The 142,755-nt window shown below is 37.4% G+C and overlaps 12 protein-coding genes and 1 pseudogene across 52 annotated transcripts in view; 6 read left to right on the plus strand and 7 right to left on the minus strand.

The window, feature by feature from the left end:
* Nucleotides 1-2,261: 2,261 nt before the first annotated feature.
* On the plus strand, nt 2,262-4,052 carry LOC147499215 (uncharacterized). The gene is made up of 2 exons (XM_086563442.1): nt 2,262-3,053; nt 3,576-4,052. The coding sequence occupies exons 1-2, from the start codon at nt 2,262-2,264 to the stop codon at nt 4,050-4,052; spliced, it is 1,269 nt and encodes a 422-aa protein (XP_086419568.1).
* Nucleotides 4,053-5,742: 1,690 nt separating this feature from the next.
* LOC147499216 (uncharacterized) lies at nt 5,743-18,587 on the minus strand. 17 transcript variants are annotated; one of them, XR_015195747.1, is made up of 13 exons: nt 17,877-18,424; nt 17,555-17,691; nt 17,263-17,330; nt 9,563-11,916; nt 9,084-9,163; nt 8,072-8,991; nt 7,911-7,985; nt 7,581-7,782; nt 7,284-7,367; nt 6,814-7,116; nt 6,539-6,610; nt 6,382-6,456; nt 5,743-5,965 (listed from the first exon to the last, which is right to left on the minus strand). XR_015195747.1 is itself a non-coding variant. In XM_086560999.1 (13 exons), exons 4-6 carry the CDS (start codon nt 9,804-9,806, stop codon nt 8,092-8,094), a joined length of 447 nt encoding a protein of 148 aa, XP_086417125.1. In that variant the 5' UTR covers nt 9,807-11,916; nt 17,263-17,330; nt 17,555-17,691; nt 17,877-18,421; the 3' UTR covers nt 5,743-5,965; nt 6,382-6,456; nt 6,539-6,610; nt 6,814-7,116; nt 7,284-7,367; nt 7,581-7,782; nt 7,911-7,985; nt 8,072-8,091. The 17 variants fall into 17 exon arrangements, 1 of the variants encoding a protein (XP_086417125.1); XR_015195744.1 differs by having other exon boundaries at nt 9,123-9,181; nt 9,292-11,916; XR_015195746.1 differs by having other exon boundaries at nt 9,123-9,163; nt 17,877-18,423.
* Nucleotides 18,588-19,462: 875 nt separating this feature from the next.
* On the minus strand, nt 19,463-22,628 carry LOC147499217 (putative 1-deoxy-D-xylulose-5-phosphate synthase, chloroplastic; annotated as a pseudogene). The gene is made up of 9 exons (XR_015196996.1): nt 22,506-22,628; nt 22,061-22,189; nt 21,797-21,961; nt 21,529-21,676; nt 21,150-21,408; nt 20,783-21,058; nt 20,392-20,699; nt 19,911-20,192; nt 19,463-19,809 (listed from the first exon to the last, which is right to left on the minus strand). The product of XR_015196996.1 is annotated as a putative 1-deoxy-D-xylulose-5-phosphate synthase, chloroplastic (transcript).
* An 8,560-nt stretch (nt 22,629-31,188) lies between these two features.
* LOC147499218 (putative mannitol dehydrogenase) lies at nt 31,189-44,093 on the minus strand. 5 transcript variants are annotated; one of them, XM_086561002.1, is made up of 10 exons: nt 43,287-44,093; nt 43,075-43,204; nt 41,880-41,985; nt 34,929-35,037; nt 34,135-34,387; nt 33,748-33,818; nt 33,397-33,634; nt 32,355-32,487; nt 31,620-31,881; nt 31,189-31,511 (listed from the first exon to the last, which is right to left on the minus strand). In XM_086561002.1, exons 4-7 carry the CDS (start codon nt 34,954-34,956, stop codon nt 33,480-33,482), a joined length of 507 nt encoding a protein of 168 aa, XP_086417128.1. In that variant the 5' UTR covers nt 34,957-35,037; nt 41,880-41,985; nt 43,075-43,204; nt 43,287-44,093; the 3' UTR covers nt 31,189-31,511; nt 31,620-31,881; nt 32,355-32,487; nt 33,397-33,479. The 5 variants fall into 5 exon arrangements, 4 of the variants coding, with proteins under 4 accessions (XP_086417128.1, XP_086417126.1, XP_086417127.1 ...); XM_086561000.1 differs by lacking the exon at nt 34,929-35,037; XM_086561001.1 differs by having other exon boundaries at nt 34,135-35,037; nt 43,287-44,092.
* Nucleotides 44,094-44,937: 844 nt separating this feature from the next.
* Nucleotides 44,938-62,527, plus strand: SCC3 (sister-chromatid cohesion protein 3). The gene is made up of 22 exons (XM_086561004.1): nt 44,938-45,266; nt 45,353-45,554; nt 45,651-45,763; nt 45,887-45,982; nt 46,080-46,243; nt 46,327-46,605; nt 46,687-46,831; nt 46,925-47,103; nt 47,207-47,352; nt 47,457-47,584; nt 47,807-47,980; nt 48,449-48,610; nt 48,687-48,887; nt 48,964-49,101; nt 49,230-49,424; nt 49,572-49,716; nt 51,411-51,517; nt 52,079-52,219; nt 53,617-53,882; nt 53,977-54,101; nt 54,766-55,053; nt 62,352-62,527. Exons 1-22 carry the CDS (start codon nt 45,216-45,218, stop codon nt 62,366-62,368), a joined length of 3,462 nt encoding a protein of 1,153 aa, XP_086417130.1. The 5' UTR covers nt 44,938-45,215; the 3' UTR covers nt 62,369-62,527.
* Nucleotides 62,528-64,626: 2,099 nt separating this feature from the next.
* Nucleotides 64,627-66,110, minus strand: LOC147499220 (DNA/RNA-binding protein Kin17, conserved region). The gene has a single exon (XM_086561005.1). The coding sequence runs from the start codon at nt 65,996-65,998 to the stop codon at nt 64,823-64,825; it is 1,176 nt and encodes a 391-aa protein (XP_086417131.1). The 5' UTR covers nt 65,999-66,110; the 3' UTR covers nt 64,627-64,822.
* A 3,080-nt stretch (nt 66,111-69,190) lies between these two features.
* On the plus strand, nt 69,191-72,828 carry LOC147499221 (uncharacterized). Of its 7 annotated transcripts, none has more exons than XM_086561009.1 (4): nt 69,191-69,411; nt 70,822-71,037; nt 71,131-71,424; nt 72,573-72,828. In XM_086561009.1, the coding sequence occupies exons 1-4, from the start codon at nt 69,268-69,270 to the stop codon at nt 72,621-72,623; spliced, it is 705 nt and encodes a 234-aa protein (XP_086417135.1). In that variant the 5' UTR covers nt 69,191-69,267; the 3' UTR covers nt 72,624-72,828. The 7 variants fall into 7 exon arrangements, 6 of the variants coding, with proteins under 6 accessions (XP_086417135.1, XP_086417134.1, XP_086417137.1 ...); XM_086561007.1 differs by lacking the exon at nt 69,191-69,411 and adding an exon at nt 69,997-70,374; XM_086561008.1 differs by lacking the exon at nt 72,573-72,828 and having other exon boundaries at nt 71,131-71,729.
* A 1,597-nt stretch (nt 72,829-74,425) lies between these two features.
* On the plus strand, nt 74,426-76,553 carry LOC147499222 (NADH dehydrogenase [ubiquinone] 1 alpha subcomplex subunit 8-B-like). Its single transcript, XM_086561012.1, has 2 exons — nt 74,426-74,715; nt 76,142-76,553. The coding sequence occupies exons 1-2, from the start codon at nt 74,525-74,527 to the stop codon at nt 76,275-76,277; spliced, it is 327 nt and encodes a 108-aa protein (XP_086417138.1). The 5' UTR covers nt 74,426-74,524; the 3' UTR covers nt 76,278-76,553.
* A 983-nt stretch (nt 76,554-77,536) lies between these two features.
* LOC147499223 (sequence-specific DNA binding transcription factor ATNDX) lies at nt 77,537-91,756 on the plus strand. Of its 13 annotated transcripts, XM_086561017.1 has the most exons (21): nt 77,640-77,772; nt 77,853-77,940; nt 78,693-78,887; nt 78,972-79,066; nt 79,160-79,210; nt 80,382-80,507; nt 80,585-80,743; nt 81,634-81,717; nt 81,796-81,924; nt 82,652-82,876; nt 83,246-83,374; nt 83,503-83,598; nt 84,456-84,611; nt 85,640-85,934; nt 86,029-86,154; nt 86,266-86,335; nt 87,991-88,051; nt 88,180-88,269; nt 88,678-89,193; nt 89,327-89,361; nt 90,719-91,756. In XM_086561017.1, exons 4-21 carry the CDS (start codon nt 79,061-79,063, stop codon nt 91,284-91,286), a joined length of 2,922 nt encoding a protein of 973 aa, XP_086417143.1. In that variant the 5' UTR covers nt 77,640-77,772; nt 77,853-77,940; nt 78,693-78,887; nt 78,972-79,060; the 3' UTR covers nt 91,287-91,756. The 13 variants fall into 13 exon arrangements, with proteins under 13 accessions (XP_086417154.1, XP_086417143.1, XP_086417152.1 ...); XM_086561026.1 differs by lacking the exon at nt 88,678-89,193 and having other exon boundaries at nt 78,693-78,881; nt 78,989-79,066; XM_086561018.1 differs by lacking the exon at nt 78,693-78,887.
* Nucleotides 91,757-97,433: 5,677 nt separating this feature from the next.
* Nucleotides 97,434-104,622, minus strand: LOC147499224 (protein argonaute 4B-like). The gene is made up of 23 exons (XM_086561013.1): nt 104,404-104,622; nt 103,051-103,287; nt 102,747-102,952; nt 102,427-102,654; nt 102,138-102,274; nt 101,958-102,055; nt 101,775-101,872; nt 101,464-101,632; nt 101,255-101,371; nt 101,060-101,167; nt 100,876-100,938; nt 100,682-100,795; nt 100,437-100,599; nt 100,233-100,345; nt 100,008-100,145; nt 99,779-99,909; nt 99,572-99,637; nt 99,392-99,455; nt 99,194-99,305; nt 99,036-99,109; nt 98,597-98,691; nt 98,485-98,516; nt 97,434-97,981 (listed from the first exon to the last, which is right to left on the minus strand). The coding sequence occupies exons 2-23, from the start codon at nt 103,285-103,287 to the stop codon at nt 97,806-97,808; spliced, it is 2,739 nt and encodes a 912-aa protein (XP_086417139.1). The 5' UTR covers nt 104,404-104,622; the 3' UTR covers nt 97,434-97,805.
* A 1,114-nt stretch (nt 104,623-105,736) lies between these two features.
* Nucleotides 105,737-108,602, plus strand: LOC147499225 (uncharacterized). Of its 2 annotated transcripts, XM_086561015.1 has the most exons (9): nt 105,737-106,155; nt 106,250-106,344; nt 106,419-106,522; nt 106,624-106,724; nt 106,824-106,927; nt 107,007-107,185; nt 107,282-107,450; nt 107,553-107,684; nt 108,214-108,602. In XM_086561015.1, exons 1-9 carry the CDS (start codon nt 105,913-105,915, stop codon nt 108,368-108,370), a joined length of 1,284 nt encoding a protein of 427 aa, XP_086417141.1. In that variant the 5' UTR covers nt 105,737-105,912; the 3' UTR covers nt 108,371-108,602. The 2 variants fall into 2 exon arrangements, with proteins under 2 accessions (XP_086417141.1, XP_086417140.1); XM_086561014.1 differs by having other exon boundaries at nt 107,007-107,450.
* Nucleotides 108,603-131,797: 23,195 nt separating this feature from the next.
* Nucleotides 131,798-142,755, minus strand: part of BSL1 (BRI1 suppressor 1 (BSU1)-like 1) — a 16,923-nt gene continuing 5,965 nt past the window's right edge. The window contains exons 6-21 of the mRNA XM_086561029.1: nt 140,550-140,649; nt 137,805-137,874; nt 137,116-137,217; nt 136,842-136,923; nt 136,591-136,761; nt 135,666-135,852; nt 135,398-135,593; nt 135,144-135,314; nt 134,815-135,053; nt 134,055-134,139; nt 133,872-133,970; nt 133,592-133,791; nt 133,448-133,523; nt 132,654-132,789; nt 132,438-132,577; nt 131,798-132,350 (exon numbers count right to left, since the gene is read on the minus strand). Of these exons, the coding sequence (XP_086417155.1) occupies nt 132,267-132,350; nt 132,438-132,577; nt 132,654-132,789; nt 133,448-133,523; nt 133,592-133,791; nt 133,872-133,970; nt 134,055-134,139; nt 134,815-135,053; nt 135,144-135,314; nt 135,398-135,593; nt 135,666-135,852; nt 136,591-136,761; nt 136,842-136,923; nt 137,116-137,217; nt 137,805-137,874; nt 140,550-140,649 (2,138 nt within the window). The 3' untranslated portion in view covers nt 131,798-132,266. The remainder of the gene's footprint in view (nt 132,351-132,437; nt 132,578-132,653; nt 132,790-133,447; nt 133,524-133,591; nt 133,792-133,871; nt 133,971-134,054; nt 134,140-134,814; nt 135,054-135,143; nt 135,315-135,397; nt 135,594-135,665; nt 135,853-136,590; nt 136,762-136,841; nt 136,924-137,115; nt 137,218-137,804; nt 137,875-140,549; nt 140,650-142,755) is intronic.
* LOC147499227 (uncharacterized) overlaps nt 142,354-142,755 on the minus strand; it is a 1,054-nt gene continuing 652 nt past the window's right edge. The window contains exon 3 of the mRNA XM_086561030.1: nt 142,354-142,753. Coding sequence (XP_086417156.1) covers nt 142,433-142,753 — 321 coding nt within the window. The 3' untranslated portion in view covers nt 142,354-142,432. The remainder of the gene's footprint in view (nt 142,754-142,755) is intronic.

Raw genomic sequence — 142,755 nt, forward strand, 5'->3', positions numbered from 1 at the left:
ACATAGGAGAAACACATAAAGCAAAAAGAGTCAGGGAACAGGCCCGAAGGGAGTATAGGGAAAGAAAACCTTATCACGAAATGGAGCTATTCTGCTGAACAAAACGTTGGAGGAGATCTTGTTGTTGATCTGTGAGCAACAGTACTATGAAGCACCGCGGGGGGCGTCCAGGGAAATATAAGGAAATCCGTTTTGTGCGTATCACCAGGTCCGGAATCACGCTACTAATGAATATTTTGCACTGCAGTGGGTGGTAGAGAGAATGATTGGGATAGGGAAGTTGAAGGAGTTCATCAAAGAGGCACTGTCGGTAGAAAGGGCCCCGGCCACGCCAGGATCCTTGGCACGATAAACGTGATTTTTAGTGGGGAAACGTTGGGGAGGAATGCACACCGCAATAAGATGCAGAGGACCGCCAGTTTGCAACAGGTGAATGAGATTTTGAGTGGCCCGAGGCCTGCCCCAGGCCCCAACAAAGGGAACAACAGGATAGAGTTCACTCTAAAAGATTTGGAGTCGGTGGCCGCGCCTCACGAGGATGCGCTGGTAATCACCATCGCTATGGGAAATTACATGGTGAAACGGGTCCTAATAGATTGCGGAAGCTCAGTGGATTTATTATTTAAGGGCGCGATGGAAGTGATGGGCATTGATAGTAAGTAGATGAAGCCCCCCGCCCCCCTCCCAAACCAACTTATTCTGCTTCAACGGCTGTATGAAGGAGCCACTAGGGGAATTGTTACTACTAGTGACCGTAGGGTCAGTGACAGTGTTTACCCAGTTTATGATAGTAGATACCAACTCCCAGTATAACGCTATCTTGGGCAGAAAATGGATTCACGAGATGAAGGCCATCCCATCCACCTACTATTAGGTGATCCGCTTCCCAACTAACGGAGGAATATATGAGATTAGAGGCGATCAGGTCGTGGCCCAAAACATTCAGCAGGTTACGGTGAAAGGGCTAGTCCGTGCTCCAGAAAAGGAGGTGGCTGAGAAGGACGACAAGTCCGCATAGCAATTACAGACCGGGGCCGGCGAGGAGTCACACTGTCGGTGCCAAGACAATGGATGAGATTGAGATAGTAAATATAGGAGTCGCGGAGGAAGAGAAGTTTGTCAATGTGGGAACAAGTTTGTCAGAAAGCTGGAAGGTGAGGTTAGTCGCCTTATTGACTGAGAACAGTGATGTGTTTGCATGGACCATCGAGGATTTGGCAAGGCTGGATCCGAAGTTCGCATGCCATAGATTACATATGAGAGAAGGGGCTCGGCCGGTACAACAGAAGATGAGGAGTGTGAAACCGCAATACGCGCAAGGAATTCGGGATAAGGTAAAGAAGCTGAAAGATGCTGGTATCATCTGCGAATGTAAGTTTAAGGAGTGGTTGTCCAACATAGTAGCGGTCCCCAAAAAGAACAGGAAGATGAGAATGTGTGTGGATTTTACAGACGTCAACAAGGAGTGCCCGAAAGATTGCTACCCCATGCCGCGGATAGATGAGTTGGTGGACCGAACTGCGGAGTTCAAGGTTTTCTCGTTCATGGATGTGTCGATGGGCTATAATCAGGTGATGATGTATGGCCCTGACCAAGAGAAAACCGCGTTCATAGTGGAAAGGGGAACATAATGTCATACCAAAATGCCTTTTGGGCTGAAAAATGCAGGGGCGATGTTTCAGCGGGTGGGGGAGAAGATGTTCGAAAGCAAGATCAGAAAGGGAATGGAGATTTATATAGATGACATGGTAGAGAAGAGTATGACTGAGGATGAGCATTTGGCAGGGTTAAGTGAGACTTTTTCGATATTGCAGAGACACAAGCTGATGCTGGACCCCGAGAAGTGCATGTTCGGGTGACTTTCAGGAAGTTTTTGGGATACATTGTCACCTACCGCGGAATAGAGGCGAACCCAGATCAGATAAGGGCTCTGTTGGAAATGCTGTCACTGCAAAATGTGAAAGAAATGCAGAGACTGGCTGGGGGGTCGCAGTGTTCAACAGGTTCATATCAAAGTCCTCCGATAAATGTCGTCCTCTATACCTACTGTTGAGGGGAACGACTAACTTCCAGTGGACTGCGGCACGTGAAAACGCTTTCTAGGAATTAAAAGAGTAGTTAGGGAAACACCGATATTATCGCGGCTAGGACAGGGAGAGAAGCTGTATTTATACTTGGGGGTGTCAGAGCATGCGATCAGTTCAGTGCTAATTAGGGTGGTTGACAAGGCAGAGAGACCGGTGTACTTCTAGAGCAAGACCATGCTAGACGCTGAGACCAGATATAGTAGGATTGAGAAGTTTGCTTTGGCTCTGGTCTTTTCGGCATTAAAGTTGAAGCTATATTTTGAGGCTCACTCTGTGGTCATGGTGACCAATTTGCTGCTGAAACAGGCTCTGAAGGCGGAGAAATCAGGCCGAATGTTGAAATGGGTCGTGATGTTCAGTTCATATGACATTGAATACCAGGCCAGGACCGTGAAAAAGGCGCAAGCCATGGCCAAGTTCTCAGCCGAGGACCCCACCTGGGGGGAAGAGATGATTATGGAGCAGGAGGTGGATCAAAGCCACGACCCGCTGGACCCTTGGGACATGAGGAATTGTTGGAGAGTCTTTGCAGATGGGTCTACTACCGATACAGGGAATGGAATCGGGGTGGTGTTGGTCACTCCTGAGAATACACTACTAGAGTTATCAATGAAACTGGGTTTTGCTGCGTCGAACAATGAGTCTGAGTATGAGGCAGTAATAGTGGGTTTAGACTTGGCCAGGGATCTGGGGGTCAGGGAGCTGACAGTGTATTCAGATTCGAACTTGGTAATATGTCAGGTCAACGGAGGGTTCGCGGCCCAATGTCCAAGGATGGCGAAGTACTTGGAGGTATTAAAGAGAAGGGCAGACAGGTTTGAGAAAATTAGATTTGCTCATCTAGGCCGGGGAGAGAACAGACACGCCGATGCGTTGGCATATGTAGCCGCGGTACTTCCTGGAACTGAAGGCAGATCCATAGAGGTCAGGGTACTGAGCAAACAGAGTACCGCAGAAGGGGGAGAGGTATGGTTAACTACTAACCACGAACCAGGGTGGATGGAGCCTATTAAGAGTTATCTGACAGGGATAGAGATATAGGACAAGAGAGAAAGGAGAAGAATGGAACATATGTCACAAAGGTACACCCTACTGGATGGAGACTTGTATAGGCGCAGTGTCGGCGGACCGTTGCTGAAATGCCTTGGACCGCAGCAGGTGCAAGAGGTGTTGAGGTTCATGAAGGAGATTGTGGGAGCCATTCGGCCGGGAGAACGGCGCACCGGCTGCTAGCACAGGGATATTTTTGGCCTCACATGAAGAGGGATGCTACCAAATATGCCAAGAGATGCCAAAAATGTCAGAGTTTCGCACCACTGATACACGCGCCCGCGGAACCCTTGTACCAGGTGTATAGTCCGTGGCCCTTTGCTATGTGGGCATTGGATATCGTCGGACCGCTGCCCATGGCAAGCGACAAAAGAAGGTTCATACTAGGCCGCGACATATTATTTTACGAAATGGGCTGATGGTGTAGCTCTGCAACAGGTGAAGGAAGAACAAGTGAGAAAGTTCTTGTGGGAAAATATCATCTGTAGGTTCGGACTCCCACATACTGTCACCGCGGATAACAGGACCCAGTTTATGGGGGGAAAGTTGGGATTCTCGGCCCCATATAACCCAGAGGGGAATGGGCAGGCAGAGTCCTCCAACAAAATCATATTGGATAATTTGAAGAAGAAGTTGGAGGAGCGCAAAGGATCTTGGGCGGAGGAGTTGCATAGGGTACTCTGGGCATACCGCACGACTCTGCGGACGTCTACTGGGGAGTTGCCTTTCGCTATGACTTATGGAGTGGAGGCCGTGATCCCTGTAGAAATGATAGCTGTGACAACCAGAACCAAAGTCGTTGAGATAGGAGTTAACGGTATAGTATTGGCCGGGGAACTAAATCTTACAGAGGAAAGGAAAGACACCGCGCGCCTAAAATTGGAAGAATACCACAAGAGGCTGCAAAGACAGTAGAACAAGCGGGTGAAGTCGCGGAAATTTAGTGTTGGTGATCTGGTTTTGCGGCGGGTTACCCCAACCACCAAGAAGGAGACAAATGAAAAACTGGGTCCAAACTGGGAGGGACCATACGTCGTGGTGGAGGCCGGGGCGACCGGGGCCTCTAGATTGCGGACTTCTCTGGGAGAGGACATCAAGCAACCATGGAATATTAGGATGTTGAAAAAGTTCCATCAGTAGCCTTGTGCATAGCTTTGTTTTGTTTATTATGACAGGAAAATCTATTTTCTTCGTAGTATATGAACATCAAACTCTGTAATGATATTTTGAGCCTTTGGAAATGTCAATGAAAGTGATAGCAATTTTCCTCTATCTGATTTATGCTTGTTCGTTTATATGTGGATTAGGCCAAAGACCGTGGGCAATGAGATCCTCCTTCAGCTTGGGGGCTAAACTGACCTGCCCCCAACATCTCCATATTCAACTAGGGGGGCAACCTGAGTTGCTCCTAACATCTCCATGTTCAACTTGGGGGCAACCTAGGTTGCTCCCAACATCTCCATGGTCGCGGATGATGCGGCCTGAATCCAACTTGGGGGATAAACTGACCTGCCCCCAACATCTCCATATTCAACTTGGGGCAACCTGGTTTGCTCCCAACATCTCCATGGCTGCGGACAATACGGCCCGAATTCAACTTGGGGCCCTAAACTGACCTGCCCCCGACATCTCCATGATCAACTTGTGGGCAACCTGGGTTGCTCCCAACATCTCCAAGGCCGCGGACGACGCGGCCCGAATTCAACTTAGGGACTAAACTGACCAGCCCCCAACATCTCCATATTCAACTTGGGGGCAACCTGGTTTGCTCCCAACATCTCCATGGTCGCGGACAATGCGGCCCGAATTCAACTTGGGGGCTAAGCTGACCTGCCCCCAACATCTCCATGTTCAACTTTGGGGCAACCTGGGTTGCTCCCAACATCTCCAAGGTCGCGGACGATGCGGCCCGAATTCAACTTGGGGGCTAATCTGACCTGCCCCCAACATCTCTGTATTCAACTTGGGGGTAGCCTGGGTTGCTCCCGACATCTCCATGGCCGTGGATGTGGTGATCCAAACTCAACTTGGAGGCTAAACTGACCTGCCTCCAACATCTCCCTATTTAGCTTGGGGGCTAAATTGACCTGCTCCCAACATCTCCATACTCGATTTGGGGGCAACGTGGGTTGCTCTCAACATCTCCATGGCCGCGGACAACGAGGTCTGAATTCAACTTAGGGACAAAACTGACCTTCCCCCGACATCTCCAAATGCAATATGGGGGCAACCTGGGTCACCCCCACTACACCATAACAGCTTTTTTGTGACGCCTATTTGGCGTCAGTAATTTTTGTGACGGCATTTTGGCGTCACAAATTTGTGACAACATTTTCACATTTTTGATGGCATTATGGTGTCACTTTTTTTGTGACGGCATTTTGGCGTCACAAATTTCTGATAGCATTTTAGATTTGTGACGGCGTTTTGGCATCAGTAAATGTGTTTTAGTTTTAAAAAATATTATTATTATTATTTTGCTATATGATCAATCATTTTGCACTGTAGTACTGTCCAAGAGACAACTTATTTTAAAAACAATCCAATTAATCCACAAAATACACAAGTATACCTTCAACAATTAAAATTTTACTATAACTTAAAATTGCCAAATAATCCATTTCACATTTCAGAAATAGTCTACAAAGTACATAAAGATGAACAGTCACGATATACTCTATATCTCTCAAAATTATTATCAGATAATTTTCACACTTCTGCAATATACAACTACAAGGTACATCTTCTTTGCAAGTATCCAAGGTCTAGCATAAATAAAGCACCTTCAAAGCTCCCATCAAGTGAAAAGAACTAACTCTTAACTTGCCCTTCACAAAGAAAGAAGAAAACGAAGAAAACTTTATTAATGAACTAATAAAAACGAGAAAATATATATCTCACCTAAGTATATATATTGAATATGACAATTGCTAACCAAGGACAAGACATAAGATATGCTGAAAACTTAATAAACTCTTGCGGCCAGTAAAATGATGTTTAGAGAAGCAAATGCACCTTTACATTTAGTGTTACCAATATACAAAACTTTATTTACACACTTCTCTTCTTTTGACATCTATGGATCACTCATTCGAATGACATGAATCCATATAGTCAAAATCCATTAGCAGTAATAGAAAGGATACACACAAAACAAATAAACAATAGAGAAAAAAGAATAGCATAAACCTAAACTAGCAAAACACAAAGAAACCTAAACTAGCGGAGACACAAAGAAACTTACAGTTTCTTGATGTTTAGCATTCTTTCTCCAATGTATGAAGAGATTGGGCCAGTAATTGAGCAACTTCTTAAAACCCTACGCAAAAAGGTAAAGCTTAGTCCTTTACGAGACTAATAGTAAGATTACACAAGAAGTATATATCCACAACTCAACTTACAATTCTTCCAGTTTTGTCAGCTCTTGCAGATCAGGAAAATCCATACTCGATACATTCAGGTAAGATATCCTCCTAAAACAAAATATTGATCAAACAAAATGGTTAAAAAGATAATTAAAACTATCATACAGTGGCAAAAGGCTCTACAGTCGAAATAATTGTATGATAGTTGCTTTTCTCGGGAAAGAATTCAACATCGAGAGAAAGAAAACAAATATGAGCAAAGTACACCTACGACTAAAGGAACATAAGGATTGCAAACAATAAGAATTTACCACGGGCAAAGAGAGCAGCATCTTTCTTCGATAAATTTCCATAAGACCATCCCCTAACTTGAGCTGGTGCACCCTCAATCATTGGTGTCAAATTGACCAGATGATCTGCTTTACGGCGCTTCTGGACTCTTTCATGAGGATCAAGACCCCTAGTTTTCCTCTTGCTACTGTTTTCAGGTTGAGCATCCTCCATATAGTTCTTCTTATTCCTTGCAGCATGAGGGGCTAAAGCGTTCTACAGTAAATCTCAAGCACTTAAAGAACAAGCCAGAAGAGTCTTGAGGAAAGGAATAGAAAAGGATCCTACATATACAAAGATGGTCGAGGGACCAAGCACATACATCAGCTTGAGCAACCACATCAGGTTGAATCCAACAACTCCAGAAAGTTCCATGGAAAAACAATATATAACATACATAGAAGTATTAAAAACTCCAATTAAAAAAGGGGTTATCCTAGTATTAACATACATAGAAGTATTAAAAACTTCCAGGGGCATTAAAGTGCTCCATAGCCTGATGACGAAGATCAGCCCTAGTACTGCCATCCAACCTCTGAAAGACGAAAAAAGCCCTTGTCACAAAACGAAAAAAGCCCTTGTCACAAAAAAGTTGTTATGGTGTAGTGTTTGTCAGGACTCGAACTTTGGTGAAAAGCACTATCATTCAAGTTGACGTTGCACCACTTAGGCAGTGGTATCTTCAGCGTTATGGGTGATAGGAAGGCATTACACATAAAATTAATGTGGATTTGATGAAGGCACGTACCACGGTAGCAATCTTAATGTGGCAGATCATAAAAACAACAATTCATTGGGCAGCTCCAATTCTTTGATTGTCTCGGCCAACATTTTCTCCATATCTTGCTTAGTCTTAGTAACAGAGTCTAAATTTTTATATGCAGCTTCGCTGCTTGCCAGTGCAGCAGCCAACTTATTTTCTCTGTATTGCTGGTGTTCCGCGTCACACACTGGTTCATTATAGCACAAGAAATGAAGCAGATCAAATCATTTAAACATCAACAAGAAAAATAAAAATAACTAGATAAATGACAATTAGAGCAATTATGATACATTCAGCTTAAAAGAAGTTGCCTACCCAAACGTTCCCACTACTCGTGCTTATATGTGTGTAAGTATCCCCAACTAATTTTGCAAACCCAAAATCAGAAACCTGTCCACAAAAAAGAAATGAAAATTTCAGAAACTTCAACTACAATAAAAAATGACATTCAAAAAAATTTCATCCATTGAGCATGCCTGAGCTTCGAAGTCATTATCTATAAGAATGTTGGCTGACTTGATGTCTCTGTGAATAATCCGAGGATGACCTGAGACATGAATCAGAAGCTTTGACTCATGAATATGCACTTGTAGAGTAAAAATACTACCAAACTTACTTAACTAGGATAAGTTCAAATTCTTTAAGATGTACATGCTCATACTTATGTGACATGGATTAAAAAAATAATAATATAATAAATTATGCTTGTCCTCCATGCTCACTGACAAATATAGCAGTCCTTGCCATGATCTGATGTAACTTCTCAGTAGGAGGTTGCAAATACAACAATCAGAAAACAGAAATCCCTGTCAGTGTTGGTAGAACTTAATAATTAAATAATAAATGGCAGTCAACTTAGAGCCTCAAAAATACCCCAAGGAATCTCACATAAACTCAGACAACAAGAAACAAAAGTCTTTGAAAATATGTCATCCCATTTGTTCACAGCCGGTCATCAAGATGACATTTGCTCATAAAATTAAGCACATGTAACCCACCGGCATGGTCTCGTCACAATGACAGGGAAGGTAAACAATTTTACCATAGGTTACAAGATCTCCATTACTGCTCCAAGCATCTGGACTTAGACATTGTAAGCCTTGAAATTACATCTACGCTTTGCACAGTTATCACTTGGCCAGACTGGATATAAGTATTAATGTATATATACTTAAAACAGTACCCAAGTCATATTAAAAAGCATATATATTCAAAGATTACATAAAATTGAACCATCCACTTACAAGGCGCTGGAGTAGGCTTTCAGGTACAGGGAAAGGTGGACAAAAACTAGGAGCCTCAAAATTCTTTGAGTTGAAGAAAACATCTGTGTTCCCATACGAAAAGGGAACAGCATGATAAGTGGAACCATATGCTATCTCGGCCCCAATGTTTTCTGGACAAAGAAAATTAGGGAAACAAAATAATAATAAGAGTTAGTGTAGCCTTATGTAACCATTGGTGCAATACATCGTCTAAAGCAACTACCAGCAGAAGAAGTTGAGTTTCTGGTGAAGATAGTCTTACTTGTCCTTGTGGGAGAAGAAAATGCATACGAGACATCCTGCCTGCAAACTTAGAAAATACTGATAATACAAAAATACAGTAAACCCAAAACTAAGATTCCTCAGATATGTAAAAGCCTCTAAGAAGGCTATCCACAGAGAACTCATCTTTACTATTTTCAAAATGTTACCTTCATTCTTTAAGGCAAGAAAATAGATCCACAATGATTTAGTTGCAGGTCTGGTTTCCAAAAAATTTGCAATCCATATCCCATCTCCTTACTAGTGGCCATTATTCAATTTTAAGTCACTTCAAATTCCATCAGGTGCAGACTACATTATGTTAAGCAGGAGATTCAATTTACAATTCCAAACAAAATAATATTCAAAACAATATCCACAAAATAAACAATCAAATTAAACAAGAATATTAAATTGAATTAGGAATCAAAATAGACGAACCTTGAATATAATCGTCATCTGTAGTAGTAGGTAAATCTTGGAAACGAATTTGGTCAAGCTGAGATTCTTCCCCTACCAATTGGCTGCTGCGACGTCGTTTGAGAAGCGGTGGAAGAGAAGAAAGAAGGTGACACCATTCAACAAGTGCGTTTCTTGAATTCACAAAACTAGATGCTGAGTCATCATCGAAAAGTAGTGTGTGTCTTCCCACTACCTCCAATTCCATTGAGGCGAAAGATCTCATTTTCTCTTCAAACTTGAAAGGTTAAAAGGTGTGCACGGAGTTAAGAGGGAAGGGTTTCTTTTGTTGTGTTCTTGAGTTGAGGTTGAGAAGAAATCCAATTCTTTGCAAACAGTTCCGAGTTTACGCCTCATCTTGTTGCACATGCCCGTCACGTGCGTTATTATCTCACGCCTCCTTGCCGTCACTATGTTTTCTAAATATTTCTAAAAATAAACAAATTAATTATTTGATTTATTATGACGGCAAAACCCATATAGTGACACTATTATGGCGTCACAAATTTTTTGACGTCTATTTGGTGTCACAAAACAGAAAAAGTCCCTGTCACAAAAAAGCTGTTATGGTGTAGTAGCGGCCCCCACCATCTCCATGGCAGCGGACGTTAGGGCCAACATACCATACAGGGGTCAGCGGTGTTGCCTAGGCATCCCCAAGCCCAACTTGGGGGCAAAATGGGGCTGAATGGGGGATGGCATATGATAGGCAAGCCAGTGATGGCGTGGTATCGTGGCGCCAAAAAGGAAACATAATCATAACAAAGGTTTTTACATAAACCATATCCGTAAGGGCCCTGCTGGGGATACCTAGAAATACCAGGCCTACAGTGAAAATACAAAACCCAAAAACGGGGCGAAATTACAAAACACAGAAAAGATGGTCACTGGGGACTGTCAGACACATCTGCGAACTTTTGCCCTATCCTCTTGGGCAGCGGTCGCATCAACATCAATAAGGGAAGTCAACACCCCAGACTGAACAGCGGTGACCGGCTCATCTGCTGGAGGAGGAGCCGAAGATTCGGGGGTGGCCAGAGCATGAGTCTGAGGTGGGAGGAGGCGGCCATCCGCTGCCAGGGCCTCCAGCTGCTGCTTCAGCTCCCTGGCTATCTTCTTGGATGCCAAAGCCTTGAAATGCTCAGCGGCATCCCCCAGTGATTTCTCTAAGGTGGCTTGCGCAGTGACCCTATCCGCTTCCCTCTGGTTCTCCAGCTGTGAGGTGACGCCGACCACATAGTCTTTGTAGGCTTGCTCTGCGCGCTGGGAGTCTTTCTGAAATTTGAGCGCTACGAGGCGGGCTTTGTCTCTCTCCTTCTCGAGCTATGCGTACTTGGCATTCCACCCCTCTGGACCATAGATCTCGTTCTTTGCAGAGTCCAGGGATTCCAGGGTGCTGGTGAGGTCGCGGATAACGTATCCGACATCGAGGCTCAGCTGGAGAAAAGTACAAGGTCAGAGAAGAATGAAAAGAAAAGTCAGGAGAGAGAAAAGAGAGGGGAAACACATACCCTTTCCCAGCCTGTATAGATCGCGGCCCTGTGGGAGGCAAAGGATCCAGAATCCCCATAAGTTTGGTCCCTAGGGAGATGGGAGCTGAAGAACAGGGATGCGGCCACGACCGTATTGTCTAGCGCAGAATCACGGGTGGTGACATCCCGATCCCTGGCCTTGAATTGCGAGTGCCAGATTTCCACTGGCCCCGCAGGTAGAGGGCCAATGGAAACAGCATCTTTCCCAGCGCGTTGCGGTGGAGCCGCAGGCCGCGGTGATCCTGGACGGGCTTCACTAGATGAGGCGGGGGGAGCGGAGACCCTAGCCTTTTTGGCAGGAGGGCCTTTGGCAGCAGCTTCAGTAGGGGCCTCACTATCAGAATCGCTGTCCCAAAGTCTGAGCTTAGACACGTCCATGGCAGCGGTATTGGTAACAGGGTTGGAGAAGTCGTCCTCCCAATCAGCGATAGAGGAATACGAATGGGGAATGCGGTCAGGGGCAGCAGAAGGAGAACCAATGGGAGATGCGTGGGCGGCGGCGGCAGCTGCTTTCTTAGCAAGCGCTTGGGAATGAGAGATTTTGGTAGTATAGCCGAAAGAGCGATGAACAAGGTGCTTTGCCTTTCGGGTCTTGGGAGGAGAAGGTTTGGGTTTCCATTCTTTGGGCGGCAGTAGTCGATACAGGAGGTCCTGATACTGGCCAATGTTTTTGAAGGAGCGGACTGCCCTTGTCAGGATCGATACCGAGGACCTCGCACTAATTACTCCCTAGGTCGCGGAGCTGGGTGAAAATTTCAGAAGAGACACCGGCGTATATATGCGATCACAAATCTGGAACCCAACCTGAAACACAGAGTAATAGATATGTTAACACATGAGGTATCAAACCAGCAAGGCAAACAACCGGCCGAGCTCACCTCTTCGGAGGAAATGAAACTGCCTTAAGGACACTTCAGGAAGAAGGTCCGCGGAGAGAAAATTCCCTGACACATAGAGGGGATAGTGGTGCCAGTTTTTGTTAGATGTGGTGATGCGGAGGACGAAATACTTCTTTCGTGGATGCACATAGAGTGATTGGTAATCCACGCTCCCAAATTTGGTGCTTTTCTTTATAAAGTAGTGGGCTGTGATGTCTTGAAGACAGATCCGCGGAGTATGCGATTGGTTGTAGTAGTTAGCGACATACATAATCCGCCAGAAGTTACCAATACCTTGGCATGGAGGGATGTTAAAATGGTTGCAAACATCAACGTCTAACGGGGATAGGGGGAAGCGTAGGCCAGCGACTATCTGGCCCACGGTAACCACTAGAAAACCTAGTCGCGGTGGGACAAGATGAGGAAATTGGGTGTCACGAGGTACATGTTCGAGGATCACATCCCCAAGAATACCATAGGCTGCTTGGACCGCAGCCAGGTTGGGTCTACACTTATAGGACGGCGGATGAGGAAGGATTGTTGGTCTCCCAGAGGTAGAAGGGGTAGCGGATGAACGAATGGGCTCCTGAGAAAGGGACTCCGATTGGTCCGCGGTGGAACCAGAAGATTCGGAGTTAGCGGAGGAATGCACAGATCTAGGGTTTGAGGATGGCGAACCGTTAGATCAGTGGGCGGACGAACCGCCCGAATCGAATCAGACATGGTGACGCTGAGAAGGTAGACGAGCAAAACAAGGCATGTGGGATGGGAAAGAGAGAGTGACCAACGGAGAAAAAGATGAAGCGTCAAAAGAAAACACTCGCAATCAATAAAACGCTACCAAAAAGTTAAGAAGAAGAGAAAAAACGAACCAGTAGGGAGCCACGCAAATGTTGAAAGGGGTGCAACCGATGAACAATAGCAAAGGTACCCGAGGGAAGGGAGACAAACAGCGCTGACCAAAGATGAACTTGATGAAAAGTGATAGTGAGAATGGAAAAGAAAAGATGTTGGGGAGATGGAAGAGTTTATGAGAGGTTTTTAGCGGGATACGAAAGGTCAGGGGCATTAAGGGGAAAAGAGTATGGTGGCAGGAAAAAGGACCACCAAAAATAGGGCACGTGGCGGCGCAGAAACCAAAGAGGCAAAGGGCGGTTACACGTGCCCCCTAAAACACGGGCCCAAGGACACGTGTGCAGGAACTCGGAGCTCGAGGCAGAAGTGTAATCGAGAATGGCAGAGGAAATCATGGAGCAAGAGCATCAGATGGGACAGCTCTCTGGGCAGCCAATTGGGAGGTCTCGGCCCGCAGACCCATCAAGATCCGAGGACCGAGAAGGGGCATCTGTATCGGCGTGTTTTGGGCCAAGGAGTTGGCACGCATGCAGAGCCATAGTAGCATAAGAGAGATGAGACGCGGAACACCACATCATGACCGCGAAACCCTAGGGTAGGGAGGCCCACATGTGTAGACAGACGACTAGGGAGGCGTCAGGGTCAAAGTGGAAGCAACATAAGAAGGAAGAGATGGGGAAGTAGGAGATAGGGGCCGCGGAACCCTAACAAGATAGGTGTGCAGAAGCTGACCGTAGGATAGGAAAAGAGATAAGCGACTGAGAAGAAAGGAGGGGGATATAAAAGGAACAGTAAAACAAGATAAAAAGAGGGGGAGAAAAAAAGACCGAAAGAGAGAGAGAAAGAGTTTCTTGTAAGATATATTTTAGGTTCATACACTTAGTTTTAACATAACCGTAATAATCGAAACTGGATAGGGGAATAATCGAAAATAGCTACTATTCACCAAATCATTCTCTTTAAAGTAGTTAGATGTGTGTGTATGCGACTCCATGTTTTACAAGTTGTTTTTATTTAATTATCTCACACGTATGTTTTATATACACAACAACTTAAGCAGGACAAGTTTAAAATATTACAAGCATCCGAAGTTATATATATATATATATATATATATATGGGAGGGATCAATATACCATGGTTTATACCATGGCCCACAACTTCACCTACAAGACGAACTAGAACCTCATTTTTTGTAGATATGTCCAACAAACCATGAAGATCACCTCCACAAAATTTCAGCTCATTTGATGATGTTTAACAATGTCAAAAGATGATTGCAAAATCGAAAAATCTGGGCCGTTAAAAAATTTTAAAGTTGTCAATAATTTTAAAATAGGTTAGAGATTTCCAAATGAGCTGAATTTTTGTGGAAAATCTATCCATAGTTAGGAAATCATATCCACAAAATATTAGCTTTTAACTCATCTTGTAAAGGGGCGTGGTGTAAACCATGGTATAAAAAACCATGGTAAACGGATCCCCCCATATATATATATATATATATATAGGCCCGATCTTAGAAGTACATACTTATTTTAACATTAAAATAAGTATGTAAGTAAAACATCACCTAGAAAATGAATTCAACTCTAATGTTTTGTGGGTATTACCTACATACCATAAAGATCATCTCTACAGAATTTGAGCTCATTTGGAAACTTCTAGCCTAGCTAAAAATTATTGTCATCTTTAAAAAGAAATATAACGATTTAGAAAATAGTATTTTTGCAATCATCTTTTGCCTAAGTTAGAGATTTCCAAATGAGTCGAAATTTTGTAGAGATGATGCTGATGGTGAGTAGATGATATCCACAAAAAATTAGGTTTCAATTCATTTTCTAAGTGAGGTTTTACTTACATACTTATTTTAACTTAAAATAAGTATGCACTTCTAAGATCCGACCTGTATATCAGGCCCGATCATAGAAGTAATAAGTATGTAAGTAAAACATCACCTAGAAAATGAATTCAACTCTAATGTTTTGTGGGTATTACCTACATACCATAAAGATCATCTCCACAAAATTTGAGCTCATTTGGAAACTTCTAACCTAGCTAAAAATTGTTGTCATCTTTAAAAAGAAATCTAACGGTCTAGAAAATAGTATTTTTACAATCATCTTTTGCCTAAGTTAGAGATGTCCAAATGAGTCGAAATTTTGTAGAGATGATATTGATGGTGAGTAGATGATATCCACAAAAAATTAGGTTTCAATTCATTTTCTAGGTGAGGTTTTACTTACGTACTTATTTTAACTTAAAATAAGTATGTGCTTCTAAGATCCGACCTGTATATCAGGCCTAATCTTAGAAGTACATACTTATTTTAACTAATGTAAGTAAAACATCACCTAGAAAATGAATTCAACTCTAATGTTTTGTGGTTATTACCTACATACCATAAAAATCATCTCCACAGAATTTGAGCTCATGTGTACGTATACTTCTTGTGAATGGCTTGGAGCCTGTCCTCGCTGGCCACCAAGTGGAAGTGAGCCAACATCTTTGCATAGTTCAGAAGCTGTGATTCAGAGAAACCAGTGTGATGCTTTAGGGTTTCATCCCAAAAAGGGCTTTTGTTCAAGGTACAGCATGCAACATAGAATGCAGATGCATCTACCATTGATGAACATTACTATATCAACTCATACTGCATCAAGGCCAGCTCTGCCAAGAAGAATATCATGTTCTCCATCTCCTGATCGGACACAACATCCTTTATATATAGCACAAGGAAGACATATGGTGTTGGGACTGTTAAGCTCCCTTCAAGCTTTCCCAGAATCAGCTTTAATTCTCCATTACAAGTATCTGTGCTCTGTTGTAGTCATTGTCTGCAATGTAAACAAAGTCATTAACCTCAAGTGCCCAAACATGCTCATATTTGCTTGCTATGAGCATGGCACTCATGCCTATTAACTGCAAAATCTTCCTTGAAACTAATCTCATGGAAAGGTACCGATCAACTATATGAACGGTAAGATATAGAGTTTCAGGCATGAGTTCAAACTTGTTGTGAACTTCAATTAACCATTCCACGAGAATAGCCCTCATCTTCTCATTAATTTCATGCTGAGTATACATGTAGGCGTGAACTCGGCTCAAATTCTCAGCAAGCTTGTAATATTTAATTTGTTTATATCCTCTACATAGTCCACAGCTGCCAAGTGATTATCAGCATCTGCTGCATCAATATCGATAATGGCATCCTTTGGCTTATTGGTTATACCACAAGCAGCATTGCTTCGAGCAGTTATAACTGATGTAAGGGTATGAACCTTCTTCTTCTTCGACAAAGCTTCTCTAGACTGTCTACGAATTTTTTATTTTTTCTTCTTCAGTATCAAGACTAATCTCAATAACCTTCTCAGGCTTTGGCCTCACAGTAACATTCTTCAGAGCAACCTTTCGTACTGCAGAAACTTCTTTTCCAACAATAGGACCATCAACAACTACATCAATTTGTTTCTTATTGTTATTCTCAGTGACTGTCTCTTGTGGTTTGGAAAGTATCTATGCACATAAATTCCTCGTTACTAGGCGAGTAATTGGCTTCGCATCAATGCCACTTCCATCAACACCTTTATTTGTTACATTTATGAGTGCTCGTCGATTATTTCCTTCAGCTACACCAGCCTTGTGCTTTCCTCCACCTACAACTATTGCCCTTCATCTGGGTTGGTTTGGAACAACAGGTCTTGAACCCATTTCTTCGTTTTCTTGTTCTTGAAATTGCTTCAGACAAAATAAACCTCCAAAAGTTGAAATCACTGATGATATTAGAATCTGTAGATGGGAACCACCGCCTTCTTCAGAACTTGAATTCGCCACCTTATTTTCTCTTCTCCACTTCTCTCTTTCTTTCTCTCTGCAAATAACGGTCCTTGTTCTTTGCAGTTGTTAAATTGAATGAAAGATGTATACTCACAGAGTTGCCGACTGGGCTATATCGTTTAACTATCAATTTTATGTAGAATGAACAATAACTCTTTTAAAATTTAATCAGCATAACAACTCAATCAGATGTTGAATGTTTAGTTTACCTCTAACTGCATCCATGAATGATCTTCTAAACTCTATAATTTACAACTGAAATTGAGCAGAACCCAAAAATTTCAAGTTTCCTAATTCATACCAAGAAATTCCAACTTTCAAAGAACATCAAAATGTTAGAGTAATACCAGGATTATGAGTAGTACAAAATCGATTAAAATTTATTATATCACTACCATGCCATGAAACCGTAGATCAGGGGAGAGCCAGAGAAGCAATCGCGGTAGTAGTTGTGAGAAACCCACTTTTCATGGTTTGCTGCAAAGTAATTATTGACACAAATGTCTAAAAAAAAATACATGAATTCTAAACTTATTCATTGCCACAGTTACTTCGAAAAGATAAAATTAAACAGACATACCTCAACAACCTCTGAGATTCTAGCATGATAATGCAAACGCCCAGTCCCTTTTAGATGTGTGAAAGAACCTAAGAAGAAAAACAATCTGACTACAAATAACTTTCTAAGAATTTACTTAACAAATAATCCCACAAAGAATTCGATTTCAACACATAATTTACTTTACTTCTCAATCAATAAAATTTAAAAAAAAATAAAAAATAAATAAAAAATAAAAAATAAAGTAGTCAATGTCTATAGCTTAAGTAGTCAACCAGTCCTGTGAATACTTGGGAAACAAAGGAGAACTTACCACGTAAGTAGTCAACGTCTCATAGCTTAATTGACAACCAGTCCTGTGAATACTTGGGAACAGTGCGAGAAGTGTCACTAATTGTTCCGAGGTAACAATATCCTCTGGCTTCACTATATTAGAAAGATCTTGGACAGCTAAATTGCAATGAGAAGGCTTAAGTTAGCCACATCAAATCTTGATACAAACTGCACTACATGCATCAATACAGAGAGAAGACATGTAATAGATTTGGGATGCAATAAAAATTTCAAGAATAACTTGGAGTCCAGACTGGAGTTTTCATCGTAAATGAGGCTTCTGCCTAGGGAAGTGATCATACCTTCCATCTTGCTTTCTGTTGATTGTATTAAGCTGACTGTGGATAGTGTTATACTCAGTAACACGTATTTGGCACAAATCATGCTGGTTAGAAAATGCCTCATACATGTATGAAAAAATACAGAGAGATTAAAAACCAATTAAAGAGAGATTAAAAACAATACATCCAAAATTGTTGTGGGAAAGGCCCCACTAACTATATGGCTAAATCATCACAGCATACACACAAATACTCAAATTACAAAACCCATGAAATCCCCAAATACCAATAGCCATTTTCAGAAACCTCTACTAACCTTCATCGCCGCCGTTGATCATCATGTCTTTAATTTGTTCATTGCAATGAGCTTTGATATCTCTAATCCTCATGTTTCTCTAATTCTTTTGGAAAATCGCGGATTTAACAGACTCAAAACTTAAGGAAGAAAACGTAAGCAATCAAATAAAATTTGTAAGAGCATATGCTGAAGAAACATATTTTCGTCGCCTCGTTTTTGTTTAAACAGCGAAAGGGTTTCGTAGATAGAAATATGACCGAAGAGGGATCTGAAAGAGATGAAGACAAATCTATTAATAAAAATATAACAGTGTCTCACCTCCTCCATGGCGTGTGACGGAGTGATGTATATGAAGAGATTGCATAGTGAAGAGTGAGAGTGAACAAAAAATAGTATTGGGGTTCATCCGTTCGCATTCTCTCCCTAAACTTTTCATTTTCTTTGACGTCTAATTAAATTACCCAATTATTGCTAATTAAATGCAATTTATGGTGGGGTACAATTCAAAATGGCGTGGATTTGGTTTTTTAATTCACCACCACATGGAAAAGACCGATTACTCCTATTCAAAAGTGTTAAACAACATTTTAATTTAAAGACAATATCGGTACTAAGAATTTACAAATGCATAAAAAGACCAAATTGTCCTCATTAATAAATATCTAGGTAGTTGATTTAAATATTCATTTAGGGGCATTATGCGTAAGAAAAAAACCCGGATGAATTTAAGAGGCCACGATCATTATAGTATATATGCATATATTGTTTACGGAATTGAACTTTTGACCTATTTTTTTACCGGTTGGATTTGCAAATTTGATTTTTATAGACGGGAGAGGGTGCTTGAGAACAAAAACATATCTAATAATTCACAATAATTTATTTGATTATAAAAGCTATAAAGAATATAACTTTATCTATCTAATAAAAAGGACAGTGTGCCCTCCCCCCCCCAAAAAAAACAATTATAACCTTTGGATCTAATATATGATATGGCAGATCTAAAGATTTATGGGGTGTGACAGGATAATAAGGAGCAACAAGAGTAGTAGATCATTATTGAAGTCAACAAAGGCTGTTGGACTTTTTGGTGTTTGATTGGGCATTTTTAACCGGGCTTCGGTTGGGCTTGGGCTATGTATTAGTAATTCAACAAATAAAAAAGTTGAATGTTTAATTAGGAGGTACCCCTCTCGCTGCCTAGCCTAGACAAAAAGGGGCTCGCACTACGCGCTTGATAGGCCCTAACAATTCATCAAATTTTATGCACAGGTCACAAGCAGGCGTTACCCAGCTCGGCGAAACACACTGTGACAAATTGACTTATATAATGTTAGAAACATTCAAGCACCCGATGTGGGACTAAGGTTTGAAGGTTTGAACTTGGGGAAATCAGGATTTGAAATATTTCCGGACATGTTCCACAAAATAGATTGAAGATTAAAGATTGCTCTCTGCTTTGCTGCTCATGACTCGGAATTTGAGCGTGGGATTCTCATCCTCGAGCATCTTCACCACAGTGCTCATTGCCAAATATGTATACGTATAACCGTGCTGTTCTACCAAGGAAGCTGCAGCTACGCAACTTTGAACTGCTGTTCCATAGCCCAAGAGTGCCACTCTCTCACCCTCGATCAATATCCGACCTTTCCCAACCTGTTGGAAAAGTTCTCATTCAGTTACTAGCTTTAAACTGCAGTCCCATTAATGAGGTCTGCCTACCCTGAGAGAGTACTACAGGTTTAGTTGTTAATTACCTCTAGAGGAATGCCCTTGTTTCCTGGTGGCAGTTCAACACCAATCCCATTTCCTCTCGGGTATCGAAAACAACTAGGCCGATCATCTATAGCAGCAGCGGTTGCAACCATGTGAAAGAGCTCACCTTCATCTGAAGGAGCCATCACCACCATATTTGGCAGGCATGCCATGAAAGTGACATCAAATGACCCAGCAGGTGTGGGACCATCTGCTCCAACTAGTCCAGCCCTATCCAGTGCAAACCTTACTGGTAATTTTTGAAGATCAACGTCATGTACCACCTAAAATGGAAGTAGTAAAATTCAGCCTGTATGGACCTTAAGCGTAAAAGTCACTTATTTAGCAATAAGTGATAAATAAGATCATGAGTTATAAGCTACAATATTTATTTTTTTACGTCAGAGATTAACTCCATATTTAGCAATAAGATCATGCCTAAAGAAGAAGCTAATACTTAAAATGAAAAATGCCCCCGCTTGCCTGATCATAAGCTCTCTGCAAAAATGATGAGTAGATGGCACAGAAAGGCTTAAGGCCTTCACAGGCCAATCCTGCAGCAAATGTGACAGCATGTTGCTCTGCAATCCCAACATCAAAGCATCGTGTGGGAAAGTGGCGGAGGAACATATTCAAGCCTGTCCCTCCTCCCATTGCAGCATGGATGGCTACAACACCTTTATCTGCATCTGCTTCAGCAATCAAAGCCTCTGCAAAGTAGGTAGTGTAAGACTGAGTACTGCTGCTGCCTTTGAACTGCTTTCCAGTTGCTGGATCAAACTTGGATACACCTGCAAATGAAAAACCAATGGGTTGGTTTAAAATATTTACTCTCTAGATGGAAGCTTACTAATCTCAGCTATAAATAGTTTACCATGGTACTTGTCTGCAGCTCTTTCTGCATATGGGTATCCTCAGCCTTTATCAGTGACGACGTGAATGAGTACTGGGCCTGTTGTATGAGTACTCTTCACCGCTTTCAGTATATAGTCACAAGATCATCTATGTTGTGTCTGTCCACCGGGCCAATGTAATACAGACCAAGTTCTTCAAACAGTGATGAGCCTGAACCACTGATCATCCCACGCGTATATTCATCCACTTTTGCTGCTATTTCATGCACAGACCCTCCAAGCTGCTCCGTAACTCCCTGCATATCTCAGTTGCATTTTAGTTTAGACAGTTCCAATGAGTCAAAATTCATATGTACTTGCTTGTGTGGATGACGGATGACCACTAACCTTGGTGACTTCTCTTAATTCTCAGAGGGGTCTACTGGACTGCAACCTGCTGATAGCTCCCACCGGAGGTAAGGGCCCGTCGAGATTTGCAGTCGGTAAGGAAACTTGCTTGTTGTCATTGAGGATAACAATCATGTCAGTGTCAAGTGTCCTGCATTGTTCATTGCTTCTTAGGCTTGCCCTGCAGTCATGGCACCATCACCTATAATAGCAACAACATGGTTGTCTCCGCCTTTCTGGTCTCTTCCAACAGCCATTCCTGACCAGAAAAGATGCAAGAGATTGAAAAAGATTCGTAAGATTTAATCTTATAACCGTAATTGTCGAATTCAGGTAGAAAGATTTATTTCCTTCAGGTAGATGTAGGATAAAAAGGTACCAAGTGCTGCAGAGATGCTGGTAGAACTATGACCAGCACCAAAGCAATCATATTCACTCTCCGAGCGTTTTGTAAATCCTGGTAGTTCATTAGTTTGTCTCAATGTTTGCATTTTATCTCTTCACCCAGTCAGGATTTTATGTAGATAAGTCAGCAGGACCAATCATATATTAGTAGTCTTGTTAGTTTAAGTCTGACGATCCTTGCAGCAATCATATTGCATTCTTCAATCTCTATGCATAGGAAATAAATTAGGAAAGAAGGGGACCTGGTGTCCAATATCCCATAGATACTTGTCTTGTGGAACATTGAAGACATAATGAAGGGCCACAGTGAGTTCAACCACGCCGAGGCTTGAACCGAGGTGGCCACCAGTCTTGGAGACGTTAAAGATGACATCGGAGTGCAGTTCATCAGCGAGTTGTTTCAGTTCCTGGATCAACATATAATATTAAGGAGCTTATAAGTTGATTCCCCTTATTAATGCAATAAGTTGTAAGTTAAACTTGTACTTTCTCTTCTAAATGTCTACCTTGATGGAGAGATTTTTCATGTGGATGGGATAGTTAATTGTGTCTAACAGAGGAGTTGGTGGTCTATGTGAATGATACTCCCCCTTCTCTGATAGCGAAGCCCTTACTTCACCCGACCTTTTTCTGACCTGCACACAAGATTAGAACAAATTAAACCAATCCATTTCTTTCGGTGACTTTCAACTCAAATTCTCCATCCCCTTTTCCTATGAAAGCAACTATAAAGATTTAAACATACATAGGGAATCTTATCTTAATATTATAATATACTAATAAACGCATCCAGATTATATTATAAACCTTGAAAAGTATCCAAAATACATAAAATAGATAAAACCATACTCTTACTCAACCTCGAGAACTGAGAACAATCTAAGTGCTACTATTCTTAAATGTACTTATACTATATCTTTATATGAACATACAAATGATTGAAATTCTAACCTGAACAATATTTTGCTGAAAGGGGTACTGCAGCAAATGAGAACATAGAGAACTAGTCTTGTGTGTGTCTGTGGCTCCTGCTCTAGATAGATATGAAGGAAAGGAGAATGTAGAGAGAGCCATTAGAGAGTAGCTACTAGTAATACAATTGACATATGAATAGAGAGAGAGCTGAGCTTGAGAAACCAAGTATATATGGAGTATGAAGATAGAAACAGAACCAATATGAATGTATCTTGGTGCGTGGAAGTAATAGACATGCAGTATGAAAGAGATGGGGGATGTCTCTGCACTACTAAAGTGGTAGTGCAGCAGAGAGAAGTGGCCGGGTTGAATTCTATAATTTAGTTTGTCTTCTAACTATAATATGCGTGTGGTGGAAATTGGTAGTTGTGGTCACTGGAGGTGAAACTCATACTTGTCCTTCTTGAGTTCTTGTAGCTTTTCTCTTGCTAGTGTCTCTACTCATGCAGAATTGTGGGGGAGATTACACCATTGGACCACGTCATCGGGTATCACAAATGGATACTTAGGTTGACATTTATTACTTAGCTTTCATACCGATTTTCTTGATTGGGCATTCTTATGAAAAAGTACTAGTTTTTTAGCCCGTTCAACGAACGGGGACCGTTTTCATATAATTGATTTGATTTTTTTTTTAATATTTTATAAATTTAATTTTTGAATTATTATGCATCAAAAAGTTTTAACTATAGAATATTATAATGATTCAAATTTTGATGAAAACACAAATTTATAGAAATATTCAATGTGTCCAATATTAACGTGGACCGTTTTCATATTATTATTTTTTTAATTTATTTTTTTGAATTATTATGTGTCAAAAAATTTAACTCCAAAATATTTGAATGATTGAAGTTTTGATCAAAACGATTTTTTTTTTTAAATATTCAATGTGTCCCATATTTTACCATTTTTGTTTTAATATTTAAAAATTGTCGTAGAAGAAACTGTCATTGATAGCGAATGATTTGAATTCCCAAATTTTAGTTTAGAAATTTCAAGCATCTATTCTACGAACCACATACTAAGCTCATACATAAACTCTCTACGAACGGGTGTCCTTATATTAAATTGTTATGAAAAATATTCATAATTATGCATAGTTTATGAGATATTCAAGTAATTTTTACTTACGGAAAGTGAAGATCATATTGAAAAGATGTATGATAACACACCATTTTAAATACAAAATTATAATTGTCAAACTAATATTTTCTGGTGGTTTGAGGGATTTTAAGGTTGTACGTATAAGGAGATGAGAGAGAGTACCAATTAACTTTTGAATCAAGTGGAAGTCCATGATCAATATTACAAACGGTAAGCTCTATAAGATATATGTAGGGGTTGGGAGGAGAGATTATTGATGTTTTGTTATGTGTAAATAAGGGTAGCCCATTCTATGTTTTAGTTAAATAGTCAAGGTTAAAAGGTTTGATAAGGCACTGAGTCATGAATGAAACAATACAGACCACATGAGATACTGAAAAGTTTCTTTCATTGGATATATGACAAAGGCTTTATTGAATGCACTATTTCTACTACTAACATATTTAGTGATTTCATAGAAATGATTCAAAATTTTAGTAGTCAAGAGAGCTTTGTAACATCTTATCTGGGCTACATTGCTTTAGTTGCCCTCACTTTGTTCGAGGATACTACCATGACTGACTACTACAATACTACCTTACAATCTTGAAACTGTACCCTTTGTATTTACATATTGGTTCCCTTGGAAAATTGTCATTGAACATATTATTAGAAACACAAAAATGAACTGTCATTGAACATATCATCAAAAACACAAAAATATGTAAAAAATTCCTCATATTCAACTACATATTTCAATTCTCTTTCACATACAGAGCAACACATGTACATAACTAATTAAGAAATGATCTCAACAGTAGTCGTAAACTCTGTAACACATTCTGACCAAAAACTCATTCAAGTGTATATTTTTTTTAAACAATTAAACACCATCTGCATAGTCTAATCATCCTCTATGGTATACCACACAATTGTTTTATGCATTAATCCTTCATAGTTTGGCACTTGTAGAACCATAAATAGTTGTAATCCGTTGTGCCCCTCGAATGTAGCCACGTGATCTGCCGCTATCTTTGCATCCCTAGAGTCTGTTCTGTCAGTTTTAAAATTCATATTGCACGACTACCAAATTTAGTATTCTCAACCATGCTTCATTTGAGCAATTAGCTGAACATAATGGGAAATCTGAGTATCAAAAGAACATAAAGATAGACAACAAACTTACTAATGCTTCCTTACCATTCAAGGCAAAACCCAAAGTGGACCCTTACCAAAAACTAACACATGATATGCAATCAAAGGGGAGGCGAGAGTGTGTGAGGGCGTAGTAGTACATTGTTTTTCAAAAGCTTTTGTAGGGGGCGAAACCTCGTAGTTTTAGAAAATCTTATAGTTTTATACTGATAGTCATATAACATATAAGTATATAACATTAGTAATTTTTCCAAACCCCATGTCTTTATCCTTGTATGCAATGATATTGATAAAGATATGTTTAATATTAGTAGATTGGCATAAGTGCATAATGAATAAATTGTTATGTAATTTTGAGCAGAGCATGTAGCCCTTGGTGCATCTTAATGTGGTGAAATATTTAATCCTAGCACTAACGTAGTAAGTTTTGTGTTGAGCATGCATGAGTATGTAGTTTTAGTCTTCTAGACTTAAGTAGCACATTTTAGGGAAAAAAAAAGTAATGGCCTACAGCCTAATTATATCACATCACACTACGTCTGTCAAATTTCCATAATATTAGACTTTAGTAAAGGACGTTGGCTGCTATTCTTAAAACAAATGACATAGAAAAAAGAAAGCAAGTATTGTACACTAAGACAAACCTTTCCATACCAGACATATATAATATGGCAACACAACCACAATCTCCTAAAAGTGGAACTGCAATATATGAGTATGTTTATACTATGGCATGTTTAGGTGGCTTTCATGAGGTTTGGTTTGATAGGATCTTATCAATCTAATTAATATCAGATTGTACTAATCAAATGCTAGAATAAAGAACATTGTGGCGATCTTTAATTTCCTTTAGTGGATAATTGTGATATTATATGGATATGCACCACATCAATCTAATTAATACCAGATTGTACTAATCAAATGCTAGAATAAAGATCATTGTGGCGATCTTTAATTTCCTTTAGTGGATAATTGTGCTATTATATGGATATGCACCACATCATATTCCCCTGAATTTGTGACACTAATACATTCCTCCTAAACAAAATGCCTAAAAGGGAAAACAACAACTATCTACTGAAAATATGCCTAAAAGAAGAATAACCATAGTTTTACACTGTCAACTTAGCATAGAGGATACCAAGTAATATTATAACAAAGTAGATGTAATTGATCGAAAGGGATTACAAAACCTGTAAAGATTACGCTCATTGTGCCAAGGTTAGCCTGGAGATTTCTCAACTGGTGTGACATGTATCGAGTTGAACGACAACCCTTTAAATATCAATCTGCAACCAAACTCACATTTATAAGGCTAGCAACCTTTTATGAATATATGTTCACCCTACATTCTCGCAAATGAAACTTTAAAAAGACTACGAAGAGGCAAACATTAATCAAGCAATTTCAGTCATAAACTGAACAACCCTTAGAACAAAACAAAACAAAAACTCTGTTACAATTTCTCTTACCGAGTTCGAAAAGCGGTTGAGGTTCAGTCCTACATGTTCTAAATAGCAGTAGCAGCATTGTACATCAAGATAAAAAACTACTTTGGTGTCATAATATATAATCCAGCCGAAAAATGAGTTCTCGAGTAGCATTGCTAATTCTTTCAAATCTAAATATTTTAAAGGAAACATGTATTAGGTTATGAAGATTTGTACTCTCATTTCATGCATCTGAAAGAAAGATTGTAATTCTAAAACATTTCCTCCCCTTGGGTATTAACATCACCATATTTCTACTTAGTTAGGTCTCTCGGACATTAATCCTTGATAGAGATTTTATAAAAATCAACTTTCATAATAACATTTAATACCTCAAGCATACACATACTCGACAAAACTATTTACACATACCTGTCAACTAAAAAAATCCATTAATATATTCACCACACCATATAGTACACAACTTAGTATAAAAGAAGCAGTAATCTTATCTTGCACATAACATTTGATAGATGAAAAAAAAAACATAGAAGTCGAGTAGAACCAACAGTGGCCTTCCTAATCCTATAAATACCCCCCAAGTTTTGTAGCTTAATAGGTATATCATTTTCTTGAACAACAGACACACATTCCACAAAGTCAAGAAACAATATAGGGATGTGTGGTTCCCTTTGATTGAATGGTGTTGCTAATAACTTAATAAGCTCTCATTGTCCATTCGTGGTGGTATATTTCTTATGATTGGTGAGATATACATGAATGTCAACCAAACATATGCTTTCTTTAGAGTCAGCATTTGCATAACAACTTATCAGAAGTTTAAGTGGTATTCCTACAGTACTACCATCTTGTCACCTTCCACTTTTAGCTCATGTAGGTGAAATCCAAGGCTTCAACTTTTACACTTAAAATCTAATAGTAGCCTAAATATTTATCATATTTGTAACAAAATTCCGTGCACACATTCAACGATGAATTCCATTCATAAACCAATATCATTAGTTCATTACCTTTGTAAATTAAAAACAAACCCAATACTTAACTTTGAGGTGGATAAATGTACCACTTTTCAATATAATTTTGTCTTAACGGCATAGATCGAAAAACTATATTTGAAGTAAAATCTCAAGATTACCTCAGCTTGCTTCAGCCTTTTCATCTTGCATCAATGCACGCCACCACAAACGGTCTATAACCTAAACAATTTAAGCATAGATCTCTTTAATTATCACAGGATAAGCAAGGAAAAAGCTCTATGTGAAAAACCACCAGGTATGGAATATAGTTAGTGACTTAGACACTTAGTGTACATTTTTACCTAACATTTTTAATTGCTAGCACCTATATATATTATTATGTATAAAAAATCTTACTTCCAAACTATATTGAAACTTATATAATAAATTAATTGATCAAAGTTCCCATTGCCAATAATTTGTTATGGATATTAAACAAAGTTACAAACATAAAGCGCTGAGCAAAATCCGTTAAAAAGTAAAAACTTGCGTTGTTGGTCATCAGTGTGGGGAAGACTGGCACGAAGGAGCTCCGCTGACATTTTCTTATAACACTTGCTGCTTTTAACCTCAATAACTACAACATTTGGACCCACTAAAGAAAACAATTAATTATACCTCTTTGCTTCTACTTATACTTGTAAACGACATATTAAAATAAGATTTTCATATATGAGAAGCCACAATTGGTTTTAATGTAAGGGTTCAATCTTTCATCAATCAATTTCCAACCCTTAAATTTCTGATAGATATATCTCACACACAATGAAATAATATATTAGTGCAAGCATAGCCTTGTCATACAGCATAAAGCCCATTAGGTGCAACCATAAAAGGAAAAAAGATGCATAAATCCATAAATCCGTCATAGAAAGAAGATTTGTGTGCATCTAGGTAATCAAGATGCTAATAAAAAAATTAATTACCGGTTTTGTCTGAATGGTTAGAAAAGGCACTCAAGTAGGACATAGAAGCAATATTTTATATTGTCTTTTATTATCAGTACAAACTCATGAAAATTGCGCCATTTGTGGGGATTGAACCCACGACCACGTGATTAAAACCACACGCTCTACCATTGAGCTAAGAAGGCAAAAAACATACTTTAGAGACAAACATGCTTATGATCCTTCATAATGGATACGTGATAATGTGAAGTTAATTTGGTATTTTCACTTAATGTATATTTCTCATTGAACAGTGGGTTATGAATGCTCAAGTTAGATGGTAAAATTCTAATAAAAGATAAATAATTGTTATTAATGCTTAAAGATAAGCACTCGATCTAACTATTTACTAACTTTCGAGAAACCATTCTTTTAAGCCAATATGTCCCAAAAAATTTATTGAACGAATAAGTATTTGATTTATTTCTAATCAATGTGTACTACATTGGTATTAATCCAACAAACAGTTAAATCCATATAGGTGTATTTCATATCAGTTACATTTTTATGACTGACTTACAAAAAGAATTAACAATGAAAAATGAAAAAGACAGAAAACAAAAAATAAAAAATAGACAATGTAGCAAAAGAATTGAATGTGTTCAATGAACAGATAAGGTACCTCTACTATTACCAAGATTAGAATAGTAATGTAGTGGTCTGCCCTCAAGAATCTTTGAGAACTTTCTTGAAACTCATTCAGTGAGCACATTCCATGGACAATTCAGCATGCATGTATGACTGGTTCTAGTCAACATTGTTCCTCTTAGAAGCACATAACCTAAAACATGAACAACAAATTGTTTGGTAAGACTGCAAAATAGAGAGAATTGAATAACTTGTAATCCTATCTATTAAAACAATATTTCAAATAGGAAGACCTGCAAAGATATTTAAAGAGAAAAATGATTATTATTGAAACATATAACATCAAACTCATTGCAGTAATTATCAATTATTCATAATATATGTAAACTGACCCATGCGTACTAAATCAAAATTCCTCATAGACAATTTCCAAAATATTACATACTGACTATTAACATGAGAAGACAATCTTTAATTAATTGTCGGAGGACAATGAGAGCGAACTTGAATTTTGAGATCAAAGTGAAATTGATTTTTAGAGAACATTGCTATTGTGATCTTGGAGAGTGATTGAGGTTTTAATGGAGACAATGAAGGGTTTTAGAAATATGAGTTTCTTCTTTGCTAAGACATATAGGAAACCATTTGATTTCGTCAATGGTTTTCTCGTAATTCCAATAATGTGCAAAACACAACACACATAAATATTGTGGAAACATGTTTAATGTGATGTGTGATGTAATGCTCAGGAAAGTTAAACTGAAGCTAGAAATAATCATTAGCATAAAGAACTCTATCTATGGTAATGTATGGTATACTATACGAACTTTCTCCATAAGGGATCAACTATCTGTACTCGAATAATGTTATGTGACCCTACCAAAGAATTCTAAAGACGCGCTAAACAGTTGTTCAATTACTGTTTCAAACAATAAAATTTATGAGAAATTGAAAAAGAAAAACATAAGAGGCATGAAAATAGAATAAGAATACATGGTTGTGACTTGTAAGCAGTTTTGCCGAAGTACAAAAAAGCTTCGCATGGTCATGGTAGCTAGCAAATGGAATGGGTTGTTGTATATAGAAGTGTTGTTACAGTTTATAGACAATAGAGCAAAATCTTAAGAACACAATACCTAGCAGTGAAAGTGAACTAATGAAATACACAAACACAGTTATGCGCAAAACACACTACACAAAATATTTTTACATGTTTAATGTGAGCGTGTGCGGTAACATTCAGAGAAACAGAAAAATTACTTAAGGATAGCTCAACAACAAACAACCCCTTTCTTTGTTGGAAAAAAAAACCATTTTATTTTACCGGTGTTTAAGTAAAAAACACAGACATTTTAGATATTGATATTAGAAATTATTGTTTGAAAAACTAATATATATATATATATATAACTGGGTTAGCAAAGAGGCTACGTATTCATCAAGTGAGATTATACACTGAATACATGGGCTTTAGTTTAGCAGCAACATAAATGTCAGCAATATTTCAAACTTGTGCACTTGGATAATCACAAAAGATCAAGCTTAAGCAAGCATATAATAAAATCAAAATATTGGGGAAAAAAAAAACTTTTCTTTTACCGGTGTTTAAGTAAAAAACACAGACATTTTAGATATTGATATTAGAAATCATTGTTTGAAAAGAAAAGCTATATACATGACATAAAATAAAAATAAAACTAAAAATTATTCATGATTCACTATGTGGGATCATCAAAGATTTCTAACTTTAGGATTTTTCGTTCGGTCATTCCTTTCTTCATACCAAACAATGGCATCACAGTAAGGACACACCGATATTGTTTCTATAAAATCCAAAGGTTGGAAACAACGCCCTGAATTAAAATTAATATTAAAAACTATAACTAATAATATTAAAAATAAAATAATATTAAAAACTATAACTAATAATATAATTAATATAATACTAAGTTTCATGTTTTTTTAAATAAGTGTAATTGAATGCTAAGAATATAATTAATGACATTAGATATGTTTAGAGTATTAGTTGTGTAGAAGCAACTAATACTTTATGATATAACTATGCCAATACGATATTGCTACCTGAATTGTTGAGATATCACTCATCAATTTCCACTGTAGAAGCATTCTTCGGCCACAAAATTTGAGTCATAGTGCACGGTGAGATTTAGTAATATTTCTTTTTCTTTGTCAAAATGGGTGGTTTTTCTATGATTTTCACTGTGATCACAACATCTTTAGTCGGCATAATCGCCTCCATGCAGCAGTATCCAGTTTTTTATAATAACTTTATGCATCTGCCTCCAGAAGGAGAGGTGGAGAAGACGATAGAAATAAAAGTTATGACGGGGTCTGTTAATTTAAGGCCAATATATTAATAAACTATCTAATCCACACTTTCTCAAATAACTAATAGTTGAACAAACACGATTTTTATTTATTTTTAGATAAATAATAGGTCACATACTGTCGCAATGATACACTATCAAAAAAAGAAACTTATACATGGACTAAAGTACTACTACATGCATGTTCAATCACTGACAACCTGACTGTAAAACCGACTTGCTTGAAATGTTAGGTAGGTAACATGTAGCCAAATGCACAACAATGCTAGTCCTTGTACGTATCACTTGAGATATACCTTTGATTGAGAAATATCTTCTGCTCTACGAAGTAAAGTAGTGTTCAAAGCTACATTTGAGCCATGAGGACTTCAAAACATTTGATGTAATCAACCTGTAGAAGATTTCGAAGGTAAACAACTATGTGATAGAAAGAAACTAAATACATAATTAAAAAATGGAACTAAACAACAGAGTGATCATTGATAACTTTTATACTTACCATGATTTACAAACTCAGGAGGGCTGTTTGTGCTACCAAGCCCATAATGGGCTTCAAGGGTTCGATTAGATGTGCTCATAGAAGAAACACTTTTCTGAGACTGAATTGCACTGGTATTCATCTCACAGGTGCTTGTGCTCCAAATATCTTCTGATATGCTAGGTTTTTTCATTGTCCAAGCTTAAATTTTCAACCCTTTTGATAGCTTGTCAACGACGATAACTGGTGTTGCCTTAGTACAACATCCAAGACAACCTCTGTTCTGTTACAAATTAGTTTACCACATCAATAATTAATATCAGCAAATGAATACCAATAACTTGCAGTGGCAACAATCGACACTGATTATTCAAGAAAAAGTAACACTAAAAAATATCCCATAATCTAAAATAAAGGTATATTCACCTCCAAAATGAGCAAAAATCTATTGTTAAATTTTCATTTATTTACTAATTGTTTACTTCCCACCACCATCTACTTAAATTCATCCCTAATGGAAAACAACATAGTCCTCCTCTGTTTACTCCATTACTAAACCACGATAGACAAATTAACTCATCTCTTATGTTTGTAGTCTTGTACAAACGGTAGTCTTGTACAAAAGTGTTTGAGATGTCGAACGCATAAATGTGTCACAGACAAATTCTAATTATGTATACTGAGAAACTGATATTAATGCATGTAACTGAATAAACTGTAAGACAAACTTATGGACACAATTCAGAGTTATCAAACCTGGAAAGAAATAAGACCGCTCAAAGTCCTCCTTACTGCTTTCCATGACTTGGGCACAATCAACTACATAAGACCTATCTCTACCGGCAGCTCACGCACTCTATCTTGGACTTCAACATTTGATGCGGGTGACCTGAAAAAAGATGCCGCAATTCCAAGAAGTTCATAACTATACCATGCTAACGTAATCAACGCATTCTTGACCGACTCAAAGTCTTCATTAGTTGGTGAACTACTTGTTTGCTTCTTCCAATTATATTGGATTGTTTAAAATTTGAGGTGATGTGATCGGAAAGTAACAACATGGTGTGCTGACAAATGGTACATGAGAAGTATTAACAAAAGCTTCCGCACATGGATGATGCATCTATACTACTAAATAATTAGTTTCTACACTTGCAAAAGAAAGACAACAATATTTGCATACCAAGACGTCAAAGCCAACTTTGTACACAACTGAAGCATATCATCCAAAATCAAATTTGCATACTAACGTTTCCCAGACATGCATTATATTATCTACATGTAATGTATGGAAATGAGGTCATCATGATCAACTGTATGAGAGTACCGCTCGTGATGCACTAACACCATTTATCTTGTCCAAATGTGTAGTCGTATAAAAAATTGTAGGTATGTTATTCTCTTGGAGCGATACATTATTCATACTACATAGTAATTGAGTGTCATAAAGTTTATCACTAAAGTTATAGCCGATAGGTAAGAAGCAAAATAGTGATTATGTCTAAAGAAGTCTAGGTAGGTAAATCTCCCATCTTTTGTGTTTGAGGCGACGTTGTATTATGGTGCATTGGTTCTATTCTTTTGATATATGGATCCTGGCTATTCGAAGAATAGTGAATGTGGTATATATATATGCAAAATAACCATCCAAGATTTCTTCACAAAAGAACAATTGGAGAGTCTAATAATTAAGAGACAACGCAATTCAGCAATTCAGAGTCATAATATGAAGTTTGAAAAGAAGCATCTTAAGGTTTTCCAAACATAAATAAATCAGCGTAGTTGGAACAATTCTTACCTTATGTCAAGTAGTATTAAAGTAGCCATCCATTTGTCTACGAAGATTTGAGTGTGTTCGCCACATCAATGACAAATCAGTATCTAACATTGCCTTTGGCAAGTCGTTCCATAGCAGTGTTCACAGTCTATTGGAATGACCTCTATATATGTTGTTATATTGTGCTTTGCATCAAAATTTATCATCTCTTGTGTCTCTTGAATCCCACCAATGCCACTTCTAGCTATAAGCTTCCTCCCTACAAAACAACAAACACTATCATATAACTTTTAAACATCTAATTTTTAATTTGTTCTTTGAGCTCAAACAGTGTCCATAACAATTTGGCTAACACATTTAGCTTGCACTTACCATAAACAATGGGAAAACTGGTAGCTCCAAAGTTTTTCAGGAGCCCCAACCATAACCAACTTCCCATGATTCTTCAATAGACCGATCAAGGGCATTAGATGGTGAACAACAGAAACGGTGTCTATAATACCATCCAAGGTACCAATGGTGGCCTAATAATATACCAACAATATCGATCATCAGAGCATTATATGTAAGATCATCAATATAATGAAGTAATGAACAACAAAAATAATTAATTTATCATTTTTAATGACAGAGCAAATTAGGTCTCTTGTTTGGCAGTTTTGACTTGGGCGATGAGATCAACTAAGGCTTTTAATTTTGGTAGCCATATTTTTGGTGCACCCCTCTAGTTAGAACTTAGAATCATAAGCATTTGTTTACCTGCAATTGACCAAAAAGTCATCAGCACCAAGATGTTCAATTGCTTCTTGTTTCTTGCTCAGTGAAGTGCTGATCACTGTAACCTTAAGTCCAAAAGCCTTGGCAAATTTAACAGCAACATGACCCAACCCACCAAGCCCCACCACACCCAAATGCATGCCAGGCTTGCTAAGTCCAAAGTACTTCATTGGACTATAAACAACAATCCCAGCACACAACAACAATGGAGCTGCTCCATCCAAGGGAATGTTGTCTGGAAAGTTAATCAGAAAGTGTTCATCAACTACTACCATATCGGAATATCCACCATAAGTTCTAGTTCCATCGTGGTCAGGAGAATTGTAGGTAAGTATTATCTTGGTGTAGGAATTCTCTAAGTCCTAGGCGCAGCTATCATAGGAGCGGCAGGATCCAACCATGCACCCTACACCGGCTTTATCACCTATTTTACATTTTGTTACGTTGCTTCCAACTTTAGTCACTATACCAACAATCTCATGCCTACACCAAATAAATTTTTTATTATGATGTGTTGGTGGTGATTGTGACTTGTGAGTTGTGAGTGCTTCTCCGCTTCCAACCATATACCCTACACCGGCTTTATCACCTATTTTACATTTTGTTACGTTGCTTCTAACTTTAGTCACTATACCAACAATCTCATGCCTACACCAAATAAATTTTTTATTATGATGTGCTGGTGGTGATTGTGACTTGTGAGTTGTGAGTGCTTCTCTGCTTATATCGCGATCACTTGTGATTGTATATTGAAATCTTAGAAAATGTCGGATTACCCAGGGATAATAGGATATGCTGCCCCATTCATTCTTAATGGAGTGAAGGTCAGAATGACAAATTCCACAACACAATATCTTCAGGGTAATATCATTGTCCCCGTTAGCCCTAAAAAAAAGCAGGTGCAATTGTGCACGATGGCTACTTATAATTTCTTCACAAATAAACAATTGACTATAGAAAAGACGTCCGAGCATTCACATAACACATAACGCAAGGGCCAAAAAAGAAAATAATAGCGCATATAATATAATGAAAGAGATCGCGGTGCATGTCCTCTATTTTACTACAAAGGAATGTTGGTTCAAAGATTTTTTAATCCACCACTTTCCGCGTATTATAAGACATGTTACCATATGGTTATCGGGCAAGTAAAACACCCGAGATCTTATGCATTGTTTTTCGATTCTCTCGGCATTTCGTTAACCCATTTCTTTTGTAATATCCTATTCCAAAATAGTGGGAGACTATTAGTATTTTGAAATAGTGGGGATTGTTGGAATCTCTTGTGTATTTCTAAATACTAGTGTGTGTGTGTGCAAAAGTGGAGGAGATGAACAAATGGTATTCTCGCCCTTTTAGTGCATAGTAGATAGTCCACATTGGTTATCCACCACATCGGGTAGGGTTTGGGCTTGGGCTATGCTTTTGTGGGTAGTGGTTAGACCCGATAGCCTAAACTTGTTTTGCCTTTTTTCTTGAGCGGCAAGTTTTCAAGATGTTCTATTAGGAGTTGGTCTCTTTTCTCTAACCTCTATAAATGGGGCGTGAGTCCATAGAGAATAGACTTGATCGAAGCTTCGATTCGGAGAAGCTTCGGAGAAACTCAAAACTCAAACCCTTTTCTTCTTCTCTCTTCTTCCATCGGCCGCCCGAGGAGAGAGTTATATTCTTTGTTCTAGAGGGTAGCACGTTCTCGTGCAAAGTCGGTGTTAACCGTTAACCATTGAATCTGTGAGGAAAGGCATGCTTGTTGCCTTTACGCCATTGGAAGGCGAAATCTTTCCTTAGGGCGACGAATCCGCGCCTTGGTTATTCCCGCTTCTTCGCCGCCCTTGTTTCTTCATTGCTTTCGTTCGCGTTTACTTTAGTTTTCGCGTGTTCATACAACTATTCTAACAATGAATAGTTGTATGAACCAAAGAACCAAAGTGTAAACGTATGAACAAACGAGCAATAAAGAAACAAAGGGATAAGTAATCGGAATAACCAAGGCGCGATTAGGTCATCCCTTAAGGAAAGATTTCGCCTTCCAATGGTGCGTAAAGGCAACAAAGGGCGCCTTCCCTCACAGATTCAATGGTTTAATTAAGCAACGACTTTGCACTAGAACGTACTACCCTCTGTAACGAAGAATATAACTCTCTCTGGCGGCCGATGTGAAGAAGAGAAGAAGAAAAGGATCGGTTTTAGTTTTCGGCTTTCTCTCGAAGCCGAAGCTTCGATCAAGTCTTTTTCTATGGACTCACGATCTATTTTATAGAGGTTAGGATGAAGAGAGACCAACTCCTAATAACACCGAAAACTTGCGAAAAAGTCAAACAAGTTTGTGGTATCGTCAAACCACTACCCACAACAAGAAGCCAAGCCCAGCCCTAACCCCACCCGATGTGGTGGATAACCAATGGACTATCTACTATGCACTAAAGTGGAGAGAACACATATGGTTCATCTCCTCCACTTTGCACACTCACAAGTATTTCAAATACACTTAGAGATTCCAACAATCCCCCACTATTTCAAAATACTAATAGTCCCCCACTATTTTGGAATAGGATATTACAAAAGAAAAGGAAGAATTTAAATGCCGAGAGAATCGAAAAAAATGCATAAGATAATGGTGCTTTTCGGGCTTGAACTACCATCGTGGTAACATGTCTTATAATACGTGAAAGTGGTGGGATTAAAAATCTTTGAACCAACATTCCTCAGTAAAATAGAGGACATGCACCCACATCGCTTTTTCATTATATGCCCGTTTCATGGTTTTGGCTTCGCCCCTTCTCCTCCCGTGTTATGTGAATACTCTAAATATTTGCTGAATACTCATAAGAACCGACCCAGTTCTACATTCACGTAGGTGGATATCCATCAAGTGTACATAGCGAAAAAATACACTATCTCATAAAAATAATGGACTATGGATTCCATTAAGAGTAAAATAACTCATCCTTTTCTCATTGCTATTCAAGTTATACAAAGTATACAATAATGCTATCTAGTCATAGGGTGGGGCGTCAAAAAGAAGACAATAGCATACCAGGCGGCGAGGTGACTTGTTTTTCCCTTTGAACCTACTTCATGGGATCTCCAATCACATAGGTGGGGTTCGTCGCCGTCAATAAGCCCTCTATCTAAGGCAAAAGTCCCATCCCCTCGACGATAACCACTTGCCTCCAAAGAAGTGGTGCGGTTAGACATGTGGCCAAACTAAGTCCAACCTAACATAATCTCTAGCAACCGCTTGATTAAGTTATATCTCAACTTACATGTATTCTTTTCCCATTTGCACATAAGTTAACATGTCTTAGCTATTGAATGAGACGGATTTGAAAGCATATATACACATCGAGGTTTTAGAGCCAATGGGAAGATTTGCCAAGAGGTTGCTAACCCACTCAAAGATCATCACATGCCTTTTCTAAAGGCGATTAGCTTGGATGATATCCAAGACACTCAATTTCCACCAAAGGTAAACACATAAACATTCTTTGGATCCAGTTTATAACATATTACCCTTCTAACAATGATGGAAATCTACTAAATATCGATCCATAATCAATGGCTCTGCTATAATACTTGGATAATCGACAATATACATCAAAGTTCCTTATAAGGACACAATGGGTTATCACCGGTAGATGCCATTAATGTAGGCAATGTCATGTCTCACATACATTATCCATCAAGTACAATTGGCTACCAATGATATTGACTTATTTAGTATGAGAAAACACAATGAGATTATTTTTCATAAGATGGATATTTGCCACAAAAGGTGTTAACACATGCTTACTATCATAATATCCATACTTTTCAATGAAAAATATTTCTACTAAGTGCTATAACAATATAATGAGACCAACATGAGTTTTAATTCCTATATTCACGGTCATTCAATTCAGAAGTGCGAAATTCCCTATACCATCCGGGCGGTTTAAAGGTGCATTTTGGCCTTCAACCATATTCAAACGTCAACATCTTGACAACCGAATATAGCGATTCTGAAAATGAGTTTAACAACATAATAAACTATCATTTTCAATGACGGTTTATGATGTGTTTTCAATAGAATTTCTCTGCCTCATACACATTCTCAATGCTAGCACTCATGATATTAAATCATCTAAACAAAGAGAGATTAACACATATGTCTTGCTTTGCTCTAAAAAGAAAGTACACATTTTTTTTATCAACAACGGTGCTTTGACATCCATATGACACTAATATGTTGTTGAATTGCTCATGCCATTTATAGGCGGCCAATCAACTCATACAAAGATTTAACTAAATTGTATATCTTCACTCATCACCGGTACTACTTGGTATTGTAGTTCCGACAACTACTCAACTAGAGTCTTTAGAATTCGTAGAAGAAATTCTAGTTATATGAGCAAGGTTTCAAAATAGTATAAATCTTGTTGTCTCGATTGAAACCCCTTGGCTATTATTATTAGCATTGTATTTTGCAATACAACTATCACGCTTTTAGTTTTCTTTTGAAGATCCAATTCAACCTATAGATCCCCCAATAAATCAAGAGTCCGGTTTAGAGGAGTTGTATCCTTCAAAAAGGACACTTCTCATGCGCAACAACTTCCTTATAGGTTAATGAATCTTCCTCAAGAAACATATAAACATCATCACCGTGAATGGTGGAAATACTCATTGATAGTCTTCCAAATTTCTTGTGCGAGAAATAATGGGATTATCTTATGTAGTTCATTATGCCAATTTCTCATAAAGCACAACCTCAAATAAAATTAGCATATAAGACATTCAATAATAGTGTGGTATCTACAAAATTGTTATCACTCATGACAACTGAAAACAAACATCACTATTATGAGTTTCACCAATGAACATCTACTAGATAATTCTAGATCTCAAAAAGACTTCTTTTAGATTCATTCACAATAGTCTTGGCAAGACACCCCCCACATTTTGAAGCATTTTTGGATAGGCCCAAGACCTTTCCATACTTTGTAGTTCAGTGTCTTTCCAATTATCTTGTGAGATGAACTATGGTAAAACAGTATTATGCATATGGATCACCACCCCCCACAGTTCAATGGTTACTCAACCTTACATGCAAAACACATTATACCGCTACAAACACTAAAAGAAACAACAACAATAAAACGCACTCTTATGACAAGAATATACTTTACTCAAGTTTATGATTCTGGATCATATTAAACATAGTCATATTATGTTCATGTTATCTATATGAAAGGAAATCCACAAAAGATTCTAATGAATCTTAAAGAATTGAAGAATCAGATGAAAAGGGTTTTACCCGAGATAATATCATTATCATCCTTCTTTTCATCATTCAACATTCCAACTATCATAAGGAGACAATCCACGCACTTGTACATCACCTTAGCTATTTATCCATAGTCATAGGAGGATAATGCCTAATAAGACAATCCACAAGCGTTACATCTCCTTGTCTAAAATAGTCACTGGAGGATATTGTCTAAGAAGACAATCCATAACCTTACATCTCCTTGACTAAATTAGGTTTAGGAGGATATGATTGTTTCCCATATTGTTTCCTCTCGTAGACAACGATACTCATTACTTAATAATATATGACATGGTTAAACTTCATATCAATGTTAAATAATGCATTCATGCCAAACATGGTAAATATCATATCATAGGTTCAGGAAAAGTAAACTTTAACTATACCCCTCACAACAAAAAGTATACGATATTTAAGCAAATCTAGCCACTGAATATGCAAAACAACTGAGGACTTCACCTCCTCTTTTTACATGAGCTCAAGCAAGATAGGATACCCTATTAACAAGACCTCAAGTACTACCACAACATCTAATGGCTCAACCCATTAATGTCTTCAACTAGCAAAAATTACTAATAAACTATCATAAAGTTCAAAGCAAACCCACGATGATTAATATCCAAAATTAGCATGCTACACAACTTTAACATATGCTATATTAGATATAAGCTACAAGTTACTTCATCTAACATGTATTTTCACAACAAGATAATTATAACCATCGCCTAACAACACGCTCAACTAATAAAGGTAAGCAATTATGCATTGAATACATTATAATTACTATCCAAGATTTGAGTGTGGTTGATATTAACTATCTTAAGGTCTCTCTTAGACCATCTATATACATCTACATATGTACAAAGAAAATTAATATCAAACTACTTCTAGTCAAATCAATTAATTCCTCAGTGATAAACACGTATAATTTGTTGACTAGGTTATTAAAGAAATTTAAGCTTAGGGATTTTCCTCCTAAGAAAACTAGCATGCAACTCAAGGCAAGAATATCACCATATAATCAAACCAAAAGAATTGTAATGAGTGAAAGAATATGATACCTAACCGATTGAAAAATCGGATTACCATATTTTCCTCTTTCTAGAAAAAACAGTTCAAAAGAACTGTAATTCTGAACCAGCTCAGGACGAATTGGGTATCAAGCCTTATACCACTGGAAATCTCTTTGAATCAGCTATCCAACACAAGAAGCGGATTGCAAAACCGAGCTCGAGCTGAAAGTTATAGCAGTTTTCGTAACGAGTGGACGCAAATGTCAAAAAAGACGAACTTTGACGTTTTTCTTGATAGAAATCTCATATTTGACTCCCACAAACGTAGGAGAAAAGTCTACAACCATATAGGGTTTGATAAACCACAAAAGATCAATAAATATTCAATCTTTAATTGGTTTCCTATCAAAAACGAAATTATTAGAAAAATTTCTAAAGTCATAACCCAATAACACAAACAATAACTCAAAGTAAAAGACTTATCTTTTGATTGTCGATTAAAAGCACTCTCCTTTGTTCTACTAAAAAATCTTTCCTTAAGATTGTTAGAATAGTTGTATGAACACAAAGAACCAAAGTAGAGAAACGAAGAAACGATAACAATAAAAGAAACAAGGACAAGAGTAACCGGAATAACCAAAGCGCTGGATTAGGGTCAGCCCTTAAGGAAAGATTTCGCCCTTCCAATGGTGCGAAAAGGCAACAAAGGGCGCCTTCCTCACAGATTCAATGGTTAACGACTGACTGACTTTGCACTAAAACGCACTACCCTCTAGAAACGAAGAATATAACTCTTTTTCTCGGGGCCGACGAAGAAGAAAGAAGAAAAGGACTGGTTTTAGTTTTCTGTTTCTCTCGAGTTGAGTTTACGATCAAGTCTCTTTTCTCTATGGACTCACAAATTCTATTTATAGAGGTTAGGAGGAAGAGAGACCAACTCCTAATAACAACACTAAAACTTGCTACTCAAGAAAAAAGTCAAAACAAGTTTAGGGTATTGTCAAACCACTACCCACAACAAGAAGCCCAAGCCCAGTGCCCCTAACCCTACCCGATGTGGTGGATAACCAATGTGGGACTATCTACTATGCACTAAAGTGGAGAGAACACATATGGTTCATCTCCTCCACTTTGCACACACTCACAAGTATTTCGAAATACACTTAGAGATTCCAACAATTGTCCAAGTTAAATTTCCAATTTTGGGTATCCTATTTTTTCGTAATCCCCCTAGTGACATGGATAGCCTCAGAGAGCCAGAATTGTCATCCCCCTAGTAGCTTGCTAATGAACAATGATTAAAGCAAAGCAACTACTCATGCCATAACATATTTTGTCAAAAAAAAAATTATAATGAAGATGACCAAAACAAATATAAACGCTAAATTCATAGGAATGAAATGTACCTACAAAGAGTCCACCATGAAGGGGTTGAACAATACCACAGAGTCCTCTATTGTTAACTTTTAACTTCCTCATCATGAATTTGCATATAAGCCCAAACCCTTTTTCCTTCTCATCAAAAGAAATCATCACAACACAAACACAAATATAACTCATCAGTAGTACTTCGGGGGAAAAAAAAAAAAAAAAAAAAAAAAAACAATTTTAAGATAGGGCCAATGGTATTCATTTAACATTGACCATATTTATTCAAAGTATGTGATTCTAACTAAATATACACATTTAGGAAAAAACTGGAAGAAGAAGAGAAATATTTTATTAATTGGAGAATGTTAAATCAATGATTGTGGCTTGTGTAGAAATCCTAAAAAGATGGAGGTACCCATTCATAATCGCTAATCACCGTGAGATTGAAGCCATACAAAGCCATGGATTCACATGTCCAAATGAAAATAGGATCATTTGCTTATATTCACCTACAAGGCTATAATAAAGGCTGATGGCTAAGTATAATCTTCTACCAAGTAACTAAGTAGACAAAACTAAAAATCATTCTTTTCCAAAAATATAGTTCTCAGTTCTCTCCACTTGCTATACCAAAATCTTTTTCCATTTTCACAATTTAATCAACCTGCAATTTTCAAATTTCTTTTTCATTATTAACTATTTTTAAAAAAAATTACTATCATCGTCGTTGTATTTGCGTGTCAACTTGAATACCCTCAATGAGAATCCTCAGTTCGTCCCTGGGCACAACCCTATGCGTTTTTTTTATTTATATTGGCAATAGTGTTTAGCAAAGCATCACATTTGGTGTTTCTTGTGTTTCTAGTCTCTACATCATAAAAATATGGCACATGTGCACTGTTTCTGATGTAATGTAATCAAAATGTTAAATTTTGTAAAAAGGGCCCCTTTATAAAAATAGAATATTTTTTCGTTAAAAATAAAAATAAAAGGAATAGATTCTTCAAAGATATGTCAAGATCCCAAAGATAGGTTCCAATTTATATTCATAATTCATTAAATTCGTTATTAATCAAAATTAGGATATATATATATTTTTTCCTTCTGCGATGTGTTTCACAAAATTGACTATACGTGCTTGTTGTAATGCTCATATATCTGACCTTTCAATTTGGATATTAATATTTGGGGAAAAAATGCATAAAATCCATTGCAAGCGAATAGAATTACCTCAAAATTTACTAAGAAAAACTGGAACTGCTTCCAAGGTCTCCCTAATACCAGTGACTATAATGTCATCTGGGGAAGAGAGAGCAGTGGTCACCTCTTTGGGAGAATGACCTATCGTCTTCTGCACAACCTGATAGACATCTAACATTAAACACTACAAATATGAAAAGTATGAAAAGAAAAGAGAACGTGAAGGTCTAACTTTAACTCACATCATGATCAGTGAGGACCTCAAAGATGAGACTGCCATCATCAAGCTTGATGTTGTTCTTCCCTTAAATTGGAACACCTTTACACCAGTCACGAATCACTGCAAAATTCACTTAGAAACATTCAAATGGTGTATACTCATCCTACAAGAAATTAAAGCAAATGCTATAGCAATAACTCAGAACTACACAATCATCGATTATCAACCAAAACAGATAAAGCATAAAGAAAAACGAGGTATACTCTTAAATCTTAATACTCCAAGTCTCCAAGTTTGGATACTATATACAGTTACAGTTCATGGGAAAAAAGAAGTAAACACGACAAACCAGGACACTGCAACCTTGCAGAAGAACAGGGGCCTCCCAGAGTATTTGTAAGGCCACAACCCCAATCCAGTCACTTTCGTAAAAAGCCAAGGAGGACTAAGTAGTTTCAGAGATGCCTCGCCAGTGATGACACGACAAATGATACCACCATAGACTTACAACTGAACTGGTTGAACAGTAAGGTTCCTAAGATATTTTGTTGTCTTTTCATTTAAATTTGTCAACATCAACACCATTATAGCTTTACAATAATCTAAGTGTCATGAAATATGCATTCATGCTTTCGCCAAAGAAAGAAACTTTCATCTCCGTGTCTTCTTCAATCACCTAGTTCTTAAAAAAGTGGGAGATTGATCGAGTCAGAGGCATAAAGGGGGTGTATGATAGTCGTCTTTTCAGATTGGATATTCGGTTTCGGAGAAGACGAACAGAGGGAAGAGATGGAGTAAACCCAAAAGAAATATAGTTTCGGTGTGGTTTAGTGTTTTGTTCACTTCCATTTTTAACCCTATTGGGGAGGTGATTAAAAATAAATAATAAATTAAGGAGAAAATAACAAATTTAGGGAGGTATAACTAATATATAGAGTTGCCTTTTTTTGGGGAGTCAAGGAGAATGCACGGTTTGGAAAATAAAGACATAAGGTGAGGAGAGAGGTAAGGTGCGAGCTTTTATATATATATATAGATAGATAGATAGATAGATTTGTTACTGCCGGACCCCAATTTGTGTTTTGCATACTTCCAAAAAAAAAATTATTACAATTGTGCCATTGGTCTCAAAAATCTATAAAAAAACAATTATTATTAGTATGTCATTGGTCCCAAAAAAATTGGATTCGAAAACCCCAAACTTAAACGACCCAGCTAGCTCGTTTGGACTAAGTCCCAAACGACTCACTAGTCAAAAAGCCCAAAAAACATAACTTTATTTTTTTCAAAATCCAAATCTCAAATGACATGGCCATACCGTTTGGACTGAGTCCAAAACAATGTGGTCATGTCGTTGGGGATTTTTCTAAGTCCAATCCGAAATCGATACGTCCACATCGCTTTTGACTTCAGCCTAAACGATGTGGGCACGCCGCCGGGATTTGACTTTTTCAAAAATAAAGTTATGTTTTTGGGCTTTGACCTATATATCGCACATCATTTGGGACTAAGTCCCAAAACGAAATGTGCTAAATTGTTTTAGGACTTAAATTCAAAACGATCTAAATTTAGTTTTTAAGTTTGGGATTTTCGAATTCAATTTTTTTTGAGACAATAACATCTTGTAATAATTGTTTTTTTTTAATATTTTTTGAGACCAATGGTAGTAATAGGACTATGTGAAAAACATAAACAAAGTGAACGATATTTAATGTGTTAAACGAAAACATAATCATGAAATCTATTTAAAATGGGCTTGATTTTGAGCTCTTACATGATGATTAACTGCCGTATTATTATGTGATCTAAAATAATGATGATGATGAGTCGGATGAGTGCCACGTGGATAAAGTTTTCCATAAGTTGGCGGGAGATAAAATAACATTTACTCACTGAGCGGGAGTCTAGAAAAAAACTTCTAGGGCACACATTTTGTCTCTCATCTGATCTGATGGAGAACAATAACCCAACAACACCAGCCGAAACCTCAAACCTTCGTAAAGTAAGTAACTAATTACATTATTACTAACCTAATTTTACCATTTCATTTATTACTAAGTAGTAAATCTATATATATTTTTTTGACAGAGGAGTTCCAGAGTTCAAGCGAGAAAAGAAGCTAAAGCAATTAGTAATAGTGGTTCAATTAGTGATAATGACGGATCATTTGATGATGATTTCGAGGATGATGGTAATGACGATTTAATTGTTCCAAAAACTAAGAAAACTCGAACTACTACACCTGGGAATAATAATAAAGACAATCAAAATGCTGACCTCACTTTAATTGGTAAGCTATATAACTTGTTAACTTGTTCTTAGTATGTGATACTCATTGTACTAGTCTTTTGTGTATATTAATATTTTGGAAACTGGGGCTTTTCAGAGGTTGTTAAAGGAAATGGGAAACTTATTCCCCACGCGGTCAAGCTATGGGTTGAGCGATATGAAAAGAATCCTAAATCTGCATTGGTTGAACTCCTAATGATGCTTTTTGAGGTGATTTTCTGACATGTGTTTTCATACGTAACCTAATTATGGATAAGGAAGCTGGGGTGGAAATATGGATGGGCATTTGGTTTGTAGTTTCTTTACCGATTGGGATTGTCTATTAATGTACAGGCATGTGGAGCTAAGTATAATAGTCTTGATGAAGATTCCTTGGACGAAACTGATGTGGATGATGTGGTCGTTGCTTTAGTTGAGCTTGCCCGAAAAGTATGCTCGTTTACATTATGAAGAATTTATATTTGCATCTTTACACCTAATTATTGTTTATCAACTTTTTAATGGATACGCTCCCTTGGGAAACTAGGGAGAAGTGGAAGATTATCATAGTTCTAAACGGAAGGAATTCAAGAATTTCAAGGAAAACCTTGTATCTTTCTGGGACAATTTGGTCATTGAGTGTCAAAATGGGCCATTGTTCGATAAGGTCTTGTTCGAGAAATGCATGGACTACGTTGTTGCATTATCGTGGTAGGTTATCATCTCGCTTATTATCGATTTCATTTAAGTTTCAACGGTCTAGTTTTAATGGTACAGCTGTGCAAGCATTGCAGCTCTCCTCCAAGAGTCTATCGCCAGGTTGCTTCTTTGGTGGGTCTGCAACTGGTCACATCATTCATAAAAGTTTCAAACTCACTTGGTCAACAACGAGATACTGCTCAAAGACAGTTAAACAATGAAAAGAAGAGAAAGAACGACGGACAATTAAGTAATGAAAAGAAGAGAAAGAATGAGGGCCCTCGTGTGGATGTGGAGTCATTAAACAAAAGGTTGTCAATGACCCATGAGAATATAACTGTGATGGAGGACATGATGCGCAAATTATTTACTGGGTGAGGATTCTCTAAGTACTGTACTACAATAGGTGTCTTTATATCTGAACTGTGTCCTAATAAGTTGCTGGTGTTTTGAAGGTTGTTTGTGCATAGGTACCGGGACATTGACCCCGATATCCGGATGATGTCGATAAACTCACTTGGTGTCTGGATTCTGTCATATCCATCACTCTTTTTGCAGGACTTGTATTTAAAGTACCTTGGATGGACACTAAATGACAAGGTGACTTCTTATTTTAGTTAACTGAGTCTGTTTACTTCCAATTGCTCCTGTTCTATCAACCTTATCAGTGTTTTTTTCCTGTTCCACTGGTAGAATGCTGGTGTGAGAAAAAGTTCCATCCTTTCGTTGCAAAATCTTTATGAGGTGGATGTTAACGTGCCTTCTCTTGGACTCTTCACTGAAAGATTTTCAAAGCGAATGATTGAGCTTGCTGAAGATATTGATACTTCTGTGGCTGTGTGTGCCATAGGGCTTCTAAGACAACTATTAAGGCAATCATTTGTTTTTTTCCACCTAGGAGCTGGATTTCATTCCATAGCGAATTTTCTCCCGGGAATTTTGTCCGACTGTAATTGGCTTTATGCATCTTTTCAGACATCAGCTCCTTTCTGAGGACGACTTAGCACCAATATATGATTTGCTGATTGTTGAACCGCTGGAGATTCGGCGTGCTATAGGAGCACTGGTGTACGATAATTTGATTGCTCAAAAGTATAGCAGCTCCGGGGCAGGGCTGAGAGGTAGCATTTTTCAAGTGTCATGATTATGTTTCATTGATCTTCAATTACCTCCCCGCACACACACAAACAAAACCTTCTTATGAACATGCCAAAGTTGTTTCCAGGGAGCGACAACGATTCTTCTGAAGTTCATTTGGGAAGAGTTCTGCAGATATTTAGAGAATTTTCGACAGATCCAATTCTAATTATTTATGTCATCGATGATGTTTGGGACTACATGAAGGCAATGAAAGTATGTTACTACTTACTAGCATTTCTTTCTTTCTTTTTTCAATGCTGTAGGGCTGTTCAATTTAACGTTTGGAAGTTGAATGTTCTTTAACTGGAATATGAAAATAACATGATTTGCCTGGAAAAGTAGAGAACGAAAAATTCCATTTGGCTAAAGCCATAAATCATATTATGTGTGATTTTTCTTGTTCTTTGCCGTAAATCATTTATTTATTTTTTGTAGGACTGGAAGTGTATAATTTCAATGCTTCTGGATGAGAATCCAATGATTGAACTTACTGATACGGATGCGACGAACTTGATTAAATTGCTTTATGCATCTGTAAAGAAAGCAGTTGGAGAGAGGATTGTCCCTGCTACAGATAATCGAAAACAATACCACACAAAAGCTCAAAAGGTATCAGAAACTGTTTTATATTTTTCAATCATGCTGAAAGTAACCTTGAGGTTTTTCAATTTTCATGTGTTAATACAACTTTTGGACATGTTATTTAAATTTGGTATTGCACAGTCCTTGCATCTATAAGTTGTACATTCCAATTTGAATTTGGTCACATGTCATGGTTATTTTGCAGTCAGTCCAATTATCCATGACTCCATGAGCTCTCAACCAAGGATAGTTAATTAACTATTACTAGTGTATCAGCACTGTAATGACTTCTTATTGTCTGGAAATTTTCTAAATTAAAAGATACTCTCTTTTTTCATCACTAAAAGTCTGTATAGTATCCTTTTGGTAATCCATACATTGCCATTTTGACCTTCCTCTCATCCTTTAGAGCCTTGAAGTAAAGCAGCTCTTGTTCCCAACTTAGTTACATTACTATCTTTGACGCTAATGTTTTGTTTAAATGCCATATGGTAGGAACTATTGGAAAACAATAGACGGGACATAACTCATGCCATGATGAAAAGCTATCCACAACTCTTACGGAAATTTATCGCTGACAAAGACAAAGTACAATCCTTGGTAGAGATTATTGTGCATCTGAAACTTGAGCTCTATTCGTTGAAGAGACAAGAACAGGTTGGCCTCTTGCCACAATATATTATTCTGTACGGATTACAACCTCTGATACATGCCTACTTGCTATTGCTTGCAGAATTTCAAAACTGTTCTCCAGCTCATTAAAGAAGCATTTTTCAAGCACGGTGACAAGGATTCACTTAGGTCTTGTATAAAGGCAATCATTTTTTGTTCTACTGATAGTCAAGGAGAATTGCAAGATTTTGCGCGTGTTAAATTGAAGGAGCTGGAGGATGATCTTCTAGCTAAGCTTAAATCGGCAATTGAAGAAGTAGCGGTATGTCCCTTGTAAATGAGGTGTGTCGCTGCTTGTTATGCGATTCTATCAAATATGACCTATTTGTATTTTGCAGGAGGGTGATGATGAATATTCTCTTCTTGTAAATTTGAAAAGGTTATACGAACTGCAATTGCAAAAGTCAGTACCCATTGAAAGTTTTTATGGAGATTTTGTCAGGATTCTTGCTGAATACAGGCATATGGGTGGTGAGGTGTGTACATAAGCCTCCAAATTATTTACTATTTCTTTTCTATATATGATCTTTTTTATTGAGTGTAACAAAACCATGGTTTAGGTGAAAATCTGCGAAGTTTACTCTACACTATTCTTTTATTTCAGGTTGCAAGTTTTGTGCTTCTCAACATGCATTTGCATGTTACCTGGAGCCTGTCTATTTTAGATGATGAAAGTCTTTCCGAGTCATCTTTATCTTCACTTTTGTCCAAACGCAATATCTTGTTTGAGCAACTTAAATACTTTTTAGACACCTCTCCTGAAGTCCAGAATGAGGGAAGAATTTTGCTTGCTTCAAGAGTAAGTTATTTATTTTATTTGTTCAGTATTCCTATTTTTTTCATGCTCTTTAACTTTGGGTCTTTGATTAGGCATACATTGTTTTTGCTTTTTTGAAGTATTCTATAGTTCTGATTTCAGTTTCACTTGTTTTTTCCTCTCCTTAAGGTCTGCATTATACTTTCTGAACTCTGGGTCCTGTTCAGAGACTCAAAGTATTCTTCAGCGAAGTTAGAAAGATTAAGGTTTTCCCCAGACGTGCCTACTGTTATGAAGTTTTGGAAACTTTGTGAAGAACAGCTCAAAATTTCAGGTTAATATCTATTTCTCATTTCTTTTTTGGCAGATATGCTTACTGTTATGACGTTACAATCTGCTTAGGCATCTGTTTGTAAATTTTTTTTGTCCCTTTCTTTTTAGTGAAATATATGTAACCTGATAATAACTCCTATGGGCCGAACGCTTGAATCTTGATTCTGGAGCTTCTGCATTTGCTATTACTCTGATGTCTTATTTGTATTGTTTATAGGTTTCTGAGGTGTGAGTTTAGCACTTCAATTGCCTTAGTCTAGGCATCAGCCTCAACATGATACATCTTATTATGCCTTTTAAATGATTTTAAGAACATACATCAAATACTAATTTTATTGACAACATATACATACGTAATAGTGGGTCGTGTGGGCCTTGTGCCCAAAGTGATCTAGGCTCATATACAAACAATGAACAGTCTTTACTGACTTTAAAGAAGATTGTTTAGTACATTCTATGATGCTGTAAACCAACCTAGGGAAGCAGCTGACCACCTAAACATGGTTAAATTCCCCACATCACAACCTGAAAAAATAGATAGGAAACATGAGATGACAAGTGAGTGCACCCACACTACCCTTCTATATTAAATATTTATGCGACTATGTAACTTGGGACGGGATCAGTATACCTTTGGTTTTGTACACTTTGTTGTACCCATGACTCAAGTGATGAACTTGTGATGACATAAGTGTCGATTATTTGTGAAGATGGTCTCCAAACCATGGATATCCTCCTCACTTGAAGTAACTCACTTGAAGATCTAACATTGTGAAAAGAGGGTTGCAAAGTACAAATTCTAGGCTGCTCGATAAGTACAAAAGTTGAAAACAACTTTGACAAAGGGTTCGAATTGAGTGAGCCGATTTTTTGGTAAAGATGACCTCGGTGGTGGGAGATCATTTCCACATAAAGTCATCCCTCAACTCATCTCAGTATTCTACATAGGTGTGTCTGTGTGTAGATTGTGAAATCAATTTCACAACAAAGAAGAAAAGAAAATAGCATTTATCTCTTCTCCATTTTGTGCCCAAAGAATGTCTCATTTTAACACTTGTCATATCAAACTGACCGGCACAAGTATGGTTAATATTTGTGAAGGCAAGAGATGTTTTTTTCGCTCGAATTTGGTATTACCATATTAAGGTGGAGGGGTTGAAAAAAGAATTTTACTTTCTTTAGATTAACCCAACCTAAATAGCAAAAAGTCAAAAACCTGCATATGAGCTACAGATATGCACCTCTAACACAAGATATTTGAAGTGCGTGTTTTTGTGTTTGATTTCCACCCTCTCCTTTTTAGGGCAGGGAATCGGGTCGGGTTTCGGGTCCATTTTTATATCCGTTTACTTGTTCGGGTCGGGTCTTTCGGGTTCGGGTTCGGATATATTTTTGGGTTTTTTTTTTTTGAATTTTTAGTGTTATCTGATCAGGTTCGGTCGGATTCGGGTCGGGTTCAGATATTAAATTTCGGATATAATTGGGTTCGGATATTATGAAACTATTCAGATTCAGATTTGGATTTGGATATAGCCATATCCGACCCGAACCCGACCCGATCCCTGCCCTACTCCTTTTTAACCTTAATGATGGGCTTAGAGGTGCAAGTCTCAAAAGCCTTTTACAAGCATCTAGACATTCCTATGGCAAACATCATACATTGTGATACATATTTTTTTAATGCAAATGATGCAGATGAGACAGAAGATGAGGATGCAGACAGTGAGTATATTGAAGAAACAAATCGAGTTGCAGTCTTGATTGGAGCTGCAAAGTTGGTTGTTAATGATATAGTTCCTAAGGTGAAGGTTGCTCTCTTGCATATTGCTTTCCTGCATGTCTGCCATATTTGGCACTATCTGGATGGACCTAAAGGAGCAATTGTCAATAATGTAGTGTGGTTGATTCTTTGCATATTGATGGAACCCAATTTCTCTTTTTGGTTGCATTATCCTCATAATATCTCCAAGACACAGTGGTATCCCTTAAAATCGAAATGAGTTTTCCTTTTTTTCAGGGAAGGTCTTTTGCTTTTTATTTGGTTGTTTAGATTCAGAAAAATTAAAAGGACCCTTAGATTCCTTAAAAACAAAAGACAAGATTAGGAAAATTATGTGGTTGTTTATAGTTGGCACCTGTTCATAGCTTTTTTTTTCTTACCCTGAATATGAATTTGTGTAGACTTGTAGTCCATATGGAGTACATTTATGTTATGATGTTTAAACTCTCTCTGAATACTTCATATCACTCTTGAAATTGCTTTCTTTGCTTGGGAAAAAATTCCTTCGTGAAGTCCTGATTGCTGATGGTAATAAGCGTTAGTAGAATCTCATTATTCTCTTTTACAACAAATTTTCACACAGGATTATCTTGGACCAGAGATCATGTCGCACTTTACAATGCATGGACCTATTATTGCTGAGTTTATCAAGGATCTGATTAATACTTTGAAGAAAACTTCAAATGATGTTGTTCCTGATATGTTCCTTGAAGCATTGAAACGGGTAAGACATGTGGAACTTTGCTTCTGGCCAAGTAGCTGGAATGACTTTTTGCCCTGGCCATTTTCTTGTCTTGCTTACGTGAAAATAGTTCTGCACTTCTGTTTAATGATCATGAGCCACTTGAGGTCAATATTTATATTTGTTCACTTCTTCATTTGGAGGAGAAACTATGCATTCTTGGGATCTCCATGCCCCTTGGTTAGAACCTTTTGGGGGTCCCAACAGTTTGGACTTGAGTGCCTAGGATCCAAGGGAGGATTATAGTATAGGAAGGGCTAGGGGACGATACAACCAACCAGCAGGACCAGGCCGGCCGGTGTGCCCTTTAACCACATATTTCAACATGTGAGTCGCAAGTTCATTGGTACAATCTTGTGGTTTATAATTATGTATGGATACCATGTCATGCTCTGGATGGGCTAGAAACACGCACACGCACACGCACACGCACACGCACACGCACATGCGCACACACACGCACACGCACACGCACACGCACACGCACCTAGTACTTAGTACTTTGTTTGTTCTTCAGCTCTAAACAATTCCAAACAAATTGATTCTGGTTTCAAGAGCTCTATATATTATGTCTTACTGGTCATATCTCTTTTCTAAGGGATTGGCGCAATGGTGTGATGTCAATACTCTCTTCCCCAAATGGGAGGAGCAGGGAGTCTTTAGGTGACTTTAGGCAATAGCATCATTGGGCAGTTGAAATCAGGGTTCCATATTGTTTTCTAGGGATTTTACTTTAAACTTGAAGTATAGAGGACAAATCAAACTAGAGGAGAGATAATGAGAATGCGAGAAAGCGAGTTTTCTCCATGTGCACTCACACTGTTGCTTATACTAATTTGTGCCGTCCCATAAAAATTTCATAATAAAAGCAAAAATGACAACTATGTCTTAGCTAAACATGCTATTGGCCATTTGGACCCAAATCCCCCCTCCCCCTCCTCTCAGCAGGCTCTTATTGTCTCATTTAGGTATTGCTAGTAAAATAAATAGACATCTTATGTAGGAAACGAACTACGTGCCAAACAGAATTTTGAGTACTAGTACTTGTGGTTGCTTCTCTACTGGTAGAGCTTCATTTGCTGTCCTTGCAGAAATTATCAGTTTTTCGCTGCTTATATTTTTTTTTAAAAGCAAAGTAATTGCTTTCGAGTTTTGACATGTACAATAGGTAGGCCATATCCAGCCACGACCAATTGAAACCTAGATAATAGCTGATTTTCTCAAATAGGACAGCAGATCAATATCTCTATCTGTTATTTCTTAATGTTGACTTGTTGGGTATTCACGAAGGTTTTATGATTTCTATTTAAAGATTTGGATTCTTATTTTGATTTTTTTTGGTCATTTTAATTATACATTTCTGTCTTCATTTGGATTAGGCGTACCAACGGGACGTTGTGGAGCTTTCCAGTAATGATGATAAGACCTTGGGTAGTAAGTCTTTTCTAAATTGCAAAGATTTGGCTGCTCGACTCTCGGGAACATTCATAGGTGCCGCCCGAAACAAACATCGATCAGATATATTAAAGATTGTCAAAGATGGCGTTTTATTTGCTTTCATTGAGGCCCCGAAAAATTTACCTTTCTTGGAAGGAGTGGTACTACAATTTGTATCTAAACTCCCAGCTTCTGATGCACTGGAGATGTAAGGAAAATCTCTTAATTGCCATATGTAAGAGTCTTGCCAACATTTAGAAACTATACACTAATAGTCTAATACATAATTCTTTGCCAAGCAGTCTAAAGGAAGTTGAGAAACAAACTGAAAATGTGAACACTGATGAAGATCCTAGTGGGTGGCGCCCGTATTACACATTTGTTGATCATTTGCGCGAAAAGTATGGAAAAAATGACGGATTTCAAGGTACACTTTGTGAACTTTGCTCACATTCAATGGAACACGTCTTATAATTATGTGTTTTCTGAAGCCATTCCCCCCAAGGTCTATATGTTTCCTTCTATTATTTTCTTTACTTATTCTTTAAGAATGCACTGTCGAGAAACACATGTAACTGGACTTAGAACGATATTTCCGCATCCTTTTGTGCTTTATTCACTCCTAGAATATGAATACTAATGAAATTCACACTTGCCTTGATGTCCACGTCCTGATTTCTTGGAATTTCATGTCTTAATTTTTTGTTAGGATACCTATTAGCAGGTTCATATAGCTATAGTGTAGTGTAATTGTCATTATGGTTGTTCCCTGTAACTCCTATTATAACTATGAATAATGATTTTGTTATTAATGTTGTTGACACGATTGATGATATTGTAAAAGGAAGAAAAGGAAACAGGTGGTGGGTTGTGGCCATTGATAATTTTTTTTATTATACCTTAGTAAAAAAATTGTTATATCTTAAATTATACTTGTATAATTGTTATATCTGTGGCAGAGAGTACTGTTACTTCCTTTCCTGAAACAACTAAATCTCATAATAAATCGAGTTCACATTGTAGTATGGCATGCTCAATTTATTTTTTGAATTCTCAATCCCTGTTATATTTCTTGCATCATTGCACTATAGATGAGAAAGAAAGGGCATTCGTTAGGCAACGAGGTCGTGCACGTAAGCGGCGTAATATAGAAGGAAAGAAACTCTTTGATGAGCAAAGCTCCAGTGAAGAAGAGGAGTCGATCAGTGCTTCTTCTGATCATGATGCACAAGAAGATGAAGTACATGAAGAGGAGGAAGCTCCTTTGATACACTCTATTAGGTCTTCAGCAAAGTTGAGGTCGTTGCGAGTTCAACGACAGCAAAACAGAGGCCAAGCCACAACTGAAGAGTCGGAAAGAGATAAACAAGACGAGTCAGGTGCGAAATATATTTATGCCTCCTCATTAGTGTCTCGACTTGAATTTGAAGCTCACAGTTGTAACAAAAAAAGTAATTAGTAGGTATGGGACAACATGCTAATAAAGCCAACAAGTCAAACGTGATTTCACTGATTTGCATGTTGCATATTTCTGAAGGTTGAGTTTATAACTTTACTGGACCATCTCTTTAGCAGATAACCCTGGTTTATTTTCCCAAAGGACCCAATTTTGACTGTAGGGTTTGTTTGAACCCCAATTTCATCCTCTAAGCATTGTTTTTCATTTAACTTCTCTTAAAAATGACAACTTAAAAGAGAATATTGAGGCTGATCACCCCATAGGCCCCCGTATTCCATTTCTTCTAGGCATTGTTTGTTATAAAACAAAATATTGCAGTGCATATCATAGTAACAGTAGTGATTATTCCATTGAAGTTTGCAGCTAGGTTGTTGCTACAAATTTGGGAGTGAGTCCTGACTCATCATATCAGGAACTCAGGATTTCATAGCAGTATTCTGCCAACACCCTATCATACCCTCATAATTCTGACCCAGGTTTTACTCTGGGATCTTCTGCAATAAATCATGTAGGTCCCAATATGTGTTGAAAAGAATGTGTAGGTTGATTTAATCCACATTGTTTAGCGCAGCCGGTTTCAGGTCCACATATAATGTCAAGTGAATTTACTTATTGTTGGCTTGCTATTTCCTATTATATAGGTACACTGCTAAGATAGGTACTAGATTGCCTGGCTGAGGTTGCATATAATGATCTATACACTGTTGGTTCAATTAACTTTTTGGTATGTCAGTCATGGGCACAAGTAGGTTTAGCAAAGCCAATAACATAACTCTTTTGAAGGAAAATCTGCAGAATAAAATAGGATTAGCGAATTTACATTTCTGAAAACACCTTTGATGAGCAACACAAAAATTCCAATTCTAGTATCCGAGTATCTGAGTATCTCACCAATCATATTTACCCTTCATGGCGTTGTATGAAGTGAAATTCTAGCACCCTTTCTCACATGAAAAACAAATCGAATGGGAAAATGGTATAATGAATGAATGGACCAGTCTAGTTGCAATACGTGGACATAGTGACCTAGTGACAAAGATACGACATGCCAAATCGTAGGTTGTCCAACGATAGAAGAAGGCAGTTTGCAGTGGTTGAAGGAAAATTGTTCGAAATCGAGTGGTGGAGGAATAGCTCTGGAAGCAAGAGGTGGGACTCATTGAAAGAGGTGGCGGAGGTGTTTTTGAGTGCTTTACCACTCTTAAAGGGGCGAAATGGTTGGGTTCACTGTTATGCCAAAGTTCTCTGGATTTGATGAAATATGGATGTCCGGTCAGTTATGTCGACGAGTTTGGCCGCTTGATTGGAACCATTCGGAAAAACTTGAAGGGAGATTTTTTGCAGGTTCTTTTCTGCTCTGGATCTGGTCGGAAACCTATTAAAACACTGTATTCCAGCTGGTGTAGAAAGACACGGATGGGAAGAGTTGGGTACCAAAATTCTGAAATTGCTAGAACCCCAAGCAAACACTCAGAGGGCTTCAGATTTCGTTCGAGAGGGAACGACTCTCCAGCAACAACCTCAGCAAGTTCATAACCGAGACAGTGGGGATGGAAGTGGTTGCATCTCTTCAACCAATTGGGTTCCAAGTAGACAGAGTGGAAGTGAGGTCGAGGGGGGCTGTGCTGAACGCCTCATGGTGGTCTACGACAGTTTTTTGTTTCTCAGACAGAGGAGAACCTGACTGGAAATGGGTAAAACAGAATTTGGTGTCTGTTTTTGGTCCGGTGAATTTTAAAATTTTGGACAGTGGTGGAGCAGTGGTCATTTTCTCAGCTGAGAGGGAGGTCGAAAAACTTGTCAAGATGCCCCCTTTACACTTTTGGGGTGGTGATATCACTTTCAGAAGATGGAATCCAGAATTCGGTGGAATAGGTAGATCTTTGTTTGAGTTGAAGGAGGCGTGGCTCTCACTCTCTGGGATTCCCATTCACCTTAGAACTAGGGAGGTTGTTTTGGCCTTAGCTAAGGCTTGTGGTACTAGTGATGTGGTTATTGACGACGATTCTTTGACTTGGTACGGGAAGAAAGTGAGGGTTAAATAAAGAGTCAAGGAGATTGGTGCTATTCCGAGAATCATTCATCTGGAGGAGATGGGATATGTCTTTCCTGTTTGGGTGGATGTAGAATTACCTGAAAAGGGCATTGAAGTTAGTCTTTCTTGGCCGGAGTGGGAAGTTTTGCATTCCGGTGGCGGAGTTCGGCCGGAGGAGAATGAGGTGGTTGATCAAATGTATGGGATTAGTTCATCTCCGAGCCTTGCTGGCAGCCATAGAACATCCATGTCAGATACGCAAAGATCAGAATTGCAAGACCATTCGGTGGTTAACCACGTTCGTTCAAATTCAAATTTTGAAAGTGAGGGTGGGGCCCTACAATTTCTTTGTCCTAATGCCAGTGAAGCACATTTCACAGTGGAAGACGTTGTAGTAGCTGAGTGTGATGTGGGAGTTGTTGGGGGTTGTACTAAATCAAATCCTAGTTGTGCAGCCGAATTGCCTTATGCTCATGTTGCGGACCCAATCCCAAGTCATGTAGTTCATGTTGAGAGGCCCAACCTACTAGTGCATCATCTTAGACAGGCCCAAGGAGCCAGTAGAAGTGCCCATCTTGCTTCTAGTTTTAGAAACCAAAATCATAGTCTTTTGGGAGCCAATCCTTGGTTCAGTAAGGCCCAAATGTATATGGGCTTATATAAGTCGGGCAAGACTAAAGGTAGACATAGGTCAGTGTTCTCACGGGGAAGATCAAAATCAAGATCAACAGGGGGTCACTCATCTTCTTATCCATCTTCTGTTCCCTATGAGATCTCACCTCAAGTGGAAAGTCTTGAGGATGAGTGTTCTATATCTTCTCCTATTCCAAATGTTCCCCAAACGCCCATAGCAGGATGTATAGTGCCATATGAAGTTTGTGAAGGTACAGACAACTTCGCGAACCCTTCTCGAGAAAGAACGAAATGGAAGGGACTATGCAGAGGTGGCTCACAGCTTGTACAGGTGTCAAAGTGAGGATGAAGTGAAGGAATGGATCAACCATATGGTGATCCCTTTGGCCGGTACATTGGGCATCTCCACAAGTCTAGGTCGGGTCGGACTGGAGAGGCTCTTTTGGGATTTGATGGATGGCAATAACAAAGAAAAAGTCGGGAATGATCAAGGGGGCGTTACTATGTCTGGGGAGGAAGTAGCATCTCCTAAAGTGAATGTGTTATCCAATGTCGATTAAAATCGTATCTTCGAACGTAAGGGGTCTCGGTAATGAGGAGACATGCAATAATATTCGGAGGTTACAGAGGGAGCACAACCTTACAACCCAGTGTTGTTCTTGTTACAAGAGACTAAGTTGAGTGATGAATTACATCCTGTTCTTGTTGATTTATGGCGACATCCTTGGCAATTCATTCATGTCCCGGCCTTAGGATTTTTTGGAGGTTTGCTGATTTCTTGGAATTCTGACTATATCAATGTCATTGATAGTCTTGCTAGGGCTTTTTCACTGTCTGTTGAATGTGTCTTAAGTTCGAGTGCTTTTCCTGGATGATGACAGCGGTTTATGGTCCAAGCAACGATGGTAGTCGTGCTCATTTCCTTGAGGAATTGGAGGATGTAAGGGCATGGTCAGAGTTGCCATGGTGCATGGAGGGGGGGTTGGGTTGTGATTTTAACCTGATTCGCCTTGGGCATGAAAGGAGTGGGGGGTAGTAGAATTACAAAGTCTATGCGTAAGTTTGAAGAGTTTGTATCAAGGAATGCGTTAATTGACTATCCACTTAGTGGTGCTTCTTACACATGGTTAGATAATAGGGGTATGAGTAGGATCGACAGATTTCTGGTTTCTATTGATTGGGATGAGCAGTTCAACCAAGCAAAAGAGATTGCCTTTCCAAATTTTATATCTGATCATCGAGTGATTGTGAGATTGCCTTTCCAAATTTTATATCTGATCATCGAGTGATTGTCTTGGATTGTTCACAGTCTACATGATGCCCTATTCCTTTTAGATTTGAATTGATGTGGTTCGAAGACACTAACATCATAGAATTGATTCATGAGTGGTGGTCTTCTTTCTCCTTTGAGGGCTCACCTAGCTTTGTATGGTGGCATAAAATCAAAGAACTAAAATAGAAACTGTATGGAACAGAGACGTTCTCGGCAGAGTGCATAAGCTTATAAGGTTAAAGTCTCAAGAGATATAAGTATTGGATCAGAAAGAGGAGTCTTTATCATTGTCTCTTGACAAAGAGGCCCAAAGAGCTATTCTCAAAACAGAGGTGCATGTTCTCTTGAGAAGGAATGAAGTAGCGTGGAGGCAGAAGTCTAGAACTCGATAAGAGGGTGAAGATAATACCAGTTTTTTCCATAAGACTGCCAATGCAAGAAGTCGTGTCAATAGTATTCTCAAGTTAGTGATTGGAAGGGAAGAAGTGAGTGATCTAAGGAAAATTCGGGAACACGTTGTAGATTTCTATGAGGACCTCTCTTCGGAGGACCCAATAGTCAGACCGAATATGGATGGGATGGTATTTGATACATTATCCGATAACCAAGTTTCTGGCCTTGAACTTCCTATTCTAGAGACTAAAGTGTTGCTGGCTTTAAATGAATTGGGTGGAGATCGTGCTCCGGGGCCTGATGACTTCCCCATGACAGTGTTTCAAAATTGTTGGGATACCTTTAGGTATGACTTTATGGCAATGGTGCAAGAATTTCATGACTCGGCCTCCCTGGATCATAGGAACAACTCTACTTTCATTACCCTCATTCCAAAGAAGGAGGGCGCTATGTCACTTAATGAGTTTAGGCCGATCAGCTTGGTAGGCGGTATCTATAAGGTTACCACAAAGGTTTTGGCGTCAAGGTTATGGGCTGTTCTACCATCAATTCTGTCTTGTTACCAGAATTCCTTTGTGGATGGGAGACAAATACTGGATGACCCTCTCATTGTTAATGAATGTCTGAATAGTCAAATCAGATCCAATCAAACTGGCGTCCTTTTGAAGATCGACATAACAAAGGCCTATGATCACGTTAACTGGGATTTCTTGCAATACTTGCTTTATAGAATGGGGTTCGGAAACAAATTCAGAAATTGGATTGCCACATGCATCTCATCCGCATCCTTCTCTATATTGGTGGAAGGCTCACCTATCGGTTTCTTTAGAAGCCAATGCGGTTTAAGACAAGGTGATCCCATCTCGCCTTATCTGTTTAATATAGTCATGGAAGGTCTAAGCAAGATGGTCACTAAGGTGATAGATGTAGGCTTGGTAAGAGGCTTTTGACCTGCTCCCGATGGGCCTGATATTGCTATTCTGCAGTTTGTCGACGACACTTTTTTATTTGGAGGCATCTGCTGCCCAACTCATGGTAATCAAATCCTTGTTACTCATTTTTGAAGCTTGATCGGAGCTTAAAACAAATATGTCCAAGACTCATCTCTTTGAAGTTGGCACAGTGGAGAATATGAATTCCTTGGCACATGCTATGCGTTGTGAAGTTGGCAAGTTACCGTGTAGGTATTTGGGACTCCCCTTAGGCGCCTCCTATAAGAATAAAAGGGTGTGGGATCCGGTGATTGAGATTGTTGATAGAACATAGAAGGTTAGGAGGTTGGAGAAGGAAAATTCTATCTAAAGGTGCAAGGCTCATTCTCGCTCAAAGTGTTCTGGCAAACCTTCCCATTTACTATATGTCTTTGTTTACCATTCTGGTAACTGTGGCTAAAAGAATTGAGAAAAATGTCAGAGATTTCATTTGGGGTTCAAGCGAGGAAAAATGGAAATATCATTTAGTAAAGTGGGATAAAGTGTGCACCCCTAAATAGGAAGGCGGACTAGCTATTCGTGTCGTAACTACCATGAATGAGGCTTTGTTAAGACGCTGGTTATGGAGATATGGCCATGAGGAAGGGGCACTACGGAGGAGGGTAATTAACTCAAAATATGGTAATGCATCTTATGGTGGTTGGCCGAATCAGGTGACGCAAGCGCATGGTTGTAGTCTATGGAGAGGCATACTTGCTATTTTACCTATGTTTAAAGATGGCATTTCTCTCAAACTCGGTAATGGAACTCTTATTCGTTTTTGGCTCAGTAATGGAACTCTTATTCGTTTTTGGCTCGATACATGGGTCGGAGACAGGCCTCTTTGCGACCAGTTCCTATTAGTATTTCAAGCCACTGCCATGCAGCATAGTCGGATTTGCGAATTGGTTATCAGTGATCAGAGTGGTATTTCATGGAATCTGCACCTTCGTAGGGCTTGCAACGATTGGGAATTGGAGCAGTATACTATCCTATCTTCTCTCCAGTTTGTTTTCCCAACCAACCAATGTGATACTTGGCAGTGGAAAGCATCGAAGGACGGAGTTTTTTCAGTTAAAACCTTTTACAGGGTCTTGGTAGAGCGAAATAGGAGTGTCGACTATAGGGTGCACAATTTCCCAATGCAGTTGGTTTGGAAAGTGCCTATTCCACTCAAAGTAAAGTTCTTCTTTTGGTTGGCTTTGTTTGGACGTACTCTTATAGCGGATGCTCTCATACATAAAGGGTTCAGTTGTTTTGTCGATTTGCACTATGTGTGGTATGGTGGACGAGTCTATATCTCACCTATTTTTACACTGCTCTTATGCTCTAGAGGTCTGGTCCATTATGACGCAACCTTTTAGGCTGTTTTTCCCAAGACTTGTAAGAGCCGACTCATTAGAAGATTGGTTTAGGTGTTGGCCGAAGATGCGTGGAAATGGTTTCATAGCTAAAATGTGGAAGTTAACTCCTTAAGCAGTTGTGTGGGTGTTGTGGAAAACTAGGAACGATAGAGTTTTTCGCGAGAAAATCATCCCTCCAGTGCGTGCCTGCATAGGAGCCAAAGCTTTTGTTTGGTATTGGTTATGCACTTCACCAACAAGAAGGCACTATCACTTCCAGGATTTGGTCCGTCACTGGGACACTATAATTTATGGATTCTAAATTATTCTCCCTTCTCATGTCTTTTAGGTTGTATGTGTTTATGACCTTTGTCAGGCGATGTAATCTTGTCTTTGATATATTTGAGGATCTCCCTCACTATACTATTGTAGTGGCTTTTCTGGTCTTGCCCTACATTAATAAAATTTACTTATCAAAAAAAAAAAAAGAAGTGAAATACATGTGTGCACCTGTTTATGTTTGTAGTGTCACCGAGTTGTGAATCTTACTAGTTTTTTGCTGTTGTGCAGGTGCTTCAGATGAGTGAGATATCCACAGTACAAGAGCAGATGTATGTTTTAGAATGTAAAATTTAGTAGTAGCTTACTGACTTGGCGACTTGCATGTAACTTCTCAAAATGGCACCAGATTGCTCTACGTTGTATATTTTCTTCTAATCATGGCTTATATAATGGGATGTGGTATTGATCGTGGCGTGTAACTTCATGGTTTTTTACGGACTTTTTCTAGCTCCCCGTTTCCCCCCTTCCCCCTTATTTGTTGTCAGTACTAATGAAAGAGTATTCATATGCCTCTTGACCATTTTTAAGTGGATAAAATTTCACCGTTAGATGGAATTCAGAACCAACAATCTCATTTAGGTCTTGATTCTCCTCTGGTTGCAGCCCATGAGTATGTTATACTTGTATACCCTCTAAACATCGAAAGACCACAAATAATGAATGCTCACATGGGTTTCAGTCCACTGATTTTGCCACTATCGGTTGCCTATCAAAACCATTTCAACAAATATTTTAACTCAATTGTTTGGTTCTTGCTCTTAAAGTTTTTAAGTTGGCCAGAAACTGTAATTAAAACTCCTTGAGTTATTTTTTCCGATAAACCACAATTTCATTCATGAGATTCAGTTTTCTAATACCGGAGACACAGACTTGTTTTCAATAGCATATTCAAAACGACTAAGATTTCTTTTCGTCTTTGGAGTCAACTTCATGTCGTGTACATGTTAGGAGTTCGTAATAGATTGATAAAAAAACTTGTTAAATGGAGGCATAATTCATAATTATGATCACAAATAAGAAATTTCAAGTCATCTTTCTCGCCTGTTGTCTACAATGCAAAGGCCAGTTAACTGTCACCAGTCTCTGGGTCCAAGAGCAGCAACAGTTTGAATCTCAGAAACTGCAGATACTTTATGAGGATGTTGAAGTTGAAATGTATATTGATTTTTGAGAACCCTTATTGACAAAGTACTAAATTCACTGTCACATAAATGAACATTTTAACCAATTCAAAATTTTGCAGAAAATTTCATACAACTGGCCAACTGGGTATGAACAATGATTCAGAAAATCAATATTAAGAAAATGGAGAAATCAAAACATGCATTGTTCTTCTGGGCATTATGAAAACCACCCTCGGATTCACTAATAAAGCTTTAAATAACTCAGTATCAAGAAGCAGACAAAAAAAAGGTCTCCCAGTAGCAATTGTGATTCGTCAAGGAGCCAGACAGTTTCAACTTTCAACCAATGTATACCACCAAACACAGAGACAACCACTCTTACTGAGGGGCGGAGCTAATTTTCAATCATACATATGCAGCGTGTAAAACTTCCCTTTCTTTGGCTCAGAAAAATAAAAGTTTATATAAAACAGGTGGAGAGTTTCACATTGCTGCAGTAGGTAGTTCGGCAGTAGGTTCAGTAAAATAATCGATCCCACATTTCCAACAAATATCATGTCTCATCATAACCTAAAGAGAACTCCAAAAAAAAAATAATACCCATATAGATAATGCGATGGTAAAAAGAACGTAGAAAGTCATTGTTCAAAATGCATCAGTTTCTCTATCCAAACAATTTTCACCGCGTTACTCAAGCAGTATGAAATATGTACAAACCAAGAAGGCATTTAGAAAAAACACCCTAACACTAAATTTCTTTTTCGGTAATCTACTTGTCAATTTGTTTCTTTTTCGGTAATCTACTTGTCAATTTGTCATGCACATCTTCCAAAGAACTATTCGTCTATTTGACATGTCCCAATCACGAATTTCTGATTTTGATTGGTTACACTTACATGATGTTCTTGAATTTATTTCCTTACATGTCTAAGGGTAAAAAACAAACAGCATTACAAGGGAATACCTTACAATCCAAAATCTATACAACATATAATTTATATCATAGAAAACACCTATACAACATACAATAATTTGATCCGTAATCGAATAAGGAAGACAGACAAGTAGCGTCGTATACACTCAAGACCATTTGGTCAATATTCGTAGCTCTTACGAGAAAAGGTCAGAACAACTACGTTTTCATAGAAAACTCCTAATGAAATACCTAATATTCTATTTTCAACTCCTTCCATCATATGACAGGTGCAATGGTAAGCAACCTACGCTGTATTCTTCTATTGAACATATTACACCTACAGTCAATCTGACAAAAATTTAAAAGATTCTAACTGTACTAGATCGACGAAGAAAGAAAAAAACATGTACGACAAAGTATCATACTAACTTCAGCACACATGCTTGACAATCAAAAATCAATCTGGACAAGGTTGAAATAATATTCAATAAAGACCCACAAAGAGTGTCATTATATATTCAAATGTCACTCTCAGAATAACCGTACAACTTCAATGTTATGTGAACATTGTCTACAGAATACATGAAAAACAAAGACATGCCAAGTAACATAATGAAGCAACTAGTAAGAGTTTCAAGAACCACAATTTAAACAACTCACTAAGCAAGCTTGCAAATATCTTCGTAGGCAACGGCTTGAAGGACTCGCCCATCATATAGCCCCTTCTCTATTTGTACCTTAGCACAGTAATTATCAAAATCAACAGATACCAACTTTGCCTTCGATCCACGGTAAGCACCATTAACAATTTTAACAAGACCCCCAATTTGCGGAAGCACAGTTTGAAGCTCTGCCTGGTCAACTCTAATCACATGCTTATTCTCGAGCATTTGAATTTCTCCAACATAATTGTCAATCACCTTAACAACCAACCCTTTCTGCTTATAATAACCCTTATCAGCCAATTCTTTATTCATTACCTTCACTATAATTCCTTCACAAACCCAATAATCCTTCCGATTAATCCGTTCCTTTGCTTTCTCATCCTCTTTCATCACTTCATCGAGAGCAGACCTACCTACATTCCCACCTTCAGTAGACTTAGAATCACGTCTCCTCTTTTTCTCACTCTTCTCACTTTCATCATCAAATACAACTTTAGTCGCCGAAGAAGAACTCTCACCAATCGACGCTGTCGAACCAAGAGAAAACGCAATTTTCACACCAGGTTCCAATTTCGGCATCACCAACTCCTCTGACCCATTCTCCAAAACCGCACTAGGCACCATCTGAGCAGCTAACTCAATCTGTTTCTGAATCTCCCTCTCATGCTTAACCTCCTCAACAACATCCGACTTCAACCTCTTATTCTTCAACCGTTCCTTAAACATCGTCTCCGAATCTCTATCAATATAAGTCATAAACCACCCTTTCGGCGTCTCCTCAACTTTACACTTGCCTTCTTTCCCTAAATACTTAACAAACTCCGTAAGTGTAGCCCATTGTGTCGAATTCATATGAACATGGTGTCTATTAGCAATATACTCATTATAAATAACAGTCGCCGCAACACGACTAAACCTATGACTCCTCTTCATATGATCTAAAAACGATTCCTCGAATTCTTCAGTATACCCGTCTACGATTCGATGCGGGTTTTGTCCAAAAACTTCCATTTGTCTTTGATGGCTTTCAGACATACAATGACATTTAAATCCGTTTTCATCTCTACATTGCTTTTCACACATTTGACAATACCATCTTAGTTTTTGTAACCCTTTTGCTTTTATTCTGTTCGCTATTGCTTTTGGTGTTAAGAAATCGTTCTTCCCCATTACTAATTGATAGTAAAAATCGAAACTTTATCTATGCACTAGAATTGAAAACAGGAGAACTGAGGAAATTGAACTTACCCTTGATTTGAGGTGAACGCTGGAACGTGCCCTAGAATTTAAAAGATGAATGAACGAAATCGAGTCCGGTCTATTTACTTGCTTTGGTGTTGGGCCTTGGATATCTGACTCGGGCCCAGGCCCAAGACCAAGTTACACTTTATTTTGGCACATTCTCTAGAATTCAGTGAATTCCACAACTAGATTAGGCATTCCCAATACACCCTCTACGTAGGTTCAATTTCTTTTTGCTATTTTGGAAAAGCAAAATGCAGAGGTATTTGAATCTCAGACAGGATGTTTGATTCCGTCTTAAAGCATACGTTTATTGGACAAAAATGTATTTAGCCTTTAAAACATCCTTCCAGTTCAGCCAATGGTAGAAGGCTGGTTTTGCAGTGTCAAGAGTTTGGAATGAAATCTTAGATCTCTGTATACTTCAAACATTCCATATATGATTCAAGTGTCATCACTCATCAATGAATGACCAAAATTGTCAAGAAATTTGGTTAATAAGGCTACTGTGGTTACAGAACATACCCTTCAGGGACTTACTTTCTCATCATCCCACTATTCTCAGCATCTAATTGCACAACCTCACTTCTCCCAGTATCTGTTTGACAGTTCAAACTCCATCTAAGCGAGCAACACCCCCAAGGACTCTCATCGGCTATTATGGGTTCAGAGAGCACACAGTCATTCATGCTAATTAAATAAACCATTATCAGATGAGAAAATAAATACATCCAAATAATGGAATAAACAGTGCTAACCCAATGCCATTTATCATTCAAATTCCAACTACGAACCCCCATAAGTTTAACTAAATCATAAATGCTGCAAACGACAATGCAAGTCCATCACCTTTCACTTGTCTACACAACAGTATTGCACTGACCAACTACAGGAAACAAACGAGAAACATAAGGAAAACTTTCATCATTCTATCACCACCCAAGAACCATAGGCCAAAGGACTTTAATAGCTTCTCACCATAACAACTTATCCACCAAAGTAATGATATTGATTATATCCTCGTGAACATTATCGCGTACATAAACTTACTTATGAATTTAATGAAATATGTTGAAGTCGAATATGCTAAATTATATGCATGTGAGCAAGAAAACTATGCAGTAGAGAGAAGGGAGGGAATAATACATATTTGGGACGAAGTATTCTTTGAGAGAAATCTGAAACATATTCAACATTGCAACATTTAAGTTAAAACAAAAATATAGGTGGCTTTACGTAGGCAAGAGGAAAACAAAAACCTAAAGCAAAAAATAGAACATGCTATAATGAGAAAAAAAAACAGAAACCTATAGGTGGGTTTATTGTTAATGGAGAAGTTTTGGTCGTGAAGAATGGAGGTGAAAATTAAGAATTTTTTTTTTTCTTTTTATTCGCACCCACAGGTTCAAACTCCATGTATAAATTGCCCACCCGTGCTGACTTATTCTTGGAAGATGAGTCACTAATTAAGGTACTAATAAAGTAATTAAGTTTTTTCTTAGCCATGGACATGTTTGGAAATGAGGGACATATTTTTCAATGAATCTTTAATTGACTCTATTACTAATCTATTGTTATATGAGTAAGTAGGCCATCGTCTTAGTTTAGTAACCTACGATTTTCTCTCTTAAATGTCATCTAACTAATGAAAGGAAAAGCGATTTAAAAATAAAAAGTACTATAAATTTTAATAAATTGTTTGATAGTGAATAATTGAATGAATTGTTTAGAAACTACATTCTCTTATATAGACTATTCTATTACTAATTTGGAAATATAAACAATATGAAAAAGAACTAATAACTAATTCAAAACTATAACCATAATTGCTAAAACTAACATTAATCCTAATTAACAATAACGTTTGCATCACCAACCATGCCCATTTAATTCTTAAAAATACATTGCATGCTTTGGAATTTAATCTCATGGGGCAGAATATCCGTCCCTTTACGGTGGGCCCAGTCAATGAAGAGATTCAATCTCACAAAGAAACAAAAAAGATAACGTCTCATTCACGGGTCCAAGTGGCCGACCTTTTCACTTGAGAAACAAGGCTAAATCTTCAGTGTGCGAGATGTATGGTGCGCCATCACATCTCGGCCACTCATCCGGGGGTGCGTGTGTATTGCGAGGCAGAAGTACTGAATCCAAAGGCCCAAACGACCTGCGCACCTTACGACCTGCGCACTGAAGAAGTGCTCGAGAAACAATGAAACATTATGGAGCCTAATTTTAAAAAAAAAACATATCAAACCAAGGCCTAATATTTCGAAATCGGGTGATATTTCAGACCCTTCAAAAAATGAAATATATAAAAAATATTGATATATCGGATGATATATATTTTTTCGTTGACTAGACAAAAAAAAAACTGTGTCAATATATCAGAAAATATTGTCGATATATAGCAATATATATTGTAAATATTGGAAAAAATAATAATAAAATCAGTCAAATATCGGTCAAATTCAACAAAATCGATGGTCAAAATTGGATTTATCGGGAATATCGATTATATCGTCAAAATAAAGATATATTTCAATTTTGCCGATATATATCGAGCTAAAAAGGCTTAAATATTCGGCTGCGAAATATCGAATCTTTCGATTTCATATTACTTAAAAAATGAAATATTTCAGCGACATATCGATTTGTAGTCTGAAATTTTCAACCTTGGATCAAACAATAAAAGCACATTTTTACCGTTTTCACCAAGCAATTTACTTATTTTATTTTGTTTTAGTGATGCAGATTAAATAAAAGAATGAGGATACAAAAAAGTTATTTATATGGTCTAGTAATTTATCCACTTCAATAATAACATTGAGGAACTACATTGTCTTATTACGGTTAGGCTCTTACTTTTACTTCAATTTACTGAGTGTATTGTGTGTGAAATCCGTGGAGTTCAAATTCCACGTAACTCCCCAAAGAATCTTTGTAGTAGGCCTTAAAAATTGTTGTGGTACTTGGATGGCGCCATGGTAGGGTAGGGGCAATCTTCAATAATAACCCGAGAAAGTCGGCTTCGTAACATGACAAATTCCACGTAACTCCCCAAAGAATCTTTGTAGTACACCTTATAAATTGTTGTGGTTAGTTGGATGGCGGTAGGGGCAAATGGGCAGTCTTCAATAATAACCCGAGAAAGTGGGCTTCGTAACATCACAACATTCTTTTACGCCTAGATAGAAATGAAGAAAAATAGTCTAGTGCAACTTGTGTTCTCTGCCATTCTAGTACTAGCGCGTTTAAAGCTTGCAAAGGCTGAAGATGAGTATGTTGTAACACCAATTCATGTTGGTGTTACTGTTGAAATAGATACAAGGGTCTGGAAGGTATGCAATTAAGGTCGATCTGGCCAGCCTTACGGTCTCTCTATCTTATACTTCTGCAGGGGTATCAGACTATCAGTAGTTTTATCTAACGTAATATGTTGTTGTGAGATATATGTAAGGATAGTCAAGTCCTTTCCTTTGGTTTCGGCTTAGGTGTACATATATCATATCTAGCAGTTCTAGAGTACGCAGGGTATGAGGGACGTTGATTGCACTACTTTTTGGGGCAAATGGGCAATACACACGCACCCCTGCCCGATGAGTGGTCTAGATTCTCGCGCACACCTCTCTCCTGCGCACAGTAGATTTTCTCATATCTATCTATCATCATATATCCAACAAATGTTAATACGATGTAGCCTTTAAATGGTATCAGTGTTGCTTCTCTTGTGTTATGATTTGAGTTTGATACTTGCGTTTCTTTTTCTTGATTCGTGAGAAGATGGTGATATGGGTCAATTTCGACCCTGTTCTCGTATATGGGTCAGTTGCTCTTGTGTCATGATATTCTGGTTATCTTGTTCTTGTTTAATGATTTCGATATTTTGACTGTGGTTTTCCATATTTATGATCTGATTTCCAAATTTCTTGATTCATGTTAAGTCTGTGATTGGCTTTCGGGTTTTCGTTATTTTTGGGTGTGTTTTCATAGCATTCTTTTGGATGATTTTGGGTTCTGTGTGGTTCTTTTCGTGATTGTTGGTACTTGTGGAGTTCTTGAGGTTCATGTGTAGTTATTGTGACCGTGGTGATCTTTGTGGTTCATTTGGTGATCTTCGTGGTGATTTAATAATTTATGGGGAGCACTACGAGAATGACAGGGATTCTCGCTTGCTCTTATTCACCTTGTTTGGTAGTTGGTCCATTCTCCCCTGTTCTGAAATTTGCCGATTTGGTCTTGTTTGGTTCCGGAGCGTTACTGCGACAGGTGTTTCCACCCAAGTGTGCTTGATTGTTATCTATGTATGTTGCGTTGCACCGACTTTTCGTTGGAGTGTTTTGCTCTGATGCCTATGTTAATGTGTATTTTGTAATTTAGTTTGCGTTGTTGCCAACTCATTATTCGAGCACAATGAGTTTGAGAGGGGGTGTGAGATATATGTAAAGGTAGTAATGTCCTTTCTTTGGTTTTGGTTTAGGTGTATATATTCAACAATGTAATAGTTGGTAACTAATTTTAATACGATGTAGCCTTTCCTCACATAAATTATAAGCATCATCTCTCTGCTTTAGATGTTTGCCTTTGAATGATTTTCACCCCATTCACATCCATGATTTATTAGTGTTTGCAAAATTGTGCTCTTGCAGCACAGTTGAACTCAAGACTTCAAAGTTGTTACTCTTAAATTATTTGTGATTTCTGGTTATTAGTAGCAGTAATATCTCCTTTCCTGTATGTGGTATATGCAGTTTATTCAGAACATGGCAAAACATCAAAATCCAGAGCCTAATATGGCCAACCAGGACGATGATCTTACAAAGAATGGAGACGTCATGGGATGCCAGCAGTTGAACTCGGATGAATCAAAGCTGAAGGTCTGCAATACTCCAGAGAATTATGACGAGGCCTCAAGTAATGGAAGTCAAAATGGAGGAGTCATGCTATGCATCAAGCTTTTCGTTGAGGTCGAACCAATATATATCTAATATCTTCAATTGGTTTAGTACGTGTATATACCTTTCCAGGAAGGCTTCTTAATCCTATTTATTTTATTGCAGGTTTACCCGAAAGAATCCACCAAGGTGCCTGGTACTTCCGAGGCACCAAGCGCGAATATTATTTCATCTAGCACCATGTCATTCAACAATTTGTTCGGGCTTTTTATAATTGTCGCAACAGTCTTGTTTTCTTCATTGCTGCTGCTTATGTTTGCTCGTCAGAAGTCTCCTACAACACTAAAGGAAAGCCTCGCTGAGAATGGACAACCCAGTGCTACAAACGCTGCCACAACACCAAAGGAAAGCCTCGCTGAGAATGCTACAAACGCTACCGACAAGATTCTCGTTGTTCCGGTAAATAGTACTGATTCTGATTCCAAAAAATTACGTGATAATAAAATGGGTAAATCAAATGTTACTGGCCATGGCCGAGAGAAGTCCTCGTGTTGGAAAATTAGTAAACAGTAGTAACTGAACAGACATTGACACAAGTGTCGGTAGAGTGCAGTGGCGGCACGTGCGAAATCCATGTCCAAATTTCTTAATTTTCAAATATGTATGTTAATATATCTATCTCGCCACTGTTTGCACCATCAGTATCAAAATTTCAGAGAAATCGAGATTTCAGACTGTGGAAATGACATTTTTTTACTGTGATATATTTTTGACGCGTTTACATTCAATATTGCCCGATACTATTACTGTCCGATGTATATCAAATTTGGGCTGTGTTTGGTTCCAGAAAAATCGGATTAAATCGGCGATTAATCGGGGGTTGAGCGATACATTTTTATCCGAGTTATCAGTTACTACTCAGTTCCCGATTTATTCGGCCAAATTGACCGACCGATTTCTGAGAGAATCTCGGAGAAATGAGAAAAAAAAATCGCCGATATTACCGGAACCCAAACAGTTAAAAAACAGTGCTTCCCCCTTCTTCCCCAACCTGATACATTTACCCACCGCCGATCTAATCACCACCGTGTACCCCCGAGAGATGTGAGGAGAGAGAAAACATATCATATAGAGATATGATATGTTATAAGCATTTTTCAGTCAAATACCATCAGGGTTTTAGAGTGTTGAAGAATTGAGAGAGAGGTTGGATTGAGATGGCGTTTTTATTTCAGAAATTTCAAGAGGTAACAAATCTGAACACCCAACTCTCATACATTTTGTCTTTGCTGGTTCTGGTTTGAATTCGACTTTAGTGGATCATCTTGACTTTGGGTACTCATTGAGTCATTGTTGTTATAATTGTTTTTTTTTTTGATATTCCATCATTGACTGGATGTGTGAAGATTTAAGAGAGTGTCATTGTCAATAACTAGTTGAATGATTTGGTGGTTAATCTAAGATAGAACCGATTATGGATTGTAAATGTTTTTACAGTAGATGTAGTTATAATGCTATATAGTCAAGCTTGTCAGTATTAGACGGTATAGAAAGAAGTTGTTTTCCTACTGGTTGCACATCACTCGATTCGGCTTCTGGTTTTGCAGATCGACAAAATGAGGGTTTCGCAGGGATTGATCCGGTGCTTTAAGGACTAAGAAGTGTGAACTATGATCCAGGGATTGTGCCAAACGTACTGCAAACGAAATCTAAGGAACCTTCCAGGAAACTCCTTTTCAAGATTTCAATTTCTCGTTGAAAAAAAGTTTGTCCAAAGTTCCAAACCAAATACAGTCAATATATTGTTTTTGAGAGTCAACTGGAATATCAGAAGTATATCAGATCTGTTTCGTTCCGATTCAATTTTGTTCCACTTTTATATCCTATCCTCGTATTTAACGATCCAATTTCTCCGCATAGTGTGTAAACATATTTTTAAATTTAAACTAAGGATCTTGAATCGCATGAATTCACCGACATCATAATAATCATAAATCAATGATTAAACATAAACAAAAATATCTTTATCCATAACTTTAGATAAATGAAACGTGTAAAACGGCAAAAGAGAACTTACATTGTTTCTCACCCTAAGCCTTTTCTCTAATCCTAATGTGTTTTCTTGACCTAATATACAACTATGAAACATGCATATATATAAAGAAAAAATAAAAGAGAATTGGTTCTTTAAATGGACAATGATTCTAATGAACTATAAAATACAAATGGGAGAAAGGTACAAGTTAGGAATGGTAAAACAATTGTCCACGTAAGTTAAGCTAGGGTCCTATTACTGTCGGACCCCAATTTGTTTTGGGCAGACTCTAAAAAAAAAACAATTATTACAAGTATGTCATTGTTCAAAAAAAGTTGGATTTGAAAACCCCAAACTTAAACGATCCGGCTAGGTCGTTTGGACTAAGTCACAAACGACTTTGCCACACCGCACCGTTTGGGACTTAGTCCAAGCGATGTCGCCCATAGAGGTCAAAAAGCGAAAATTTTATATTTTTTTGAAGTCAATCCCAACGACATTTCACACACCGCTTTGGTGAGTCCAAAACGATGTGGGCATGTCGTTGCGGATTTTTCAAAATCCAAATCCCAAACGACATGGCCACATCGTTTTGGACTCAGTCAAAACGGTGTGGTCCATACCATTTGGACTGTGGCCATGTCGTTTGGGATTTAAATTTAAAAAAAAATATAAAGTTCTGTTTTTTGGGCTCTTGACCGGTGTGGGCATATTGTTTGGACTAAGTCCCAAACAATGTGGCCAAGTCGTTTGGGACTTAATCCAAACGACCTAGCCGGGTCGTTTAAGTTTGGAGTTTTTGAGTCCAATTTTTTGTGACCAATGACATATTTGTAATAATTGTTTTTTTTTTCAGATTTTTTAAGACTAATGGCACACTTATAATAATTGTTTTTTTGGGAGTCTGCCTAACACAAATTGGGGTCGGTCACTAACAAATACTTTAAACTATGATGATATAATGTGTTGGTGGGCATAGTATTACTCATAGTTTGGGATTTCGGAATTCCGACAAATCCAAAAATTGAAATTCATCAAATTTCGACCCTATCAGATTTAGAATTTCAAATAATTTTAGAATAATCAATATTTCAACTCTATATTAAAAATTTCAATTTTTTGAAAAATCAAAATATTAGATGGAATTTCGAGGTTTCGTTTGGAATCACGAACACTGGTATTACTCAATTTCTAATGACGACACAAGCAAAAGTGACGCCAATCAATGCCTGCATTTTCCAAAAATTCGATATTCATGATATTTTGCATTCCTACAAAGTACAAATTTCCAAAGCCAAAATATCAGACAAAGTGGCAGGATTGAGTCTCGAGATAACAAATTTTGGCGGGTATAATTTCAATGTATAAATTTCGATATATCGTGAAATAAATAAGATATAAATATATATCGGACAACATTTTACAGATACAAAGCCCAAATTATTTTCCACCAAATAAAAATCCCTAATAATTTTTCCCAGTCTTCATTTCATTGTTTCAGCTCAAATCCTCAAAATCAGAAACATGGATCGAACAGTTGATGATGCAACAGGTGAGCCAATCCCAACATCAGCAATACTAATGGCTGCTTCAAAACACATAGCCATGAAATGCCGAGCTGAAAATGTTGCTTTTCTTATTTGCAAGAAGAACGATCCTAATCCTGAGAAATGTCTCAATAAGGGCCGTGCTGTTACTAGCTGCGTCTTAAATCTGTAAGATTTTTTCCACAGTTTTGTTGATTTTTGGCTAGTTTTGATTCAATGATTGTTTTATGTGGTTGAAAATGTAGATACTTAAATTGGGTACTTGAGAGATTGTAGTGTTCTAAGAATGTGGGGGGGTTGGATGTTGTTTTCTATAGGAGATTTATTTGGGGTGGAAATTTTAGTATTTGGTGAAAAATTCATGTGTAAGTTCACTGGGATGCGAATTTACGCCCGAGAGAGTATATTTCTTGATAAGTTTTGATGATGTATAAGGTATAAGATTTGCACTCGGTCAAGCCTGAAGCCGAGTGTTTGATATGCAAGTTAAGTTTTGATGATGTGGCCACGTCACACTTTCCCATTAAGTCTCACTTGAAGTACATATGTCTTGACATTGTTTTACTTCTCCAACTATAATTTCTGTTAGTTCGCTGGATACGAGGACGTATTCCCTTTCCTGCTCTTAGCAGCAATGGTGACCCATGTACTATGCAAGGGCCTGAAATACAATATCTTGTGCTCGCGTATGTGAAATGTATGGAGTAACCATGATATGGTTCTTTCGTTTAAGAATGGGTCATTTAGGTCACATATTTTGTCATAAAAATTTGATTAAAAGGGAATTATGTTGTTTCTGTGTCTCAGTATAAGTAAACCGAGTTTACATCACAAATTCTCTCAAAGAGGGAATATGTTGTTTCATTGCAGAGAACTTTCGTGGGTAAATCTCACTTTTTAATGAAGAATTCATATGAGATAGGAAGGTCCCTTTTGCTCTGTACTTATCCCCTTGCCCTCCTTGTATAAATTATTCCTTGAAAATTCTGGAGGGTCGAAGAAAGCATTGTATATGCTTCCCATCTTATGAGAAAGCTCTACTAAAATGTAAGATTTGTTGTGGAAATTCTACCATGCAATTAAACATACAGTATATTTTAACAATGTGATTGAGAGATGGTAGGCCCTAAAAATGGAAAAGCATTGTCACTTCTGACAAAAAGTACACTGATTGCAGTGGTTTTTCCAGTCAGTCTCATTATGATGATGGAATGATGGCTCCATATCTTTTTTTGATTGATCACACATAATCATTACCTTCCCAACTCTAGCTTAGCGGCCTGGAAATTTTGAAATCTCAGTGTTTCATTGTTGCAGCAGTTTAAATTGACTTTTTGAAGTAGGTATGATAGTATATTCCCTATGATCATGCCTGAAGGTTAGGAGACTGTTGTTAGTAAACTCTCCTTGTTGGTTTCCCACTTTTCTTGACGTGTAATTCCAATTTCCACCTCTGCAAGATCACTGACAACCCTTGTGTTCTTTTGTTATTGTCTATACTGTATTTGTTTAATTAGTCTGAGATTTGCTTGGTATAGAACAAAAAAAATGATATACATCCTTAACCGACGTTTAACATTCATATTGCCTACAGACTGAAAGATCTTCACCAGAGATGCACCAAAGAGATGGACGCTTATGCTGGTTGCATGTATTACCACACCAATGAGTTTGAATTATGTCGAAAAGAGCAGGAGGAGTTTGAGAAAGCTTGCCCATGGAAAGAGTGATTGGGATGTTCATTGTCTGGTGGTGAATAATTGTCATTCTCTTCGGTAAAAAATGTTTTTGTAGCTTTGATTTGCTCCCCATCAAGGAACAATTTGTGGGAAGAAACTCTTGTTAAATCCAGATTCTTTCAGATGTCAGTTCTTCATGATAATTTCATGCCTTCCATAGCATTGTTCTTGATAAATGCTGCAGACGTGGTTGGCATTTGTGTTTTTACCCTTTGAATAAAGCTAAAATATAACGTATGAAACAATGAGATAGATTGTTAACTGGTATTCTTTTGTTTTCCATGCATTTTCGTTGAGAGAGTGGTTTTTAAAGTTATTTGCTCAATCCTTATGGATTGTTTTGTGGCATGGCAAACATGGTAATGATTCCAGCTGCGGCAGACATTATGGTTTACTTCAACCACATACCCCACATTCCGTGTGCAGATAATAGCTTGGAATCCTGCAGTTACGTGTGTATCCTTTGTTCGCTCTGGTGTCGTTGTTCTGTATAGTAGCTTTTATTCTAGCTTGGCATGCAAATTGCAAATAACTACTGTTTTCAATCAAACCCATGTCTAACTCATCTGTCCGTTTCTTTGCCTTTAAATCTTCTGTCGTTCCTCTCACGCCATTTTGCTAAGCTGGAACATTGATGTGCTTTTCCAATAGAGATCCAAATAAGTGGTTTGATATTGTTGCTTCAGCTTAATGATCTAGATTGTCTAACGGTAGGTACCCTATGCAAGTACGAAGTATAAACCATGAAGAAGCAACTTTTAGTTTCACCCTACTACTGATACTACGAGTAGTATAATGATATTAATGTGTCATTAACTCATTATGCTCCCCCATTTTCAGATGGAATCAGACCTGCCCTTTCATTTTCAGATGGAATCAGACATTCTCCTATAGTCTTACACCTGATAATCTCGTCTATAGTCTTACATTCTAACCGTGCCTCGGGTGTTGATCCGTCCATACCACGACCTACACTCCGCATTTTACTAGTATCATCATTCTTGTTGTGTACTTATTTCTCCTGTGCTTCTTTCCCAAACCTTTGTTCTTTTAAACTGGTAAAGATAAATCGTATCAACAGACAAATAACCAATCCAACAGAGTTGGTAACACGAGATGAACTACGATATAGGGCTTGCCATGGATCCACATGACTTGCTAAAGACGGAAATAAAGGTCAGAACAAAGATTTTGACTAGTCAACACTATCATACAATCACACATGACTTGCTAAAGACGAAAATATCAACGACCCAACACTCAAAAACCTAAAACTTGCCACAAATTTCTCCAATGCACCATAAACCACAATATCATCAGATGTGAAAAATTAAAAACCACCTTTTTTTCTTACCATATATAAACGGTGGTTAAATTTAAAGCCCTTTTTCCTATCTCTCTCTCTCTCTCTTCACATATATTTTCAGGTCAAGCCAACTAGTAACACCAGCGCACGTTAGCTCTCTTACACTCAAAGACTGCTCAGGTTAGTAAACCTACACCACACCTGCGCACGTTAGTCCACATAAATTTATTTCCTCTCATTTTTTCATATTTTTTTTTCAGTGTAAAAAAAAGTGTCCAAGCAAAATTTCATACTTAGATTTCGATTCCAGACGTGAAGAACAAAGCTTTGATTCGTTTTAGTTAGTGGGTACGTTCTAACTTTATCAAATTTGTTGTTTTTAGTGTTATAATAAGTTTTTGAGTTGTTTACAGTTATTTGTTGATTCGTGATGTTGTAGAATAAAATTTAAGGTGTTATATGAAATATGATTTGTTAATTTCATTCTATTTAGCTTTGTGTGTTAGTAATCGCGGTTGGACTTAACATGCATGATTATATGTCGCGATTTAGGTGAGTATAGCATGGATACAATTAGTATATACTTTACGGTGTTTCGTGGAATGAATGAAAAGAAAATATAGCATTGTGAGTTGGGTGTTTCATTTTTGTTAGTTGTGACGTAATGAGTTTCATTGTACTAAGAAAAGAAAGAAACAAGTTTAGTTGTGCTATTTTTTAATACCCGTGTTTAGAACTGAGATACAGTGAAAAGAATGTATTGGAAATTGATTTTAAGTATTAAATAGTGGATACTGCAATAGGTATTAGTACGTCTGTATTGGGAATTTCATCTGCCTAGTTGGAGAGATGATGTGGATAATTTACATCACAAGAAGTTCACTATGCTACCTGTGATCGACGCCCCGTGTTGTTGTATTGTTGTTAAGTACCTATTCCTGGATTTTGAGTTTGCATAGGAATTGTGGGACTGCTTGTTGGCTTCTTTTGAATGCAATACTGTATTTTTGTTGGAGATATTAAGGATGTTATTAGCTGATTGTCTTCCAGAGCCCGACTTTATCTCATATATTAACCTGTAATTTAATCCTCTATGTCAGGCTTACCATAATATAATGAAGTAATTGTTTTACCAAGCAAAAGGAAGAACACAAGTATTTTAAACCTCAATACATAAAGTTTATCAAACAACGAGGTTGACGCGTATGCTCCTCAGCCGCAATTGACTTGTAGAATGTGCAAATGTGTGTTGAACGGTGTCTTGGACCATATAAGCATTTCATATGATGGTTGTGGTACTTGGCCTTGCCTTAGTTTTATGCTTTTGTTTTTGGCTTTTCGTTACTTTGTTCTTTGTTTGTTTTTCACAAACAATGAAGTGTCTTATACCTTGTAGCCAGGGCTGCCAAGCATATGATATCTCCAGAATCTTGCATGGTTCTTGACATTCATGTATAAGTAAAAATCTATGGAAGTAAGTCCTTCATGTTTTGCTTTGAGTTTTCTGTATAAATTTTTTAGCAGGTTTATATCAATCTTAACAAGATATTCATGTTTGTGGTCTCAGATATACAATATGAGGCATATGAAGGAAGAATCTGTGTGGATGATTGATCAAGTGAGTATTGGAAATTGTTGTTGTTGCGTATATATGACTATAAAAAGTTCACACTTTTTGTATTGTTAGTAGATGCCAAACATTCTGTATAGACAGTACATTATTTATTTATTTCTAATTTCTAATTTTTCTTAATCTCTGGAAAATTTATTGTTTAAAGAGGTAAATCGTGATTCTGGAGTACTACATTTGGGCCATATATATCTGTTGTAATTGATAGTGTATTATTTTAATACTTTGTTTTTATAATTATAACTTTTAGTAATAAATGCTGTTATTGGAGCCATAATACTATTGAGTTTCCTGAATAAACGTTCTGTAAAAACCACCAAGGCCATGAGAACCACTCACATAAGCACTTTTTAAGTGTCTAAGGTGGTGCCATCCGGTTGGGATGTTCTAGGAGCTTATGAATCACTCCTCATTTGATCTATTACTTATTATTAGTCCTATACAGCAACACCAGAATGTGGATTCACCGCTTTTAAATGAAATACAGTCCTATAGTATAAAAATTCTTACACCTTTTTTCTCCAGCTTGTGTCAGAAGTTCACTTCATTCGACTCCACAATATTTTTCCTTTTTCTGAAACTCATTAATGTCAGAGAAAGTTTACTTTAAGAGGGGCTCCATCTTGTAACCCTTACTCCTTCCGATTAGATGCTAATGTGAGTACATTCAGGTTTTACACAGTAATGGAATCCAACACTCCCACTGTAAAATTACATAAATGATGATCTCTAAAAAAAGGATCCATTGAGACCTAACAAAATATGAGATCCTCGATCATAACCACCAGTCGACTGAGTTCTCGCAGTGTAGATATTGAATATGCGGTTGTTTCTGGCTGTCCAAATACCATAGAATAGCTATTTTCAACTGTGGGATTAGCTGACGCCCCAACCTGCTAAATAGAGAGATTCAAGCATTCCCCCATGGCGTTCTTTGTCCCCGGACTAGTTTAAAAGGATCCCAAAAACACTGATCCAAATCTTCTTGGCCACCTCTCAATAGAAAAATAAATGTGCAATGTCCTCATTCCCTTTTATAGAGATCTCATATCTAAGAAGTTGCTGTTTCCTACTCTATACCATGTCATTTTGGTTTACTAAATTTTGTTTTCACGTTGCTGTAGAAACTGATGGACAGTTTTCCTATTTTTTATTGTAGCCCATTGACTTAAATTCAGCAGTGGAGGAATTACATGGACTTGGTTCCCAAGAGCTTAATAAACTACTTCGGGAGTCTGAAAATTATATATTACAACGCTACAGTCAAAGTGGGTCAATGATTCAGGTAATGTATCTTCCAACTTCTTTCCTATTTCAGTTCTCTTCCTTAAAATGGTTTTCTAAAATCATCTAAATGTTTAGATCGATGTGGAGAAACTCGCTAGGTGTCTTCCAATGCACCTTATTGCAGTGTTAGTCTCTTCTGGTCGAGATGAAACACGTTTGCAGTATTTGCTACGTGGTTTGCGGCTTTTGCATTCCTTCTCTGACCTTGCATCTCGGCATACAAAACTCGAACAGGTGGATCAAACTATTGTACTAATTTCCTATTTAGTTATTTTTTTGGTAGCTCAATATGTCAGTGTCTTTGATGCTTGTTGACGACACAAATAAGGTGTGCGTATGAATGCCTGTTCGTGCACAACTCTTTTCGAAAGTGCGAGTCTATCTATGTGTTGATACATTCATGAGGTTATGGACAACCCAGGATACTGGTTTTTATCACCAGTAACTGTTTAATAAACTCTTGAGGTAATGAAAACACCTGACCTTTCCATGCAGATTCCCCCCTATAATAACCCGAATATACACCCAAAGGTGGATGTACCTACAGTTTTGATTTCAGGAAAACCAAAGTAATGTGCTGATCATTGAGGCTAACAAAAATCTGTCCATATTGAATCTGTATACCTTGAACAATTAGTTTCTGTTGTGCCAACAAAAAAAAAAAAACAATCTCTGGTACACCTGACTTTTTGACCTATGCATTGAATAGACATAGACAGACATGGGGGACACACGCTGATGCAGACAATTTGAGGTTTGTGTATGAGAAAAATAGTTTTCTTTGGCATATGACGTTTGTGTATTGTTTGGGGTTAACTTCAAGCTCGATGCTATAAGCTAGTCTTAGAACAAAATGTTCACGTGTTAAAATGGATAATAGTAGGAGTTGGGATCAACTAGTCTGGACACAGAGTTATCAGAGCATTGTCCTCGTAAGTCGTATCCACATGCTTTCAAGATGTCGTGCGGAAACTCGTACCCATGTCAGACATAGACACGTATATGAAAGTGAAGTGGAGCATGCGATCTTTAGATATTTCAATAAGTCCTTTTTAGAATTATAACCAGCACACCGAAAAATATTATCATATTATTGATGCTTTTCCTTTCCTTTCACCTTCCAGATCTTGCTTGAGGATTTGAAGGTAAATGTGCAAATAATGGACCTGATATTCTATACGCTTGTTGTACTTGCCCATTATAAGCAGGTGATTCTAATCGCTTCCTGTTATGTTTCTATTTATTTCTTATCTATCTTTCTCACAAAACAGCTCTTCGCCATATAGGATAATCGCACAACAAGAATCTTTCCTCTTCTCCATTCAACACTTGTTTCTTGCAGTCTATATCTATTACCAGGATGCATATCCTCTCAGTGGCAAGATCTTGCTCAAGTTTTAATTGCTCATCCAGAGGTACTTATCATCTTGTTTCCTGTATATATAACTTCTACCGTGATATATAATTCTCAATGTTTAATTACTAGGAGAAACTAACTGCTCTCTGAAGATTGGAAGATCTTCTGTGGGTGAAGTAAAAAAATGGAACGTAGAACCAATTAGAATGTATATCCCATGTAGAATCGAATTGTTCAAGGCTTCATGCAGTAGTCCCCATATTCTCTTTTTGTTGCTTAGATGAAATGATAAGAGTTGCCAAAATATCTAGCTTTTGTAGTGGATATGTGAGTGTGATTTTATATATGGGACAAAATGTTCAAGCGGTAACTTCTGACCCGAACTTTTCTGGATGTAAGAACCGTGTGTGTGTGCGCGCGTGTCTGTGTGTGAGAGAGAGACCGTATTCTCTCTTCTTATTCTTCTCCACAGCTTCGTTTTCTTTCTTTCTCCTTACTAAATAGCAAATATAATGAACTGTGTACTTTTTCATTTTTACACGACTTGGTTTAGACAGGGCCTTTACCTGATATTTTATAAATAAACTGATATTGAATTATTGATTGAAGTTCCCTTGAAACATTCAGATCCTGGAGCTACTTGCTCCTTAATAGTTATGCGAGTTTTCATTGCCACCATGAAATCTTTATTATTTAAACCAATTTTCTCATCTTCCTTTCCTCCTTCGTCTGGCTGATCAAAATTTTACTTCGTATATAGCTGATTGCCTAGCTTTATTTGACAGGTGGATTTGTTTATGGATGCAGCTTGTAATGCTGTACGCATAGACATTATGTTTCTTCGGATCAAGCTTTCAGCACTGAACACTGTCAATTTATGCAACAAGTCCAATCCCACACCTGTCCAGATAGCTGTGTACAGTCTCTGTCAGCAATGTGAGGCTTCATTGCAGTTTCTCCAGTCTTTATGTCAACAAAAGTCGTTTCGAGAATACCTTCTTAAGAATAAGGTTGGTCAATATTAGTAGTAGTAGAAAAATTTACGAACAAGAACAGTAATGGTAACAATGGTTGTAGTAGTGAAATTACCAGCAGCAGTTGTTAATGTTATGATTACAAATGATCTCTGTAGATGATCATGTTAATACAAAGCCATCAGTTGGCAAGTTTTTCTCCTAATTTATTTTGAGAGGTTGTGGTGATTGTTCTACATTATTCATTTATCACATAATTTTCCGCAATCATCTTAGATTACCATCCATTCCCTTCTGCGGATATTCACGTTTCAGTTCCCCAAATGAGAATCTATTATACATTTATACAATATACTTCCTTTTTTTTTTTTTTTCATTTTACTAAAAGGTTTGGAAAAATACCAGGAACTATGTAAAAATGGGGGAATTCTTTCACTAGTTCACGCTGTTCTGAACTTAGACGCACCACATTGTAATGGATCTTCCAAACTTGCAGCTGCTGTATCTAGGATGAAGTCAAAAGTCCTGTCAATTGTAAGTTCAAATCAATTAACACATTATCTCACTTGCTTTATAGGACCTTTGCTGCTCCCCTACTTGTTTACTTTTGGTGACATTTATATGGGCAAATTGTTAATCAGCTTCCTCTTCAATTGATGCAGTTGTTGCAGCTATGTGAATCGGAGAGCATCTCCTACCTGGATGAGGTTGCTAGCTCTCCAAGGAGCATGCAGCTGGCCGAATCTGTTGCATTAGAGGTTAGTGCATTTAGTACCCTTCTTGTAGCCTATGAAGCACCGATACGTCCCTAAGGGTGAAGTATCCGTGTCTGATACGTGTGGGATACGCGATTTGGAGTATCCGATTTTATAATTAATTTTTTAATTTCCGACACGCGGGGGACAGTAATCTCACACACAAGAAATTTTTTTGGAACTTCAACAAAAAAAAAAAAAAGTGAAATTAAATCCAAGTTAAGAAGAAATGCAAGAGAAGAAAGATGAAGTGAATCCAAGTTATACGTGTAAGTTGCTGCTTAATGTGTTTGAATTGGTCATTTTGTGAAGTAGAATTGCCATTTTAATTTGAATTTGGTGAAAAATGCTCAATTATATAATATTTATATATATATATTATTCAAATGTGTCCATGACGTATCCGTGTCCTATATTTTTGAAAAATGCCGTGTCCGCGTATCCGTGTCGTGTCGTATCCGTCACATATCGGTATCCGTGCTTCCTAGCTTGTAGCCATGAGGACAGTCTATAAACTACTGCTTGCTGCATATCTGCCAAGAATTTATTCGGGTCACCTGGAGAATGTGCTAAACAAATCTGTACCATAATTAATAATTACTATTTTCTTTTTTCTTGATATCAAAGTTTCCAATATATCACCTTTTTCTCTCCTGATGAATGCATTAGATACTTTTCTTTAAACTTTGACATCTGTGTACTGGCTTTCTCCTTGATGTTTAGATTTGGTTGCTTAAACTTTTCTTGCGTACTACTACTAATATCTTAACATCTTGTTCATATATTATCAATACTTTTCCCTCATTGGATAGAAGATTTCGCTGTGATGCGCTTATTAATTACTAATTGTTATGATGTAGGTTCTGAAGTTATTGAAGACTTCTTTTGGCAGAAAACAGCATCTTGACATTGATGAAAATGGTTTCCCAAGGGGTTTTGTACTTCTTAACACCATGCGCCTAGCTGATATTTTCTCCGATGATTCCAACTTCCGATATCTCATCACTACTAACATTGTGAGCCTTTAACTGATACCTTTAATGGATACTTATATTATTTGAATCAATGGTATACTTTTGCTATCAGTAAATTGCTGTTTTGCCACAACTTCTCCAATATATTATAATATTTAGGACTATTGTAAAAAAATTAAAGGCAATAAACTATTAGATAGTACAATGTGAACGTTTTGTGTTTATACATCTCCGATGAATGTTATTGCATGGCACCTGAGCATAGAGTCCATCTGCGAAGTAGCCCTTCAGTTTCATAAGCTGTGAACTGCAATTGAAAGTGAAAGGAAAGAATTGTAAATTAGTATACAATAACGGCTTTGAGATATCTGTTTTTTTTCATGGGATTGCTTCTTCAGTTTTCTGATATTTTGTCAGTGTTTTAGATAATTATTTGAAGTCTTAGTTAGCGTTTGTTCTTTCAAATTTCATTAGATACATATGGCAAGGAAGTCTTGTGATCATTTTAATGGATGATACGATTTCGATTTAGATGGTTTTTTTCAAGTGGAGAATTTTGTTGGCTGCATGCCCATGATATCTGTGACTGATGATACGATTGATATGAAATGTTGGCACACCTTTTTACAAGCTTGGTTTAAATCATCTGGTCTTCCGTTCGGTTTAAAAGAGGTCCCTTCCTAGGATTTTACAGTTGTGAGTCTTCATAACAGTAGAAAATTATGTGCACTATTCTCCAGTCTTACTGAGGGGGGGTTCTGGTTTGGTTACCCTCCCGCTGTGTTGGTTTGGGTGTGTGCCAGAATCCCGCTGATTGGGAGTGTCCTTACTTTTAACGCTTGGACATACTGGCCCATGGTGTTCCATGGGCACATTGACACATGTTAGAGCCACACTGACATGGTGCCAAAGCTTGCTTGCACAGGGTCATCTGGAAAGAAAGTGCAGTAAGCAAGAGTCATGTATGTTTATGTGTGCCTAGAAAAAAATTGGAGTCTTTTAAGTTTTTCCTTTGCACGTCTTTGCTTGTGTAAGGTATGTGATGATTTTATTGGCTTCTTTATATGCAGACTCATGTTTTGGCTGAAATTTTAATGCGGCCTCACGAAGAGTTCTTAACGAGTTGGTGTTCTGCTGATCTCTCAGTGGTAGAAGAGGATGCTTCTCTTGAGTTTGACCCATCTGTGGCGGTTGGAGTTGTTTTCATGTTGCTTTCTTCAGGTCTTAGGACATCAAAAGAAACAAATAGGGACTGCAGCTTTAACCTCAACTGCGTGCCAGAGGCTTCATATGCTCAGAACAGGACATCTCTATTGGTCAAAATTTTTGCAAATCTTCACTGTTTTGTGCCAAACATCTGTGAAGGTGACCCTCAGCCAATTCTTGCGCCCAAGCATCTGTAATACTATATAATATGATGTGCATTACTGATATTGTGCTTATATGTTTTAATCAACAGAACAAGAGAGAAACCTATTCTTTAACAAATTTGTTGAGTGCTTGAGAACAGAGCTACCTAACTCAGCTACTGGGTTTCCTTTTGCTTCTAATGTCCAAAATGCGGCTATAGTGTGCAAAAACCTCGGTAACTGTCATATTTGTGATACTGTTAATATATTTGAAACTATTTTCATCTGCATTGTTGTTACTGTTAATGCTGTTTCAGTTGCAGACATGATTTACCCTGAATGTGCAGGTTCTTTGTTGGGTTATGCAGCTTCTTTGATTCCTACGTTTTTGAATGAGGAGGACGTGCATCTGCTAAGGTGATTTAAATCTTTAACCAGCATTTCTTTTCTTTCGTATTGAAGCTGCTATACTCCTTCCGTGTGAATTAACTGTTGATTGCAGCACAATCTCTTACACGGTGTGGATGTTTCAGTAGTTTTTTCTGGCCAGAAGGTGCTGGCAGGAAGTGTTAATATGTTTTTAATGGTTAATACTTGATAGATTGTCTTGAATTTTTCCCAAAGTGGAAATTTTCATTTTTTTTTCTTTTGAAAAATGTGCAAGTAATGCTTGAGAGTGGAGACCATGTGTTTTTCTTGTTACAATATGAACCATCATCCTTCACGAGCTTGTTATAGTAGTTGCTCCAAGCTTTCATATCACATACTCTGCTTTTGGTCTGAGTGAAGGTCTAGGCACAAACAATAAGGGTTAGGCTGTTAGCTAACCAACCTGGTGGAACTGCTAATCTTTTTGTAGACTGAGTATTTAACCTCTTTTTACTTTATAAAACGCTATGTCATTCATTCATGTCCTGTTTTTTATTGTTGGGAATCATTGTCTTAGGACATGATTCACTGGTGTTTGGAGAATTGGGGTAACTTGTCTTAGCACCCGGTAAAACTTCTTACTTATCCAACTTCCCCTTGGAGTCTTGTATCCTATGTGATAGTGTTCATCTTGTGTCATTGATAGCATTGAAATTTCTCCAAGCAAAAAAGGAGATGAGGTTAAAGGGTGATTGATATGTGCATGGCTCTCCTTGAGATAATTTTGTTGTATTTCTCATTTTCTTTTCTAGAAAAAATAATAATAATAAAGTGTAATGTTTTTAGGGACTTTTACTATTATTTTGTTACTGAAGTGTTTAAATATGACATTTTGGTAACATCTATGATTTTATTTTATGTTTGGTATTTAACCAAATAAAAAATAGATTTTATGTTTGGTTATTATCATTTATGATTTGACAACATAGATTATGTAGTTGAAACTTAAAGTGCTAAATGCATGCATACCACATGATCACCACCTGCTTCTCTTAGTATGTTTGATGTCATCTTTTGCTGATCAATCCCAACAAAAAAGGAATATCTCTGTGATACATTTGCGTGCAATGAAAGATATGAACACAACGCCGAAGAATTACGAATTGGTTGCTTGGGAGCCACTACAGACTTGAAACCCACAAAATTGAAGAAGGGAGATGACAAGTTGTTGCCTGTAATCACCCTGCAAATAATAATCAAGAACACGTACACAAAGGGAATAACTTTTCTCATACAAACACAAAGTTTATTAATCAATCAACCAAGTATGGCCAAAGGCCTACATCTCAATATATAGACTTAACCAACTAATTAGAGGCTAGACTTTTAATTCAGTTTGGAAACTAAAATACTTAATTTTTGTAATTAAAATTAAACCTAAAAATTACTTATGCTAAAAACATCATAGTAGCAATTTTAAAAATCCCTAAATCAATATAGGACTAAAATCAATGGTTTGGAACCCTAGATGCATCACTATGAGTTTTTTTGAATGAAATCCTTCATCTCAAATTGTCAGTTTAATTTAAGATATAGTTTGACATAGCATTTTTTTCCCTCCGATAACTTCATAGTAGCAATTTCTGCTTCTTTTGAAAAGAATTTTGATGTGTAAAAGTACCTTTTTATTCGTTTCTCTGCAGCAAGTTCTTCAAGGAATTGCAGTCACTGTTTACACCAAATATTGAAGGTAATTTGACTCAGGTAAAAGTCATCTATAGCTACTTTACCTTCTTTTTCTGATTCTTTCTGCTGGTCCTTTAGATATTGCATTCTTTGTAAATTTGTTTTCCTATTTTCCTTGCAAACTGGCGGGATGAAACATATGGCAGCTAAAGTCGTTGCTGCCAAACACATTGCAGGAGCAAGTTCAGGATAGAAAGCTTTTGCTTTCTGACTTTGATGCTGGCATTTGTAATCAGGTGAATACTTGCACCTCATTTTAGTTGTATTGGTGATCACTTAAATGATCATGGTAGATGACCGAGTTGACATTTCTGTTCACTTTTGGTTGAGCTAAGGTTAGTTGAAGTTTGAACCAAGGTTGGGAAACTGTTGACAAGAGAATGGCTTTGCAGCTTTCTTAACTTGGCCTGGATGAGTTTACGCGGTGACTCAGATGAGTCATGAGCTCTATTTAAATTTCTCTAAAATACTGTTTGTGTTATGAAAAATCTGAAGTGATTGCTTCCATTTTCAACATTTATAAGGAATCATGATTTGATGAAGCCAAAATATGTTCCAACTGATTTCTCCAACCATGGTTTGGGCCTCAAGCCCTCAACTTACTTCTTAACACCCAAAGATGAGACAATTTTGTGTTGCCATAGGAAATTCAATCCAGAGGTGGATATGCACCGCCTTTAACAAGAAAATTTGATCAAGAGACGCGGGAAGTGCCTCTAGACCTTAGTAAAAGTGACTACCCAACGGAAGAAACCTCTGAAAGCTTGTTGCACCAAGATAATGTGATCATGGTAGGTAGGAGAAATGAGAAAGCTGAAAGTAGTGCATCTGAATCCTTAAAAGAGACTGACAAGGATCTCCAGAATGTTGAAACAAGTGGTTCGGAGGCGAGTTCCACTAGGGTTAAGGATTCTTTCGATCAACTGTTGGATAATGGTGAATTTTCAAAAATAGCTGAGAATGAAAATACGTTCAAAGAGGTTGTAGAAAATGACAAGAGGAAAACAACTAAAGAAGAAGAAAAACTGCGGAGAAAAAGGAAGAGAAACATAATGAATAGTAAGCAAATTACACTGATTGAGCAGGCTCTCTTGGATGAGCCAGAAATGCAGCGGAATGCGGCTTCTTTGCAATCATGGGCCGATAAATTAAGTGTTCATGTATGTAAAATGCACGTTTTTTCATTTTTTTTATGTTTATTTTTTGCTCAATGTAGACTAATTCTGTATTCAAGTTTATATTATTTTTCATTTTTGTTTTGTTTTGCTAAGAAGTTTTGAGCTGAATTTTCAGGGCTCCGAGCTAACATGTTCTCAGCTAAAAAACTGGTATGAAACTAAAGTTCCATCTTTGAACAGTTTCTCTATTCTGTATAACTTTTATTTTGGTTATGTGAATATCATTTCCTTTTATCAGGTTTACAATTTGACATTTTGTGTTTTTTGAGTTTGGTAAGGAATATTGGTGTTCATTAATGTTATGATGTCTTCAAGTGGTCTACTTGTATCACACTGGTATGAAGGGTCCATTACTCTAATTTATCATGGCGCTCTGTCCGGTCCCACAAACCTTATTGGTCAAAGGAAATTCTTTTTTTGGATAGAAAGGGGGGTTGATGTTGGTCGGTTGGTATCCTTGTTATCAGATGTACGTGATGTTGGATATTAAGTTTCATATGTTCTTAGATAGGCCTTGAGCTCTGAAAGGGTATACCTTGAAGGGTATAAGCAGTGTCCAACCTGGTCACAATAGATACACCTATACATAAGAGCCTTAACCCAAGGATTTATATATGCATGAAAGCCTACCCATTTTTAAATTTGGTCACGAGGAGTCTCTTTGTGAGGTATGCATGGCTGTGTAATCAGGCAGTACAGGCTCTTTGTGAGGTGAATTCGACATGAAAAATTGATGAGGGAAACTATTGTGGCCGTTTGATCTTACACTAAAACATCTTTGTTTCATTTACCACTCTTTGGTGTAGAAGTGTCCCTGCTCCTTAGAGATACAATTTATCGTTTCATGTGAAGATGGACTAAGATGGGTGCATTTGAAAAGTAAGCAAAGACACGAATGCGACTTTGCGATAGAAATATTTGTTCCTACTTTGGATAATTGACTATAATGTACCAAATTCCTGACTCAGCCTGTAATCTTTGTAAGAAAATCCGATAACTAGGTTGATGAAATGGCGAGGACCAACTTTTATTATTATTATTATTATTATTATTATTACAACTACTACTACTACTACTATTATTATTATTATTATTATTATTATTATTATTGTTGTTGTTGTTGTTGTTGTTATTTTCCCACATGGAACACTAGCTTGTCATATTTGACCTTGCATCTATTCGGGTTAAGTTCTATATATCTTCTTTCAGCTTGTATCTTCATAAGTCCATAGCACATGTTTACTTTTCATATACTTGTTAATTAGAAAGAGAACGGGCTCCTTGGTGTGGTTTAATCTGTCAGTTAGGAGAACATATATTGGTGGTAAAGTAGCTTATTGTTTCAAACTGTTCTGTGACGAGAGAATCGAGAATTTTAGGATAAAATGTGATTGGCTATATGCATCTTACCAAAGCATTGTCTAAACATTACAAATATTACCAAAATTTCCCCCCTTCAGTACATAAGTCGTTGACTTCAATATAATGTTACTTTTATTATCCACAGGGTGAACAACCGGAAAGCCAAGCTACTACGTGTGGCCAGGGAAGGCCGTGCACCATCCGAAGGAGAAAATGCTTTTCCGGACAAGTCAGGTGGGTTGGGTCAACTGCACTTCTATGATTCACCAGAGAGTCACAGTGAAGATTATTATGTTCCGTTAACCACAAGAAGAGGAAGTAACCTGGGTATAACCAAAGCCAGTGTCAGTGAGATTTCTGAGGCTGCTGCAACGAATTTTGTAGATTTTGCAGCACAACAAAGCATACAAATTAACGGCATGTCCATGAGATATGTTCGATTTGAGCCTGGTCAGTATGTGTGTCTGTTAGATAAGGAAAGGAACGAGATCGGAAAAGGGAAGGTGTATCTGGTGGAAGGTGTCTGGCATGGTAACTGCTTGGAAGAAGTAGGCACATGTGTAGTGGATATTATTGAGCTTAAGGTGCAGAAGTGTACGAGGCTCCAACATCCATCAGAAGCTGCTGGTACGACATTTGATGAAGCTGAAGCTAGGAATGGGGTGATGAGAGTGGCATGGGATGCAAACGATATCATGATGTTGCCCCACTAGAGCAAACATTTTTTATGAAATACAAACTCTTGGAGAAGCCAGCTATCCTAGTCATATTGGTGGAGGATTAGGCTATGCCGAGGAAAACAAACAAATGAAAAGGGAAAAGATTCAATGAACAGAAAAATAGGCCTAGTGATAGATTCTCACTTACTGACATCCACTTTACTCCTACAATGAGGTTCAAGACTTCTGTGAGTATTTGAAAAAATATAGGTTTAGTTTTTTTCCATTGGGGAAGAAAGAGTGGGAAGCATTTTTCATCTTATATATACTATGCTTCTGTCAAAAGAGTGTTGGTAATGGCACATTGTCGAACTAGTATATCGTTGCTCATTAATTGAAGCTTACTACATGTATACAAATTTGTTTCGAGAGAGACTTTTCATACCTGACCTATTTGCGCTGATTTCTCTGAGATTGTAAGCGCTACTACCACCACTGCAGATTTAATATATATTTTTTGCGAAGTTTGTCTTCTATGCATAGTGAGAGAACGATGAGAAATAGTTCGGTTGCAATTTGGCCTTTTCTAATGCAAACGCAACATTTAGCATGGCACACCTGCAGGACTGACCTAAATCGATTGTCTTTGGCAAACAACTATCGATCGTATTATATTGTCATTGTTTTAAACTATTACTTTTGGTCGAACTGCTGTGCATTTTCATTTTGAAATACATGTTGAACTGATTAGATAGACTTGAGCTGAATAGTGAGTACTGCTGGTGGTTCTCGAGTCACCTGTTGCAAGGGTCAACCACGTTGGGGTGTTATAAAATGCACTTCCGAAATTTTCAACGTGGCATAGGAGCTCCCAGCCAAGAGTCTTAGTTTATTCAAGAAAAGAGTCCAATTTTGGAAAAGAGTAATTCTAGAGGACACGGGTTTTTTTTAGTAATTTACAAGGGGACAAATTCTAATATTAAGTAATCCCGCGAATCTACAATTTCAATTTTAGTAACCGTCAAATAAAAAATAAGTTGGCCAAACCTTTTTACTTTTTTTCAAAATACTAGTTTTATCCTTCCATGTTATTATAGATATAGAGCATAGAAATTTTTATTTTTTTTAAATACTAGTTTCACCCCTTTGTGTTATGTTTATAAAGTAAAGAAATTTGGTGATTGTTCGTATCCAAATAGGTGAACATATATCATACACAATGTTGTTATATGAACAATAATTGTTCATACCCCAAATATGTATGAACATTGATTGTCCATACTCCAATAGGTGTTCTTACAATCTTACTAACCATACATTATGTTGAGGTATAAACAGTGATTGTACATACCAATAGTGATTTTTATAGCTCATGTTGAGGTATAAACAATTGTTTATACTCCAAATAGGTATGCACAATTAATGTTCATACAAACACATTGATTGTTCATAACTCATGTTTGAGATATGAACAATGATTGTTCATACTTCAAATAGGTGTTATTATTGTTCATAACTCATGTTGAAGCATGAACAATGATTGTGCATAGCTCATGTTGAAGTATGAACAATGATTGTTAATACGAACAATGATTGTTTATAGCTCATGTTGAGGTATGAATAATGATTGTCTATACCCCAAATAGAGATGAACAATTACTGTTCATACAAACAATGATTGTTCATAGCTCATGTTTGAGGTATGAACAATGTTCATACCCCAAATAAGTATGAATAATAATTGTTCATACTCCAAATAGGTGTTCTTACTCATCATACATTATGTTGAGGTATGAACAATGATTGTGCATAGCTCATATTGAAGTATGAACAATGATTGTTCATAGCTCATGTTGATGTATGAATAGTGTTGATGTATGAACAATGATTGTTTATACTCTAATAGGTGATCTTATTGATCATACATTCTGTTGAGGTATGAACAATGACTGTTCATATTATATACACTGGGTCGTTTCGGTGGACCGGGCCATTTATTATCAGCGAGCGACTCTAAAGGACAAATAGGCTGAAAAAGTACGTAACTCTAGAGGACACCTTTTTTTTTAATCACTCACAAGGACCGGGTGGATGAAAGTTCAAGTTTACCCTTGACGCGAAATAACGACTTAGGTAGATGAAAGGTCAAGTATACCCCTGAAGAAAAAATAAAATAAACGTCCCAGCCCAACCGAAACAACCCGGGGTATATAGTATGAACAATCATTGTTCATATACAAAATATGCGAGCTATAAACAATGAGAGCTATGAACGCTCATTGTCCATACCTTTAAGCAGGTATAAACACTCATACCTTTAAACAGGTATGAACACTCATACCCCCAAATACGAACGTTAGCTATAAACAATGAGTGTTCATACCTATTGGAAATATAAACAATCATTGTCTATACCTTTAAGTAGGTATGAACACTTATTGTTTATACCCCCAATTATGAACATTAGCTATGAACAATGAGTGTTCATACCTATTGGAACTACGAACAATCATTGTTTATACCTTTAAGCAGGTATGAACACCCATTGTTCATATACAAAACATGTGAGCTATAAACAATGAGAGCTATGAATGCTCATTGTTCATACCTTTAAGCGGTATGAACACTCATTGTTCATACCCCCAATTACGAACATTAGTTATGAACAATGAGTGTTCATACCTATTGGAGATATGAACAATAATTGTTCATACCTTTAAGCACGTATGAACACTCATACCCCCAATTACGAATATTAGTTATGAACAATGAGTGTTCATACCTATTGGAGATATGAACAATGATTGTTCATACCTTTAAGCAGTTATGAACACTCGTACCCCCAATTACGAACATTAGTTATGAACAATGAGTGTTCATACCTATTGGAGTTACGAACAATCATTGTTTATACCTTTAAGCAGGTATGAACACTCGTTGTTCATACCCCCAATTATGAACAATAGCTATGAACAATCATTGTTCATACTTATTGGAGATATGAACACTCATTGTTCATACTTATTGGAATAAAAAAAATTTGTAATAAAAAATTCACCTTTGTGTTTGTAGAGACTAAACAAGTCTCTTTTTTTTTCCAGTGTTCCTCTATTGGAGTTCTTTCGACCACCAGTCGATGACCTGTTGAATGGATAATTTTTTTAAATTGGCATCACAAAAAACAACTCATGACTATGAGCAATTAGTGTTCATAGTCCAATTGTGGTATGAACAAAGAATATTCATAGATCATGACTATGAACATGGATGAACAATCAATGTTCATAGTCCAATTGTGATATGAACAAAGAATGTCCATAGCTCAAGACTATGAACAATCACCAATTGTGGTATGAACAAAGAATATTCATAGCTCATGATTATGAACATTGATTATATTGTTCATAGTACAGTATGGAGTATGAATGAACAATGAGTGTTCATAACTACCGAACTATGAACAATCAATGTTCATAGTCCAATTGTGATATGAACAAAGAATGTTCATAACTCATGACTATGAACAATAATTGTTCATAGTCCAATTGTGGTATGAACTAAATTTACCTGATGATCAATTTCTCTATCAAATAGAAGATCTTCAACTAAAACACCCTGTATTTGTAAAATTTCACCTGACCATGCGATTGCTCTTCAAAAAACATAAGAAATAATCATTAGTCAAAAAAGATATTTACTCAAAACAGATATGAACAATAGATGTTCATACCCAAAACAGATATGAACAATACGTGTTCATACCCAAAAAAAATATGAACCCAAAACAGATATGAATATTGATTGTTCATACCCAAAACATATATGAACAATACGTGTTCATACTTAAAGTAGGTTTGAGCAATACGTATTCAACAGTAAAAAATGAACAATCATTGTTCATACCCCTATTGGACTATAAACAATCATTGTTCATACCTATTGGTTATTCATAGTCCACTGAACAATAATTGTTCATATCCCTAATGGACTATGAACAATGATTGTTTATACACCAACAATATGAGGAATGATAAATGAGAACACCTATTATATTGGACTATGAACAATTATTGTTCATACATATCCCTATTGGACTATGAACAATGATTGTTCATATCTCAACAATTATGAACTTTTTTTGGACTATGAATTTCTTTTGGAACTGAATATCAGGAACTTCTTTTGGAAGTGTCGTCCAAGTTGAAAATTAGTCACATTACACACTTGATTCCTTGTTTGATTAACGTTAAAATTTTAGAGGATCTTGGTGGAATCGAAACACTATCACTTTCAGATATCTCCAAAGTGCTCGGCCATTCGAGCTAAAGATCCACCATCATGTGATCCGATTAATTTACCAACTAACAAAAACCAACTTGAATCAAACAAAGTTTCAAAAAGAAAAAAAACAAAAGCAAAACAAAATAGCGTGATGAGTTTTTTTATTTTTCTGATTTCCCTTGGTAATTCTCTTATTTTTGGATTGTAGACCTTCACTTTCAAGCGATTGTCAAAAGAAACAAGATAGCAAACCCAACAATAATAAATCTCGTGAAAGTGAAAGAGAAAGGCAGAAAAAATTACAGTTGCGGTAAACGTTAACGTGTGCCAATGACTCTCGAACGATGGACTTGACTGTGATTGAGGAAGAATGGATGAGTTTTCTCACTCTTGTAAGTTTGTTTTTATTTTACAAAGAAAAGGGTAAAAGTGGGATTTTAAAAAAAGAAAAAAGGTCAGGCCAAATTAGTTTGTCCTTGAGGGTTATTAAATTGTATAAATTGGGTTCGTGGGTTATTTAAACGTGAAAATTGGGTTTGTGAGTGATTATAAAAAAACCTTGTCCTCTAGAGTTGTTTTGAAATGAAATTGGGCTTGAGACCAATTTCTTGCATTTATTATTTTGCGTTAGGAGTATACTTGACCTTTCATCTACCCGAGCCGTTTTTTATTTTGTGTCAACGGTATACTTGACCTTTCATCTACCCAGTCTTTGTGAGTGTTAAAAAAAACAAATATTTCAATTTCAAATAAACTCGAGTTAGAATATCAAATAAAGTTGAGAATCTCTATTTTAGAAAGAATAATATAATCAACAAGGTTAGTTTCTTTTTCAAACAATCAAATCTCTTTTATTTCATTAGAATATTTCAATTTCAGTGTTTTTTATCTCATAATTCCAAAAAAAACCCAAGAAGTTTGACCAACCCGACATAACCCGACCCAATCCAAATTGGTTGGGCTAGGGCTAGGGCTTGGGCTGAAAATTTAAAGACCGACTAGGACTTGATCCCGCACTGGGTTGAAGCATTTGAAACTCGGGTTAGACTCGGGTTAAACCTCAACCCGACCCAACCTGCCCGAGTTCCACCCCTCGGTAAAAGGCCAGCTTCCCCTCTAAAATTCTCCCAGATATAAAGAGAAGCTTACCCTTCCCTCTCTTTTTTCCTCTCATCATATTATCCCCCTTCTCTCTCTATGGTTCCCGTTCGCATTTCTACAAAGTAGTGCAATACTATATAATGTGACAATTAACTTTTATGTGGATTAAATGTGGATATGTTTGCTTGTTCGATTCCACTCACAACTCATCTCTCTTTGGTTCTGAAGTATAACCGAAACACTAGAACACATCCATCTCAAATCACGATCAACCTCTCCAAAAATCCATTAGCAAAGTTGCCTTTAAAATCTACCACCGTTGTGTACTTTCCTGAGAAAATTTTGGTAGTAATTTGAGCCATGGATCATATTTCCCTGCCAGGAAATATGAATATAAGAAACTCCCCACATATCCACATATCCAAGTAGAGGGAATCAACTTTAACAATATCCTCAAGCGTTTACACTCAATGTAAGTTACAACTGTATAACCCCTTGAAGGATGTTGTTCAAGTGTTAAACTATTATGAAATGCACTGGCATATTATGAACTGAGAATCCATGTTATGCCATTAAATTTCATTTGCATAACATAAAAGATTATTTGACTTGTTGCTGAACAAACGGAAAAGCTGAGGATCTAAAAATGCTAATAGAAACAGAATTTGGTAACTTATACCACACTTAATTTGCCACACATAAACATATGGTTCAGAAACAATGGTACTTCTTATGGAAAATTTTCTTTTGATAATCACTTCATATAGACATTTATAACCCACAAACAGGTATTTAATTGGTGAAAACTTGACATGCAAATTCTACTTAAACGATCATCAATTAAAAGTTTGGTACATTGGTGCCTAACCCAAAGCTCTTAAATTAGTTTGTTTACATCTCTACCAAAACAGGCCATATCTAAAGCTGGAAACCATATACAACCAGCACGTTTGCGAACCACAAAAAACACCAAAAATACAGATACCACTTCAGCTCGAAAGCATACACAAACAGAGCATGCCAGAAAATCACAAAACTGAGTTAAGAGTTACTCTGAACCTATAGAGGCCACATCAGTAGCTGGGAGACCATATACAACCAGCAAGTCGGCACCAATAGAAAACGAATTTACCCAAAATACTGACAGAACCAGCTTTGTCCAAAAGAAACGAACCTACATGAGTACCCACCTTAACAAAAATACATTGAACTGCTGACATTTTCATGAAGTCTAGGCAGTGCAGGCACTGGGACACTCCCAGCAGATGTCACCCCAGCATGGCCCGAAGATGTTTCAGACATTTCATCGAACTTCATGAACTTTCCTACCTGAGCAGCAGCCAGATGGGCGTAGAAAATTGGGGCAACTGCAAACCAAAAAAGAGACAACAATGATTTGAAACTTCAAGTAGTATAATCATAATCTTCATTCTATTGTCAGTCGGACAAATTGAAGCTGCAGACACATTTCATGAAAAGATTTTAAAACTCTAAAGACAAACACGAGTAATATAACTCAGTGACTATGATTCAAGAAAATGTTGACATCACACCTAATGTAGTATACAGAAAAGCCTTGTACAGTCCAAACCAATTGTTGCATGGTAACAGACAGTAGGCTAGCTATTTCAATCCAAAAATGAGTAAGTGTTTCTTGATAAATTAGAAACTTTGTCCATTCTGATGCATTTTGGAAGACCAAGCTGTTAAGTTTCTAATTTGTCAAGAAACAAACATTTGCTTCAAAGCATTAGAATGTTTCTATAGACTATAACAACCAAGGCATTTCCAAAAAAAGTTAAAGAGGTAATGGATCTAGTTTTTCAGGCATCTAATGGCCCCAGCAAAAAGTAAAATAAACATGACTTACCAACAGAAATGGCTGTTGAGCTTCGCTGGTATCTGCAAATTAACAGGTAAATCTATTATAACTCCAACTCAAAAACCACTTGCATAACCAGACTGAGCGAGGAAATACATACACATAAGACAATGAATGGACAAGCTCCTGGAGATCATCAGCTGAAAAGCCAATCTCATCGAATAGGACATGGTAATGCACAGGCCTGGTTGTTCCCTGTTAAAAGCATTTAACCCCTTGTCAGTGTGTACCGTGGAATCAGAAAAGCTTTCAATTTCCAACTTCGTCTAACATGGGAGAAAGGTATAAAATTCGCTCTTACAAGGTAATTTATACATCCAAAAATGTCAACATAAGCATGATTCCATGAATCGATATACAATTTTATGGCCAAGGTCCAACACATCAATGATCAACGGCCCCATAAATTGGAGGATGCATCCATTGAGATATTATCCTCATAAACCCAACTAGTATCAAGAATTATGACAAATTCGATAAGCATAAATGACCACTCTGCAGCATGGGGAAAAGAAAAGACAAACTCCAAGACAACTCACAATCATTCCTGCATGTGCACACATATAGAAATCGTTGTGTCGGGGATGACAGATCTGGCTATCAATAACAGTTCCTGCAATGGCAACAACGAACCAAGTTACAATAGGAATGATTTTGCATAGTCATAGTTGGTGAGTGAGCTCATGGCAAAGCTAACCAGGTGGGACATTATCAGGAGATCCTTTCTGGAAGAATTTTGTGTGATGGTTTTTCTGAGCAACAATCACTGTGAACTTTGGGCACCACTTCTCATCAAGGAACTTACAAGCCTATAACAATAACACAAATCAGTAAAGCTGATATTAATAAATCAATGAAGAAATTCATTTTGCAAACTATTTAACAAGGAATATACCTCAATGATTTGATCCAATTCGATGTTCAAGACCTGGTTGAACTGTGATTCGCTTACACCATCCCTACACGGAAAGTATAACTACTAGTTAACAGCCATGATTCCACGAATGACCATAGTACCAGGAAAACAGTTTGCATTACAAACACAAAAAATGTACACAGATATTGGATAACATACCTGAAGATGATTATGTGATCAGGCTTCTTCTTTCCTGAGCTAGTATAGAAATCCAACAAGAGCTCCCTGAAATTGAGGAAACCAGGAAAGATAATAAGAAATATTCCTCCAATCAGAAAGTCTGGTGCGGCAACTGCAATGATAACTGCTAATCATTATGTTAAGAAGCTTCACCCAATAATACCATGTCAAAATTAAAAGATTTACCGAACTAGGCCTTCATCAACAGTATCTGATACTGGCTTGAATAAAGAATCCAGCATTTCAACCTTTGGTGACTGGGTCCTCACAGCTGCTCTGTATCGAGAAATCAAGGGCCACTGCCTCGAGCTGACAACCTATGTACACGACACCAAAAAATGTAAAAATTATAAGTGAATACTTTTGTTGACATTTCCAAACGGGGTGTGTTGTCAAAAACAATTACAAGGCATACCGCAGCAATAGATGGTATATCGGACTGGCCCGGAGATCCATGAGATACATCCATACCAAGGATAATTGTTGGGACCTTGGAAACCAATGGAATGGAAGGAGAGTGTTCGACAGCTAACAAAGAGTTTAAGCCACCAAGCTATCGAAAACAAAACAAAAAATAAAAATTATTAGAAAGAATACAAATCCAGAATATTGGCAAAAATAAAGAAATTGAATTTATGACCTTCGCATTAATCTTCAAGAGAAGATTTGCAAGAAGTTGATCGTTCACTCTTGTATTTCCAAGGCATTGATTAATGATGCCAAAATCGGCAAGAGTCCTCTTCTTCCATGGACCTTTTTATTTTAAAATGAAATCAGTTGCTAATATGTGGACAAAAACAAAGACAACTTCTGTATAGGTAAAAGGATTCATTAATCAACGAACCATATATATTAGAGTTCCTCTCTGGAAAAAGACACAGGACGAACTTGGGGGCCGCTGGAAGTTTTGCCATCATCTGCTCAAGCATCTGTTCCACCCTAGCAGGAGGAGGTGCACGCCTGGCCTGAGGGTTTTCATCAACTACTACATAGGGATCCTCCACCATCTGCATACATGACCAAATTTACTATTAAAGACAAATCGCAAACAACTATAAAGAGTAGCTCACGGATGATTAATGAACTAACCACTCCCATCTGTTCTCCCATTCTAGCTAGATCTCGCCAGAGCTTTTGCACATCACAGCGAGCAGAGAAATTTGCAATAGCCCAACGCTCAACCTTTGCAGGCATGACTAATTTCTACATAGGAGTGTTTTTGTCAGGACAGGTGCAGAAAAAAATATTAAAGAGTTTAAATTGACATATCAAATCAGATTTACCTTGTTCCTAAAGTTCCAGCGCCCATTTCGAGGAAACAAGTCCTCCCCGTTGCCCAATTTCAACTTAGTAACACAAAGATAGTGGACAAAACAATTATAAGAAGACAATCAGCAACTAATAGGATTACAAAAGAATGTGCAAGAATCAAGTTATCATGTTTTAAGTATTAGGCAACTAGAATACCTTTGGAGCCGATAGAACGCGACCTTCAATTTGAGTAAAGTTGGGACTAATTGAAACGCCAACAGCTTTTAGCATTGGGTCAGTATCATAATCACTGGTGTTCAATGCCTGCCAAGTCCAGCAGTATAAATTAAACTGAATTGAGGGTATAAAGTGAAGTTGTGACTGCCAAACCCAAAGACAACAGGAACTTACATCAGACAAAGCTTTCTTCCTCTCTTCTGGTTTCTGCCTGGATTTCTCTACAAGGGACGACCTTTGAAGAGTGGATAATGCTTTTGTATACCGTTGCAAAGACACTAAAGTACAAAGCTGTGGGTGGGGGGTTTCTTAATGAGTATGTATATCACATTACTACAAAAGTGACCTATTGATGCACCAAAGTAAAAGAGCTTTCAATTCACCTCAAGTGGTATGTAAGTTGGTCTCTTCGGTTTCCCAACATTAATGCACGGCAGATCGGCAGAAAAACGCAACTCAATATTTCGATGTTTAACAAAATAATCATACACTGTGACTGTTACTTCAGTAGGTTCATCCCCATTTTCATCCCTCCTCTGCTTCAATGAGAATCTACAAAGACACATCAAAATATATAAAATACTGAAGCTTACTCAAGATAGATTATCAGGTACACAACAATATCAACCGGTCTGTACAATTTTCACATTGTTTGATCAAGAAGTTCATAAAATAAAGCTCATTAAGAGCTTACGTTTGCTGATTGCAAGGAAGCTCACTTAATCCAGTGATTTTGTTCTCCATATTAGAGGGAATTGCCTTTATCCTCAGATTTTTGAGTGTTCTCTTAGCCTGTTAACAGGGACAAAACCAAAGGCATTAAAGTGGCAAGATACTGTTAACCACTCACCAGATAATGAAAAACAGACAAGGTTACCTTTGCCCAGTCAATCTGATACGGATCCCTCACATTTTGGTTGGCAATTAGGAAGTCTACTACAGGTCCAGGTTGTACAATCATAGTAGTTGATACATCTACAATTTTCAAATTAATCAATGAGAAATACGAAGTGATAGGAACGAGATACAATAAAAACTAGTAGTGATGTGAACTTACCAATATTTAGGGACAAACCACCTTGAGTAGTTCTGAAACTAGAATGGAAACCTCTGCAACCCAGAACACCACCTCCCAAGTCACAAAAATTACGGGGGTTGTCGTGGAAAAAGGATTGACGGACAAGAAGGCAACCCCTGCATAGAAAAGGCTTCAGATTAGAAAGACAACCATATAAAGTGAAATCCCAACAAAGATTTTTTTTCCTTATTTTGTGTATGTGTGTGTGTGTGTGTGTGTGTGTGTGTGTGTGTGTGGGGGTGGGGGTGTCGTCGTCTTGTTGACATACTTTTTGGCAGCATTCTGCCTTAAAATGATATCTAGAACTCTATACGCTTCCTGAGAGTTCTCTGATTCCTGACCACGGAGAGCACTCGCAATGGACTTCATTGGAATTTTTGCAGCATAACTTATCTGAACTTTAAAGCTTTTCGACTGATACGGTCGTCTAAATCTTTTCCGGTCACTCCCATTTGGACTCCCGCTACCCCCTGGGCTTCCATTCCCAGCAGTCCTCCTACATACAAAATCATCAAAAGAGTTAACAGTAGAGCAAAAGTAATAATAAATTACCAATCATGAAACTAAAGACACCCAATGTACGCATACTTAGAAGAACCGGAATCTTCTAACACAACAGTGAACTCGAGTTTGTTCTGTGGGAGCGAACCCAGAGTAAACAAACTCTTTTCCCCATCATACGCAAAGTGTTTTCCTCCCAACTCAGTATCATATGTCTCATGAAGCTTGTCAATGACTTTTCTTCCAATGCCCTTTCCATCTACAGGACGGTCATCTTCATAGAAAAGAGCGATCTGCTTCCACAGAAGAAAGAAAGTAAATATAAGAAAAAGATTTATCATCATGCACCTAGAGAAATACAAATGAATAACCTTGAAAGTTAATTACTTACACTGTAGTGATAGAAATCGCCATCTACACCACCGATATTTACTTTGAAATGGTTGGTTAGTAACTGTATTGGTTGTCCCTTGCGTGCAAAACCAGGCCTAGCTACTTGAACACGCCTGGACTTCTGAACCTTAACAATTTTTGTGTCCAGCTCGTCAACACGTAAAGGAACATCACCTGCCGTAAGAGGTGGAGGGGGTGGCAAAAGATCAGCCCCATCTGCTCCAGGAGAATCCATCTGCAAAAAATGAGACACATTATACTGACAGTGTCAAAAAACAACCTACAACAGTTTCAAATTAGTGTCGGTGGGGTTGAGAGCATAGTACAAAGACCAAAGGCTGCATCCATCCAACAGAAAAAATAGGTACCAAAACACAACAAGATACCACCCAAAAATGTCTTATATAGAATCATTACTACAGTTAACCCCATGACCAACAAAAGACTAAACTTGGTGTGTTTGATCTGTGGGAATATTTCCTCACCCAAAGTCTCCTCCACTTGTAATAACTTTCCAACACAACTAAAACTGTTTAGTGGTGAAAAGTTCCACAGAATCAATAGTTCAACTCCTTTTTACCTATTAAGTTAAAAAGGAAGTTACACATGGAGAAATTCTCCACAAATCAAACACACGACAACTGACAACTGCTATAATTTCAAAATAAGTAAAACACACACATAAATACTTAATAACTCTTTACAAGCTAAATATCATGAAAAGTAGATCAAACATTTTAAACTGCTGAAAACCAAACCTGTCAAGAAATGTCATTAAGAAGAAAGATTACTATTAAAAAAAGGCATTTTTTATGACATCTAAAACATGCTTTAACTATAAAACAGCTTATTAACTCTAAACCAAGTAAGCAACTCACCAAAATAAGAAAGATGTTGGAATAAATTCAAATGCACAAGTCTGTTTGAAGTAAAACCCACTACAGTATAAAAAGCACAACTAACTACAACCTTTTTAAACATTTGAAAACTAAATCATCATTAAATGGAACTAAGAAGAATGAATACTCTTAAAAAAAGGTAACTTTTAAGTAAACTAATCCATGCTATACTTCTAAAACCCCATTAAAGCAAGTAAAACCAACATGCAACAAACCAAACAGAGCAAAAAAAATTGAATACATGCAAAACCACAAGTACATTCCAAGTTTTAAACAAATCCAATACTTGAAAACCATAAAAAAAACAACAGATCTACTTAAAACAAGAAGAAAAACACCAAACTTTAAGCAAAGTATAACAAATAACAAATTAAACTAGTTGAAAAACAAGATAGAACAAGTTAAAAGTAATAATTGTGAGATGAAAAATAGTTATAAGTAAGAAAAGTTACCAAAAAGGGTGAATAATGAGAGAGAAACCCTAGAAAAGAAAGTATTATAAACTCTTTTGAGACTGTGTCTTGTTCACTCTATTTATAGACACATAAGAATTTACGGCCAAGTAGGAAACATCGAATGGTGCCACGTGTTCTTCAATGTTTTTTGCTTTATCAGCCAAATTTTTGAATTTTTCTAATTTTTGGCATAATAGTGCCGTCATGTTTTACAGTAGAAAATAATTGGACTTCACAACTAATAAGTTTGTTAATTAATAATTTAAGAGGCTCACAAACTACTGTATAACCCCTGCATCGCAGAGTATGCACAAAAGCTTGTAGAAAATGTTGTACCTTAAAATGTCAATTCTAGAATCATGAATCTGGTCTTGGGCTTTTGCACGGTACTTTGTGATGCAATACACATTTTTTTTAGTGTGATGAGTGGGCCTGATTGACTACACTATTTTCTCTCACGCACACAGTAGATTTTCTCATGTTAAAAATGGACAAGCATACTGCTCCAGATTCCAGAAAGGCAGAAACAATGACATTTAAAATTCAACGGTACATGAATAATGACATGGTGTTCTGTTGAATTAAGAGAGAAAAGAGAAAAATAATTATAAATTATTCAAGGGATCGAAATGAGAAAAGAAAATTCAACTCCTACTTTCAAGGAAATAGACATATAAAAAGGAATCAAATCCTATACCATCATCTACTCAAGTCAAATCCTCACAGAACTCACACTATGTTTGAAAATGAAAATTCTACACCACCTCCACCTGCAGTTGTGCACCATCACATTTTCGTTTCAGGTACACAATTTTTTATGGCCTTGGACATACAGTAAAACTATATATGGTGTTAAAATCGTATCACAAATGAGAAATTATCTTAGGGCGTTGGTTAAGTTAATCTCAGACGTCACTTAAACAGTTAAACTCTTTATTTGATCGTATAGATTAGGATCTACAAATGAGCGAGAGAAAACAACGTACACAACGTGGATGATTTTGGATAAGGGGGTGAACCATAGCAAACATGCTCCCAAATTCGAGCTCAACAAACAAAAGTACATAAAAAGTGGATAAAGGTAGTTGAATTTGACACGCTTTATTATTGGACAAGTGGAGAACATTCCAGCTTCCATCCACCTCGTCGTCACCCCATGACTTTTCTTAGGAATATATAAGACCACCAGAATCGCATTGGGTCCCACCATATATCCATAGGAAATGAATCTCAAGCTGCCACGTGTTGTCAATATCAGAAAAGGACAAAAATGGAAATTAAACAATAATAGGCTTTGATTAGTTGTGAGGACCAAAAAACATTCAAAAACACCTTTCTCATTTTCACATGTAGGCAAAAACAAAATTCATGTTTTGATGCAGAGGGGTTGTTTTTTTAAGCAAGAAGTTTGAAGATACATACAAGAGCCATTCTTCTTTTTTTTTTTTTTAAAAGGAAGAAGAAGAAGGCCTTGTTTTTTGGTTTTTTTTTAAGAAAAAAATACCAATGTTTAGATTATGGGTTTTAGTTTTGCAATATTTAGAACTATGTGTGAGCTCATGGGTGCATTTGTTATATGGGTTTTATATATTTAGCACAGCTGTGGCAATAGATTTATCACAAGCTTTGAATGAATGTTTTAAGCCCAATATAAACATTGGTGTGAAAATTGATGAGCCTATAAGCAATTCTAGTAATGACTTGCCTCCTATTGTTTTGGTTCATGGAATTTTTGGATTTGGTAAAGGGGTATGTGCCTTGTAATCTTTATATTTTTGTTTTGGATTTTCGCTGTTTTTCGTTTTATTATTGATTGGAGTTTTGGGATTTACCTTATTTGTAGAGATTGGGAGGCTTGTCGTATTTCGCTGGAGCAGAGAAGAAAGATGAAAGGGTACTAGTTCCTGATTTGGGCTCTTTAACAAGCATACATGATAGGTAGGCTACTTTAGTTTCTGTGATTTTTTGTTCTGTATTAGTTGGATTACTTATGTCGTTATGGCATTTGTCAGGGCTCGTGAATTGTTTTATTATTTGAAAGGTGGACAAGTAGATTATGGAGAAGAACATAGCAAAATATTTGGTCATTCGCAGTTTGGGAGGATATATGAAGAAGGTTAGAAGATTGTTATTGACGAGATTGTTATATTTTATTTGTGGAAGTTGTATATATGTTGAATTTCATGTTCTGTGTTGGTGTATTTGATCTCAATGCAGGGCACTACCCTGAGTGGGATGAGGACCATCCTATTCATTTTGTTGGACATTCGGCAGGAGCCCAGGTGGTTAGAGTGCTTCAGCAAATGCTGGCCGACAAGGTTAGTTTATTTTCTTAAGCTGCAAACGTAAGGTCTCGTTGTGAACTTGTGATGATGGGTCTAGATAGCTAATAAATTTGCACACCGTTTGAAGTTTAGGCTTTCAAGCGGCATGACGATACTTCCGAGGACTGGGTATTAAGCATTACTTCATTATCGGGAGCGTTCAATGGCACTACTAGGACCTATTTAGATGGGATGCAGTGAGTGCTGTTTGCTTCCAATATGTTTTTCCTGTTGAGATTTTATTAGGAACTTCCCTAATCTTTGTAAATATGTTAGGCCAGAAGGTGGAAGATCCCTGAAACCGTTGTGTCTGCTACAGTTATGTCGCTTAGGCGTCATAATCTATGATTGGCTTGATATATCTTGGTTCAAGACATACTACAGCTTTGGGTTCGACCACTTCAACTTATCATGGAAAAAAGCGGGGGTGTCAGGTCTCATGGATTGCCTCTTAGGTAATGCAGGTCCATTTGCTACAGGAGACTGGATTCTTCCTGACCTTACCATTCAAGGATCCATGCGACTTAATGCTCATCTCCGCACATTTCCAGGCACATTCTACTTCAGCTATGCGACTAGACGAACTAGAAAGCTTAAGTTTGTGGGGATCACAGTCCCTTCTAGCATATTTGGGATCCACCCCTTGCTTTTCATACGAGTCTTGCAGATGAGCCAGTGGCGTCACCCTCCAGATGTCTCACTTCCTTATAAAGGATACAGGTGAGTGGATTCCTTTTAGATGTAAGAAGTTACCTGAAACATGAAATAATCTTAATAACCCCTTCCACTAGCGTGTCTCACGTCTCTTCCAAATACGTGCAGAGATGAGGATTGGCAAGATAATGATGGAGCTCTTAACACTATATCCATGACTCATCCTCGTATTCCAACAGAACACCCCAGCCGACTTGTTGTAAATGACTCCGATTGCCAGCCGTTGCAACCGGGAATCTGGTTAGTTACTGTTTACCATCACTATGAATGTGACTATCACTGACCCTCATATGACTAGCTTGTAGTACTAGACATTCTATCTTAATAATTGTCATTATCGTTGCAGTTGTGATGCATTGGTTTAGATATCAATCTAATATACTCAAACATATCTATGTACTTGGGATACCACCAAATAATTGTTTGGGATTAAATGGACTGTGTGACTACTTGTGATATATCTAGACTCCACTAGTTTTTCTTTACTTCCTGAAACATTGGGCAGCTTATCTGTTTCTATATCTTTAATTTACCTGATCTCATTTTGCACCTCAGAACTTATCCAAAACTATAAAAGTTGACAAGGTCAAAAACCTGATTGAGGTTCCAATGGATCACCATTAACGAGCATTTGCTGAATCCAATCTCAGCTTTTTCTGAAATCATGCAAGCATTCTTGTTTTCTTCCATTTTCCTCTCCCTTTGATGGTTTGCATCTTATGAAGTTATGAGTAAACTAAAAGCAGAGAGTGCTGTTTGGTTAATGCAGGTACTACAAGGTTGTAGAAGCTGATCACGTACTTTTCATTGTAAATAGAGAGAGAGCAGGACTGCAGTTTGATCTTATATACGACAGCATTTTTGAACGTTGCCGAAAGCATGTATTCAGGACTAAACCAACATTACCCAATACGACACAGCATTAGAACAAAATATTGCCGTTTACAAGTTGAAAGAGGAAAGACGGGTTTTCATCTGTTTTTTCTTTTATTTTGTTTTCTTTTTCCATGTACATATAATTGTTGTTATCCCTCACATTTTTTAACAAGATAGTTGTTCAAGTTGAAGCTGTGTGAGCTTTTTTGGGTTTCATATTAGAAACATTTTGCAAAGATGTTACGAAAATAGACCAACAGTATTCAAAGGTTAATTTCAAGAGATGCTATGCAATGTTACTGCCTTCAATGATCCTCCACTAGGGATCATTAATTTTCTTTTGGCCTTCCACACAGCATAAATTGTAATAATATTAAAAAAAAATATAGTCTGGCCTAATAAGCTGGTTGAAGCTTTGAGAGAATTACACGACCATCATAACCAAAAAAGACCATGACAAAGTTCAGAGGCATTTCCTCAAAGCAACTCTCCAGCATTTCGTAGACGTATCAACTTTGTAATATATACAAAGCTTTAAGATTATATGCAGTTTCTGTATCAATTTCAACGCCAAAACCGAACTGTTCCACGCATAATCGTGTAAATTTTCTACTGGGCTTTTTCTTCACTTCCAAGTTCCAATCACAGAGGCTAGAGTTTGAGTATGATAATCAATCAACTGTTGCTTAGAACCAAATCATAACAACAAACCAAGTTCTAGTATCAGTACGCCAGCCACATTCAGTCAATTCAGACCAAGCTCTACGTAAGCGATCATTTCAGCAGCAAAATCAAATGGTACCTGGCACCAAACAATGTAGATTTTCCTTTTTCGCATCTTCCTATAACCTTAGCTAATATTCGAATGCAAAGTTGAAGAATATATGAACAAGCCAGTGTACTTTAGGATTCAACTCAGGTTTACATTATAGCTGTAGAGATCATTAATAAGTCCAAAACTCAAGCAGCACTTCGGACTCCATTGTCACATTCAGCCAAACCCAAAGCAAGGTAAATCCTCCTTTGGGTCTCATCTCCGCTTCCACTGACAGTAGATATGTAATATCGTGCGAGACAACTGTTTCTCTGATTCAAATTCTAGACCAGGGATTTCCATAAAAACAAGGCAACTTTGCCATGCAGTAACAAAGCCTAAACACTCACCATTATTCAAGGAGCAAAACATTTTTGCTGCAATTTTGGTATGCCTAGTTTGCTTCTAACTAAAACAGACCCCGTCTACTTTCCCCAAAACAAAAGCCCAACCAAATATCATTTTAGATGAACTGTAGCTTTGTCTTCCCCAAAACCACTCCCATCCCAGTTCATTTCTTTTGGTGATTCTTCATCTGCATTCTTCACCTGAAGACATTGCCTTGGACTTGCTTTTGGACTGGATAAAGAGCTCATAGTTGCTGAGCCTGATAAGGTGAGTTATCTAGCTAACTGAGAACGTAAAAGTAGGCCATTGGGCAACACATAGCCCCTAACATCTAGAAATATTACATGGCAGGGTCTTCTGAAGGTGACCAAAGACGGAGAAATAACATTGTTGACAGATGAAGCAGAGGGATTGAGATTCAAACTAACTGATGGTGTTGATATTGATCAAAATGGTTTGATTTATTTCACAGACGCATCTTACAAATACAGTGTGCACGACCACATACTTGACATTTTTGAAGGGCGACCATATGGCAGATTAATGAGCTTTGATCCATCAACTAAGCAAACGCAAGTGCTCGTTCGTGACCTCTATTTTGCCAATGGGGTCAGCAAGATTTTGTTGTCTTCTGTGAAACTATTTTGTGAGTAGCATTAGCCCTGGTTAAGATATCATTTTCAATCAACTCAAGTAATCCTGATTTGGCATTGTATCAGTACTTGGAATACTGAGTGCTTACTCATTGCTAATCTTTGCTATGGGTAAACTAGGCAGGGTATATGACTAGAGTTGTTCATTTCTTTGATCAAATGTTATATTCAAAACTCAAATTTTTTCGATTAAAATTCAAGAAATTGAAGAGTGGGCTGTTTTTTCTTGCCCGCGAACAGAGACGGAAAAAAAAAAAAAAAACATAGAAAAAGAGGTGGTGGTGGGTAGTGCTGTCAATGGGTTTCGATAACCGATCCAAACCAAACCGATAAAAAACAGTTTGGGTTTTGATAATTTAGTTTGCTTTCTACCGACCCGAAACTAAACCGAACCGATAAGATATTAGTTTGGTTTTGAGTTTGTCCTCCACCAAACCGATATGAACCCGAATCGATAAGATAGCATTTTAGTAATATTTATGCTTAATTTTGTATATGTTTATCAATTGTTTGATTAAAATTAATTAATTTAATTTAAAATTTTAATTAATTTTATAATTTTTAGTTCGGATTCGGTTTGCAATATATCTTATCGGTTCGGTTCGGTTTCGGATCCCCAATTTTCTTATCGGTTTGAGTTCAGATTTTCCAAAACCCGACCCATTGACAATACCGCGTGCGTTTTTTCTGAAAATTAGAACTGTGGTGCATAGAACTTGAGAAATTATGAATTGTGCATAGAAGTTAAGAAATTAATAATTGTGCAATTGAAGAAATTAAGAATTGTGATTCAAAATCGAAAAAATTAAAGAAATTAAAAACCTATGATTATGATTATGATTATGATTATGATTATGCAGTCCAAAATCTATGATTATGATATAATATCCAAAATGATCCAAAACCTATTATATTACATAAAATTTATTTAGCTCTCTTCTTACGCCCTTACCACTCGATCCCTTTCCTCTCTCTATTTGGATATTCTTAAGTTGCTCCTCTAAGTTCCTAATCTGAGAATCAAGATCTTCTCTGTCTGCACGAAGGTTAACTACCTCAGCCTGAAGTTCCTTATATCCCTGATGTTGTTGCGTGTACACTTGCTGAATATCCTCATACGCTTTTCGAGTCTCGTCATACGCACGCTGGGATTGCTGATATGTCTGAGAATATGCCTCCTCCCTTTCTTGGATATAATGATATACGGCAGTTCTCATCCCATCAAACATACAAATCTGGTTCTCATATCTTTCCCGAATTTCAGCCTAAAAATCCAAGAAAATACATTGTGAGTACATATTATATATATAATGAATAAGAAAAATAAAATAACTAAACTCACCGTGGTATACTGATCAATCTGCAGCTCTAACTTATGGCAACGAGCACGAGGCACCTCAGGAATGGAAATGTAAGTAGCCTCCCCATCAGGTCCACACACGGCAAACATCTGAGGATTACTAGCAGACACAGGAGCTGGATGATATGCATTCAAAGGTTGTGGGTTGTAAACAAGCTGTGGTGGATGAGGAATACGTAGCTCACGTCTCATCCCTTCCAGGCCCACAAACTCGAAGTTGCTAACCCGACCAACAGGGGGCAACAACGGACCCATGGAGACACGGTTTCACCATCTATAATACTGATCAGCAGTCTGCTCAACAACAAAAGAAGACGCATCTGGCCAAGGACCACCACTGGCATGAACTTTATGAACTTGAGTTCTACCCTACGACTTCGCATCACTAACATTTGGCATGGGAGCACATGGAACTCCATAACGCCCAAATATCCGCCCAACATCCGGCCGCCCGCGATTATCAAACCTTATAGTCACGTGCGGCAAAAACAACTCTGTGACGTGACAACACACAAGCATGCTGCACAATTGGATCGTCAAAAGCAGTAGTAAAACGCCAAGGTCTCCACTCAATAGATAACAATGATCTAATATCAATCTGAACACGAGCCATACAGACATTATTTCTAATCTGCCCCCTATTACGAGTCAAGTGAGGCCCTGACCAACTACCAAATCTATGGCGAGTATCAACAATCATGTCTATGTTAGGACAAAGAGTTCAAAAGTACTCATAAAACCAAATCTCTAAAAGTCCTGTGAATTTTGCAATCTGAGGACTTCTACTTCCGAATGTCTGTGAAGCTTTATGATAAGCACCCAAAACTGTAATATGAAACCCCATTGAGACATATAAATTTGGTTAATTATGTGTTTAATAATCATGAAATAAATATTTTCTTGTACTTTTGCAGGTATTCACAGTAAACATGAAAATATTGGTTAAACCTGTGTTAAAGCACGAGGAACAATGTATATATGAATTCTTTCAAATCAGCCATGTGAAGCCCAACAAATCCGCAAAGAAGCATCAAACTTCCGAAGCTCTTACCTCTTGAACCAGGACTCCGAATTCGACAAGTGAGCTGCTCAGACAATCAGGGCGATGAACTCTACGCAAGGAAAAAAGTTGTAAAATTGCCAAAAGACCAGACCACCATTGGACTGCACGTGGACCCACTATACGGGCCCGCAAGATTTGATGAGTCATCATACAAGTCAAGACAAAGGTACAAATAATTGATGCAAAAGTCACACCTTGCATGTAGTTAATAAAGTTAGATGAGATTAGGTGTTAATAGTGAAAAAAAAAATAGGTGTTATTTTGTTGTGGATTGTGTGGTTAAGAAGGAAGTAAATATGGTTTGGTGTTTCACGTGGGAGGAAAGGAGATTTCTCTCAAATGGAGAAGAAAACAAAACAAGGGGACACTCCATTTACTCCCTTGACTTCTTTTCCTTTACCATGCATTATTTTAGTTCCTTAGTTTTAGTTTGTGTTTGAGTTTTTTTTAGTTTGGAAAAAAAGGCTTGTAATAGTTTTAATGGAGGAAACTTTGTGTTCCTCTTGAAAATAAATCTCACTTTTTCATGCAAGTGAGTTCATATATATATATAGTTTCTTTTTCTTCTTGTTCTCCTTCTCTCTTTTTACATTTATATTCCACACTTGTCATATTTTTCTCCCAAGGAACATGAGCTAAACCTTCCCTTGTGGGGAGTTAATGATGCTCATGTGAGGGATAACCTTTGTGTTGATTTTAGTAAGTTTTTTAGGAAGAACAACTAGACCTACATCCTATCCCAAAATGGTAGTTGGTGTAGAGTCTAGTTAGGAATCAAAGTGATGAGCTTAGAGATAAGTCATTGCTTAGGTTCTACATGCTATCATGTATGATCTTAGAGATGAGTTATATACGCTAGGGATCAAGTTAATTTTTATTAGGACTTGTCTAAGAGTCCTAGGAAGATTAAGATGCACTTACTAAAAATCAAATAATAGAGATTATTTTCACATGAGAAAAAGTTAACTCTCCACTTTTGTCTTATTAAAGTTTTATTCTTGTTTTAGTTGCATGTTACGTAACTTAAGTTTGTTTTATTTTGTGCATTAAAAGAAACCAAGTATGTAGTTAATATTAATGAAATCTTAACTAAACTTACTAATTTCCAAAGAGCAAAACCAAGTTGTAAGTGGTCCTAGAATTTAGGTTGGTTCGAATCTCTACTCAAAACTATAATACGCACACGAAGATCGTGAGTAAGAAAAATTCTTTGTTTTCGCAATTTGTCCAAGGAAGAGATTCAAATCTCTAACATAGACAAATGTGAATATCAAAATGGCACCGCTGCCATTCTAAAGACCAAGGACTTGTGCTACAGATTGGAAATTGCTCCAAGGGGAACCCCCACTCTCATCTTTCCTTCATTTTTGCTTATTTCTTACATTTTTGTTTTTTTTTTCAACATTTTTGCCTCGCAAAAGACCTGATCACTAACGGATTTTTTGTGGTACTTCCAGGAACAAAAAGTTAGGACCGGGAAAGTAAACTACACAAGTATCTAAGGTTGCTGTCAAAATTTTAGCTCACTGTGGGAGAATCCTCTGCGTGTGCAGTATTGGACTCGCGTCTGCAGGTGGAACCCGCGTCCTCGGGTGTCTTTTCTCTTTTGTTGCTCATGTTCTAGCTCCAGCATCCACTGATATATCTTGATCGATATCCAGGCCTAACTCTCTGGAACTGTAACAGAAAATTCAAATATCTTATAGGATTAATTACGTCGACGGATTGAAACATCTGTTTTATTTCTTTGGCGGACTAGCGGGACGCTACAGGTTCAAAAAATTTTACTGTTTTTGCATGAATGCCATGTACGTAGTTATTATGTACTAGTTTATGGATTATTATTTACGTATTAGCCTAGAATTATGCATGAATCATGTTCATACATCTGTAAATATTTATATACGATTAACTGGGCATGAATTGCATATTAATATATATATACATATAAATGGTATTGTTTTGCATGGTTATCTGTCTTTCTATGTATAAGTGTCTATTGTTGCATGTTTAGTATTTCTCTATGTATAAGTACACGTCCTTGTATAATACTTCGATTTTGTTAAGAAAGAGGAGAACATTCTAGCGAGGGTTAAACTATGAGTTGGGTAAGTTGTTTCTAAACCCTACGGGGTGAAGCTGCTCTCTATATGACACTCGCAATCTCAATGAGTATTGCCGAAATCAAATTATTATGCAATACAAGAGTCGTATTTTAGTTTATATATAATATGTTGCATGTTTAGTTTTAGCATTGTCGTATTTATCTGCGTACGTATATTATATTCGCATGCTAATGTATTTAGATACGTATAAGTGATTCAAATTTGCCTGTTACTGTTGATATACGTCTACGTAATATCGATTTACAAATTAGCATACATATAGGTATTACTGATATATATTTGCCTGTACGTATCGAAGTATTTATCGATGATACAACCTTGCCTATTTGTATAGCTATATGTATGAGTAGAGTATCTTCACATGCTAATGCATCTAGTATTGTATGAGTAAATCGTATTTGCATGCTTGTACTTTCACCCTTGCATAAATCTAAAAAATAAAAAAAATAAAAAAAAAATTAAGAACAACCTTGCATAAATTTTAATTTCATAAATCTTAATCATATTCCAACGGTGTCTAGGAAACTTGAAAGATTGAGGTTATCTAATTAGAACCGTGCTTGAATGGAAAACCTCCCTTATATCTCTCTTGTAACCTGGCCGTTAGTTTATGCACATGTACTCCTCGCTTCACTGCTACATTAGCTGCAGCTTAGGCCTACGTTGTTCAACTCTAATACTTCAAGAGAATCATAAAACTCAAGTAATTATAAGTTCCTTCTATAAATTAGATCTAACTTTATGCTTGCATGAGATTACAGTCTGGTTCCACTAAAGAATTTGAACATACCTATTGTCGAAAAAAATACGATCGGCAATTGCGTAAGTTCTCACCTAAAACTTGTTCTTTTTCTGTTAATTACCTTCATCAAGATCCTTCGTCACTATTAACTTCTGTCATTATGGCCGACGATCCTCCACTAGCTGAGAAGCCCCTGTCGGACTTCTATACTGCATTACAGGAAGGACCTTCTTCCTGCATCAAACTTGAGGACATTGTCGGTGATTTTCATATCCCGCCAAACGTTTTTAGTTTGTTACCTGTATATCATGGTTTGGATCACGAAAAACCGTACAATCATCTTCATAGGCTTCAACAAGTGGCCACAACATTTCACCATCCAGCCGTCTCTAAGGAACAACTCTTGCTTCGGCTATTTCCATTCACTTTAGCAGAAAAAATGTCAATTTGGCTTGCAGGACAACAGCCACAATCCATAGACACATGGAATAAACTTGTTCAAGCTTTCATACTTCAATTTTACACTCAGAAGAAAACAACTGAAATGCTTCAGAAAATTCAATTCTTTCGTCAAAATCCTTATGAATCCTTTACGGAAGCATGGAGTCGCTTTATTGATCTTCTTTTAGAATGTCCTCATCACCAACTAGACAAAGCCCTCCTTGTTCGTTCCTTCTTTAATGGACTTTCTGATCATAAAAAGAAACTCTTGATATAATGAATGACGGTTGCTTCATGGACAAAGGAGCTACTGAAGCATATACTTTTCTTGAAAAACAAGCGAAAAAAGGTACACACTGGGGTAACATTGAATCGTCTAGGTCATCAAAGGATACTGTTACAAAAGCTACATCTATTTTTGAGGTAAAACCCGATCCCGAATTAAAAAAATTTGATAGAATCCCTAACTAAAAAAGTAGATGCCTTTGCAATTCAAGTAAACGATCAACTACCAAAACAGGTCATGAACGTTGACACTTCCCCATGTGTTCTTTGTCTTAGTCCTGACCATCCTGATGCGTATTGTCCTTTGTTATATGCTTCCCCTACTCAACCATCGGAGGAGGCATGTGCATTCAACATTCCTAATGCACCTTGGAGACAACATCCGAATTTCGCTTGGCGCCAAAATAACCAACAACTGGGGGCTCCTCCAGGTTTCGCTAATCCACCAGTTCGACCAACCAACAACTTTATTCCTTACCGCCAAGAAAATAATCAGCAATACCAACAAAGTCAGAATCAATTTCAAAATACTTCTGATGCTAACTATCAAACCAACCGCAGCCTTGTTCTAGCCAATCCAAATCCCAACTATAATCAACAACTTCTCAGCAATAATCGTGATCTAGTACCTGTTGCACAACTTGCGCCACTCATTACGGATAGGACAAGCGAGACTTTCTTAGCTTACATGAACCAACAATATCAAATTTTAACGTCTATCCAACAATCACTTCAACAATTGGCGCAAGAAAAGAGTCAGAAAGGCGTGTTTCCTGGACAAGCAGTTTCAAACCCTAAGCCAGCAAACACGCCTTTAAACTCACCAATGCACTGGTACAAGTACTCCCAACCAGGGGTGAGGTGCACATCATCACTACTCTTCGATCTGGAAAAACTGTAGACAATCAAATACGTATGCCAGATGATCAACCAAAAGAATCCGACGGTTCCAATGAATCTATTTCCAATAATGAACCTACGGAGGATTCACCAAATCCAACAAAGTCAACATCTCAGAATTTAGGAAACAAGCAAGCGGACCCCTTTGCCAAATTCCACTTTAAGGAACCGTTTTCTACACGCTTGGCAAAGAATAAACTTGATGAGAATTTTGATGAAATTCGAGAGACTTTTCAGAATTTGACAATCAACTTACCTTTTCTCGATGCCTTAAAGTTATTGCCAAAACATGCAAAATTTCTGAAAGATATGTGCACCACAAAAAGGAGAACTAATGTTCCTCAACAAGTGTTCCTCACCAAACAGTTTCCATCCATCACCGAACACAATGGTATAGTCAAATACAAGGACCCTGGTAGACCAACGGTTCCATGCACCTTAGGTGACAAATATACAGCTACTGCGCTACTAGACCTAGGAGCTAGTGTGAACTTACTTCCATATTACTTATTTAAACAACTAGGTCTTCATGAGCTGAAACCTACCACCATGACTCTACAGTTAGCCGATCGTTCCATTAAGTATCCAAAAGGAATTGTGGAAAACGTCCTTGTAAAAGTCCAAGAGTTTTTCTATCTTGTAAACTTTGTTATTTTGGATATAGAAGTTGCATGTGATTCTATTCCTATCATCTTAGGATGTCCGTTCCTAGCAACTGCTAATGCTCTTATTAAATGTAAGGATGGTTCCATGACCATGTCCTTCGGAAATCTTTCGGTCGAGGTAAATGTGTTCAAGATGATGAAACAAATTCCAGAGCCTGACATTGATGGTGAGGTGAACAGGGTTGAGAACATTGTGCAAGAGTATTTAATAAACTCTTTTCCTGAAGATGAAGTATACCAATTTCTTTCCTTTAGCGATTCTGAATTTGAGGATGATGATTATACACAAGAAGAAAATGAGTTATTAGAGTCAATACCATTATTTGACCCTACGACCGTGATGTCCAGTGACTTGGATGAACATCAATCTGTTTACTCCATGGAAGATGACTTTCCTCAATAATCTTTAATACCCACTCCACCCGCCCCTGACTTAAAACCTATTCCTTCGGAATTAAAATACATACATCTTGATCCAGATGGTAGTCATCCAATTATTATATCATCTCAATTGACTGACGATCAAGAATCCCGTTTAATAGATGTCATTCAACAACACCATTCTGCTATTGGATGGTCCCTCGATGACATTAAGGGCATTGACCCTAGTGTATGCACCCATCGCATACATCTTGAAGAAAATGCTAAGACGTCGCGTGAACCGCATCGTTGTCTAAACCCAACTATGAAAGATGTGGTACGGGAGGAAGTTTTAAGATTACTCAATGCGGGTATTATTTACCCTATCTCCGATAGTGTTTGGGTGAGTCCAGTACACGTTGTTCCAAAGAAATCTGGCATTACGCTTATAATGCTAATGATAAAGATGAATGCATCATCTCGGCATTCTCGCCAGATTCCAATTGAAATAGCGAATATGCATTGACTATCGCAAACTTAATGCAATCACTCGTAAGGATCACTTTCCACTGCCCTTCATCGATCAGATGCTTGAACGGTTAGCCGGTCATGCATATTACTATTTTCTTGATGGTTATTTAGGATATTTTCAGATAATCATAGATCCTGCTGATCAAGAAAAGACTACGTTCACCTGTCCTTTTGGTACATTTGTATATAAACGAATGCCTTTCGGCCTTTGCAATGCACCTGGTACTTTCCAACGCTGCATGCTTCACATTTTCAGTGATATGGTTGAACATTTTATGGAAGTATTCATGGATGATTTCTCAATATATGGAGATTCTTTCGATAGCTGTCTATCAAATCTTGAAAAGGTCTTTACACGTTGTGAAGAGAAAAACCTTGTTCTTAATTGGGAAAAATGTCATTTCATGGTTACAAAAGGAATATTTTTAGGACATATCGTTTCAAAAGACGGAATCGAAGTCGACAAAGCTAAGATAGAAAAAATTGCTTCACTTCCTATACCAAAAATAGTTCGCAACATTCACACATTTTTAGGACACGCAGGTTTCTATAGGAGATTTATTCAAGATTTCTCAAAGGTTGCTCGACCTTTAACCAATCTCTTGCTTAAAGATGCCGTTTTTTACTTCAGTGTCAATTGTAAACAAGCTTTTGAGACTTTAAAATCTGCTTTAACTACCGCTCCTATAATTCAACCACCTGATTGGTTTAAACCTTTTGAATTAATGTGTGACGCGAGCGACTATGCTATTGGAGATGTACTAGGACAACGCCGAGAAGATAAGCTAATTTTCATTTACTACGCGAGTAAAACCCTTAATGAAGCTCAACCTAACTATACCACCACTGAGAAAGAGTTTCTCGCCGTTGTATATGGCTTGGATAAGTTTCGTCCTTACCTAGTGGGTTCTTCTACAATTGTCTACATTGACCATGCGGCACTTCGTTACCTATTAGCGAAAAAAGATGCAAAACAGAGGTTAATCCGATGGATTCTCCTTCTGCAAGAATTTACTCTAGAAATTAGAGATAAAAAAGGTTGCGAAAATGTGGTTGCAGACCATTTATCAAGACTTGTCAGTGATGTTGATACTAATATCGAACCTATCTGTGATTCCTTTCCAGATGAACACTTATATTCCATTTTTTTTGTCCCCTTGGTATGCTGACATAGTAAATTACTTAGTTACCGAGGAAGTCCCTTCATCTTGGCCTCGTAATGACAAAAAAGTTCTTATCCACTGTGAAAATTTATTTCTGGGATGATCCCTACCTCTTCAAGTATTGTTCCGACCAACTAATCCATCGTTGCATTCCCGACTGGGAACACAATGACGTGTTATCCTTCTGCCATGAACAATCTTGTGGTGGTCATTTTAGTGGTAAAAAAACAGCGGCCAAGGTTCTAAAATGTGGATTTTATTGGTCAACATTGTTTAGAGATGCATATGCGCATTGCAAAGCATGCAACCACTGCCAGCAGCTAGGACGCATTACTCAACGCAATATGATGCCTTTAAATCCCATTTTAATTGTGGAAATCTTTGATGTATGGGGCATCGACTTCATGGGTCCCTTTCCAAATTCTCATGGTTTCCTATATATACTGGTAGCAGTTGACTACATGTCAAAATGGATTGAAGCATTGACATGTCATGCTAATGATCACAAAACGGTCGTTTTGTTCGTAAAGGAAAATATTTTCTCTCGATTTGGCGTTCCAAAAGCTATAATTAGTGATGGGGAAAAACATTTCTGTAATAAATTTTTTGAATCATTAGTAAAGAAATATGGAGTCACGCACAAAGTGACAACTCCGTATCATCCTCAAACCAGTGGCCAAGTAGAAGTCTCTAATAGAGAGATCAAATCCATTTTGGAAAAAACTGTTAATCCATCTAGAAAAGACTGGTCTCTACGTTTATCTGATGTCTTGTGGGCATACAAAACAACTTTTAAGACACCTATATGGATGTCTCCTTATCGCCTCGTTTTTGAAAAACCTTGTCATCTGCCGGTTGAACTTGAGCATCGTGCTCTATGGGCCATCAAAAGCTTCAATTATAATACTAATGCGGGAGGCGCAAAGAGAAAATTGTAGTTAAATGAGCTTGAGGAAATTCGGAGTGATGCCTATGATCTCTCGAAATCCTATAAAGCCAACATGAAAAGAGTGCATGACAAGGACTGCATATTGAGAAAAGATTTCAAAGTTGGTCAAAAAGTTTTGTTGTACAACTCAAGATTACACATTTTTCCAGGAAAATTAAAAACTCGATGGTCTGGTCCTTTCATTGTCTCTGCTGTCACCCCTTATGGGGCTATATCTTTGAAAAACATAAATGATGACAGTGAATTTCAAGTAAATGGCCAACGCATTAAACATTATCATGAGTTGCGCTCTCCAGATGTCGAAGAGACTCTTCTCAAAGATCCAGTCTACACAGACTAATAGATTCACTAATGTACTTCTTTCCATGTGATATAAATAGGGAAAGTATGCCATTAGGGTAGCCGGGCTCTCTTATATTTTCTTATCTAAAAATCTCTAGAGTGTGTGGTTGCAAGCGCCGGAACCTTAGTCCACAAAAACTCTACTTCAGAACTGAGTATAAATGTCTTCTGTTAATCGAGCAAACGTGCCTTCTGGTAAACAATGGGTACCAAAAATTTCAACTCCTTCCTTATCTTCCCTTTTCTATTCTCTTCATCGCGATCTTCAGCTCGTCATTTGGTGTAAATCTCACCCATCTCAAATAGGTAATGGTCGTAGTACTTTTGCTCGAAAGCGACGTGCGAAAAGGATGGGGTGGTGTATGAATTGTCAAACACCTTTCTGTCCAGATCTTGATCTACTATCTGATATGAGTCGGTATAAGGTATATTATTGTCTGACACCAGCTCAGCAGGATAAACTTCATCGTCATCCCGTTGCTCCCACAGGTTGGGATTCGTCTTGAGGATCTAACGTTAAAAGACTCACATTCGTCTTGAGGATCTGACGTTAAAAGACTCAACTTGTCTATACTCATGTATTTTATTTTCACCTTTGCACTAAGTATTGTGCACAAAGAGAGTTGTGATATGCAACATCGGATGGTCCCTCGTTCGCACAGGCAATGGATTTCACCAGGCCCCCCGAATAGTTTTCTATTTGATGACAGTTCTGGGCGGTTTGAGGCTATACCATATGTACTAAGGGTAATATTATTATTAGACCATTGCACATTGGTCAGGGATAGTACCGTCCTGAACCCTAGGCCTTCAAAATATAAAGGTTAAGCCACAATCTGGCTGGATTGGGTTCGCCCTAGAGCCGACATGACAGTTGCCTGATTTTACAGTAATGATTTTCTTCTTGAAGTCCGGTGTTGTTGACACGTTCATCTCCCCTTGTACATTTGTATATAAAATTTGTAAATAAATAAAGACTTCTTTAAAAAAAAAAAAAAAAAAAAAAAAAAAAAAAAAAAAAAAGGGGGGTTGCGTTCTGTTTTTACAAAATTCAACCCCCCCAAATAAAAATAAAAAGGTTTGAATGTGATTTTGTTATATTCCAGTGGATGACATTTTTAATGCCGATCGTTTTGATATCTACAAACCGCGAACACCACGCGCAGCGGAATTAATGGGTGTCCACGATTTGTGATTGGAAAACATACTTTTGAGAATCGGTTTAGATAACTCTGAGAATCCAAGCTTTATGAAATCTGAAATCAACCTCTTGATCTTCTGTTGTATTCCATTAGAATAGATTGGACGTTGTGTGGGCAACGATCTACCAACCCCCTTCTTTCTCTCAAGATCAGAAACGAATTCAGATATACTTTTCTTGCCTCTTTTTCAGAACAATGAATAGTCAATTTCGGCCAGAGAGAGAGTATTCTATTTATAGGCTACAATAGGGACCATGAGGAGAAATTAGGGTTGGGCCTCCTGATGGGCTTGGGCTTCCCATGTTCGCCCAGAACACACGGCCCAAGTCCGTCAACAAATGGCTTATTCCACTAAAGGCCATTGTTGCACTACCGCCTTAATCCCAAATTACGTGTCAGCTTTTATGGGCTCCATATTATATGCTTGTGGATTTCCCCGTGTTTAAGATATCAAATGTCTGTTGATTAAGTCAAGTTACTGACAACTACATTAATCAACTTCTTATGTCCTTGAGTAGTACCACTCAACCTCATTGTCATGTCGGATTAAATCCACCTGTAGGGTTTACATGACAATCTTTTTGAGCTCCTCAAGGGGACATCATCAACTTGACTTCTTGCGAGGTACAGATTCCTTCTATAATCAACATCACACCTTACATACAATGTCATTACCCAATCCATCGAGTTTGTTGATTCACAAATGAATCTCACTCATTGATGATTTAAAGCAATGTACAATGCATGTAAGTGCCTGTTATTATATCCGGATTAGGAGGACAAACATCCATAATAACAGAGGCGTTTGTTCTCTTATATAGTCAGTATAAGGAGAAACAACCTCACTTGGTCCTGTTCAATACACATAAAGTGTACTAGTGTAATCCTATAGTCAAGATAGACTAATACCAGATTATACTATAACTGTACCAATGATTTGTCCAAATCCATCTAGGTTGTGAACGACTACTTATACTTTATAAGGTACTGATGATATGATTTTCTGTGTGTTCACACCATATCATCTACAACATAAAGTATTAGACACATGCATATAACTAATAACATATATAATATGCATAACATTTGCCAATATGATTCTCATTCAAAATATAAAGAATTAGAGTTAATACAAAAGTAATGCTTTTAGTATATAACCCTATCAATTATTTCCCTTGGTTTCGAAATGACCATGTCATTTATTTCCCTTATGCACTGCATTTTTATTTTTCTAGTGATGAAAAATTATATATCGTTTGATTTCTCATAATTTTGTATCTCCAGACGGTTTGAATGAGAAATTATTTATGTTATGCAATTATTGTAATTCCTAATATATTAGTTTGTTCCTTGATGCACTGGGTCTACTCTCTAAGCCCAACGGTCAAAACCCAACGAACTGATCCAAACGGTTAGATAGCCAACGGTCAGATTTTCCATTATAAAATCCAACTCTCCTCATCCACTTTCACTCATCCCATTCTCTCACTCTCCACAACTTTATCTTCACATATTATCTTTTCATTCAAAACAATGAATCCGATCGAGCGATTGGAACAGGAGCAACATGAATGGGCTATCACAGTATTCGTGATAACCGTGTTTATCATTGTTCTACTGTCGCTCATGCATAACATGCTCCAGAATATCTAGATCTATGTAACCGACATCTTTCTTTCCCTTTGTCACTTTGTATATTACTATGGTGTGTTAAATAATTCTCCACCATTTGTAATGAAGTTAATGATTAAATGGAGAAGTACCCTATTTAATAATTGTGTATATTAGTTGTATTTTTACCTTATCATAAACATAAAATAGTTATCAAAACAATAACAAATAAGCAAAATCAATAACGCACCAAAATAAATCAATCTCAACTTATTGTTTTCGGAATAGATCGTGCACGCTACACGGTACGCCTAACACTTGTCATACACGCAGCTCGATTATTATATCCATCTTCTATTATTGAGGTATGATCATCAATTCTGAAATTACGTGTAGGTCTAACTGCCCTGTGAAACTTTCCTCCGTATTTTCTAATATTGAAACATCTCATTAATTGTTTTTGGGATTCTGATATGAAAAGACTTACTATGGATACCCATTGTTGCTGTTCCTAAATGTAGGTATCACAACAACACGAGTCACTTGTGTTTTCATATATTAATTATGGATTTAACTACACTTGGAATCCTGATTGGTAAAGACTCATGGATTGGCTATAAATCTCTTCTTTTCAGCTATTCTCATTTCAAGCATTCTTCACTATCCTTCCCTCCGTAATACTTCCAAATGGATCAACCAAGAAATATAATGCTTGAGAAAGACTACCTGAATTTTTTTGAAGATGGCTGGTTTTCTCTTTATTTTGACACCGAAATTGTACGTCGAGGATGGACGCCTCTTCTATATCATTCAGCTGCTGGTTATTCCCGAGAATTGGTTTTGATGTTCTACCAATTTAGCGGACCTGAAAATGGAAAATTCTACTTCAATGCCTATGAACGACGATTTGAATTGACTAGGGAAATTATCTTCGACATACTTCAAATCCCAATGAATACCCAGGAGTTCCTTTTTCCAGAGTCATCATTTGATTCCGTCAAAACTTTATTACGAGCTACCGTATCTCATGGCGAATTCGAAAATAGACATCACGTTGTTCTTCAACGCTCTTTGAAACAGAATCAACGAGTTGTGCTCCACTGGTTGGGACACAATGTGGTAGGTACATCACACCAATCAGAAGTCACAAAGCCTCAACTTCACCTACTTTGGATTTTGCAGACTCAAAGGGATGATTTTTGTCTAATCTAACACCTCTGGAATGCGATCACCAGGAAAACAAGAAGGTTAGCACCTCTACCTACTTTAGTCATGCAAATTATGATGCGTTGGGGTTATCCAGTAATTTCTCCAAAGACACCCCTTCAAAGAGCAAATATTAGTACTCCACACAGACTACTCCATTGATTTTTGGATTCCTGATACTCTGACAGATGAACAGAACGACCCAAGCTCAAACTTTGAACATTTCTTTGATGAAAATGTCATGCTAAATATTTTTAATCCCATGGAAGGCATTCAATTTCTTCATCAAGGCATGCGGGAACTACACGCTCATCAAAATATCATCATTACAACTCTTAAGGATTTTCAAGAACGTCAAGCAATTCATGATGTTGAACAGGAGGAAATCTTGGAAAATCATTCTTAGTCCTTGCAAAATCACGCTCTCTAATGGCGAATCAAACTACACTCTATGCCAGCCAAGGGGACATTCAGATGCAGCTCAACCAACAAATTGAAGAACTAAACAGTCTGGTGCACGATATGCGTCTCCGAAATCAACATAATAATCCATGATTTTATGATTAAATAAAAATAAAATAATAATCCTAAGTCAATAAATAAATAATCGAATATATCATTGCATTTTGTTATTATCTTTGTATTTTCTTTTAAGTAAGAAATGCTTACTAGAATTGTTATCATTTACGTTGTGACTAAGATAATTTAACATGTGATTTTCAATGTCATTACAGGAGGGTCTATTTTCTTCCATACTCATTTATCCATCCAGTTTGCCTTTATCCTTACCCTTTTCTTTACTTCATCCACCATAGCATCTTCATCAAACATTGCATCTTCATAAAACATGACACCTCCAAAACTCATTCCTGAGCAATCCTTTCAGTCTATGATGGATTCCAATACTTATGACCATCTCTTCCGTGACTACATCACTAAGATTGGGTGGTCTTCCCTAGTTCTTCAACCTGACCAAACTTATTCTCCGAGTTTGGCTGCATATTTTTATGCTAATATGGAGGACACACCATCATTCAACCATGCGCATGGCTTCTACTTAGATGGTTTCACAATCCTAGTTGGTGACACACATCATATTTTTTCTGAACAATAGCTTGCCCTAACTTTGGATCTTCCATATCACGAGCCGGCCGCATCATGGCATTACATCTATCACAATTCTTACCATTCCTTTTAGTGGCCTATTTTTTGCGAAACTTACGGTGATGGCCTTGGGATTACACGAGAAGGAGATGGCCATGTGCCATGGCGCGACATCACCATTCCCTTATCAACCATGACCATGAACATGGGGACTACAATGTTGTTTATACTCCTGAACAACATAGGAGATTGGCACTTTTCCACTGCCAATGAGGCTGCCTGCGTAGTATTCAATGCATTGGCTCAAGGTCATACATTATTTAATATCTTAGGTTGTGTTATCTCCAATCTGAAATGAGCTCGCACTTTTCAGGATCAGTATATACTTTTACCTGTAACCGCTTGCCGAATCATGAAGACACATTTCCCACAGTTTTTAACTACTTTTCATGACTGGGTTAAGGTAGATTCTATGTGCCCAGCAAACAAAATCATTCGTTCATTAAGGTTTAGGCAATGGAAACGTCTCGCTCGGTACCTGAGGTATGTTCGTTGTTACCCAAAGGATGAGAAAATGAGGACACATTTGAACAAATCTGGAGACAAAGAATGGGCAGAAATTTGGTAGACTATTATCTTTTGGCGTGATGCTAAGGAAATGCATTTCATTCTTGAGGACGCCAGACCAACACATCCTGCTGGATGGTAAATTTGAGCATGCAATTATACATATATCTAGCTAAATAGTTATGTTTCGTGTGCTATTGTTTTTCATTGTTTCTTTCTGTATAATATATTATGCTCTCCAACCTTTATGTTCCAGCAATCTAGCCCTAATTTTGCTCACGGTTCTCAGGTAATTTCTTTCTTTATCTATTGATACTTCGAGGACTAAGCATCATTCTATTTGGGGGTGCTTTAAACCTGTAGCAAAAATTAGGCAAATTGTAGCCTGTATATAGTTTTTATTAATAATTGTACTTAGTGACAAAGTCTTGTTTCCTTATCAATGATGAAAATTGTCTAGAAATCTCACATTAGTATCCGAATTAGGATTTGTTTTTAAGAAATTTAAGATAATACGTATGCAATAGTTTATACATCTTTTCATGAACATTCATGAACTAAGTGTCATCGATTGTACATAGCAGTAAGTTTCTAGAACCAACAGTTAGTTACTTAAATGATCAATCTTGTGAGAATCTAACCAAAAGTCTCGATATGTGTGATATGTGAGTAATGACATAGAGGAGTAGTTTTTCCGAATAGAGAAAATCACGCGTCTACTTACTTGATCACCACCCGAATCCTAGGCTAGAATTTAGGCCTTCTTTGGATCGACATAGCTAAAAATTCTTACCTGTTACAAATTTTACCGCTAGTCACTCTACTGAACCTTTCATTAAACCTTTCACTTTCACCAAAAATTCCTTACCCATCTATTAACCCTAAATAGAAGAACCTACCTAAGTGATGAGTATGAGAAATATGATGAAATGTGGAAAGGTAAAAAGAAAGACTTGACCTAAATAAAAATTAGTTACTTGCTTTAGCCAAGGAAAATAGAATTATGTTTATTAAGCTTCTTGTTTCATAAAAGAAAAATAAAAAATAGAGTGTGAAATAAGTACAAGGCTTAAGAGGAAAGTAGGAAAACTCGGGTAGAAGCAGGAAAAGAAAACAATGATTTCTCGAGTATAAATATCTTGAAGACCCTATTCTCTCATACTTATCATTTTTTATTATCCATTTCCATTTTTTTCTACACTACCACCTAAGCCCCATAATACCTAATAAAGACCTCTAGCTCAATTAGGAGTAGGATGGTGTGATAATAAGTACTAGATGTGATTGATCGACTTTGGCTCCTCTGGCTATCATTGAGATGTGAGGAAACGTGTGCCCACTGCACACTGGAGTTAACGAAACCTGAGGGGTAAAATTTTGAGTGAATTTGTGTTTCGACACATACCTGTGAGAACCCATTTAGGTACGCTCTCCAAAGGATCCAGAAACGACCCTGCTAGTACATTTCAATGAAAAGTTCACTGCATGCATGATCATATGTAGATGTTTTAATTATTGAATGCATATTAACTTGAGTATCAAATAAATCAATCCTCATTCCCTGCTAAGGAGATGTATGGATATCTGAGATTAATTTAGGAAACGAGTTTTTGTCACTGAGTCCTTGTAGTATAAATGAAGTTTGTGAGTATCTTCTCTGAAAAACTCTCACGAGGCTATAATTCGTCCACTAAGGAATTCCTAATGGTTTAAGGTATTGTTGCATATGGTCAATGCAACCGCACTCTGCGAAACGAGAATGAGTTAGGACTACATATTTTTGGCCACTTATCTGTTTTAATGTCTCTTCTTTGCTTGAGGACAAGCAAAGTGCTGTTTGGGGGTAGTGTGATAAACACCCAAAACTATAATATGAAATCCCCATTGAGACATATAAATTTGGTTAATTATGTGTTTAATAATCATGAAATAAATATATTCTTGTACTTTTGCAGGTATTCACAGTAAATATGAAAATATTGGTTAAACTTGCGTTAAAGCACGGGGAACAATGTATATATGAATTCTTTCAAATCAGCCATGTGAAGCCCAACAAATCCGCACAGAAGCATCAAACTTCCGAAGCTCCTACCTCTTGAACCAGGACTTCGAATTCGACAAGTGAGCTGCTCAGACAATCAGGGCGATGAACTCTACGCATAGACAAGAAGTTGTAAAATTGCCAAACGATCGGACCGCCACTGGACTGCACGTGGACCCACTATGCGAGCCCACAAGATTTGATGAGTCATCATACAAGTCAAGACAAAGGTGCAAATAATTGGTGCAAAAGTGACACCTTGCATGTAGTTAATAAAGTTAGATGAGATTAGGTGTTAATAGTGAAAAAAAATAGGTGTCACTTTGTTGTGGATTGTGTGGTTAAGAAGGAAGTAAATATGGTTTGGTGTTTCACGTGGGAGGAAAGGAGATTTCTCTCAAATGGAGAAGAAAACAAAACAAGGCAGGGGGGGGGACACTCTATTTACTCCCTTGATTTATTTTCCTTTACCATGCATTATTTTAGTTCCTTAGTCTTAGTTTGTATTTGAGTTTTTTTTAGTTTGGAAAAAAAAGCTTGTAATAGTTTTAATGGAGGAAACTTTGTATTCTTCTTGAAAATAAATCTCACTTCTTCATGCAAGTGGTTCATATATATATAGTTTCTTTTTCTTCTTGTTCTTCCTCTCTCTTTTTACATTTATATTCCACACTTGTCATATTTTTCTCCCAAGGAACATGAGTTAAACCTTCCCTTGTGGGGAGTTAATGATGCTCATGTGAGGGATAACCTTTGTATTTGATTTTAGTAAGTTTTTTAGGAAGAACAACTAGACCTACATTCTATCCCAAAATGGTAGTTGGTGTAGAGTCTAGTTAGGAATCAAAGTGATGAGCTTAGAGATAAGTCATTGCTTAGGTTCTACATGCTATTATGTATGATCTTAGAGATGAGTCATATACGTTAGGGATCAAGTTAATTTTTATTATGACTTGTCTAAGAGTCCTAGGAAGATTAAGATGCACTTACTAAAAATCAAATAATAGAGGTTATTTTCACATGAGAAAAAGTTAACTCTCCACTTTTGTCTTATTAAATTTTTATTCTTGTTTTAGTTACATGTTACGTAACTTAAGTTTGTTTTATTTTGTGCATTAAAAGAAACCAATTATGTAGTTAGTATTAATGAAATCTTAACTAAACTTATTTACTAGTTTCCAAAGAGCAAAACCAAGTTGTAAGTGGTCCTAGAATTTAGGTTGGTTCGAATCCCTACTCAAAAACTATACGCACACGAAGATCGTGAGTAAGGAAAATTCTTTGTTTTCGCAATTTGTCCAAGGAAGAGATTCAAATCTCTAATATAGAAAAAGGTGAATATCACTTTATCTAACGCCGCTATCAATGTGGCATATACTGAGCTACCCAGGTCATAATCTCTCATAGCATGCAAATCAGATACATAAGCATAATATCCCAACTGTAGAATGACCATTGGGAAACAGAACATGCCCAATAAAAAACATAAAAAAAGCCCTAACATATACATCAGCACCCTCACTACCAGGTAGAACAGTCAAAGCTAACTCCGCTCGTGTATCAGGATCCAAGAGGGTTCCATATATGCAGTCTTAATATGAGATAGCTTAATACCAGAAGAATCATAAGCATCCGCATCCAAGCGAGGAAAACTCATAAGCATACTATCCATATTCTCATAATTTGTATGAAAAGGTATCGGTTGGCCTATACCGATACTCAACCCAGAAATCATAGTGAAATCTAGTGGTGTGAACCCTAACTCCGCACAAGGGAAATGAAATGTATGAGTTTTACTCCACCATATTTATACTAAAGCTATAACCACTGCCCAATCAGCCTTCTCATAATCCACATCAACCAAAAGACCCAAAGGTGTATACAAAATACTATCTCTAATATGTACAAACTCATCCAAACTCTTAATAATCTTCTACCACTCTCTAACACCATGTAAAACCGATCTAACTCGGTAGTTAATAACATGCTGATATTATGAAAAAAAAATAATGCGTATAAGATAAATAATTAATTGGTCCAACTAAACTAATTAATGCATAATATTCAAAATATTTAATCAAAACTAAATAATTACATGAGTATTAGGCACTGCACTCGACACGTGTTTTGTATCACGTGTAGAAGACACAACTTCCATATCAAGTATTTCACCGGGTGCAAATTGCTAATCGAAGTCGTTCATCTAATACTCCAGTACATAGGGATGTCTATCAGTCGGCGCGACATCCTCGGGTTCTTCTCCCTCATCACCAATGTCGTCTGTGTACTGCCAATCATCACCATCGAAAGGTTCAAAAGGATCTATATCAAATTTCAAAAGTTTTAGGTAGGTTTTTGTTTTTGTTTTAAAACTAAGGAGAGGGTTTATAATTGAGAGAAGAGTTGAAAGTGATTGAACCGCGCGGCTTTGGTCATGATTATATAGAAGTAGCACGTGGTGTTCAGAACACCACGCGGTTTTCTCAAAACCGCGTGGGCTTGGGCCTGTCAGTTGGGTTTTAGTGACGCGGTAAAACTCGCGTGGGCTATATGACGCGGTTTATCCAAAACTACGTAATTTGATGGCGAAAATTTGATGTTGCTCCTAAAGTTGCTTGGTGTTTTTTTGGTTTGGTGTTTTTTTTGTTCAAAATTTTAGTGTTTTTTTGGTAGCTCTCCTAGAGATGCTCTAAGTTTTGGATTGTTAGGCATACACGTGTCATGTTTTGATTGGGCGGGAAGCAAACTAAACATTCCAAACATTGCAGCAAAAATGAATCCGGTGAGACACAGGTTCAGAATGCTTTAGAAAATGTAACTTTGTAACATCGGAGGTTCAATTCTAATTACGAATATGATCCTTAGATGATATCTTCTTTTTTTTTATAGGAGAGATGATATCTTCTGAACTCCTATTCGCTACGCCTTCTTTGGCTGAGGTGCAAAAGATAAAAATATGTAAATACCGAAATTCAATAACTGTTTCCTACTCTGATTCTTGACATAAAATTAACTGTAACAATATTGATTAAAATATCATCGAGTTGCCAAATTAGCTAGGCTCACTATTGACCAAAAACAAAAATAAAAAATTGATACACACGGCTTTACATTACAGAAACACAATATATGTGGAAAACATTAGTGTTACATACAAACATGGGTTCGGCCAGCTGAAAATGCTTCATCAACATCTATTACATAGCTGTTTCTCGACATTTATCAAACCTGCTCTCCGATGATCACCTTCATCTTTGTTATCAGCTTCCTCTTTCATCTTGCTCTCTTTGAATGCATACTATGGTCTAGAATAAGCAAAAATCGGCTGTAAGGAAGATAGTTGGCACCAGTACACGGCCCCCATTGGCAATGAGTTTTCTGTTTGATGCCAATGTTGCAGATCATGCAGGAGAGAGGTTAGGCTCAAGGCGTCCTGACATGATATTAAGTTGAAATGCATCGCGAGATCAGAATCAAATATAAGCAAGCGAGTTACGATCAAGATCAGGTTGTGGCCGGCCCCGAGTTGGAGTTGGAGGTCTTTGAATGTTAAGCTCCTGCAAAAATCCAATTATGTGAGTATTCAACTGGGTACATTTTAATCAACTATATATATATGTCAAAAACCCTGTGCCATATCTCACCTGCATCCATGTTTCATCTAGGACACGTTCGGGAGATGTCTCAGGAGACTGAATTGGAGGTGGCAAGGGATGAATCAATTTGGGAACCACAACCAATCCCCTTCCAACTACCAATATGGCCCCAGCATTATTTGCCGTCCCTGAAACAGGTGTTACCTTATACGGCAGATTTGATTTGATGCATAAAAGGGAATGGGAAACCAAAACTATGCATACCACAGTAGTTGGTAGCAGAAAATAGAGTGATCAACTGCCCCTGAGCAAACCGTTCAAAACCATCCATAACACATTCATGGGCTCTTACAATAAGCTGCAATTTGTTTCTCTTACAGAAGTCAGCGACGCGGTCAGGCTGCAGGGACAAAAGGCATTAGATAAAAGCTTCATAATTGGAAAAATGGACTTCTGCATTCTACAAACATGAAAAAAAAAACAAAAATTTGTGTACATGTGCTGCATTATGAAGATTGGTACTATAGAAGAAATACACAAAAGCAGTATGATACCAAGTTTACATGAACTAATCATGCTCGAATACACGAGGTTTCTGAGATACCTTCTTAAACAAAACCTATAAGGTAAAACATGACAAGTCATCGTGTGTGAAAGTTCAGGTTAAAATCTTAGCCAGCTTCTTGGCAGAAGACTTGGTGATTTATAGTTTAAAGGACTTGATTTAAATTCCCAAGTCTACCAGTGACATCAAGGCAAATCTCCCGCGGAAGGTACACAGCTCGGCAGGATGTCGCTGAAGGACCAAGTCATCCTACTTCAGGATATGGAATAAAACCATATGCTTCCATTTAACAGAAGATTCTAAACAGGATGATGACCTTTAACCTTACAAGACAAAAAGATCCAGAAGGACCATAGTCAATGAAATTTATGTATCAAGTGCCTTTCTTTTACTTCCTAATATAACAAAGAATGGCTATAAAATACTGAAAGCCTAAACGTACAACAATAAAACAAAATTCAGAAGGAACAATTTATAAATAGCATTCACATACCCCAAAAGTGACTAGGCCAGGTCCCCTAGCATTTGGTCTCAATCCCTCAATACTATCATTTTCCGTGGGGTCTGACCTGTAATTAATTTACAGTAAAAACTCATCAAACAATTGGGGACACCATACCGATGACCTATAACATACCATAGAAGGTCCATTAGAATGATCGATCCAGCATCCATTGTTATGGGCCTCTCAAGTTTTTCTATCTGTTCTACAGAGTTTATAGACCTTCCAATGCCACCATGCATGCAAATGATTTTCTTCTCAATAAGCGCAGCAAGAGGCAGAAAATTAAAAAGTTGATTGAACCGAGTCCATGCCCATATCCCATCACTCTCCCCCTATTTACATTTGTTGTTAGTACCACCAACTTTCGAACAAAAAAAATTTGAAAGATAGATAAGCAGTCCAATCATCATACCATCCTCTCAATGCATTCAAGACGAAAGCCAAACAATGCATTTATGTCAGCCGCTTCATGATTCCCTCTTATCAAGTGAACATTCTCAGGATACTCGATCTGATATTAGAAGAATAAAGTAAACACAACTACAGAGTCTAATAATTTCAATTTCAAGATTTCTTACTTGAAACACAAACTTACCTTGAGAGCAAGAAGCAAGGTTATGGTTTCCAAGCTGTGCTGACCACGGTCAACATAATCTCCCAAAAATAGATAGTCAATATACCTGATAGGGCAAATCTAACAGCTTATAAGACACCAAAGCTTAATCCCAATATTAATAATAATAACAGCAACGGGAATAAGAACTTGATTTACTGGACAAGGTCCATTGGTACTATGATATTTTTATATCAGATCCATGCAGCATAAGGGAAATGTATCCAAACAAATCTTTGCTACTATTAGATCCTGAACCATTAGATTGGTTTTCATCTCATTTACGTCATGCCAAAGTAATTTATACCATGAGGCTAGCCTCTTCAAACAAATAGCAACAAAACCATCTTTTCTCTCCATATCCTAATCCCATTTTTACACCAGCTACAATTGGTGATTTAAAACACTCAAGTAGAAGTTACAATTGGTGTTAGTACTGCTATTAGTTGTTTCTAATGTCAGTTACATTTCTAGACTAGCATATAAGAAAGACATGTACTTGAAGAGAAAGTCAGTTTTTTATGAATAAAGTTTGACTGCTCAGTTTCTAAACCTTTCACTTCTTTCAAGAAGTACTAAAATATATTTGCTCAGCTGGTCAGAATGGAAGAATCCAAGATGAATCAAAACTAATTAAATGTTTTTTCAGTAGTGCCGGAAGGCCTAATCTGACATTTTGGTTTGTTCCCGATTTTATTAACTCGTTTGCAAATAAGACAAGTTGGACTCCAACCATACTTACGTTATGTCTCCAGCAGTTGAAGGAAATCCATATTCATCAAATAATCGCATTAAGTCACCAAACTGACCATGAAGATCACCAAATATTTTAACAGGAGCTTTCAACTGTAAAACTGTAGGCTCCTGCATAAAAATTTGCTCTGCTGCATAGCAAAGTTCACCAACTTCATAAGAATCCAGAAAAAATCGTCTATTAACAGGAGGCCTCCAATTGCGCGGCCTAAGCAATGCAGTAATAATCTGCAAAAAAGCAAGGGAGTAAGACAAACTGGTAATTAGGTAATTAGCTGTTGCGGACTCGCACACACATAAATTTTAAAAGGTTATTACCTTTTTGTGCAATCCCTGGGGAGACTTCTGCCTGGTGAAGAACTTTTTTGTAGAATATGTAGAGTCACTATTCATCGGACTCATTCTTCGGCTTTCATTTTCAAACTGGTCCAATGATAGCTGCCTTACAAGCCCACCCAAATTACCAACAGTCTCCTTCGCAACCACCACCTGTAACTTTGAATAAGCTAGATATTACAATATGACCAAATGGAAACTGGCATATAATAGTAGGCTAGGCAAAAGTAACATACGGCTCTCGAGTGAAGTCGGACATCGGCATCACTGCCGTTTCCATCTGAGGAGGTCTCTGCCAAACGCTTATCTGATACAGATGTACCTTCCCCAAAATCGGTAGATGCTGCCTTTGCAGCTTGCCAAGCAGCACTAACTGCCTCAGCTTCAGCAGTAGAAGCCTCCACCAACGTATCGATTGATTTCTTTTCAACACTATAATAACAACACGTGTCAGCTACTTATAAAGACCAAATTCAGTAAGAATTCAAATGGAAGGTGTAAAACCTTATATCATCAGATGCTGTGTTCTCTGGTATTTCGTCTAAATTTGGTGGAGTAGACGAACTTGAGCTAGCCTGACTAATTTTTGAACTAGGCATGGTTGGAGTTCTCTCAGGATTGAAAATAGGAGAGCTAATTTCTGACTGAAATGGTGAGTTTTCTGCAACGAGAAGGTCATCAAGCAGTGTGTCTGCATAAAACAATTGATTGGTCAACAAAAGGAAAAAAGAAAAGAAAAGAAGGATAAAGTAGATGCTTTAAATAGCAAAACTAGACCAGCCAACTGATTCGACGCATAAATGGAGCAGAAGATAAAACAGGTAATACCCTGTTAGAGTTCTAAGAGAACATCTTCCGAGGGGATTTAAGGACATCTCCCAAATATTTTATGAAGTTTATATTATGTAAAACCCTGTTATTTTTGTATAAACATATCGAGTGATACAAGGCTGAAACTAAGGCCACATCCTCTCTTTCTTTCTAAACTTTCTTCTCCATTACTAATCATAAAGTTTTACTCCCCCAATGTTCTTTTTCCCCCCTTTTGATATTTACAACTCTTTTGATAGGTAACACTCAATGATTTATCAGGGCTTAAGGTGTATGTAAGGCGCTATAACATTGTGAAGTGCAGCACAAGCCAGAGGTGTTATTCATGTAACCTTTAGGATAAAAGACTTAAGTAATTTTATAAACAAAAATCAAGCATCTATTATCTGACAACACTCTATCCCCACCACAGAAAAACCTTGTGAATGGTATTGCTGTTTCAAAAAATGAAGATCGAATGATAAAGCAGAATGCAAGGTTTAGCATATGATGAGAATGTAAAAAATGAATAAAATCCCTGACAAACTAAGAAGGAAAAGTGGAAAAAACATATCAAGCAAACATAGCACTTCAATACATAAAATCCACTGTTATATACCTCCTCTGAGACCACCGTAAATATATATCCGGACCCCAACAGAAGCAGATGCATGGCGGCCACGACGCATAAGTTCCAGTGAACCATCTGTATCAGTGGGAACCTTGCTTGTGCGGGAGGAAGTCACTATTCCATTTCTGTCTAACCAAACTCCAGCCGCAGTATCCAACACTATAAATAGTGACAAAAGAATAAAGATTAAATTTCCTACCCTTAAATCTGCTTAGCATTCCAGTGACCAATAAACTCACCTGCAATAGCAGGTTCACCTTCTATTGCTCGACCACCTTTAAGAGTACCGCCTGTGACATGCAACCGAGCACCAACAAAGACCTAAAACAAGTAAAGCTAAGTTCATTTGATAGAGAGCTTCAGAAGAGCTAGGAGTTCATGAAATAGCAAGGAGTTCAAGAAAACAACGGGGTTCTAAGATTAAAAGGTAGCTAATCGCAAAGAAAGTAACAGTTTCCGTTTCATTTGTATCGGGCATCTTAAAATATAAACACCCATACGACTCCAACTTACCGCAGCATGCTGATACCTTGGTGAAGGAGACACTCCAGGAGCAAGAGTCCATTCCCACTGACCATTCCTATGCATAAGTAATCCATAAGCATCTGCTAATGGCTGGAAATGCAAAAATCATAGAAGTAAGCAAAAAAAAGTAGTAAGATCATTAACGGACTAAATTATATTACCTAGAGACAACAATTACCTTTCTACGATCTGCTGAAGAGAACATAATGAATCACATCCACTCGGAAAAAAATTGAAGAAAAAAGTGGAAGAGATTTCCAAATGAATGTGATACAGTTCTGCTCTCTGATAACTGGAATTAAAAGTTGCAGTTTTTAATTGTCACAGACATCTTCTATTATTATCAGTCTTCATTATTGACAGCAATACAGATATTTATATTATTACTGATACATGCCTAATGAACCTGAGGCGTACTCCCCATTTTCAAAATGAGTAGAGTACACAAGAATGTTTTATTCATTTCTGAAGAAAAGCATCGGAGCTAACTGGACACTAGCACAACATGGGCGACTATAATAGTCTGTTTCATGGTAAATGCAGAGGAAAAGAAACTCCAGAACAAATTTGTCAAAAAGGAATTATGAAAAGAAAATTATGTTGAAACCAAATGGGATTCATAGAAATCAAATACAACTATCAACCAACTAGTTCAGTTCTAAAAGTGCAGAACCTACCGTGCCTGAAATGTCTCTTCCACCACAAAGCAAAAACATTCCGTCGGAACGGGCACTAGCTGTGGCATACCTATGAGAAAACGTGGATTAATACTATCACAGATAACAATCGAGAGGGAATTTTGCAAGATAAAGAAAGCTTATCAGAAGCCACAACATTGGTGGATATAACTTAGAAGTAACTAATTTTACATACAAAGCTCAATCTAGAAAAGAGCTTTAAATCCTATCTAAAAAAGACAGGCAATTGGCATTAGGTAGCATTGTGAAGTTGGAAACATGATATTAAGTGAAATGGTCCATTCATAATTTGAGGTCCTCATCATCAAACGGGGATAGACTTTGTGCACAAGTGAAAAAATATACCCTAAGAATCTTGTTTTCATCCAATGCTCATAACTTCATTTGAGTTTTTTAACAGTACAGATCATAGTTATGGCTTTTGCAAAGGCTAACCGTGGAACTGCTCATACTGTTGTGGTGCAATAGTGTGACACGATAAGTTATAAGTTATTATTTACTCATTGGGTTAGCCTATCTTTTGTATTGCATTTACTGTATTGACAGTATGACGTTATGTGATAGTCCCATAGTCTAGGTTTTATTATATCAATATGGATGGGGATAAAATGACAAATGAAAATGACAAAATGACAAAAGTTGTAGGACGAGATATCCTACATTAGGGGTGTTCATTCGGGTTGGGGTACCCGTATCCAAAATCTTGGGTTTTGCTCGGTTTCGGGTTACTCGATAACCAAACTGATAGTTTCGGATCGGTCTCAGGTCGGGTAGAAAGAGGAAAAATATCTACCAAAACCTACCCTATATCCGACTGGGTCGGGTACTCCATCGGTTTCCGTTTCGGGTAACCCAATTGAAGGTGGAAGATGGTGGTGGTTCAAACAATGAAGTGAGCACACCACAAAAGCACAAATGAACTCAAAAAATTCAATGATTGCAAGGCAAAAAAGTAAGTTGGGTTGCAAGAAGTGAATATTTACCAAGAGAAGCCACCATTTCGCTATAAACAAGATATGGAACTCTAACCAGATTGTTTGTTCTCTTAAATTTCTTGGACACCATTCTTCAATTCCATCTATGTTCAGTGCTATGTTTTCCCTTCAAAGCTTTAATTGAGCACACTGTCTTTGTAGCATTAGTGATTTTTAAAAGAATTGATAAATGGGTAGAAGAAAATTTGTATATTGGGCAGGATTAGAAATGGGAATTGCTTAAAATGGCATAAAAGGAATTCTTTGGTTTGATGTTTTGATTAAGTAGATAAATGCTCAGGAAGGGAAACCATGGATTATGGATATGCCATAATTGCAGATGGCGATAGGTGGTTATTGGTTAGCCTTTCTCTAAATGATGAAGTGGCTTGGATGGTAGGCTGTTCACAAAAAGTCCAGTAAATGACAACCAAATGTCGGGTTTCGGGTTGGGTTCTGGGGTCGGGTTGTAAGTTCGGTTTCAGGTTAAACGTAAGGGTCGGGTTCGGGTACCAAATCTCCACCGAACCCTAACCTATTATATATCAGTTCAGTTTCGGTTCGGGTTTTATCGGGAGCAGGTCGGTTTTTCAAGTCGGGTCTCAGGTCCAAATGAACACCCCTATCCTCCATTATGGATAAACAAAGACGTAAAGCAATTCAAAAAAATAAAAGCAACAGTAAGCAAAAACATGCAAGATGAATACAAATTGCCTGTAAGAGAATCCCACTAAAACACAAGGTCACGAAAGGCTTACCGCCTTATCTCTCCACTCCCCTTAGTAAACCTCTGTTAATATAACTGTCTCCTCCAAACCTATATATCTGCCCTCAAAATGTCTTTTGTTCATCTCCAACCAGAGTTCTCACAAATAGTGGACTTGTACAATGCTCCATAATTTACTGCCACTCCTCCCAGATCTTTGTGCAGAAAAAGATAAAAACCTTTGATCAATAAAAAATTTCTCCTCCAACCCTGTATATCTACCTTCAAATGTCTCTAGTCCCTCTCCAACTAGAGGCCACACATGTAGCTCACTCGTGTAAAGACCATAATGCTGCCTCGAGAGATGCACTTGCTGGAACCAGAAAACTAACAAATCTGTTCATGGAACAGGATACAAACCAAACAACACCAGATCTAGGTACAAAGTATGACCACACCCTACCATGAATCAGACAGCGGATTGTGACTGTCTACCTACTACCCCTCAGACGTATACAGGTCCAATTCTTCAGTTTCATACTCTTCTCTACCAACAAACATTTCGTCAGAAGAGGATTATGTATATATATAGAACCCGTACACTGGTGCACGTGAGAGGGGGGCCGGGAGGTCTTTTTTATGTTTCCACCAATGGGGGCGGGGGCTTTTTCTCTGGATCAAACAGTAGTCCATTAAGGGAGAGAGGATTATGTATATATATATAACTGAATCATTTCTGCAAAGAAGTTCATTGGGTCGTAATGGGAGGCTTTGGTGTCTCACTGGTAAAACTAAGGCATCAACTGAAAATTACCCCTATTCCTGACTTCAGGGATAACATAAAAAATATCTCGCAACAATCTTTTTTTTAGAGGCCTTACATAAACAGGGAAATATTCCTCAGTCCACGCTAAGAACCAATTCCAAGAGATTGAAAGCAGACATATACCTCTATCATATGCCCTTGACAGAAACTTGAAAACAAGCACGCCTTCACGCAATCAAGTGCAAAAAAACTTAATAACCAAATCTAACATATCTTACATTCTAGCACAAGGCCTGTCGCCTTCAGGACTAAGTTTCTGCCATCTATATGGTTTCTGTGCAGTGTCCAGGGCCCATGCGTCTGGCAGGACTCTTTTTCCTGCAAAAAAATTAGAGAAAAGAATCACTCAACTTTTAACATGTAAAAAAGTTTCAGACCTCAAACTTGCATGGTCATGAAACATTGAAACTTCGGAAGGAGTCCTTATGCGAGACCTAAGTGCTAATGCAGGAGCAAGTAAAGGTTCGAGTTTCGAGTGCGGCAGGCTGATAACATGTGACTAAAGAAATTCCTAGAGATTGTCAGCATACACAAAAGTTTGCACTGGCATGGCTACGACATGTATTTACAATTTTACATGCTTTCAGTGCAGACTAACGTTTCTTTAGCACTTTGGCACAAGAGAGTAAATAGATATATCTTTTTATTAGAATAAGATATTCACTTTTTAATTTTTATAATAAACAATTTATTGCTATACAAAAGAAACAAAAACAAACATGAACAACATTTGAAAGAACTCGTTGAACATTTACTAGAAATTTACATGCACATCAGAAGTTATGGCATTTTAATGTTCTTCAGCACACATGTTTCCGCAGAACATGGCAGCTCTACATTCCTCATATACAACAATACATATATTTTTAAAAAAATAACATTCATTTTGAACATAAATGGTTTATTGCTGAACAAAGGGGAAGCAATGCAGTATAAATAATTAATCTTGGACTTCACCCATGCAAACAAATGACCCATTCTACGTGCCTCCATGAGGAAAAAGCTGAGCGAGATATGCACGTGGTTCGCAAATTCGTACTAGGATATGCTTCTAGATGTGCCTAAGTGATGTATCTTGTTGGCTGAAGCTTCAACAATTGATAAACATCGATTAGATTTAATAAAACAAACACCTAAATCTAGGGTTTAAACTTTCAATCATGAAGAACAATTCTTTTAGAATAAATATTCAATGACAACTATCTAACAATGAAGGCCTAGATGCTTTTATATAATAAACCATGTTCCTAATTCTAATTAGAAACCAAAATAGAAACCTTACTAAATAACCTAGATCTAAAACAAATTGGAAATAACTTAATAAGATTACCAATGTTGTCAACTCCTGAATCGAAACGGGAATCGTTTTCCATTTTTACTGAATTGTAAATCGTATCGAGTCGTAAATCGTAAGATTCAAGCCATATTATATATAGGGGTTGTAAAAATTTTACATATATAAATATACCATAAGAAAACTACTAATCATTTGTTTTTTCTTATTTGCACAACACTTGAAGGGTCAGAAAATAGTTCTTCCATCATTCACAATGGATATAAGCACATAGAGACCATTCCATCAAATCATCAACAACAAAGATAGTTTATTTCAACAAAGAGAATTTATGTGTTATTGAAACTAGTGTTGTAATGCTATTGAAGCTAAATGAATATATCATTGTAATGAAATTAGATTCTTCAAAGATTTTTTCAATTACTTCTTTTTAATGATATAGCAAGCTTTTATCACCAAGTCTCACAAAAGACAAGAAAACAAGAGTTTGAGAAGACAATCTCTACCATAGACATAGAGTATTTTCTTTTTAAAACCACAAAAACATACTACTAAGTTAGACTTAAATAACCATAAGGCATAACTCATAACACATTCAAAATTCTAAAAGACACTAATCATCAATTCCCAATTTATATATTCTTCAATCATCATCCATGCTAGACACATCCTCCTCACTTTCGACTCTATCATCATCATCATCATTTTCACTTGTGTCTTCTTTCTCCTTTTCAACTTCTTGGACTTTCTCCTTTCCTTTATCTTTCAACCTTAAATCTCTACTTTTTATAAAAAGATTGGAAATGTTTAATTACTTAAAAGAACATTATAAGAAAGACTTAAATAGAAAATTTTACACTTTTTTACCTCTCTTTTTCTTCTTTGAACTTTCCCCAACCTCAAAGCATTCATGCACATCATCCATGAATTATCGGTGGGAAGACACGGTGTTTCCTTTTCCGTGATCCATTCATCATCCGATTCCATATCTTCCAAAGAGATTGGATCATAAAAGTCTCCATTCTCAACTCTTGTCTCTTGCCTAGTTTCCAATTGAAGATTGTACTTTACATACACCAAGTTACTAAGTCTTTGTTGCTCCAATCGATTTCTCTTCTTCGAATGAACCT

The sequence above is a fragment of the Coptis chinensis genome, chromosome 5 (genome assembly GCF_015680905.1).
Source record: "Coptis chinensis isolate HL-2020 chromosome 5, ASM1568090v1, whole genome shotgun sequence".
In the NCBI taxonomy this organism is placed as follows: domain Eukaryota; kingdom Viridiplantae; phylum Streptophyta; class Magnoliopsida; order Ranunculales; family Ranunculaceae; genus Coptis; species Coptis chinensis.

Bases quoted from the DNA above. Each gene is read 5' to 3' on its own strand.
- LOC147499221 (XM_086561006.1), top strand. From the start codon at position 70,138: ATGTGTAGTTATTGTGACCGTGGTGATCTTTGTGGTTCATTTGGTGAT. The intron at 70,375-70,821 runs GTATGTTGCGTT...TGGTATATGCAG, and splicing joins TGTGCTTGATTGTTATCTAT to TTTATTCAGAACATGGCAAA. The intron at 71,038-71,130 runs GTCGAACCAATA...ATTTTATTGCAG, and splicing joins GCATCAAGCTTTTCGTTGAG to GTTTACCCGAAAGAATCCAC.
- LOC147499225 (XM_086561014.1), top strand. From the start codon at position 105,913: ATGTTTAGATTATGGGTTTTAGTTTTGCAATATTTAGAACTATGTGTG. The intron at 106,345-106,418 runs GTAGGCTACTTT...GGCATTTGTCAG, and splicing joins TTAACAAGCATACATGATAG to GGCTCGTGAATTGTTTTATT. The intron at 106,725-106,823 runs GTTAGTTTATTT...TTTGAAGTTTAG, and splicing joins AGCAAATGCTGGCCGACAAG to GCTTTCAAGCGGCATGACGA.
- SCC3 (XM_086561004.1), top strand. From the start codon at position 45,216: ATGGAGAACAATAACCCAACAACACCAGCCGAAACCTCAAACCTTCGT. The intron at 47,353-47,456 runs GTAGCATTTTTC...AGTTGTTTCCAG, and splicing joins CTCCGGGGCAGGGCTGAGAG to GGAGCGACAACGATTCTTCT. The intron at 53,883-53,976 runs GTAAGGAAAATC...TTTGCCAAGCAG, and splicing joins GCTTCTGATGCACTGGAGAT to TCTAAAGGAAGTTGAGAAAC.
- LOC147499216 (XM_086560999.1), bottom strand. From the start codon at position 9,806: ATGAGATCTTTCGCCTCAATGGAATTGGAGGTAGTGGGAAGACACACA. The intron at 8,992-9,562 runs GTTCGTCTATTT...TTCTTTGTCCAG, and splicing joins AGATGACGATTATATTCAAG to AAAACATTGGGGCCGAGATA. The intron at 8,143-8,839 runs GTAAGTGGATGG...TTCATGTCTCAG, and splicing joins AAAGCCTACTCCAGCGCCTT to GTCATCCTCGGATTATTCAC.
- LOC147499220 (XM_086561005.1), bottom strand. From the start codon at position 65,998: ATGGGGAAGAACGATTTCTTAACACCAAAAGCAATAGCGAACAGAATA.
- LOC147499223 (XM_086561017.1), top strand. The intron at 80,508-80,584 runs GTAATGTATCTT...CTAAATGTTTAG, and splicing joins AAAGTGGGTCAATGATTCAG to ATCGATGTGGAGAAACTCGC. The intron at 80,744-81,633 runs GTGGATCAAACT...TTCACCTTCCAG, and splicing joins GGCATACAAAACTCGAACAG to ATCTTGCTTGAGGATTTGAA.
- LOC147499224 (XM_086561013.1), bottom strand. From the start codon at position 103,287: ATGGATTCTCCTGGAGCAGATGGGGCTGATCTTTTGCCACCCCCTCCA. The intron at 102,275-102,426 runs GTATGTCAACAA...TTTTCTATGCAG, and splicing joins AGGCAGAATGCTGCCAAAAA to GGGTTGCCTTCTTGTCCGTC. The intron at 101,633-101,774 runs GTAAGCTCTTAA...GTGTCTTTGTAG, and splicing joins CTTCCTTGCAATCAGCAAAC to ATTCTCATTGAAGCAGAGGA.
- LOC147499218 (XM_086561000.1), bottom strand. From the start codon at position 41,955: ATGATGAGGAAGTTAAAAGTTAACAATAGAGGACTCTGTGGTATTGTT. The intron at 34,388-41,879 runs GTACATTTCATT...TTAACTTTCCAG, and splicing joins TCATGGTGGACTCTTTGTAG to ACAACATTCCCTTGGATGGA. The intron at 33,635-33,747 runs GTAAGTGCAAGC...GTTGTTTTGTAG, and splicing joins CAGTTTTCCCATTGTTTATG to GGAGGAAGCTTATAGCTAGA.
- LOC147499222 (XM_086561012.1), top strand. From the start codon at position 74,525: ATGGATCGAACAGTTGATGATGCAACAGGTGAGCCAATCCCAACATCA. The intron at 74,716-76,141 runs GTAAGATTTTTT...TATTGCCTACAG, and splicing joins ACTAGCTGCGTCTTAAATCT to ACTGAAAGATCTTCACCAGA.
- LOC147499215 (XM_086563442.1), top strand. From the start codon at position 2,262: ATGCTAGACGCTGAGACCAGATATAGTAGGATTGAGAAGTTTGCTTTG. The intron at 3,054-3,575 runs GTATGGTTAACT...GCTCTGCAACAG, and splicing joins GTACCGCAGAAGGGGGAGAG to GTGAAGGAAGAACAAGTGAG.